The following is a 123018-nucleotide window of genomic DNA, read 5'->3' as shown; positions in this document are numbered from 1 at the left end:
TTGATAAAAGAAATTAAATATTTTGTAAATTGATCCTCTCGCTCTAACAGTAGGTATAATGAAAGAAAGAGAGGTTATTTGTTTTTAGTATTTAATAGGATTGGTCTAACAAAAGAGAAATCTCACAGAAAATTTATGAACTCGCCTAAAAGCCTAAAAAACCGTTTAAAAAATATATGAAGATTTTAGTTCTTGAAAGTGTCCGCTAGGGGCGCTGTACAATCCGCCATACATTTAATGTCATTTTTTGTCGCGCTCACTAGCGAGCGCATTTGATGTAAAATCACACTTTAGAGTAGGCTCACACCGTTGATTTTTAGTTGGCCGATAGTTGTGCCCGATTTTAAATTGTATGAAGAATCGGCCAAATCGAATCGGCGTAGTGTGCACACTCCCATACATGCCCATACTGATCAACTGCCCGACTAAAATATTGACGAAAATTAAACGACTGATCAACGGTGAGCTATCGAATATTTTAATAATAAAAGCATATCATTTGATAAATCACTGTAACTATTATGCCACGTTAATTTCTCTTTAGCCGGGAAGTCAAGGTATTTCGTTACGGTACTTATTTGGTAATAACTAAGCAGCTCTTTCCACAAGGTGGACCGACATCCTGAAAATTCAGGACAATTTAACAAACGAAATTCCAGGTGTGCGAAGCCGCGGGCGGAAAGCTAGTAGGCTATAATTTATGACGAACTAAATTTCACGCGGGTGAAGCCGCGGGCAAAAGCTAGTTATAAAGTAGTCTGTCTTGCCTGGGAAATGAGATTCAAACCCGGAATCTCTGAACTTTCTCTCATTATCTTTAATAAATAATATAGCAATATCATATGCACTATAAAAACTATTTATTATTAATGTATTACGCAATTAAAATGCATGTTCGAGTTAATTAGAAGTAATTGTTGAATAAAATTTCCCTTGGCAATTGATTGGTTTTTGTGACGTTCTATGTTTTATTTGTTGCAGAAATATAGAAATTTATTTGTACTGGAAACATTTGTTTAATACCACTACTTGTTAATCCTTTATTTATTTGAAAGAGTTAAAAACTTTAATCTGAAAATCTTTCACTTGTTACAATTGACTCCAATCCAAATGTTCCCAAAAATACCTATCTTATCCCAGTATAAAATCTAGAAAAGGCAGGATAACTTTTATCCCATAACAGGCAGAATAATGCGTGTGTTGTTGAAAATAAAATACATACTTACTTCTTATATCCCAGTATAAAAACTTAAATGACAGGATATTTTTTTTTATCCCACAAATCAAATCACATTTATTTGCAAGACACCTGCAACCAATTCCGATAGCAGAACAATGTTTGTGTTGTTGAAAATAAAATTAATTCTTATCCCAATATAAAAAACGCAGGATATTTTTTATCCCACTAATCGAATCCTTTCCATGTTAGCATTGGGGGAGGCCTATGTTCAGCAGTGGACGTCCTATGGCTGAGATGATGATGATGAATCGAATCCTAGATTTGAAACTAATTCCAATGAACAATATACAAGCAGTTTATCCCAGTTTTATCCCACAAATCAAATCATATTTATTTGCGGGACACGTGCAGCCAATTCCGATAGCAAAACAATGTTGTGCTGTTGGAACAGTCGGTTGATTGAGTCGACCATTAACTGTCTACGCTGGCTGACCTTCGTTGGATTCGACAGAAAACGCACAATGTATTCACGAACAGAGGGCCTAGTGTGAGTTTATGAGCGCGTCAAAAATGACATTAAATATATGACGGATTGTACAGCGCCCCTAGCGGGAAACGTTCAAAAACTAAATTTTTCATACATGTTTTAAACGCGCTCACTAGTCAGCCCCCAGAGCTCCCATTCGCTAAAAATCTTTTCGTGGGTTCTTCCACTTGTCCATTACTGCTATCCTGCTAAAATTATTAATGCGAAAGTTTGTATGGATGATGTTTGTTACTCTTTCACGCAAAAACTACTGAACGGATTTTGATGAATAACATAATACAGTGTGGAATTTTGTAATGTCACCTGGAGGGAAAGTACCTACCCTTTATACTGTAGGTAGAAAATTTTACTCAAAGAAAACATTCCTTTATTTTTAAAGAAAGAGAACTGCATTCAAAGATTTTCGACATTTTTTCGAAAATTTACCACTATACCATACAATAATCTGTAAATAATTACAATAATTTAAGATTTCATGGTTTTCCTTTCATTTGATTTATCAAGTTTCTTAGAGAGATTTCATCCTTATACTTAACTCTTAACGATTGATGCAATAAAAATACAGGGTGTAATTTTTAACAGATTTGAGTTGGTTCGATTCTCAGGTGTAGCGAGTAAATTTTTGGAAATCTTTGAATGCAGTTCTATTTATTTTCAAAAATAAAAGAATGGTTTCTTTGAGTAAAGTTTTCTATGTACAGTATGAAGAATACTTTCCCTTCAGGAGGCATTACAAAATTCCACCCTGTATTGGCTATAATTTATGACGATCAACTAAATTTCACGCGGGTGAAGCCGTGATGCTGATGATGTAGATAACGACTTTGTGTAACTAAATATTATTTGTTTACCCAAACCCTACTCTTCATATTTACATTGTATTAATGTATGTAGTTAATCTGCCTTCATACATGCGCAAATTGAGCGTTGAATTCTCAATATTTGTAGTTTTTACCTTTATTGGAGTCTTGCAATGTTTGCTATCTTAAAATTTATTGCAAGTGCAATATTAATGCTATTTCGCACTTTAGAAAGTGTACCAGATAGCAGTGACCTGGTAAAGGTTGCGAATAAATCACAACAAGTACATTTTTTAATGTTTTTTCAAAGATTCAAAGATTATTTATTCACAGAGATAATGATAATAGAGAGTTTTGTACAATGAAAAAACTAATTTGAGATGACATAATATTGCAAAGCAGTGTATAATATATTTTTACTAGCTTTCCGCCCGCGGCTTCGCCCGCGTGTAATTTTGTCTGTCACAGAAAACCTTTATCGCGCGCGTCCCTGTTTCAAAAACCGGGATAATAACTATCCTATGTCCTTTCCCGGACTCAAACTATCTGTATTCAAATTTCATCAAAATCGGTTCAGTGGTTTAGGCGTGAAAGTGAGACAGACTTTTACTTTCGCATTTTTAATATTAGTATAGAGAGTATAAATAGATATTTTCTTACGTAAATAGTTATTTTTACCACATTCGAACGTGTTTTAAAGTTTCACACGAATCACTCATATTTATTTTCCTAGTTCATTTATAACAATGTAAAATAATTAAAAATAACACATTTAGGAAACAGTGTAGTTTCTAAAGTGTTTACACAATATTATTTATGAAGATAGCACGTTGCATGATTGGTGGCCATTTTATAATACCTAAATATTGGTAATAAGTAGTTAAGAAATAATATTAGCTGTGCCCGCGACTTCGTACGCGTGGAAATAGTTTGAATAATATTTCCCGTTTCTGCAACATTTTTCGTTACTGCTCCGCCCCTATTGCTGTAGGGTGCTGTTATACAGTTGGAAACATTGAATTTTCGGATAGATCCAGTTAAATTCTGTAACCTATTATTGATACCGTTTGAAAGAGCTCGTGAAGCACTTTCAGGATCTGTAACCAGTTTTTCGATATCTTGTATTAGTTTAGAAATACATACATAATTCAATGAGATCACTTATCGTTTCCACCCTGTATAGCGTGAAGCCTTCCTTGATAAATGGACTATCCAACACAAAAAATTTTTCAATCCGGACCAGTAGTTCCTGAGATTAGCGTGTACAAACAAACTCTTCAGTTTTATAATATTGAGTACTAGCTTTCCACCCGCGGCTTCGCCCGCGTGGAATTTTGTCTGTCACAAAAAACTTTATCGCGCGCGTCCCTGTTTCAAAAACCGGGATAAAAACTATCCTATGTCCTTTCCCAGGACTCAAACTATATCTATGCGTGAAAGCGACACAGACAGACAGAGTTACTTTCGCATTTATAATATTGAGTATAGATTGATAAGTATTAGAAATAACGATGATATACTACGTGTTTGGTTGTAAAAACAGTTGTTTTGGTCTGTGTCAACTTGTAACCGTTTAAAACTGTTTGTATTCATTAGAACCAATTAAAAATGATCAAACGTCGGGTTTTAACTGCATCGCAGTAAAAGAAACGTAGAAACTGTTTTGCGTAAAAATAACTTTTTATTGCAAACTCACAAATGTGAATTTTATTGAAGACTAACGTTTGTGCGTGGCTTCACCCGCTTGAAATTGAATTGAACCGCGTAGGTCTGTCTCAGAAAGACTTTATCGCGAACGTCCAAAAACCGGGATAAAAAGTATCCCGTTTTGCCCCGGGTCCCTAACGATGTTTCTATAATGTATCTTTAAGTTATCTTTGCCCGCAGCTTCACATAAAATTAAATATCGGGCTGTCACAAGAAAGAATATCGCGGTAGTCCGAAAATCGGGATAAAAATTATCCCATTTTTCCCTGGGTCCCTAAAGATCTCTACTAGATATCTCTATGTTAGACCAATCCTGAAGGCGTATTTTTTGTATTTATTACAACATTCGATTTGTTAAAAAGCCATAAGAATTCGCCACGATTAATACAATTTCGCATGCCTATTAATTTTAGCTGAGTAGTAGCCAATCAATTGGCATACTTTTTTACGAGCTATCAAACGCAATTCCCCCATAGATTTTTGCGAATAAAAAGTTATGACGTCACTTTTTTGCAAAACTTACTATGTATTGATATAGAAACAACAACAAAAAAATATAAAACTAGGTATTCAGAGCAAAATGAGGTGTTTTATTATGGAAGTTCTTGGAAATTATTCGTTAATTATGTCAATTGAGCTCCAAAAAAGTTTTATTAGGTACCAGAATAATGTCATAATAGTCTCTTATGAGTATTTGCATAAAAAATTACATTAATTGCCCCCAATTCACAATAACTCACTTTACCGTACATTGCATTGTCCCTAACATAATTACAGAGGTCGCTCATTCATTGTCAGCAAAAAGTCACTTTCGAACGCCGATCGGCGATTCATTATCACCGTCACGGCACGCTAATGTTTTTAATTTTACTGTTTTCTTCACATCGCTGCTCGTCGTCTTTCCTCGTGAAATCGAAGATCTTGTCTAGGTTCAACGTATTCTGGTTATAAATTGTATGGTTGGGGGAATCGCCCCAGCTTAATGGGGTTATCCTATCCCGGATTTCGGGTTCCGGGTCCAAATTTACCTCTACGTTCACGATTTCTGGGATAGGGTTAAGTACAGCTTCTGATTGGACGCTAGGGGTCCTCTCAGGGTTGGATATGCCTTCTAAAGAAGCGCATCTGTTCAAGAAATTCATCATTCGTTCTTTATAGAACTCTGAGCTAGTTTCGGTGTTTTGTTTAGTCTTGTTGTTCTGGTTTTTCAAATAGAACCCGTTCTCGCTTTGCGCTAGAAATATCCTTTTGATTTTCTTGTTTGGATAGTGCTCTATTAAATCTGGTTTCGGTTGAAGAAGCTTGCCGTTTCGTGGCAAATTCTTCGGGTCATTCCCTTTGATAGTTGTGACAACCGAAATGCAGTTACCTCTTCTCTCGTTGCTGTCATCTTTGTAGTTATTCCTCATGCCTTTATATGAAATTTTGACGCTTAAGATCGACCATAATAATTCCAAAAACGCTGCTATCAAAATATTAATAGACAGAACACGTTTTGTGAACAGCTGCGATGTGTCTTCGTCCGTTGAATTCAAAGCCACCACCAAATGAGAGTCGTTCTTGTCAATGACAGCTGTATGCTTCACAACTATAACGTCTTTGAAAGGCACTTTATCTTTGTAGAATTCGGATATGTCACCATCTGTCGTGTTTATAAACCATACAGCGATCAATACGAACGATGAAAACGAGACTGCTGTTGATAGAACGGACATAGCGAACAACCAAGTTATGTTTCGGTCGATATACCACCTCACTGATGCTAGTATACTGGCTAGACCTGCAGCCAAACCGAATATCGTTATCAGGGATGGCGCCAGCACTAGTATATAGTTACTGCTGTTTTTATCCTCACTTTCGGTTGCATTCGAATTTGAATCTAAAGTATAATTTACATCGGTCTGGTTATTGCTATTCAATCCATTGCCAGGGTTGGCCAAAGCCAGGCATGCCAATAAAAACGAAGTAGCAGCCAACGCTATATGCACCCATGCTAATCCTGACACTGTAGACGCAGAATACCTCCTCTCTGATGGGTAAAGATTTCGTGTATCGGGTTTAGTTTTGACTTTAATTGTGTACACGTCCTCCATGTTTCGTGTGGTTTTTGTTTACCATTTGGCGGTAACGGTTATTCACTTTTGTCTTTTGTTTGGGTTGTTTTGGACACTGTCACTTTGCACTATGTTGTTTTTACTCACAATGGACACTCAGTTGTTAGTATTTGTATGGATATTGTTAGTTTTATAAACGTTTTATTCGCGTGCGCGGTCCGCAAAGCGACTCTTACGCATCGAGACGGCATGGGCACTGAGTCCATTGGGTCGGACTAGTGAGGGCCGAGTGATGTCGGTGTGGTTGCGCTATTTATTGCGCTATTCGTGTAGCTGTTTAGGGAGCTTCTTAGGAAGTTTATCTTGAAGTAGCTTTTTCTCGCGTCTTCTACTTAATTTGTTAGCTTATGCGTAGAACTTTTTTTTATAAAATATCGAACGTAACCAAGTTTCTATACTTGAGGCTTCTCAGCAAATGATTTATTTTTTATTTATTTGCTTTTAGGGAGACACAACTTAAAACAATGTTTTATATTGTGCATTTTTATATGAGGTACAACATTGGCACTCACAGCTTACGTTTCGTCGCATTGAGACCCGTGTTTCTCTATTATAGGTACCCTTACCACTTTACCACACAGAATAATAACTTTGTTACATATTATCATAAAAAACACAGACACTTTTGTGGCGTTGATGAGTTCTTAAAGACTGCACCAAATCATCACAGTTTCACGTATTGATATTTCTACGAAATATGAATTATTTTATTTAAGTCTTTAACAGCGCTATAGCGCTAATTTTCCTCACGCGCGCTATTCCCACCCACACGTCCCCTCCCTACTTAGGTAACCGGTATGCGGCCAGGTAGCTCCCGCATTTCGCGCCAAACTCAACCTTATTCCAACGCAGTACGGGTCACGATAAGCAGGCTCCAGATACAATCACGGGCTATAATTGTTCTAAGTTTGCACACAATGGAGGGGCTAGTGGTAGGTGTATGATTCTATATAAAATGTTTTGTTTTCTATGTCCAATACATAGGTTTATTAGGACCTTAAATTTCGAACTCCATCTATATTCTTCTGATTAATTTCGTTGCGGGTCCAATGACAGTTTTGACTTTCCCCCGGGACCAACTTGACCTTCATTAGTTGGGTTTTTATGGCGGTCAAGCTGTAGATCCTGGCTACACAGGAGTTGCAGTGGTGGGAACGAGAGGTGGGAATAGTCCCGTAATACTTAGGTTTATAGGTCTTTATCTATGAAGTCGTAAAAAACTCATAAAACTCATTTATTTTTGCAACTATGCTTTTAAAAAGCACTTTTACTCGTCCCAGTATTAACCCTACCACTGCTTCGGGACAATAAATGGGCCAGTGCTGTGAAGAAGCAGCGCAAGAAACTCAGTCAATACTGTCAGCCTCCTTTTCAAGGGTTTAATCTTTTTTTTTATATTTAGGATATTTTTTTGTGCTAAACGAGGCAGATATTTGACCGCATTCGCACCTGATGTTATGTCTAGGATGGTACATACCTGCCCTGTAAGTGCCTATTCACTCTCGCCTTGAAATGGCTCGGATTATAGTGTCAGGGAAAGAGTGCAGTAAAGCAATTGCTATTTAAAAATTTTGATTAGCTGTTCCTGAAAAAGTGCAAAAAAAAATAACTGAGTGTTTTCCATATGAAATGGCAATTTCTTAAATAAATAAAAACTAGGTTTCTTTGGCCCTTCGGTGACGCAATCTATCTATACTAATATTATAAATGCGAAAGTAACTCTGTCTGTCTGTCTTGCTTTCACGCCTAATCCCCTGAACCGATTTTGATGAAATTTGGCATAGAGATAGTTTGAGTCCCGGGAAAGGACATAGGATATTTTTTATCCCGGTTTTTGAAACAAAGTAGATAAGGTATTTCTGTGACAGACAAAATTCCACGCGGGCGAAGCCGCGGGCGGATAGCTAGTTTTATTATAAATGTCCACTGCTGGACAAAGGCCTCCCCCAAGGATTTCCCCATCATCCCGTCCTTTATCATCATACTAGCTTTCTGCTCGCGGCTTCGCCCGCGTGGAATTTTGTCTGTCACAGAAAAACTTTATCGCGCGCGTCCCTGTTTCAAAAACCGGGATAAAAACTATCCTATGTCCTTTCCCGGGACTCAATCTATCTCTATGCCAAATTTCATCAAAATCGGTTCAGTGGTTTAGGCGTTAAAGAGAGACAGACAGACAGAGTTACTTTCGCATTTATAATACTAGTATAGATTTGTCATTTATTTCATTATTTTTGTTTTATTTAATAGTGTTTTTATAGAGTGAGGCTACTATACCTTAGTTTAGTATAAATTCTAGACTTGAGAGAACTTGATTTTAAGGACTAACGGGGAAGCATTGCATATACATATACATAATAGTATGTAACGTCGTTATGTGGGTTTATTCAAACTTGTTGAACAAGCTTTGTTAAAAGATATTCTTTTGCTGGGATTGTTTTTATTCTTGTTATTTATTTGGGTTTGTTTCAGAAACATTTTATCCTGTCTCAGTAAGTTGGCTAATAAAGAACACACATCCCAAAATAACTTTTTAAACTTTTTTTTAATAAAGTCAAAAATAACATTAAATAAATCAGAATATCTTCTCGTCTCATAATAAAATAAACTTTAGTTTCCACCACATACAATGTAGATAAAATTAAAACAAAATAACTATCTATCTATACTTCTATACTATCTATACTTAATATTATAAATGCGTAAGTAACTCTGTCTGTCTGTCTGTCTTGCTTTCACGCCTAAACCACTGAACCGATTTTGATGAAATTTGCCATAGAGATAGTTTGAGTCCCAGGAAAGGACATAGGATAGTTTTTATCCCGATTTTTGAAACAGGGACGCTCGCGATAAGGTTTTTCTGTGACAGACAAAATTCCACACGGGCGAAGCCGCGGGCGGAAAGCTAGTAATTTATAATGGAGCCAAGAGCTTTATAAGATTTGATACTAAATTATACCTAAATTACTTAACTAAAAATACAGGTGACCCAATGATTTTCCGTCAGTAAGTTAGATAATAATATTTGCTTATCATAACATGCTAAAAAAAACTTCCAAATGACTTAAAAATATTAACTTTACTAATTACTTCGTTATCATTTGAACCCAGATCTGCGGAGGCGGTTAAAATATCGTTATATTTGAACTGAAGACCGTTATCAATTGGGAGCCAACGGCTTGACTGACCCCGGAGTCAAATTTATCTAACTACTGCTTTCCTAAACTGATTGGTGTCTAAAGTAGTGTTTGTCCTGAATATAGTTTTGGGGTTCCATAGATTCTGTCTGACTGAGTTTCTTGCGCTTCCTCTCACTGGCCCATTTATTGTCCCGAAGCAGTGGTAGGGTTAATACTGGGACGTGTAGAAGTGCTTTTTAAAAGCCTATTTGCAAAAATAAAATGAGTTCTTTTGAGAGCTTCCTCGTTGTGGATAATAAAAACTTCTGGATTTCGATTTGCACCCGTATGAAGCCAGTATGAAACGGGGCACATAGCTCGTAGAGACGATGGCTATTGGGGCAGAAAAGTTCTCGAGTAGCGACCACGGGCTGGAAGACGTAGCGTGGGCAGGCTTCTTACTAGGTGGACCAAGGATCTGGTAAAGGTCGCGGGAAGAGCCTGGATGCGGGCAGCGCAGGACCGTTCATTATGAAAAGCCTTGAGGGAGGCCTTTGTCCAGCTGGCAGTGGACGTCATTTGGCTGAAAGGCACGAACGATGAAGCCGCTGCGGGTCGCTAGTGTATTATAATAACGTGCTATATTATCTCAGAATCAAGTTACAAGTCAAGTATTGTAGCGACAAGGCCGTTGTATTCTCACGTTTTTTACATTACTGGACGAGTATTAATTATTCGTACTTCACAAGTTAATTTGACTTGGTGTTGAAATCTGACATTTGAGGAAATTAGTGCTGCGATGATACGTCGGCTTATCGATGTATCGATGAATTGTAACAGCGGAGATTGTTGAAAAAGAAATGGGAGTTCGACTTTTTTAATTGCGCTTGGTTCCCAGATGGGGCACATAATTACATCGAAAAGTCTTAGATATTTCTGTTTTATTTCTCAGATTGGCAAGACCGTTTGGTTCTGGCACCGTAGTAGAGTAGAACGACCACCCTTACTTTTCCCGTGGATGTCGTAAAAGGGGACCGAGAGAGAAAATATGCGAACATTAGGCCTCATCATCATCCATCTATCATCGTGGGGAGTGTACCTAGTCCGAATCCTCCATTGGCCTCTGGTAGCTTAATTGGAAAGCATGGTCAAGGTGAATAGGATAGAGAACTCCGCGCTTTAGAACTTGCTAGTCTACATTGCAGGAGTATCGATAGTCGATACTTTTTACCTTTCATCACTATTGACAAATGAATGAAAAGGACAATGACGATTGTTCGTCACGAAAAGACCGTAACGTGCCTAATTGAAGAATTGGGTAAAACAGAACAAACATAAATAAGGTAAAACTTAAAGGTTTAGAATGGATTGTTGTCTGTTTCTGACGTTTACGATGTGTAGAAAGGCACGGGTCTTAACGCGACGTTTATTAATGAGTTACATTATGTACTCACGGCTTGACGTTTCGGCTGCGATGCTGCAGCCGTGGTCACAAGCAGACTGGCGGCTCACGACGTCGTCCGTTCGGGCACGTTCGGGTTGTGGTTCGGGCGAGCTTAAAAATTTTCAACTACCCTCATTGGCATTTGTTGCACTACCACTAGTGATGTTACCACGACACATAGGTAACACAGTATCCGTATTCGAACTTGACGGGAATACTCGATTTAAGTCGAAATGGAACGCGAAAGTTTAAAATCTTATATGTTTACGATGTGTGACATGTAAGTACACCTAGACGATAACACATGAAGGTAAACAATATAGGCTCTTATGAAAAGGTAATAGGTACTATATTGGAGAAATGTATATTATGTATGAAATATAACCGCAATAATTTATCCACGGATGGCTGCATTCACACTGGGTCTATTTCTTTACTTTCATTTATTTTGCTATTTATTTATTCTAACAGCATTATAAATTCTAAAAATACTATGCGAAAGTAACCTAGTCTGTCTGACATGCCTTTTCATGCTTAAATTACTGAACCGATTTAGATGAAATTGGTCATAGAAATTATTTGAGACCGGGGGTACTTTTATCACGAGGATTAAATTGGGAATTAGTTTTGGACCCAGGGCAAAACAGGATAGTTTTTATCCTGGTTTTTCGAAGAGGACACTCGCGCGATAAAGTTTTTTTGAGAGATCTAATTTCATTCAGGCGAATCCGCGGGAATAATCTAGTTCATTATGTTTATAGACATGGCAAAAGTCCACAAATGGTTCTGACCTACTCTGGATCCCATATTTGAAGCGAAGGTTTCAAGTTCGCTGATGCTATATTTGGAGTAGGTAGATATGCCTAGATAGCTTAATTTAGATATCTCTTAATTATAAGTATTGACAAGTCTTTGTTTGTCCAATAACAGTTTAACTTTCCCCCGGGACAAACTTGGCCTTCACTCGTTGGGTTATTGGCGGTCAAGCTGTAGATCCTGGCTACACAGTAGTTGCAGCGGAGGGAACGAGAGGTGGGAATAGTCCCTATTTCTCTTCATACAGACTCTCAGAAGATCCTTATGATCACGAATCTAGTATCATCATCATCATCATCATTTCAGCCACAGGACGTCCACTTCTGAACATAGGCCTCCCCCAATGATTGCCATATCGCCCGGTTGGAAGTGGCCTGCATCCAGCGCCTTCCTGCTACCTTTACGAATCTAGTGAAATAACTTATTACATACAATATAAAATATGCCTACCACAAAATTATGAAGTCACCAAACAAATACATCATTGTTTCCCAACCAAAGTTTTGGCATTCTTACGTAACTTGATACGATAGTCACGACTCACCGGCATAACCGCAAACATTTTTAAACAAAGTCTTGTGACAGAAATCATCTGACGACTGTTAATTAATGTACAGGATACTGAATAAGAATAAGAATACTTTATTCAGCATAGAAAAATAAAATAAAAATACAATACATATAACATTAAACTACAAGCTATGCTGAAGAGGCGTCCGCTCAGCTATATTCGCAACATAACAAGCGCCATGTCGAGAAGCTGGTTTTCAGCGAGAACCAACACGATGAAGATTGCGGATTGCGCGCCCTCTTGACCGGGACAATATTAAGGCTACCAGTCAAGAAGACGCGCAACAGGGGGCGTTATGGACGGTGATCACAAAAAGAGAGAGAAAAAAAAAAAGAAAACAATAGTAACACAAAACTAAACAGAATCAAAAACCAAAAACTAAACTAACTAAAAACTAATGTTACATGAAACGCCCCACCCGAGACACTAACAGGGGGGCGCCACCGTCAATACCGAATCGCATGTTCCGCTATTCGCCACGTTATGTTATGTTACTGGTTATGTTATGTGCCGTGTGGGGACGGCCGTAAAAGAATACTTTTCCCCACCGCCCACAGGAGGCGCGTCGTAAGAGGCGACAAACTCCTATAGCACCGGACGGGCAGCAGCGTCTGCGTGCGAAACCAAGCAAAAAACTGCGATCGCCAACCCGCCTGCCAAGCGTGGCGATTAGGGCAAAACCCTCCAAATGGTGGCACAAACAAAAAAACGGCCCCTAGTCCCCGGCGGCCCCACTATCCCGGACCACGGTAGCGGTCACGGTAACGGTGGGGCAAGGGGTGCGAAGAATCCCCGGGGGATGCCAAGCTACCAACACCGCTGGAAGACGTAGCGTGGGCAGGCCTCCTACTAGGTGGACCGACGATCTGGTAAAGGTCGCGGGAAGAGCCTGGATGCGGGCAGCGCAGGACCGTTCATTGTGGAAAACCTTGGGGGAGGCCTTTGTCCAGCAGTGGACGTCATTTTGCTGAAAAGAAGAAGAAAAGACTGGTTATGTTATGTTAAATCAAATCAAAATCTTTATTAGTATGTAAGTCCTTTTCAGGGCACTTATAGACGCCCCATCCCAAATATAGCTCGCCCTGCCACCACTTCAGGACAATAATATATGGGCTGGTGTTCTGGTGTTGAGAAGAAGTGGCGGAAGAAGTCAGTCGATCAATAGATCATTCATCATCATCATCATTTCAGCCATAGGACGTCCACTGCTGAACATAGGTCTCCCCAATATTTCCACAATATTGGCCGGTTGGTAGCGGCCTGCATCCAGCGCCTTCCTGCTATCTTTGTGAGGTCGTCCACCTTGTGGGTGGACGCCCTACGCTGCGCTTTCCGGTACGCGGCCTCCACTCCAGAAACTTGCTGCCCCATCGGCCGTCAGTTCTGCGTACTATGTGCCCTGCGCATTGCCACCTCAGCTCGCTATAATTTATTAATTAATCAATAGATACAGGATATAATTACTAACGGTTGGCCATAATACAATAAATATTTTTATTAAGAATTACTGTCACAACTACCAAAATAACTAAACCTAACAATATAAACCAAAACCAAATCACAAAGTCAAAAAGCCATGACCTTACAAATTCAAAATGGCGGAGTTATTTCCCGCCAAAACCGCGGTAGATTACACCATCCATTGTGTCACCAAATGAAATTGCATTCGCAATAACCATGGCTTGTGAAATTAGGCCTAGATCATTTATTTATGCTAGTTTTTTGGTGAAAGTGCTTCAGAGAGCCTTAAACCTTCAGCGGTCTGTGTCAGGTGCCTATGGCGCCAAAGTCTGAAACCAGGTTTGACCTTAAATGCAGATTTGTTGGAACGGAGTTTCACTGACTTTAAGCACTTTGACCGAAATTCTTCCGCCATTTCTTCTCTTAGCACCGCCCATAATGTTGTCCCGAAGTGGTGTTAGGGCTATATTTGGGAGCCAGTCGTCGCTTGCTCAAACAGAGCGACGCACAGTCAGGGGCGGAGCCGCTTAAGAATGTCTAAGCCGTCTAGCTCGGACAATAACTCGCAGCTCCGTCCCAAAGACTTCGGGAGGACACCGTCAGGTTTAGTGAGAAGGCCCTGCCCATCTGGCAGGGAGAGCCTCACATAACCCACTGGTTCCCCCGGGCCAGTGGGTATGCAATTTCATGCATTTCCTGACGAAAAAAAAGCGCTATATTTGGGACTCGTTTAAGCCTGGAAAGAGCGTAAGTACCTAATAAATATTTAAATTTCGATTTCATAAAAGTACGTACTACATACGAGTAAATACAGTGTTTGAACAAAAATCTTACATAGGTGCGAATAACAAAAATACGATAAATTATTTTGTAAAAAGTTAAAGACAGTAATTAGCCAGTGGGCCAACACAGTTCCTGCTACCCATAATGGTAATTCCTTGCGATAGAACGAGACAACATGGGTAGAAGGAACTGTGGACCACCACTGTACTAATGGGCTACAGTTCCAGCTGCCCATTTTCGGTCATGTCGACTCGTTCTATCGCAAGGAATCACTATTTGATGAGAACGAGAGAAAAAACGCAAATGGGTAGCTGGAACTGTGGCCCATTGTATCTACTTGCACAAAATATGCAATGTGTTTGCATCTTGACAAATATGTTGACAAACATGATACATATCTCCACGGTATCTCTGACCACTAATATAGAAACTATTTGCTTAATATTACTCTTTTTATCTTCTTCCATTGACGTATATTATTATGTCAAAATTTGATGGCAACTTCATTTTAGTAGACGTCATACTTAGTGCAGTCTAAAATCTAAATTCCAAATTATTTAGATCCTCAGTTTAATACAATTACTTTCAGATAATGTAAGTAAAAGTCTGAACAATGCTTTCGATATTGTGACGATTTTTGGTCGTCGTTCCCTAATGTGGACCCTAGGCCCTAGGGCATATGTTACAGAAATCTCTTTTTTTTGTCGCGGAGGTAATGCTTTGCGCACCGTCACCACTGCCGGAGGACAGGGTGGTGTGTGGGACTCCCGGCGCCCTGAAAAGGGCGCTGCTCCTTACGGTCTATTCCACTTTGATCACCTGGCTTTGATGACCCAGGTGATCAAAGTCCACTTCCAGCGACAATTTAGTGTCCTTTGATCACCCACGGATATGATGCCCTGGGTGATCAAAGTGGACTCCAATTAAATTATTATTTTAGTGTCCTTTGATCACCTACATACAAATCACACCTCCTCTGAATAGACACGTCATGTCCAATCGTTGTAAGTACAAACATTTTCTTAATATAGTCAATTTTTTTTACAGCATGAAATATTTTAAAGCGTTACTTACCTGAACAATGTTTGTCCGTACATTAAGTATAAGAGGAGGTGTGATTTGTATGTAGGTGATCAAAGGACACTAAAATAATAATTTAACTGGGGTCCACTTTGATCACCCAGGGCATCGTATCCGTAGGTGATCAAAGGACACTAAATTGTCGCTGAAAGTGGACTTTGATCACCTGGGTCATCAAAGCCAGGTGATCAAAGTGGAATAGACCCCTGAAAAGGACGGGGTAAACCCGCTAAAACCTCCGCGGCGTTCCGTCATCGCCCGAGTGGGGGTGTCTCGAGTATCCGGCCGTAGCCTAGACTTTCGCGACGTTGCAGAAATCTCCTGCACCAAGTCAGGATACCCAATGAAAATTTACCATAGTTATTAAATTACCTAAATGGTTTGCTGGACTACCCTCTTGAATCTGGTCTCCTCGTTGCTCCTATAGCGTTAGAGCCAAAGCACAAGAACGGTGCGGTTCTTTCTTCTTCTTATTCGCATCGCTCTTGGCAGAGTGGTCGTGGTCACGTTGAGGCGTTGTTCACATCGTTTGTAGAGGCGGATACAACTCTCCGCACGATCTCCTGCCATCTCTCTCTGTTGGCAGACTGTCTGGTGCAGTCACACACGCCGTCTCCCACTACCGATTTCACTTGGTCGGTCCAGCGCATACGTGACCTGCCACGCGATTGGGTTCCTTCGAATTTTCCTTGGACGACCAGTCGCTCTATGGAGTTGTCATCCCGGTCGGTTTGGTTCTTTGAGGTGTCGCTATTAAGCTAACTTAGCTTGTAAAGCCCGGTCCGTGAGCACGTAGAATTTTGTCCAATGACCCCTAGCTACCCATCCTTATCGCTCGCGCGTAATTATGTTGCTATCGCGCTCGCACACTCACTGCGGGTGCCAGTCGCACAGTCGCGACAGCAATATAATTACGCGCGAGCGATAAGGATTGGTAGCTTGGGGTCATTGGACAAAATTCTACGTGCTCGCAGACCAGACTATAGTCTTGTAGCTCATTTTCCCACAGCTCAGTACATCGCTAGGGGTGTCGCTAATCAGATGAACTTTGCTGCAGGTCATTGCCCCACAGCGAGGACTGGCAGGGCTGCTACCGGCCCGATCTTTGCTACTCCCTGCTGCGCCTGCTCAAAATGACTGTTAGTATCTGACATACTTCTATTTGTGGTGAACGTCAGAATGGCGGGTGTATGGTCACAGAAATGAATAATATAAATATGAATTTTTAATACCTGAGGTGTACCTTTATGTACCTTTAGTTATTAATTTTGTACTTCCCTAATACGGGAACAATTTAAATTACAAAATGAGCCGCCAACCTGATATCAGGTTGGCGGGTGTATGCTGAAATTGGACGAAACAGGTAAGTTATGGTTTTCTTATATTTACCATTATTTAGTACCTCAAATGTACCTCACAAATATATTATGATAAACCAAATGCGACGAATAATTAACGAGAAAATTGATACGAAAAATTTGATGTCCACCATTTTTTTGATGGCCACCATTTTTTTTAACAAGTTAGAAAGTTGACACTGACACAGATAATACATACCATACAGATATTTTTTAAGTCTGTTTTTTATGGCATGCACACTTGTGCATTTGCCAATGCCAATACTTTCCTAAAATCTAAAAGTATTGATAGTAGCGCCCTGCTGTAAATGTCATAAGGTTGTCCAACGTGGCAATAATAGGGATGTTGACTGGGTAATGAAATCGAAATTCTATTCAGTCCGTCAGACAGATAATAAAAATATTTTGGAGACATTTTTTTTTCATAATCTAATAATTACAGTATTATATTGAGTTGAAATGTCGCGTGACGTCACTTTTGAGTAAAAAATCTACTCAAGCGTGACGTAACGCGCCATTTCAACTCGATGAAGGACTGTTATTATTTAATTATGAAAGAAAATAAAAAATATGAGTTTAATATTTTCTAATATCTGTCTGACGGACAAATAATTGAAATTTTGTCATTTAGACTATTGGAACTATTATTCGTGACATCGTATTCGTCTTCTTCTTCTAATTTTATTGTCTTTTCTCCTTCGTCTTCTATTCTTATTCTTTTTCCCATGGTTCTTCTCATTATTATTATTATCTTCTTCTGTCTTCATTTCTTGTTTTTTTTGTCTTATTTCTTCTTCTTTTATCTTCTGTATATTATTATTTTCTTTTTTCTTCGTTTTCTTTTATTTTTTCTTGTTTCTTCTTCTTGATATAATATCTTTATGATAAGAAGAAAGATAAGAAGAATAAAAATAGTAAAAACAAGATGAAATACAGACAGAATAAATGAATGAAGAATAAGACAAAAAAAGGATAAAAAGAAATAAAATATGAGAAGATAAAAGAAAAAAAATAATAAGAAGAAATAAGACGAAAAAAAAACAAAGAAAATTAATTTTATTATGTATCCAACTTATAACGTATTACTTCATTCAGAGCTTCCTCGTTGTGGATAAAAAAATACTAGAAAACGATTCTAAGAACTCCACTTGCATTTTAGTCGGCCGCTTGGTGTAGTGTTTCGAAACGGACTACTATTCCGGAGGTTGCGGGTTCGATTATCGCACATTACAAACAAATTGTATGCATGAACATATTTTTGTTGGTATTGGACTGGGTGTTTTCTATGTATATGTATGATTTAAAAATAAAAGCATTTAATATGTTTATATCCGTTGTCTAGTACCTATAGTACAAGCTTTGCTTAGTTTGGGACTAGAAGCGCAGTCTAAAATGTCCAAGGATATTATTTATTTATTATTTCTTATTCTTCAACAGATAATCAAGAGAAAGAGGTATTTATTATAAATTGCTCTTCCAGCATTTCAATTTTATTATTCAATCTTGCTTGATGATTAATAATGATTTTGCTTGATGAAATCTTATCAAGTTTCTTTACATGGTTAACTACAACATTTTCACCATTCCTCTGCACCAATTTGTGAGATTCACCTGTAGGTAAACCTCAATAAAGCAGCTATTAAGAAAGAAAAATACTTAAAAATAAACATAACCCTCTTTCTGACGCAGTCGGGTAATAAACTAAATGTAATCTTAACATTTCAGTCCGACTTACCTGTCAACACAACGACGTGCGTTAAAATCAAAGATTGAGTTTAAATTACGCCATATTTTACAATACACATTGAAAACAATATAACTCGCTTGAGTTTTTTTTTTGATATTTTCACAAAAATAACAAATAATCATGAAGATTCACAAAATTTCTGCAGTGGTTGACAAATCTCGTAATTTGTTTTGACAGGTGACAATAAAGCCATAGACAATTTCCTTATGAAAGCCACACTTTTCCAATATTTTTGTTTGCCATGAGATTCTGGTAGACCTATACAGGAGAGCACTTGGCACTACTATCAATCAATACTTTTAAAGGCTAAATGACAAATTTTCAATTATTTGTCCGTCAGACAGATATTAGAAAATATTAAACTCATATTTTTTATTTTCTTTCATAATTAAATAATAACAGTCCTACATCGAGTTGAATTGGCGCGTTACGTCACGCTTGAGTAGATTTTTTACTCAAAAGTGACGTCACGCGACATTTCAACTCAATATAATACTGTAATTATTAGATTATGAAAAAAAAATGTCTCCAAAATATTTTTATTATCTGTCTGACGGACTGAATAGAATTTCGATTTCATTACCCAGTCAACATCCCTATTATTGCCACGTTGGACAACCTTATGACATTTACAGCAGGGCGCTACTATCAATACTTTTAGATTTTAGGAAAGTATTGGCATTGGCAAATGCACAAGTGTGCATGCCATAAAAAACAGACTTAAAAAATATCTGTATGGTATGTATTATCTGTGTCAGTGTCAACTTTCTAACTTGTTAAAAAAATGGTGGCCATCAAAAAAATGGTGGACATCAAATTTTTCGTATCAATTTTCTCGTTAATTATTCGTCGCATTTGGTTTATCATAATATATTTGTGAGGTACATTTGAGGTACTAAATAATGGTAAATATAAGAAAACCATAACTTACCTGTTTCGTCCAATTTCAGCATACACCCGCCAACCTGATATCAGGTTGGCGGCTCATTTTGTAATTTAAATTGTTCCCGTATTAGGGAAGTACAAAATTAATAACTAAAGGTACATAAAGGTACACCTCAGGTATTAAAAATTCATATTTATATTATTCATTTCTGTGACCATACACCCGCCATTCTGACGTTCACTATTTGTGCACTGGTTGGTTGTGGATATATTGCTGACGATACTATGTTTAATACCCTTAGAATTTAGAATTTTTCCCAATCTTGTATCAAAAGGTTAAATATTGACGTCTAAAAATCTGCATGTTTATATGTAACTGTCATAAAGATTAAAAGCCAATTGACCCAGATGAACTACATAGTTATTTGAAGTCCGGCTAGGTATCTGACTGTCTTAATTATTTTCTACCGAAAGACGTCGACTGGCTCAAGAAAGGCCGCCCAAAGATTTCCAATAGGCTCTATGTGCTGCCCCCATATTCCGTAACCAAGTGTAGATCATTTCATCCACTAAGACGCGCCCCACCATTCTTCCGCTAATGTTTTAGTGTTATCGGTACACGCTAAATGATCCATGAGTGCAGACGCACACTACAATAATGACGCTCGGATTGCTCGGATCAAACTCCCCGCACCCCGCGCTTTCCTCAACCAGAAATTGGTGGGGCGCGTCTTCGTGGATGAAACGATCTATAATGGTCCCGTTCGAAATCCGAACCCGCGTTCACCGGAACTCGAGTCGGCTAGTCTCATTCCTATCCCTACACCAAATGAGGATTCTTTACTCATGTCCCGACGCCATGGGCCTAATGTCTGCTCGATTATTTTTGTGTCCTGACCCCAGCACATCCCCCTACCCCACAACTGATGCAATGGAGGGTGAGGGTGAGGGTATGGTGGCCGTAATCCAAGGCCTGCGGGATGCAGGACTCGCCGTCACCGTGATGGGTGGCCGGCCGGCGAGGCGCTCCAGCGGTACTGGTGAGATCATTGAAGACTTTTTGTCGGGCGATAGTTGGGTCGCTTTGTTAATCAGTATGGACTTGACATGTATGAAAGTGCGCACATTACTTTGATTTGATATCTCCCGATTCTTCATGCAAATTAAATTAGAATCCGGCCTCACTATCGGCCGACTAAAAGTCTATAGTCTGAGGAGACAGGTTTAACTCTCTCTCAATAAACTTACTGGGTTGAAAATGGCTGTGAGAATAAGGATAGTACGCCTTTACTTATCATGTCTCCATTTCCTTTACACGCTTAAACCACTGAACTTAGACAGAAAGATCGTCGTTTTATCCCGCTTTTTGGAAGGGGGACTCACACGCGACAAAGAATTTCAGCGAGAACCCAAAATTCACGCGTGAAACGTCGGACAAACACGAAATATAGGACGTCAGTTTTCTCATTATTGGCGATATGAAAAGTTATGTTTTTTTGTCTGAATAATATTTTGGCAGGCTTAGACTGGGTTGCACCATCTTACTTTAACTTTGACAAACGTCAAAAGACTGTCAAACTCCATACAAAAAACACCGGTTATCGTTATACACTGGTCATCATAAAAATCGACCCACCCGCGACAAGCACTTTCAAACGTATGCATCCCCACTTCCCACCAATATTACTATACTATATTACCATTTAAAAGCCTAGTTCAAAGCTTCATTTCATTAAAGGAAAGGTTTTTACCCCAAAAATGTGTCTGTAGAAGAATCCAGAGTCACTTCTTCAAAAAATAGGTAGTTACGCTTGAGCCAACTTTTATGGCTATAAAACTGTTAAGTTGGGATTAATCGCTATCCATCTGTTAAAGAGGACACGTGAGATTATTATTTGGTTTTATAACCATAAAAATTGGTCTAATTGATCCCAGAGGTGAGCCCAAAGTGAGGTCTTTTTTCAAGTTTTTCAAGTCACATTTATTGTATATGTTAATCGTTTATTAGGAAATTAAATGTGATTTTCTTTAAGGATATTTATTGGGCTTTCAAATGACACCAATATTGTTGGGGCACCATGATTGTGTCAGTAAAAACGAGTTTTCCTTTAAAACGTAGGTGGGCCGATTTTTGTGACCAGTATAGTTACGGTCAAAGTTTGGTGGTGCAACTCGGCCTTAGATTCACAGTTCACACGGGCCAAACGGGCAAAAGCTAGTTTACTTCAAGCGGACCAGCATTTCTGTCATTACTTCCTTCGCATAAGACATTCTAAATCTCCCCTACTTATAGCCGTCATTCCTTCATTCCAATCACCACACTGATAGTGTTTGGTCCTCTTAACATTATCTCCCTTCCAGCCCTCAAGCTGACCACCCCAGTGACCCACGCCAAGTCCACAGTAGAGACGAGTACGAACGCCTTACCGGCTGTCGCGTCCATCGACACTTCAGCAGATTTGATTTTGAAATTTCTTTCACCAGGCTACATTATGTTATTCCTGAGTAACATGTCAATGCTTATGTTAATCTACTCGCGAAGTTGACCAAATAGTGTGGGCACGCATTTCACCTCTCATCGGACAATCTCGCGCCTCATCTCGTCCGTCTTTCGATTGTTATCTGTAAATGCCAGAGTCAAAGAGTTTGAGGCGTTCTGACGTTGAACACGAAGTCTGACTAAACTACTCGGCTGACTTCAAAAATTCACCTTCCGCTTTGCAATGAAGGGAAGTCGAACCTTAACTTCGAACTCCTCCCAAGTTCTTCTGATTAATTTTGTTGCGGGTCCAATGACAGCTTAACTTTCCCCCGGGACAAACTTGACCTACACTGGTTAGGTTTTTATTGGCGATCAAGCTGTAGATCCTGGCTACACAGGAGTTGCAGCGGTGGGAACGAGAGGTGGGAAGAGACCCGTGGCTTCGAAACTTCGTCGAAGCGAGCAGTGTAGCGAAGGCAATAAACTTCTGTCCCTTCCAGCCCTCAAGCTGTCCACCCCAGTGACCCACGCCAAGTCCACAGTAGAGACGAGTACGAACGCCTTACCGGTTGTCGCGTCCATCGACACTTCGGCGCAGATATGCGATGACAGATACACCAGTAGCTACCAGGTAAGTAAGTACATAATAATTTTACTGACAAAGGATACAGTTCGCGAGGCCTTGACTGAGTTTTGCATTTGTGTGAGCGCACATGGATACTGTTATTTATTACCGCTTTTTGGCTATCGGTCTGAGGCGCAAGTCCGCCGCGCATCTGTCACACAGTCACACTACCTCTTGTACTGGTTCAATATTTTTTCCATACATTTTGTGAATTTAAAAAAAAAAAATATCTTATTTATGGGATTGCGGTCTGGAATTGGTAGAAAGGACAATGACCAAAAGTGGTCCAAATGTCCACCACTAATGAGACCTATATTGGCTTATAGTCTATTCAATAGAGATTAACTTTCAGTATGGGACGAAAAAAAAATAAGCTGTCAGTAAAAAGTTATGACCGTATGAAAAATTGTAGTAGTTTACGCGCTAATCTCAGGAACTACTGGTCCGATTTGAAAAAATATTTTTGTTATGGATAGCCCATTTATCAAGGATGGTTTTAGATTATATAACATCACCCTATAACCAATAGGGGCGGAGCAGCGACCACCCGACCATAATTCCAATATTGTTGTCTTTCTTCTGAGCTTATTTTTTTTTTCTTTTAGCGAGAATCTAACACGGTACACTAAGCGACATGACATAACATACATAGATCAATCCAAAATGTGCGATGGATAGAATGATTTCAAGAACATTTTTCGGATGAAAAGGTAAAAAACATGACTTTTCATTCAGTCATAACTTTTTACTGACAGCATATTTTTGATTGCGGTTTGGTTATAATGAATCAGTATTTAGTAGACTATTTTACTACATAGGTCTCGTTAGTGGTGGACATTTGGACCACACTCCATACATTTTTGGTCATTGTCCTTTATGGTCTGGTTCTACTTTTGGTGATCACTCACACAAGTTCAAAGCTCAGCTTATGCCTCGCAAACTGCTGTACCTACCTACTGCTTCGTAAACTTTGTTGGACACAATCAAATTTAATACTAAACATAAACTTTGCAAGAGACTGGTGAGTCTAAAGGGTGTCTAAACTAAGGGAATCCCTGTGTGATAGATCACCAGACCCTCAGCTGTTCTGTTACTATACTCGTACTATACTAGACTCACTTAAGGACAAAATTATGCGCACATCAAGCCTCCCTAACCCGTCTGCCCAGCGTTTAGAGAGAGTCGAACTCTTGCAATGAAGACTAAATAATCTGATGATGATGATCAAGCTTCAGGTTGTGTTTTAGCTAGCCCACTGCCACGCCAGGCCGTCTTCCCCACCGGTGGAGCTGGCTGAGTTCCCGCCACAGCGGCCAGAGCCGTGCCGCAGTGAGTTAGTGTTGTCTATCTATCGATAGTTTAAAATCGATGATACTATCGATTACGTGGTACGTCAGCTTTAATAGTTCGTGACACCCAAAGTGTCCAGAAAGTTTACAACACAAAACTCTGCTGCGAACTTTTTGGCTACTTTGGCTGTCATTAACTATTTGACGCTAACAGTACTATCACAGAATAATAATAAGTACTACGTACAGAAGTTTTACTTCGCGAAGGTATTTAAAAAAATGTATGCTCAATGTCATTAACAATATGGTGTAATTTAGCCTGTCTCAAGAGTCAAGCACCATTTTGTTGACAAACGTCAGTGATCGGCACTGCGCTGAAGCTATAGGGCTGAGTTCGGTAAAATGATGTGACGTGAGGTGCCAAACTGCGGAAAATGGCGGAGGAAATACATGATTTATCATGAATAATATTAACTATTTATTTACCTCTCAGTGTCTTGAGGCAACTTAAAAAAGTACATTCTGTGTTTTTATTATTATTTAGGCAATTAAATACTGCACAGTATTTAGTACACCATTTTCTTTATTTTCTTCCATCATACACAAGAATACGCGTGCGTGAGTCAAATTTTCGCTCGTATGTGAGGCCTTGTCGAATAGTATCCTGTAGGTGGGCCATCGTGCGTGTTTTGTTTTCGATGTAAACTCGCGGAGATGAACAGGCCTGGTACTATCGATAATTTGGTACATCCCATAATAGTACTATCGATGATATTAGACACCAATTATAGTGATCATACTATAGTGAACTTCGATCAAAAAGAAAGTAAGAAAAATAGTTTATTTGAATCAAAAATTCTATGGCTTAGTGTAGATATTTTTCAATTTATTGTATCGTCTATCGATACTATACATGAAAGTTGTATTTAAATTTCTACTTTTGGTAAATCAATAGTGTTTTTGATCGAAGAACGTAAATCGTAATACTGCTATACATTATAGCAATGAAATTAAGTAGTACATTATTTCAGCTCAAGGCAACTTTGAAATCGGTGGCATTGGCAGCGGCGAGACGAAGGCGTCCATACAGACTGGTTCGCATCAGCAGCTCAGGAACAGCTACACATCTGTCGATAGAGGTATGAAAATATTGAGTGCCACCACTAACTAATGTTTTCAAAATGCAATTTCCTTAAAAACGAGTTACTTTTCAATTTGCAATATTCGATGTCGATTACTTGAATGATAAATAATTTAAGTAGTAGGGGTAGAAGAATATTACCACAGGCCACACTCTTTCCTTGGATGACGTAAGATGCGATTATGGTGGAAACACCAAGGCGGAGCGGAGCAGAGAAGTGTTTTGCATAACAAATCCTTCTCCGTTCCGCTTCGGTGGAAATGGATCGAGCGGAGAAGTGTCTGGCGGACTGTTTTCCTATAGACTGACACCTGACCACCTCTCGTTTTTCTACTCTCCGTTCCGCTTTGGTGGAAATAGCCTGCGAGATTGGTTGGTGGAAATCCGGCTTAAGGGATAAATATGCGAACAACGAGTTGATAATTTAGAGTGGGTCCGGCTCCTACAGTAGAGACTGAGTGACCTTAAGATGATTGTTTCAGGTCTGCTGACCTGAAACAATCATCTTAAGGTCAGGTCTGCTGACAATCCTACATTTGTCTTTAGTAATTAGGGTCGTGCTCCTGCAGTGGATACTGAATGACCTGATGATGAATCTTCCATTTCATCATCATCATCATCTCAGCCATAGGACGTCCACTGCTGAACATAGGCCTCCCCTAATGCTTTCCATGTTACCCGGTTGGCAGCGGCCTGTGTCCAGCGCTTTCCTGCTACCTTTATGATGTCGTCGGTCCACTTTGTGGGTGGACGGAATCCCTCATTTGTCCCTTATAATTTAGATAGGGTCGTGCTCCTGCAGTGGAGACTGAATGACCTGATGATGGTTCCAGGTCTTCTAACCAGCTCACGTCCGTCCCGTTGTTCGGAGGCGTTCGCGAATTCTTTACGAAGGTACCCTGGAACATCTCCTGGGAGGAGCATATCGGCTGAACTACTGCAACGTCTGATAGCCTACACACAAGCTAAGAACTGTGAGTCGCCATTTTCTGACCGCATCAAAATCGGTTCAGTAATCGATGCCAAACATACGGGTGAAACTGACGCCCGTATTCACAAACAGTACTATGAGGTTTCACAGTGCGCGTGGACGCACAGGGTGACATACGAACCAATCACAGAGCTCTATTCAACGCTGTGCGTTCGATTAGCTGCTTCACTTAAGCGAGCATCGTTTGTGAATACGGGCGTAAGTCTCCTTTTAAGTCGTTTTATAAAGAGGACGTTCTTAATTTGTTTTCTTTGACTCATCTTTTTATCATTGGAATTGGAAAACATATTTATTTGGAAGAATATGATCCCGGGTTGGTCTAAAATTGTATGAAAATCGACCTAGTTATTTGGTTTTCAAAACTTATTTATTTTTACAAATAGGCTTTAAAAAGCACTTATTTCTTTTTTTAAATCAATATTTCTGAAAAAAAAATGTGTAATAGGTAGGGGAGACCGGGGATGGTTGCCTATAGGGGTAGGTAGACTAACCGCCAAAAACTCGCCAACGGTTTGAGTATTGCGTCATCCCAGCGCAGCCGCGCATCACTCTCCGCCCCCCGCTTAGGCGTCGGTAGCGCCGCGTCGCCGGCACACGCCGTTTTCGAGTAGTGACCCGTGATTTGTTTTCATATCACGTAAGTAATATTTTCGTGTTGCAAATTTTTTGATTTGGTACCTACACATTTTATGTTAACAGTTTGCCTATTAGTCAGAGTGTTTTATGAGTCCACATTGATATTATTTTTTGTGTTATTTCTTTATTAGGTGGCAGTGTGTAGGTTATCCATGCCATCGAAACTTAAAATGTCGTTTGGGGTTGGTAGACTAATTTCTTTCGGGGCTGGTTGAATAAACCAACCCCAATAACATTTTGAGTTTAAAATATCTTTAAAATTATCTATTTATTCGATTCTTAATACATACATTCTTTTTATTGCTACAGCACGATGAGGATCTATAAACGGACGACTAAACGATGAAGAAATAAGACCCTTTCCTAAAGCGGCGCCACGTTTAGATAATAATAGAAGAAATACTCGGAAACGTAAAAGTACTATACATGGTGTCACAGAATGGGTGAATCAAACTGCTAGGGGAGGTAGCTCTACTAATATACTATCTCAAAAAAATATGAAAAAAAAATTTTGAGATCGGAATTTTTTTTAAATAAAGTGCTCTAAACTCTAAATCTAGTCATTATTTTCAAAAGTTTGTTTACAGATAAACGAAGCGATCATGTGCAATTAATATTGGTAAGAAAAAAGTACAAATTAACTCCAAACGCAGCAATTATAGCCAGATACTTAGGCAAAGCTTATTGATTTTCACTTAAAAAAAAATTGTGTCTTTATGTGCTTTGTTTTTTTTTTTTCATATTTTTTTAGGGATAGTACATTAGTAGAACTACCTCCCCTATCAGTTTGATTCACCCATCTGGGACACCCTGTATACAAAGAGTGATATTATGTGATTTAAAATGAGACTGAAGAAGATTTTAGTTTAAAAAGTTTAAATACTAAGAGTTGATACTTTTTTTAAAGACTTATTAAAGTTGTCTGTACCTGATTATAATTGTTTTTGAATAAAGAGTTCAATTAAATTGAAAATAGCGTTTTATTACTTGACTCTTCTCATAATTTCTTGCTTAATGATACGTAGGTCTACTTACCCCGGGCATATAGTCAATCTACCCCGGAACCGGGGTAGATTGACTAAGAGTTGATGTTTTATAAAATGCATTTAAATATGATGATGATATTTAATAATGAACTATGTTTTGTTGTTTTTTATTAGTTTAATAGTTCTTCTATCCATTAATGCGATTTATTTGTCTGTATGGATGAAAACACAAAAAATATGTATGATTTAGTAAAAAATTAGTCAACTATCCCCGGTCTCCCCTAAATTACGGACTGCTTTTCTGTCAATTTTAGTAACTTACTATCGTTTATGGTCACTAGAATGGCCCCAAAGAACTGCCAAAAATTGGCAACAACGAAAACTAAAAATCAAGATTATTTAAAACTAGCGGCCGCCCGCGTCTTCGTACTCATGGATCTCGTTTTACCCCCTAAGACGTAGAATTTTTCAAAATGCCGTCTTAGTGAGTACCTACCTACGTTCTAAAAAGAAACCCCCATGCAAAATTTTAGACTCCTAGCACTTGTAGTTTCTGAGATTTCGTCATTAGTGAGTCAGTCAGTCAGTGACCTTTCGCTTTTCGATTGAAACCAACTCCAAAATAATAGAGCAGAAAAATAATTCCGCTATTTATTCAATTAAATGTGATTTTTACCTAAACTACTTCTTTTTTAGTTTCCAAAAGTTCCTACCACTCAAAAAGCATACGTTCTCTGCGACCCAAAGAAGATTCCTCCAAAGACCTACCAAAAGCAAAGTCTTCCAAAAGCGTCCAAACGTACACCAGAAGTAAGAGCCCTAAAGATGTGCCCAAGCCTGAAAGAGAGAGAGATATACCAGTGGTGCAGGAGAAAAGGAGACGGAAGAGGCCACAGTCGCCTGTGAAATCTGCGAGAGATGTCAGGTTAGACAGGTTTCCTTGGTTTAAGTCACAATTTTTGACAACGTCGTCAGATACCTCAGTGACATGACGCGGTGCCTGAGAGACACCCTGAGACAGATCTGCGAGGAAAAACACACAACCACATAACATTCTTGAACATTGGTTCCCAAACTTATTTGAGACGCGCCCCCTTTTGACCATACAAAAAATTCCGCGCCCCCCCTTCTCCAGTCAAGATTATAAATATTGGTCGTCGAGCAGTCTGGAACGCATTCTCTCAGCGGTCGCAGGTTTTTTATACTGAAGTACACAAATGGCCCGCGCCCCCCACTTTGGGAACCAATGTTCTTGAAGGATCAAATGCTCAAAGTTATTGCAATAGAATCAATCTCTATTTTTGTTTGATCCATACTTAAAGCGACACCCTGTTTATTATGTTTCGTTTCATAATGCAGCCTTATAGGCCCCTCGCCCACGGCGACTTTTTAGCGATGCAGTAGCGATTCAGTCGCGCGTTCGCATCGATACAGTCGCAATGCGATCGCTAGCTGTGTGCCCCCTCGCCCACATAGACACGATTCAATCGTAATTCAAACGCGATACTGTTGCGCTTCTTTCGCGATTCAGTAACGGCACAAAATTACCTGTAATCGCTACAGTTGCCGCGCCACCCTCCCTTCATTATCGGCCGTTTGGTGTAGTGGTTCGAAACGGACTACTATTCCGGAGGTTGCGGGTTCGATTCCCGCACAGTACAAACATTTGTGTGCATGAACATATTTGTTTGTATTGGACTGGGTGTTTTCTATGTATAATATGTATGTATTTACAAAAAAAAAAAGTATTTAAGTATGTTTATATCCGTCGTCTAGTACCCATAGTACAAGCTTTGCTTAGTTTGGGACTAGAGGCGCAGTGTAAAATGTCCAAGGATATTTATTTATTTATTTATTTATTATCTCTCCAATGTCGTCCGACACGATCGCGCGTTTACATCGATACAGTCGCGATGCTGTAGCGTTTTAGTAGCGTGTCAGTAGCAACTTTAGCGTGTTGGCATCACTTCTGTAGCGCGTTACAATTGCGAAAAACGCGCGTTAGTAGCGATTCCGTCGCTCGTTTACAAAACGCGCGATAGCATAGCATCACTACAAAAAGTCGCCTTGGGCGAGGAGCCTTTCATGTGATATGACGTCATTGTAGATACAAAGACAACCACATCAACACGACGTACGACTACCTAAAGAGCACGTCCCCGCGTCGGTTCGCACGGACGACTGACGTCAGATACCTGAGTGATATGACGCGGTGCCTGAGAGACACCCTGAGACAGATCAGTGACATGACGCGGTGCCTGAGAGACACCCTGAGACAGATCAGTGATATGACGCGGTGTCTGAAAGACACCTTAAAACATTTGCGAGAAAAAATACAACCACATAACATTCTTGAAGGATTGATTTTACGGCTCAAATGCAATAACTTGTTGTATAATATGTATGTATTTACAAAAAAAAAGTATTTAAGTATGTTTATATCCGTTGTCTAGTACCCATAGTACAAGCTTTGCTTAGTTTGGGACTAGAAGCGCAGTGTAAAATGTCCAGGGATATTTAAAAAAAAAAAAATGTCACCCCTCCCGTGCCGCTCCCATACCTCAGGCACTGACTGAGTTAAACGCTAGACCTTATAGAATCAATCCTTTTTGTTTCATCCATACTTAAAGCGACACCCTGTATAATGTTTCGTTGTATGCTACCGGCCTTACATGTAATATGACGTCATTGTAGATACAAAGACAACCACATCAACACGACGTACGACTATCTAAAGAGCACGTCCCCGCGTCGGTTCGTACGGACGACTGATGTCAGATACCTGAGCGACATGACGCGGTGTCTGAGAGACACCCTGAGACAGATCTGCGAGGACCAGCCTGTGGTGAGTTTCATCTTTGATAATTCTATATCGACATTACTTTATTTACAGTCAATTAATTGCAGAACATATTTGGTAAGGTAGACACCCCGGTTGTGGTCACAGCACCTTTTTTGGCCACTTAATTTGAAATGAGTATAAAAATTCTGTAATACAGGGTGTCCCAAAAAGTAGTGTCAAGCCGAAGCCCAGAGAGCATCATTACCGGAATCACCGCGAATTTGAGTTTTCTAGTTATGATTTTTTTTAATAACGTACAGGATTGTTAACGTTTTTAGTTTACATTCGTGTTATCGATGTTAATACTTCTAAATCTGCTAGGCCTAGTATTTATCTAATAATAATAAAAAAAAACAGGCATGTAACTTGAGTAATGACTATTCGCGCCACAGTGAACTAAAAAGTGCCTAAGCACAGAAATTTTAAACAACCATAACTCGAAAACTATCAAAAATCGTGGAACATACATGGGGGTGATTTGGGCTTCGGCTTGACACTACTTTTTGGGACACCCTGTATAAAAAATATTAAAATCATAATGGTGAAATCTGAAGCACATTATAAAAATGAATAGTAAAAATACGCTTTACATATTAGTTAAAATTTAGAGTGGCCAAAATCAGTAAGGACAACGTGCAAAAACCTAAAAAGCGCTTTTACACGTCCCAATATGAATCAACTCTGCCGCTCTCTGAGTATGTTCTTTGAATTTATGAATAAGTCAAACTAAAATAGCATTTTAGCTAACAGCTACTTAAAAAAATTAAACAGCCAAAAAATGTTTGTATTATACGAGATCAAACCCTTACTTCTGGAATAATAGTCCGTTACGCCAACCACCATGCCCGGTTGTCAAATTATTAACTATACGAAAGGCTAGTGGCACCAAAAGGTGGACCGACGACCTGATAAAGGTAGCAGGAAGGCGGTAGTTGCAGGCCGCTACCGTTGCGATGTGGAAGTCATTGGGGGAGGCCTATGTTCAGCAGTGGACGTCCTGTGGCTGAAATAGATAGATAGATAGTCATTTATTGTCAACACTATGCATACATTGTTGTTACATGGATGTTAATAAAACAGGAACCAACAGTTTGCCGATTTCGGACGTACAAATACAACGTGCTCTTTTTGATTTCCTGGAACTCTACCACTTCAAAGAATGGAATGGCGTTACATTTTTTGTTAAATTCAACAATTTTTTTCGACTTATTTTTTCATACGAAATTATTTAAAAACTTTATTTTTCACTGAAATAATTCATAATTTACATACACTTATAAATAAAAAGTCTGCACAAAAAGACTAGGTGACAATTTTGAAAAAAAAACTAGATTGATGATACTATAATCTAAATCAACTTAGGTATCTTCTAAATCCTCAATATCTTCAAAAATACGTTTTTAGAAACACATATTCCTAAGACTCTTTAACTAGTTTTTATTTATAGAATATACCCCTAAAATTTCCGAAAAACAATATGAGCACGTTGTATAGGTAGGTAAAGAGAATAATATAATTTACAAAAATGTTACTTAAATGATGATGATGATGATGATGATAATGATACGAGAGGCTAACCCTTGCAGGTGTGTCCCAACATACAGAACCGATACAGCCAGCACCGGAGGGACCACCATCGACCCATGGGGTGTTCCGGCTCCAACGACACGGGACAAGGTATGGTATATTATGATCACTGCGATTAATTTCTTATTAACTTTATTCAAGTTAAAATAGAGAAACACGAGTCTCAACGCGACATTTTTATATTATTTATAGAATAGAATAGAATAGTTTTTATTTGAAAGAAAGACATACAAGCAGGAAAGACATAGGTACATAATGAAAGAGATACACAAATGGACAGATAGCTGCTTGTGCCCCTCTGACAAAAAGGCACCCGCTCAGCATTATATGAAGACCGCGCCAGGGCTTGTCGCGAAACTGATTTTCAGCGGGCCCCCCTCTGTTGTCAGCAGGGGGGCGCAATGTACAGGAAGAGAAGAAGAAAAACAACCCTATAGGTCTACGCGATAGAGCATACAATAGACTAAGAGCTAGTGAACGCCAGACCTACGTCATTTTATAAAAGCCGAAAGTTTGTCAGCGTATGCTCCCAATATAGGATATAATGTTGGTGAATTATGAAGTTTGGGTCGTGGTGGCTTTGGGAGCTACCCTAAAAAAACTGTCTGGCAAGGAGTTGGAACTGTCAAAACTGTCTGGCTGTTGGGGAAAATACTTCTAATTTTAGGTTAGTGGTTATGTGCTAGACAGGTATACAGGGTATCACTTTAAATATGGACCAAATAACAAGGATTGATTCTACGGCTCAATGCAACAACTTTTCTACAGAAACAATAAAAATACCCAGAGTTTAAAAAAGACGTTTTCATATTAATTTGCTTATTACGAAAAGTTTAATTTTTTTTTTGAAGATTTGACTAATTTGATTTGTAGAACGTCTTTCTTCTGAAGAAAGTTGTAGCATTTGAGGAGTAGAATCAATATCTACTTTTTGTTTTATCCACACATAAAGCGACTCCCTGTATAACAATCCTAACTTAATAAATGTGAAACATTATATCAAGTGAGCCCGTCTCTGCGTGAAAAATTGAATTTCACGCGAGTGAAGCCGCGGGAAAAAGTTTATTATGAATGTATGTCGGTTTGTCTGTTACACCATTTACGAGGACACACAAAAACGTGGTTTTAACCAATCCATACATACTGACAGTTAACAAGTTAAACGCTAATGAATACATTGTGTAGATGACATTGGATGATATTATTTTTGCCTCAATTTAGACGAAACGGTTGTACTTATGAAGAATATCCATCTAGCTAAACACAAACTTAGGTTAATACTACAGTAGGTTATATACATTATTTTGAACGTAATATTAAGTTTGTGTGGGCATATTGCCTGAAATGGGTTTTGTTTAAAACCTGAATTTAAAATAGTAAAGTAGTAAAACCCTTAAGTGCGATAATTTGCAAAAATAAATTTAATTGAGTTATGTAGCAAAAGCAAAAGGAAGGTCAAAGTAGCTACAAACGTGGTGTTGAGATCCTGAATCTCCTTATCTTCTTGACATATTTGACTCGAGTCAGCCACAAATGGCTGCAGGGAGTTAGACCGGATCCCTGCCGTCCGGCTTACGTCGTAGCAACGGACCCTCCTCGACAACAGAACAAAATATTTGCCTTATATACTCAGCGCGAGAGGATATTTCGTCACCGCGATTCAGGAATTCGTTTTCAGAAATTTATTTCTCGGAAACTATCCCATAGTTTCTAATAACATTATGACTGGCAATTAAGAACGCTAAAATCTATCTCCACAAATTTTTTCAAGACTCAAAATTCAATAATAAAGAGTTTATCAACAATTTTCTCATTTTCCAATTCGTTAATGGTAGAATCAGAAGTGCGAATGAGACGTCCAAATTCCCTAAGCTTGGCACTATAGAATTCAGACTGAAAATCACCCCAACCACCGTTTGGAATCGATTTTCAGAGAGAGAGTCCAGATTGAGAGCTGTAGGGCAGAGCGAGACGGGTATAGAGGCGTGTTCTTGTACAGTCTGGCTGAAAAATTTGTGAAAATATCCGAAATTTCAAAAGGTCATGTAGTACTTTTGCCGTTTAAGGCTGTTGCACAACTTAAAACCGTAAGTTTTGACAATAACCGGTGCTTTTTGCATGGAGTTTGACAGATTTTTGACGTTTGTCAAAGATAAAGTGAGATGGTGCAACTCCCTAGAAGAGTATTACTATCTGAGAACCGAAATAGCGTTGGCAACAATTATATGTTGATATATTTAAAATTATGTAGAAAATTGGTATGTTTTCTACATACAATAAGTGCGGTCTTACTTCATCAACATTCATTCGCATGCAAATAAAACATTGTTTTCGGATAATCGAAATTTTGCTATTTAAAGAAAAACTTAAATTCATAACTTGCACTGTATTATGGTATGAGTATGTATCCGTCATCCGTCTTTGCAGACCATTTTTTGATCATTTTGCATATATTCAGTTCTAGCAGGCCTGCTCATCTCCGCGAGTTTACATCGAAAACAAAACACGCACGATGGCCCACCTACAGGATACTATTCGACAAGGTCTCACATACGAGCGAACATTGACTCACGCACGCGTATTCTTGTGTATGATGGAAGAAAATAAAGAAAATGGTGTACTAAATACTGTGCAGTATTTAACTGCCTAAATAATAATAAAAACACAGAATGTACTTTTTTAAGTTGCCTCAAGACACTGAGAGGTAAATAAGTAGTTAATATTATTCATGATAATTCATGCTAAATCATGTATTTCCTCCGCCATTTTCCGCAGTTTGGCACCTCACGTCACATCATTTTACCGAAGTCAGCCCTATAACTTCGGCGCAGTGCCGATCACTGACGTTTGTCAACAAAATGGTGCTTGACTCTTGAGACAGGCTAAATTACACCATATTGTTAATGACATTGAGCATAAATTTTTTTAAATACCTTCGCGAAGTAAAACTTCTGTACGTAGTACTTATTATTATTCTGTGGTTCTAGTGACAATACAATGTGCAATACTTATTTGTCTATTCAATATGGCCGCCGCTCCAAGATGGCGGATTACATTAGTTCTCAACCCCCTTAATATGGGTACGAAATTAAAGGGCTTGAAGAGTAGAAAGTTGGTAGAGTTATCATTACACTAAATTAATTATGACAAATGTTTTTAAACAACTGTTTGATCTTATTAATTATTTAAAAAATAGTTTTCCGCCCGTGGCTTCGCACGCGTGAAATTCAGTTTGTCACAGATCAATATACAGGGTGGAGACGATAAGTGATCTCACTCGATTATTTCTAAACTATACAAGATATCCAAAAATTAGTTACTGATCCTGAAAGTGCTTCACGAGCTCTATCCAACGGTATCAATAATAGGTTACAAAATAATCTGGATCTATCCGAAAATTCAATGTTTCCAGCTTCCATACATTTAGTAAAACCACATAATAGTAAAAACTATACAAGATATCCAAAAACTGGTTACTGATCCTGAAAGTGCTTCACGAGCTCTATCCAACGGTACCAATAATAAGTTACAAAATAAACTGGATCTATCCGAAAATTCAATGTTTCCAGCTTCCATACATTTAGTACTGCCACAGTCATGGCACTCATGTCTTGATAATATTATAGGAAGTAAAGCCTAAAACCAATATTTTCCATGAATAATTTTAAGTAAGAATGCAACTTACGAGTTCAATTTAAGTGTTATTGTTTAATAAAAAAAAATACACTTCTTATATTGTGTGGCCGGCATACATTTATTATGGAGGCTGAAAACATTGAATTTTCGGACAGATCCAGTTAATTCTGTAACCTATTACTTATACCGTTGGAAAGAGCTCGTGAAGCACTTTCAGTATCAGTAACCAGTTTTTCAATATCTTTTGTAGTTTAGAAATAATCGCGTGAGATCACTTATCGTTTCCACCCTGTATAGGTAGGTTATAAACAATAATGTACTGTAAAGTTACATCAAAATCCGTTCAGTAGTTTTAGCGTGAAAGAATAACAAACATCCAGACATGCAAACTTTCGCATTTATAATATTAGTCGGATAATAATTTAAAAATTGTTGCAAAGCATCACCTATTGCATCGACATAACGTATCAGAACGTATCGTCTGTGCTACAACAACTTTGACAGAACATTTTAACTTGAGGAAAATGTTTAAATTTGAAACATGTTAATGTATTGCACTGTACTTACCCTTACCCTTTGAGGGAGGCTTAGGCGGCCTGGGGCAGGGGTGTGGGGTAATTCGTAGCGACGGAGGGTTCAAACTGGAGCCATGATAGCCCAATGGTGTCGGGCTGGCTGACTGGAAATCCGAGTAACGCGTGTTCGAACCCCGGTGGAAACGGGACTAACTATAATATTTTTTTAACTTAATTATGTTCTGTAAAATTACAAACTTGATATGATAATTTGATGTTTTTAATTTTTGAATGTCTAACCTTCTTTTTCTTTTATCACCGTTTAAAACAATAATGTTTTGTCTCCTCTCTGAGCTAAAGCACTTTAAATAATTTGACGTAATTGTAATTTTCTGTTAATAAGTAATTTTTAAGTTACCAATCACAAACTTTTTTCCGCGGCTTCGCCCGCGTGATGTTCAATTCATCACAGATCGTACTAAATATAGCCTATATTATTATGTTATTCTGATCTAATAACAATAATACTGATTTATCAAAATCCGTATTGAGTGTTGGCCAAATTCCTCCATTTGCCTCTGGTAAATTAAAGAAAGAAACATGGAAAAATTAGAAAAGATCGTGCTCCTGCAGTGGAAACTAAATGACCTGATGATGGTGAATAGTCCCGTACATCATGATATTGTTGACGCATTTCTATAATCAGGATTTTTTCCCATGGTGTCTGATGACGTAATTGTATTCCTGTCCACAGGATCATCGCCCATGGTGTCCACTGGTGTCCCGGCCATGTCGTCATGCGAAGCTATACAAGGGGTAAGTCTTTTATCACATTTTAGAAGCTTGAATTTTTTTTTGTTTGTCTTCAAAGATTATTTATTCAGTGCATTAAAAATCCATGATCGAAAATATGTGTGAATCTAGCCTCAAAAATAATACGGTAGTCGTAACTTTTTGTATCGGGTCAATATTTAGATACTCTGATAGCTAGCTTAATCGATCAACAGCTATTCAAATCAAATATAATTTATTTGTAATACACATAGTAGTAGCTGTAAAAAAGCACTTTATTTTTCGCCATAAAATACGTATAGTACCTACCTACATTCTATCTATACATATTTTATACATACCTAACACATATAGTCGTATTATCACCTCCAACCTGTAGGCGTAATAATGGTGCCCACTGAAAACCAGCGTCGTGTCCTTCCCCACCGTGGGCCACGGCATATGCTGAGTGGAGTCCCATTGCGATGGGCATCGCTGTTGCGACAGGATGGCACTGCTCAGTTCACTTTTTATTTCCTTGTAATATTTATGTGCTATTTGCGATCTCTGTCCTTAACTAAATTATGTCCATCGTAATAAATGTTTCTTTCTTTCTAATAATTCGTAAAAGTGCTTTCTAAAAGCCTATTTGCAAAAATAAATGAATTTTATGAATTTTAATAAGCTCTTAAATAATCATCTTTACAGTAACCCTAACATAACTCTGAACAACGTCTATCTTTCCAGACCTACCAACAAACCTGCCCGCCCCGCCCCAAAATCTGTTGCTACTGCCAGAAACCCATGCCCTGTTCCTGCGCTCCCAGATCCTCCGTCCAATTCCAGAGATTCCCCAAAGTCATTTCCCAAGACTCTACCGACTCCAATATCTTCCCTAGAACAAGATCCATCTCCGTAGACGACAAGTCTTGTATCTGCAGCGGATTGTCTATGGATGACTTCGAAAAGAATGTCAAAGAGGCAGTTAGTCAATGGTTGCAAGAGCTGCCAGTTTATGCCAATGATAAGCCAGAAGATAGACGTGTAAGAGAAGATATGGCAAGGAAATTGGTTGAGAAGTTAAAAAGATTTAAAGATGATGAGAATTTCGAAGACAAAGCAAAAGCTGAAATTGCTGAATGTGTTAATAACATGCCGATGTGGTGTCCTGGAAATGAGGAAGATCAAGGTGTATTCAAGCAGCGTATTGTAGATAATCTTCTGAATAAAATTCGTAGTATAACCAAGGTTGATAAATTTGAAAGTGAGATATCAAAATGGGTTGAAACTTTGAATTTGAAATCGAGGGATAGTCAAGGAAAAATTGTCGATAAGCAGAATATAGTGGAAAATATAGTTAATAAGCTAAAACCGTTGGCTTTGAATCAACCGACTGATGCTTCAAATTACAAAGAAGCTCTCAAAACAGAAATAATGGATATTCTAGAAGAATTACCAATTCAAGTGGAAGGTGATAGAAAGATGTATTTAAATAAACTTGCCGATAGATTAGCTGGTCAACTTCACACAATACCCGCTAAGGATATTAAGAGTTCCAGTTTCGAGTCGTTAGAAGACGAATTTCAAAAACAAATATGGGAATGGCTCAAAGAAATTCCAGAATATTCCAGCGCTAGTGCATCCAAAGTTCCTGAAAACCAAAAATCCGTCAAAGCATTAGCTAACAAGCTTCAAAAATTGCAAGCACAGGGAATCGAGAACTCTAGCGTTCAGGAGCAAATGCAAAACGAAATTAACGAATGGCTTGAAAACAATGTCAGTAAGAAAAGCAGTCTTGATTTGAAAACCAAGAATAAACTAGCCGAAAAGCTTCTGGGAAACTTGATTCACGTATCCAAATCGGCAGCTAAGAAAACTAAAACGTCGTTAAGTCAAGATAGCTTAAAAAAACAGATTGCAGACTGGCTTGATGACATCCCAGAGCTAGCTGGTGGAGATAGAAAAGAAAATGAAAAGGATATTGAAACTCTAGCTAAGAAACTATTTGAATTACGCTCTCAAGGTAAAGATGATACTGAATTGGAGGATGAAATTCTAAATTGGCTGACGAACGCTTTCGAAAAGAAAGGAAAACGGTTAGACATAAGAAATCAAAGTAGTTTGGTGAATAGTCTTCTAGGTAGAATTAATAATTTGTCAGGTGGAAATGAAGATGAAAATTTAATTGAAGCCATTAGAGATTGCCTTGGAGACATTTCAAAATTAGATATCAGCTCTCCAGAAACCAAGAAAATGGTTGAAAAGTTAGCAAACAAAATACAAGAATTACAGTCGAATAAAGGTGATATTAATAAAGAAGATATAAAAGACGAAATAGATAACTGGTTAAATGAATTTTCTAAGCAAACTGGAGCTAATATTAGCCCCAAAACTAGAAACCAGCTGATGCAGAAATTAATGAACATTGCTACTTCTGTACCAAAACAAAGAAAACGATGGAACAAACAGGATAATCTACAGCAAGCTATATCTGAAGGAATCGCAAACATTTTAGGAGGAAGTTCATTATCACTTGCCAACGGCGAAAAGAAAGAATTACAAAGTAAAATATCTAACTTACTGTCTAGAAATATTGACAAAGTAAAAGCAGGCGATGGAAGTGGAGAAATCAAAACGAAAATTGCTACTATTTTAGAACAAGATGCTAATCTGTCCTCTGGGAAAGCAAAGAAAATCGCCGATGATATTGTAACTAAAGTTCAGGGTATGAAATTACCAGAATCTAGCATAAATTTGCATTCTGACGAATTGAAAAACATGCTCAAGGAAGAAGTTGGACTGATCTTAGACGCTTCTAACGTGCATTGTGATAATAGAGATGCTATGGAATCTACTCTAACTGACGTTTTAGTTGACCAAATTATGCGCGGCGAAGATGACAGGCAAACTAAAGATAGATTGATAAGAGCACTCAGAGATTCAGATATTTCTAAAGAACAAACAGAAGAAATTGCCAGTAAACTCATTAATGTAGCTAAAGAAATGTCTTTGAGCCAAAGAACTCAAGATTCCACGATGAGATTAAGTATGTCTAAATCGAAAGGTTTTGAACCATTATCTCCAGTGCAAAAGGAAATGTTCCAAGGAAGCGCTGAGCAAGAAATTGTGGAATTCATACAAGAAATAACAGGTGACAGTAGTCCGCTTTCAGTGAAAAAGTATAAAGCGGCTGCAGAAAAGTTAGCGCAAAGACTTAGCGATATAATGTCTGAAGCAGACACATCAATCGCTGACAAAAGAAACGGCATAGAGAGTGAAGTTTCTAAATGCTTGCAAAGTCTGTCAATTAGTACAGAAGAATCTCAGTCCAGAAAATTGGCTGATAAACTCCAAAATTTAGCTTTCAAGACATCTACACCGAAACGATCGTCTTTGGACGGATTTTCATTTAGACCCCGAAGAGATTCGAGAGGTTCAACAATGTCGGCTATAGAAAATGCTTCTCATTTCAAAATGCAAGCTTCTTCGCCTAGCAAAGAGGAAGAGCAGTACATGAATCAGCTGGTCGACATAATTAACAGTTGGATGAGGGATTTACCGATAGACCTTGATACTGAAGATGGTAAAGGATTCAAAGAGGTCATGATAAGGGACCTAGCTGGAGATATTATAGATAGACAAAAATATTTGCAACTAAATCCCGACGCCAAAACCTCTCCTGCAGAAGAATTGGAACATTTAAAGTATCAAGTGTTTAGGTGGCTGCATAAGCTACCTGATTTGAAAAACTTGATGCCATCAATAGCTAAAACGGATGATTTGATGGAACGAATCAAATCTGTTCCTGTACCACAGCTTATTAAATCTCCAGATAGAAGATCCGGCAGACAAAGAGGTTCTATAATTCAGGATTTATCTCAGAATTTTGAATTGCTACATGATGAAATATCCAAGTGGATAGGAGCAGTGCCTTCTAAGTTTTATGCTACAAGTGATAAAGATCACCATCAGCAAATGGTCAAAGATTTAGCAGAACAGATTGACCAGCTTCATAAAGACGAAGCATTGACAGAAAACCTTTTAGATGACGTCGTCTCAGACTGGTTACAAAAGATGCTGAAAGAATATAATGAACAATATTTTAGTAGCTTAACTGAAGGGTTAAAAGGTGCTTTATTACATAAAGGACTGATTTCCCTTTTGGAGAGCTCTATGTTAATGAGGCAAAGTAGTCATGTAATGCAAGAGAATTTAAGGGGTTTTATATTGGATTGGCTAAAAGAAAAGCCACTGTATCAAAAAAGGCCTTCGATTGAAAAACGTGAACAGGAGCAGTTAGTAGCAGAACTGTCAAAGAATTTAAAAGATACGTTAAAAGCTTCTCACCCGAGCGAGGCGCACAGAGATGACAGAATCCTAGATGATATAAAATCACACATAAAACGATTCCCGATGGAGTCACACTTAAAACTAGATGAGGATTTCCATCATTCTACAGCGAACGATCTTATGGAATACTTGAAGATGTTACAAATGTTTCAAAATATGTCAGAAATACAGTCACTGTCGCAATCACAATCAGGCATAGAATTCAAAGACATATTGCCGGTTTTGGACGAATGGATAGGTAAACTACCGTTACAAGCCAGAAAGGCATCTGTAGATGATAGAAAACTTGATAGTCTGAAACAAGAATTCGCAAAAACCATTCATCAACTTAAACAACAACATCCTACGCACACTGAAACGGGAAGTGCAGTTTTAAAAGATGAAATTAAGAAATATCTACACAAGTTTCCGATAGAGCCAGCTAAAAAGAAGGATCAACAATTTGTATCAGAAAAGATTGATGAACTACATAACATGTTGCATAATTTACAATCTCAGATGGCAACTCCTGGGAGAGCTTCAATAAGCGTTGATGGCGTCAGAGACGTTATTATAAATTGGGCCAAAAAGTTACCATTTCAATCTGGAGCAACTATTGAAAAATCCAAATCTGAAGTTGATAAAATAGCGACGAAAACTAAGAAAATGCTATCTAACGTAAAAGGAGCGGATGATTTTGAAAAGATCAAACCCAATTTAGAAAAGGAAATAAAAGCTTTCGTAAATAAATTACCTATTCAGAAGAAAAAGTTTAAAGAAAATTATATTCATGAACTTACAAACCAATTAAATGACTTTGTCAAAGCATCCACTATGACGCAGCCTAGCATGACCACCGACAGTAGTTTCAGCTCAAAATCTGGCTTAAAAAAAGCGGCAGATGTTCTCTATGATAATATCGAAGATTGGTGTAACAATCTACCTATACCTAGTGCAAACACTCCTGAAGAAAAGGAAAAAGTCAAAACCCTCAAACAAAACATAGCTAGTAAACTAATCAATATAATAGGCGACTTAAATGTAAACCCTGAGATATTTAACGATGATTCATTATACGACGATCTGTTGAATGATGAAATAGATAAACTACTCAGTACTTTACCCCCAAGTTCAGAACTAGAAAGGAATTTACCAGCCCTCAAAGAGAACTTGATACAGAAAGTGAATGAAGCAAAACTTAAGATGCAAGACGAGTTAGCGGGACAGGTTTATAAGCAGCAACTGCGTGACGCCATCTCGAAAACTTTACCATCTATTGAAGACCTGTCATTGGAAGAGCAAGCTCCATTTGAAGTACTAAAAGATAACCTGGCTGATGCTTACATTGAATTGCACTATGCAGCTTATAACGAAGAAATGAAGCGTAAATTGAAGGCTAAAATAAGTGATGAAATCAATCAATTCTGCGATGACTATTTACAACAATATCCAGCTTCACCTATCGACCCAAGCAAGCTAAATAGAGAGCTATACAATACATTGCAAAAAGTACCAGTGCCTAAAGACGAAACTATCAAAACTCAGGTTGAACAAGTAAGAATAAAAGACGAAATTAATGAATGGCTCCAAGAATTACCTTTGAAAGAACAAACTCCAGCTGAGCTATTACAACAAAATAAAATCGTTAATGTTTTAGCTAAACGCTTACACGATATTGAGAAAGAGAAGGAATGTGACCCTGGTATTGACGTTGAAGATCGCATGAAAAAAGAAATACATAAGTGGATCAAAAAGCTCCCAATCATACCAGGTGAAGAAGGTAACGTTGAGAGCATGGTTGATCAACTGACGGCTAAGCTTAAAAGCTCAGAAGAATCGAGAAGATTCAGCATTTCTAGGATAAGGCATTCGATTGACACTGCTAGTGATGAACAATCGTGTGCAGCAGTTTGTCCCTTTTATTCTAAATACGATAAACCAGCAAATCTATTGTCACCTTCCACAGACAATAGATATTTGTCGCAATACGCTCCACCCTTTCCCCCTAGTACCCTAAGCACGGAAGATAAAGCACATTTAGAAAGAATAAGGGAAAGAAATCAACAGAGACAACAACCACCAAAACCAGCGTTTCCGCCGTGTCATTGCAAAGATGCGTCGGTCAATCCAATACCTATCGAAGCTGGAAGTCAGACTGATGTTGGTCCAGCAGTAGTTTCAAGCAGCGCCAAGTCTATTCAATCACAGCCCGAGCCATGTTCTAGAAGCCAAGCTCCGTCTACTCAATCGGACTTGGCACCGTGTTCGCAAGCTCCAGTGTCTCCTCAAGTTGTTGTAAAGGAGTTTTACTGGGATTCTCCAGAGTCGGCAATGCGAGAACCGGGTTTTCCATCTCCATGTGGACAAGGCCAATCTGTTAGCTTTCAAGGTCAAGGTCAACCCTGTGGGCCTCAACCACAACAATTTCCATGGCCTCAATCGCAAGCCAATCTACCTAAGTTCGGCCCGCCACAACCCAGTCCCTGCTCAAGACCTCAGGGTCAATTTCTTACACCAGATCAAAGTAGGATGCCTCAAGCACCTTGCATGTCCTCACCGCCAATGACGATGCAATCACCTCGCATGCCTCAACCGCCAATGCCTCAATCCTGTATGATGTCGCCACCGCCCCAAATGCCGCCGCAGTCACCTTGTATGATGCCACCAGCGCCTCAGATGTCTGCTTCGCCTTACTCCCAGAACAGAACTGGCCAATCTCCATGCATGTCCCAACCACCTTCGATGCCGTCACGAATGACGTCACAGCCTTATCCATCAGCGCCCCCTTGTGGCGGATCACAACCTGCGTACCCGTCAGCACCGCCTTGGACATCGCAACAGCCTCAGTCACCTTGCATGTCAAAACCATCTTCACAGCAGCCAATGCGATCTCCTTGCATGAATCAACCACAAATGCCTGAAACTCAATCGCCTTACTCACAGTATAACAAATCCCCATGTATGTCAACTCCACAAGAATCTCAACCAGAGATGCCTCCGTGTCATTCTCGAGACACGCCCCCTCCCCGTCAAAGAACGCAACCATCGCGACAAATCCCTCCATGCCAATCTCAAGAAAACCGTCGTGAGACCAGAAAACCATTCAGACAGCCATGTTTTGGGTCTCCAGAAATATCGAGCACATCCTCTCCTTTTGACACCGAGTGTCCTGATGCTGATAGACGATTCGGTCCTAAGGTGACTCGGCTCGGTTCTTTGGACGATGTGCCGTGCATGAAGAACTGTGGGAGTCAGTCTCCTAGAGCAAAAAGATCTAGGGGATCCCCTGATGAGGACTTTGATTGGACGATTCGCTTTCCTGAAGACGATGGGTTTTGGGGGACTCCGTGCCCTAGAAGAAGAGTCCATAAGGCTCCAATGAGAAACGCTGACGGGCCGTTTGTAAAAGAAAAAGAGAGAAAAGAAGAGAAGGTCAGATGTCGGTGTAGAAAACGTATTTTGACGAAGTGCATGGGCAGACGGCCTCAGACTTGCAACTTTTCTTGCCAGGATGACGAGTCTATGCAGCACTGCTCTAAATGTTGTGGAGCTCACTGCCCTCACCCAAGCTACCTCTTTTTTAGATAGATTTGTGATCGTTTTGTTATGTCTTGTGATGTTTTGTGTTGTGAAAATAAACTGCTAGTTTATTGTAAAATAAGTTTTATTTGCGTTGGAGTAGGAGATTACATTTATTCTGTTTAGGAAAACTTAGATAAACGTCACAAAAATATCTGACACTATCAGGGAGCGGTAGAAGAACCTTAGGCTGGGTTGCAACATCTTACTTTAACTTTAAAAAACTTCAAAAATCTGTCAAACAAAACGCACTGGTTATCGTTATAGTTACGGTTAAAGTTAGTGCAACTCAACCTAAGTCTTCTTGGCACTAAAAATAGTATAAGGTAACTATGAAATAAAAACATGTCAATTTCAAAACATCCATTTATTCAAAAACAGTAAAAACACTTCACAAAATCAATTTAACAACAGTAAAACAATACAGACAATACATTGTGATTTACAAATACACAAAACATTACACACAAAATTAATAAAACACAGCTATTTTAATAGAAATATCTGCAAGGCATTGGCATAGGATAGCACCGTGGACGCCTGCCCATATCCTCGTAAACACGGTGCTTCTTGCACTTCCAAATGCGTTCCATGCAATGACATTTATAAATCTCTTCTTCACCGTCAGTCTCTTCATCTATTGGTTCTTGGTCTGGTACAGCACTAGCAACCCTTGCTGTAGGCGTAGGGTCTTGGGTCGTCAAGAAATCTGTGCTCGGTGGGACACCCGAAACAGTTTGACCTGGTGCTCCAATATTTCCTTGATTACACATCTGCATATAGTCTGGAGGTAGATTATCTTGATATATCCGCCCAGAACCATCAGCCTGGTTTGCAGGCATAATTTGGCTCCTATCTGAAGTGTAACCCGATCGAGGGTCGTAACTACTTTGAGCGCCAATTGGCCTTTCGATAGGGCCAAAGCCAACAGGTCCTGTTCCTTGTCTTGTGCCTAAATCTTGACAGCATGGTGGCAACTGCTCTTGCTGTTGATAAGAACCGGCCCCTTGACTGGTGCCGAACACACCTTGGCCTTGAGGATATGCTCCTGAAGTTGGAGCCATTGATTGACGAAAGAAACCGGTATTTACACCCGCTCCTGGATAATCTTGTTCTTGAGGACATGGAAGAGGTGGATGTCCCATAGACTGATAGAAATGATTTTGATTAGTTTGGTTGGCGCCTGAATTCCCTTGGAATTGACAACAGGGTGGTGCCTGAATTGCTGACTGCTGAAGAGAACTTTGCTTACTTTGATTTCGATTACACGGTGCTTGCATCTGTCCCATTGGCTGTTGATAAGAAGCTCGGTTACTCGAATCTGCTATTTGATTGGCACACAGCATGCTTTGAGGCTGATTAGACAATGTACCTTGAAAGGCATCTACTTCTTGAAGATCGTATGGACTTGCTCCTTCAGCGTTAACCCCAACATCAACTAACGGAGCTAAAACTTCCCCTGGGTCCGTTTGAACAAAAGTAGAAGCCACGGGCTTCTCCTTTTCGAACGATTCGTATCCAATCATAGTCTGTTGTCGTCTATTTTTCAATCGATTCGTGAGTTCTTCAACCATAAAGTTAATTTCCAAATCTGCATTTTGTTGCAGTTCTGCTTTTTCTTGCAAGAATTTTGAGACTTCATGTTTCATGTTTTGCTCTGCGGATTCATCTAAATCGATACGCTTTTCTATATCGTACAGTTTTCTTGCTAGTAATTCTCTCATACGTTTACGTAAAGCCTTATCTGACTCATTCAATACAGGCTTGACAGGCAAACCATTATACCACTGCTCTATTTCTTCACCTATTAAGATTTCCTCAACTTCATTTGTAAGGTTTTCGTCTTTGGGTATTGGTACAGCTTCTAATAACTGAAAAGCTATTTGACATAACTGCGCATGATTTAAATATTTAAAGTCAACATTGGTTTGGCTTTTTACACTTTCAGCTAATTCTTCAATTTTTTTCATGAGACGCTGTTTGTAAATGTTTGCTTTCACTGGATCCTCTTCTTTATATTTTGAGTAAAGAATGTAATTTTCTGCTGTGCTTATCACGAAGTTATGTTGAAGTAAGTTAGAGCCTTTTAAATTGTGTGCTCTCACATATTGCCTATCCAATTTATTTGCGATCAACTCCCTGAAAGAGTGCGTGTCTGTCATACTGTGCACGTATTTTAGCATACTCAAGACATCTGATAGAACCTTGAGCTTCCAAACGTGTCTAAATGCCTGGATCTCATTTGTCTGTGGTAGACAATCTAACATTTTATCCAATTCATCTTCAAACACCATTGCAAAATATGAATAATCGTTTTCAATATCCGGATCACCTTTGAGTTGGAAGTAAGTCTTCCAAATTCCATTATAGATTCCTTTTCTTGCTAGATTTGCTAAAGCTTCCTGTTCAGGATTGGGTGTTTCAAGAGGTATTTCTTTTAATCGTTCTTGAAAGATGGCATCAAAATATTGGTGAGCTTCATCTAAAGACATGCCTTGTGGAATATTTCCATCTCCTTCCAAATGTGGTGTCGACTGAGTTCCAGTACTCGGTCTGATATCTTTAATGCTCGTGTTTGATTTGCATGGTAAACTACATATCGGCGCTTGCGGACCTAAAAGAGGCATCTGGACTACATTTTGCTTGTTTGTGGTGGCCATTGGACCTGTAGTAAAGCCTAGTGGACTACTCAACCTGACGTTAGAAGGACGATTCGCTGATGTATTTGCTTTAGCAGCTCCACAATTGACATTTCTATTTGTTACTCTATTTGCATTCTTGCTACCAGGCTCTGGTTGCTTTGTCAGCATTGGTACGGGTATACTTTGTATTTTGTTCATAAGCTCCGAAGCATGCTCCACGGTTTCATGCCTGTCCTCACCTACCAACTTATTAACCCATTTAAATATTTGATATTTTAGTTGCTCTAGTTCACTTTCATCATTCCCCTTGCTGAAAGGGTTTAGTTCTAAATATTTATGTCTATCAATTATGTCTCCAGCTAAATCGTTAACAACAATCTCTCGAAACCCTTTATCATGAATTTGTGGAATCTTCAAAGTACTCAGCCAGTTATCTATCATTTCAACTAACTGCTTCAAATACGAATCAAGCCTAGCTTGAATATCATCATCGGTTATCTCTTTTATACTATTATTGCCAATTGAAGTGTTTCCTGCTTTTGAATTGCTCGGTAAAGTAACGCCATATACAGCAATATCAGGTGTAGGTATTACATTTTCTTTTTTAAATTGTCCTTCTGGTGGCTTTGAACTTTGAACTGAATTAGACGCAACACCAGATTGCACGTTCTTGAAATCATGATCTTGTTTAGATACTTCACCTTTTGTTTGCTTATTGTAATCTAATATCTTGTCTATGAGTTTTAGAATCTCATCATGCTGAAAATATTGTTTGTCTGACCAAGTCTCCAGCCAGTTCAATATAATGTTTTCCAAATAGTAAGAAACTCCACGCTCTAAACTGCTTTCCCCTTTGTTTACTATCTGAAATACTTTTGTAGCTAAATCATGAGTATTTTCACTCCCGTTTTTTAAATTTACCGTATCTTCAGATGATTTTACATAATCATCAAGCCACTCATCGATTATATCCTCATATTTTCTAACATGAATCTTTTGCTGCTTAGAATCAAAGCTTTTTGTCAAATCAGTTGTATCTTTTAGTGCGCGTCTTAGTTTGTCTCTCACAACCCACTTTCTTTTCCCTTTGTAGACATTCTTCATCCATCTATCTATTTCTTTGTCAATAACTTCATCGACATTTTTGTTGACATCCATATTTCTTTTTATATTTGTTGCCAAATCATCTACTATTTCACTCGTGTTTAGAACATTACTTAGAGCGTTGGGTATGCTATTAAGACAATCTGTAATAATTTGTTTCAACACAGGCAATGAGTAGTCATAGTGATACGTTCGCTTCGCTTCAGGTAGTGTTAATTTAGGCTCCTTTTCTTCGAATTTTACCATCACTGGAGTTTCTATACTTCTAATTCTTTCCATAAGTTCATTCGCATGCTCAATCGTTTCCGTTGTATTTTCACCCGCCACTTTATTAATCCACTTAAAAATTTGATACTTCAGGTACTGGAGTTCATTTTCTTCTGTTCCTTTGCTCGTTGGGTTTAATTCTAAATACTTGAATCTGTCTGTGATATCTTCTGCTAGCTCTTTCACTGCTTTAACCTTATTATTCTCAGAAGGTATTTTTATATGCAGTTCATTTAACCAGTCTTCAATTTGTTCTATTAGTCGACGTTTGTAAAATACTACGTTAGATTTTATTTCGCCATTAATTGTTAGTTCTTTTACATTACTAGCGGTAGATTTGATATTTGAAATTTCAGATTTAATTTGACCAATATTATGAAAAACTGAATAGGTATCCCTGTGTGAAACTTCATTTACAGAGCTGCTAACTCCAACGTTCTCTAAATTTTCATTTCTATGAAGCTTTTCACCGAAAGTTTCTCTAAAATGCTTCAAAATAATATCAGTGAAATAATTGGCTTGATAATCAGAGAGACCACCTAGCTTATGTAATATTGTATAAATACTATCTTTCACAACACCATTATTAAAATTATAATCCCTTTCCTTCATAACTTCTACTAGAGCATCATGCAATTCTTCTTCTAACAATTCCAACCTTTTAGTGCTGGCACTCAAATGAAGTTTACCCAATATGTTAGCCATTTCATTAGTAACAAAGTCTTTCAATTCTTTTATACAATGACGATTCTTATGGGGCTCACATGACGTCCCTGTGGAATACTCAAAACAATTCATTTGTATGATATCATTTAACAAAGCCAAAGCTAGTCGATTAAAGTGCGTTTCTTTATCATAGTCACCAATTTCTATTGGTATTTCATTCAGAATATCCACGATAGTTGTTTTAAGTGTGCATTTATAATCTTTATCAAAATTTTGTCTGTTAAGAATGTATGGTTCTAGTTGATGTACCACGGAATCCATTACATCTTCCTTCTTTATAGTTCTACCAAGAAAATCCCTTTTCTTAATTGGTATATCTTTCAACCAATTCTTGATTACACCTCTAAAACTATCTTCCATGTTACAATAGCCTTTTGGGATTTCAATTCGGAGTATTCTTACAGGAGACGGATAGGTTCTTCTTCGTCTCTCTGGTTTTAGATACATCTTCTTTAGTTTCTTGATTATGCTATCAGGTAATTGTTCTCTAAATTCCCGTCTTTCTTCATCGCATTCAGAGAACTGGCTGGGTACTCTTCTAAGATACTTACGAATTTTCTGTCTAATTTTCTCTTCACCTCCTGGCCTAGCAAGTTTATGAGCCAACCTTTGCATTTTCTCGCCCCATTTAGTTGTAGTTTCACCATTATCAGTTTCTTTCAACCAGTCTAACACTTCATTATGTAGTTGTATATCCCTGTCTTGTATTCGTAAATCTTCTTGCGATTTGATTCTTCTATTACAGTTACAACATTTTGCTGTGGGTACCAAGTCGGCTGAACTAAACGACGTCTGCACAGATTTGATATTCCTCAAAGCAAGTTCTGAGCGGTCTTGGTCTAGTTGCTGGGTGCCTGGTCTTGACTGCATGCGAATCTGAAACAAAACAATCTACTATCATTGTTTATGCTTGATAATTCTGCTGTACTTTTTGTTTAACAAAAGTGATGATACTCACATCTCCACACAGTTGGACGGTGAAGTTATTGGTTACCAGAGGCAGTGCTGTAATGAAAAAATAACATTATAGATATTAATTATTACTGGAAAAATAAATAAAGAAGTCGGAATATGTTTTGATCGGTTTATTTCGAACGTAACATTTCAACAAGGTAAATTAAAAATATAAACAGACACTAACAGTTCAAACGTTTACTACTAAATTTAATAAAAGTATGGACACCCATACGGCAAAGGATAGCATTGATCCATCTCATAATCATCGTAAGCGAAGCAGACTGGTGGTCTCCTACACCTCATCATTCGGTCCATACAGCGGCACGGCTCATCCACTTCTGACTCAAAACCTTCTTCCGTATCTTCTTCTAAATCTAGACGTCTTCGTTCTAGATTCCGTCTATTCCTCTGCGAACTGCGTGTCTTCTTTCTGCCAGGTCTTGGAGCAGAGCCTTGAGTAATAACTTGTTGGGGAGTCGAAAACCATTGTGGTTCTCCGTAACTTGATATTTGTCCAGGTGGTCCTCTTTGTCCACTGGCTTCTGTATTACCTTCTGGTTGTTGAGGTTGTTCAGCAGTTCTCGAAGGACTTACTGGGTGTGCAGGCATCTGCTCAGGTACCCTACAAGATACTTGAGGTAGCTGATTAGCTCCCATCACTCCAGGACTCGGCACACTAGTTTGAATTGGTGTAGGAATTCTCTGTCGAGTAGGACTGACAATTCTGCTGGTATTGCCTGATGGCGTTTGGTTTCTATTACAGCATGGTGTTTGAGCTCCCACTGGTATGTCGGGGATAGGAACAGGTTGTACTGCGGGTGAAAATTGTTCTACTCCAACATTACTAGGTCTTGGTGTTTGCCCTGATCGGTTTAAACTTTGGATCGTATTTTGACGCACAGGACTTGCTGCTGCACTCCTACAACATGGACTTTGTTGCCGCTCTGGTGATTGAACTGGAGGATTCAAATTTGATCTTTCTCTAATGCTCTCATGGCATTGCACATTTGGAGCCACAGGCGGTCCCGTAGATTCTTGTAAAGTCAACCATTGCTCTGATTTGTTACTTTGGATGCGAGAGTATTGATTGTGCTCTTGGATTGGCTGTGGTAGTGGTTGCTGGATTTGAGGTAGTTGCTGCGCTTGAGGTGGTTGTGGTTTGGGCGTTGCCTGACTATCTTCAAGCGTGAAATATTCCTCAGAAGGCAACGGGACATGAGGCGGTAGAGACCGTTCTGCAAAGTAATTGTATCCGTACTGGTCTGGTACTCTGGTGCCGTCGCGTATCATGTAACTTGATTGGTTAGCTACAGCAGGCCGCGCTCGCGGTGATTCAGAGAAACTGGAGCAGTGAGGCATGTGCTGACTAAACTCGTAGTACCCCACAGAATCCATAAACGCCACTGATTTTCGTGACGCGTTGCCAGACTGCAGTTGTTTTGCTCTATTCTTCAATCTATTTGCAAACTCATCGGCCATAAAAGTAACGTTCAAACTTTCTCCTTGCTGCATTGGGACCTTTTCTAAAAACGATGAAATCTCGTGTTTAAGCACCCTCTCCCCAGTGCAGTCGAATATGTTAACGTCATTCTCAATTTCACGAATTTTCTTTACCAATGCATCTTTTAATTTCTTTCTTTGTAGCTGTTCATTTCCATCGTTGTTTGGAAGTACAGGCAGATCTAAAAACCACTGTTCAACTTCTGCACCCAACATAATCTCATCAGCTTCATCTTTCACTGTCTCTTCGCTAGGTAAAGGAACTTTATGTAGCGCGTTAAAAATATTAGTAACATACAGATCTGTGTCAATGTCTTGCAAATCTTTGCCGTGCATTTTCTTCACATTGTCTACTAGAGTCTGAGCTTCTTGTATCAACTTTTTACGGTAAACATTTGCTTTAGCTTTGTCGAGTTCCTTAAAATTTGCGCAGAGTATGAAATCTTCGACTAATTTCATAATTTGGAGTTCTTCGTGAGGTTGCTTTGGATCATCTTTATTAGAGGTGCCTCGTGGAAGACTATTATAGACGCTCTCCACTAGCTGTTGCCTAAAAGAAGCAGGAGCCGCAGTAGATTTGATCAACTCATTAGTATTAGTAGTTCTCTCAATCAACTGAACTTTTAGTAGATGTTTCTTCGTTTCTATTTCTGTACTTTTCGGAAGTGCATTAAACAACTCCTCTAATTCATCATCTAAAGCGTCTTCGTAATAAAATTGGTTATGAAACGTTGCTGGCTCAAATTTTAACCTCGTTATAGCTTTCCAAACTCCATTGTAAATGCCCATTCGTGCTTTATCAGCTGTTGCTTTCTCAGCTGCTGTACATGATGGGATAGGTATTTCTTTTACCCAGTTTTTCAGAAAAGCGTCATATTCATCATTCAACTGCTTCATTGATGGTGTAGATGGTTTTAGGTGAGTACTAGAGCAACACGATGCACCCATGTCAGGGTTGACTTGTGACTGGTACTGGTTATAGTTAAGTTTGGTGTTATTTAGAGGCATTGGTGGGCTTGTGTTAACGGCTTCTGCTCTAGGTGCTGTAGTATTAAAATCAGTAACACTTGGTGGACAACACCTAATAGATCCGCTTACGTTTTGTTGAGGCCTTGTCAACATTGGCACAGGAATGCTTTGGATTCTTTGCATTAATTCAGGGGCATGCTCAATCGTGTCCATATTGTCTTCTCCGGCTAGTTTGTTGATCCACTTGAAAATTTGGTACTTCAAATGCTCCAATTCATCTTCGTTAGAGTCTCGACAAGAAGGATTCAGTTCTAAATACTTGTGCCGGTCGATTATGTCCCCTGCTAGATCGTGGACGACTACTTGTCTGAAACCAGAGTCGTGTGCTTGTGGAATTAACGTTTGCAGACTTGCCAACCACTCGTCTATCTGTGTAGTCAGTTGATTCATGTATAAATCTAAACTAGCGTCTAAATCGTCCTTGGATATTGCTCCAATGCTAAGATTCGCTGTTTCGTTATTATTAGATTGGTAATGTGGACAACTATTCGTTGCATTTTGGAGGATAACATACGATTGCGATTGTCTTGAATTTTGACTAGATTTCGTACATGTTTGATTAGTTGTATCTGAAGTAAATATATTTTTAACAAGACGCAGTAGCTTTTGACTAAATTGTCGAGCGTCTTGCCATGTTATGTTGTCAATTTCTTGACATAACAACATTATCAACTCGCTTTCAACGAGACTGTCTCTACCTGATCGTAATGCTTCAATAGAATCGATAAGAAAATCGATTATTTCAATCTCAACATCTTGAATAGGTACTGAATTTGTGTGAGAGCATGTTCGTTCTAAAAAATACTTTAAATCCTCCGAAACACATTTCTTTATCTCTTCTTCTGTTGGTTGAACATATTTCTTAAATCTATTCACGTATTTTCTTCTACGATTATTAGATTCAGACTCAGTTGCATTATCACCGTGTTTAACAATATTTTGCAACCTTAGTCTTCTTATAAATTGATCTGTTATATTATTGATATACTCAGATTTCTTGTATTCATCAACAGCTATTGGCAATTTGGAAATAATGTTAATTATTTCTGATTTTAGCGAATTATTATCACTTCCAGATCTGTTTCGGATTAGACGTTTAATTCTGTTAATTAATATTTCCATAATATTACTCTTATCTATTGGTTTCCCAAAAATATCTACTGTTTTAAAGGGTATATTTCTAATCCAGTTCAAGATCACATCATCAAGGTTTCTACCGTCATTTGACATTTGTAAATTAGTTTCAGTTCTATAAACATCATAAGATTTATATCGATTCATTCGGCTTATAATTTCATCAGAAATGGCCTCTCTGTAAGCCTGGACATCTCCACAGGGAACCCAAACTGGGACGTATTTCAACAGTTTGCTAATATCATCCTTCTTATTATGAGGGCCTTCATTGAAATCTAAATGTTCAGTCATTTCTTGAAGCTTTGCGCTCATTTGTTTAAGCACTTCTCGTCTCAAGTCGCTTGCTTGTGGGTCTGCATTGGGACAGACTGAAACCTTATCTAGCAGTTCGAAGATCTCATCTCCAAAACCCTTGCGGAGATTTTCATTGGATTTGGTCTTCCTTTGAATGACAAAGCAGCGACAGTTGCGGATCGGTTTGGCTACATCGACGGAACTGGAGGTGGTCTGGATGGATAGGTCCACTGGCATGCTAGCAGTCTCGACAGACTTGTAAGTCCGTGGATGAGAGTTCAAATTCGCGTGTTCTAATACGTCACCTTCGGGCTTCGTGTCGTCGCTGGATGAGGCCGGTGATAGGGGAACAGCTACCTAGAACAATTTAGATTCTGAAGAGATTTCTTTTTGTTGTTTTAACCGTAAAAAATATCTAGAATACGCATTTATCTCAAATAAGAAAACTTGTTGAGTGCAGGCCAAATCCTCCATTTGCCTCTGGTAAATAAAATTAGAGAGGGTCGTACTTCTGCAGCGGAGACTATTGATCTGATGATGATTTTAAAACCACAATAAAGCCACTCACAGTTCTTTTCACTGGGTCAGTCCTTGGCACTGTTGCCACTTCTTTGGAAACCATTTCAGCGGCCGCTGTGGTAAAAAAAAAAAAGTAAATCAGTTACGCTGACAGTTGACAACAGTTGAGAATTTAGAACAAGGCCGAATGAAATAGAGAAAAAGAAGCGTTCCATCCTTACACATATTTCTTGTCTATTATAATAAATATTAACTGAAAACTGATTTACCTTGAACTTCCATGTTCACAGAATTGGTAGCCTGCAAAAAAAAGTAATTGTCAATTTTCCTATACTTATTTGATCACCTCACAAAATATAAATACTTACAGTCAAAAGCGACGGTGTTTGGGAGAAATTATAATTTTGCTCGCACCTCTCTCTTATCACGGGGCTGACGACCGGCTGGCTATAAGGCTGTAAGAAAACACTTTTTTTAACACAGTCAAGAAACGTATTCTTTAGTAGCAAATGTCCCAGAACTGACGGCCGATGGGCCAGCAAGATTCTGGAGTGGAGGCCGCAGCGTGGGACGTCCACCCAAAAGGTGGACCGACGACATCATAAAGGTAGCAGGAAAGCGCTGGACGCAGGCCGCTAGCAACCGGGTAACATGGAATGCATTGGGGGAGGCCTATGTTCAGCAGTGGACGTCCTGTGGCTGAGATGATGATGATGATGATAATGAAATGTCCCAAGACACATTTCTCTACATTTTTCTACGACACTTAGAGGTGCTAGAGCAATATCTATATTTTATGGGTGAAAAACTGTTTGCCATTTATTAATACTTATTTGACTGCAACATTAATGACTATAAGTCTATTGCTTAACTGAGTCATCGTCTGAGGTAGGGGAACGGTACAGGAGGGGTGACGTTGACATATTATTATGACCTGACAGAAAGCACAAATCTGAAAGAGATCTGAAGTCTCACTGACGTTTGACGTCACAAAAACACCCTCCCGCGCCGCTCCCATACCTCGAGCACTGACTCAGAAGTGCTAGACGTATAGGCAGCTAGACGTATGGTAAACCTTAGCCCGTTCCAGTGGAAAGAAATGTTAACCTAGCAAATATCATAATTCAATCATTCAGTATTTACAGTAGACTAAGAGCTAGTGAACGCCAGACCTACGTCATTTTATAAAAGCTGAAAGTTTGTCAGCATAATATGCTCCCAATATAGGTCATACCAAAAAATCAGATTTTTATGCATAATATTTGGGCAATGATTAGAAGTTGTTTCCACATCAGCCAGACAGTTTTGACAGTTCCTACTCCTTGCCAGCCAGTTTTTTTAGGATAGCTGCCAAAGCCATGATGACCCAAATTTCATGATTTACCAGCATTCTAACCTATATTGGGAGCATACGCTGACAAACATTCAGCTTTTATAAAATGACGTAGGTCTGGCGTTCACTAGCTCTTAGTCTATAGCCAAAAGAACTTCAAACACGTACATAAGAAGACATCCTTAAGTTATCCTTAACTTTCCTCGCTACTTCCTTCAGATACTTGCTGTCAGCCCTCATCACTTGCCTCCTATACTCGGCACAGTCACAATCAGCTCTTACATCTCTGGTAGGCGATTCTTCCAGCCTTGGCTTCGGTCTGCAGTTCACTTCAGGCTCGTAAGTGTTCCTGTAGCTGCCAGTTCTTGGAACAGTGTTCCTGGATGTACTCCGGTCGGGAGAAATCTGGTTGGAGGTGTTAGATTCGGTGCCGTGTCGAGAAGGGGATCCGTAACGAGCTTGGTAGCTTTTGGAGACTGAAAAGTGATAGTGGTTTTTACAGACTGGTTTTTACCGACTGGTTTTTACCTTTTGCTACGTTGGTTAGATATACCTGTCCTGTACCACGATAGTCGTTATCTGTGTGTCTATACCTAAAGGTCTTCGATCATAAAACTTCATTTCAAGTTTTTCACAATTAAAAATTAAAAAAAAAACTTTTGCCTAGAGCAAATTAATCATTTAGTCTCTACTGCAGGAGCACAGCCCTTTCTAAACTTATCATTATCAAAGACAAATGAAGAATTTGTAACTCCCCACGCTGTAGCACTGGCAAGACGAGTTAGAGAGCAAATTTTAAATTGTCAGAAGTAGCAATGGCAGAATACTTGAGTTCCCTGACCAAATATACTCAAAAAGATCGTGGTTATTGTCTTCTCTTAAGAAGATACATAACCAATCTTTGGGGCAGGCCTAAGTTCAGCAAGGAACATCTTTATGATGGTAATCACGTGATGGTAAATGCTTACCGCTGGATATAGACACCCGCCAGCCCTGGGGAGGTTACAGGTGTGTTGCCGGCCTTTGATTTATGAGTACGTTCTCTTCTTGAAAGATTGCTGAAATGCCGACGATCCAAGATTAGATACTGAATCCCCACTCACCATTCTTAGCCTGAGTATAAGTGATCAGCCTCTCCACCATCTCCGTGGACCGCTCCATGGACACGTTCGGGTATTTCCGGAGAGAGTTGGCGAAGGCGTCGGGCTCTCGGGACGGACGAGGGGAGCATACTGAACCTGGAATAAAGAATTGAATAGAATAGTTTTTTATTTGAAAAAAAGACATACAAGCAGGAAAACATAGGTACATAATGAAAGAGATACACAAATGGACAGATAGCTGCTTGTGCCCCTCTGACAAAAAGGCACCCGCTCAGCGTACATCAAGACCGCGCCAGGGCTTGTCTCGAAACCGACTAATGATTGGAGGAATTGTGAGGTAGCTAACAAATCGTGCCGTTTGGATCCAAGGTGACTTTTGATACGGTAGTTGGCCAAATCCTAAAGGTAGCCTTTCAAACTAAGCGTCACAGACGCAGCGTCTATAACTTTGGTCTTGTGCCACCAACGCCGCGTCACTAACTCGCTTCGAAAGGTTACCTTTTAGACCAGCGGTTCCCGAAAGGTGGTCCGCGGAACCCTGGAGTTCCGTGGAAAGGCCGCAAGGGTTCCGTAAAAAATATTATCCCTCGTTTCGTGACCGACGTTGTTCGCTCGCACCGACTTGTTTACGCACAAGGGAGGAGCAGGGCGTGCGGGCGGAGTAGTACGGGGGTTCCGCTAGGAAAAGTATAATCAATTAGGGTTCCTTGGCAAAAAAAATTGGGAAACCCTGTTTTAGACCAAAGCTAAAGACGCTGCGTCTGTGACGCTTAGTTCGAAAGGCTATCTTATTCTAAACCTCTCTCTATAGAACATAATGTCAGATCCTTTTTGTAAAAAAGTTGCATTATTTTCTGCGAGATACAGAAATCTAACCTGCTAGAGTCATGGAAGAAATACTCCCCAAGCATCTCATCTGTTATTGCTATGGACAAAAAAACTAACTAACAGCTATACTCATCGGTTAATAAAGCAAGAGATGTGTTACCTCTGTCAGGCCACGACATCCCACCGCGGAAGGATCCATTCGACCTGCAGGGCGTGTAGTTCTCGCCGCTACCACATCCACCCACTTCGAAGTTGCCATGTCCTGAAATAAATATAAATAAATGTATAAATGTTACAAGTCAGTCCTTATGCTTACAGGCTCTTGAGCACACCCTGATTCATTTAAATTGCTAAACATCTGACCAGAACAAGCCTCCTTAGAACAAAGTAATTTTCAAAACGACTCATATTTCGTTTTTCTTCTTTGAACGCGCTTACCTGGACAGAGTTCAGCTCTTTGCGGTGGGAACTCCGTAAGCTGCACCGGTGGAGAGGTTGGAGTCACTCTGCAGTGGGCCATCTACAAAAAAATCTTCCATCAGTGGGTCATTATTATTACGCTGAGTATGCAATGTGAGCAACGAAAGTACGATGAGGTTTTTTTTTATACACAACGAGGAAGCGCTTGGCCTGTATCTCACCTGATGGTAAGTGACGATCAGGCCGAAGGTGGAAGCGAGTTTCACCCGTAATCCTCAACCACGGAGGAACTGGCTATCTTACCTCTAACTGCCGGAACACAACAATGCTGTTAACATTGTTGTTATGGCGACAGACTTAGGTAAGATGGTGGTAGCTAGCCAGGTGGACTTGGAACAAGCCCTACCACCAACCAAACCGAACATAAAAATCTGCCCCCGCTGGGAATCGAGCCCGGGACCTCTGCGTCTGAAGCAGGTGGTCTTACCACTAGACCACAAAGGCGGTTAAGGACACTTCTTTCTTTACGTTTTCTTGTGATTGTGTTTTTGTGCGCCTATTTGTTTGTTTCCTGTCTTCATGTTTCTTTCTTTCTTAATCTGGCACGAACGGTGCCCTGTTTTACCATGGAACTCGCTAAATCCAGAGTAATGTTTACCTTATACATGCTAGCGTATCTTCCGTCCGTGGCCTGCGCAGCAGAGTCACTCCTCGCCATCACCTGAGTCTGTGCGCGCGCGCATGTGTGCGCAATTCGCACATTTGGAGGGGACGGAGGCTTCGCTGAGGGAAGGGAAGGAAATAAATATAAACAATGTAATAAAGACGAAGCGATAACTATGTGAACATCAGACTTTCCCAATTTGTCGCTTTTTCTCATCCCAATATTAATTTAACCACCGCTTTGGGACACTAAATAGGCCAATGCTGAAAAGAAGCAGCGCAAGAAACTCGGACATCTTTTCAGTGCAGACCAAATCCTCCATTTTTCGATGGCAAATTAGAGAGGGTCGTGTCGTACGCCTGCAGTGGAGGCTAAATGCCTTGATGATAATGAATGATGATAAACATACCCAACAAAGCAAAGCTTGTAACTATACAGTCGGCCGTTTGGTGTAGTGGTTCGAAACGGACTACTATTCCGGAGGTAGCGGGTTCGATTCCCGCACAATACAAACATTTGTGTGCATGAACATATTTGTTTGTACTGGACTGGGTGTTTTCTATGTATAATAAGTATGTATTTACAAAAAAAAAGTATTTAAGTATGTTTATATCCGTTGTCTAGTACCCATAGTACAAGCTTTGCTTAGTTTGGGACTAGAAGCGTAGTGTAAAATGTCTAAGGATATTTATTTATTTATTTATTGTAACCAGATAAAAATTCTTGAATGTTAGAATAGGATCCCACGCCCTCCAAACAAGATAATTTTATTGTCAGGTTTGTCGGTTATTTAATGTACTACTGGGTTTAATGTACTACTACTTTTAAAACGATGTTAAGAATATGCTTTGTAAATTGTAATGGCAGTTACCAGCGTTAGGCATCAGGGTATACTGCCTGCTTCCATCCAGCAGCGTGACGGCCAGCCCCGAGTCGCGGAGCCCGCGGACCACGGCCACCATACCTTCGCCACCCTCCATGATCACTCAGTTGTGGTCAATGGGGATGTGCTGGAATACAAGATATAGGTCCTTCACTCATGTAACGTCAAACATCAGCTAGACTTTAGGTCTACTTCGGATGTATACAGGGTGGAAACGATAAGTGATCTCACTCGATTATTTCTAAACTACACAAGATATCGAAAAACTGGTTACTCATCCTGAAAGTGCTTCACGAGCTCTTTCTAACGGTATCAGTAAATAAGTAGTTACAGAATTAACTGGATCTATCCGAAAATTCAATGTTTTCAGGCTCCATACTAAATGTATGCCAGCCACACAATATTAAAAGTGTTATTTTTTTTACTAAATATTATACACTTAAAATGAACTCGTAAATTGCATTCTTATTTAAAATTATTCATGGAAAACATTGATTCTAGGCTTTACTTGCCATAATATTATCAAGACATGAGTGTCACCACGACTGTGGCAGTATGGAAGTTGGAAACATTGAATTTTCGGATAGATCCAGTTTATTTTGTAACTTAGTTACTATTGGATAGAGCTCGTGAAGCACTTTCAGGATCAGTAATCAGTTTTTGGATATCGTGTATAGTTTTAAATATTAAGAGGTTTTACTAAATGTATGGAAGCTGGAAACATTGAATTTTCGGATAGATCCAGTTTATTTTGTAACCTATTATTGGTACCGTTGGATAGATCTTGTGAAGCACTTTCAGGATCAGTAACCAGTTTATCAATATCTTGTATAGTTTAGAAATAATCGAGTGAGATCACTTATCGTTTCCACCCTGTATGCTCTGTCACGTCATAGTATATCAATGTCATCCATGTCCTCCCGTGCCGCTCCCATACCTCGGGCACTGACTGAGCTAGTGCACCTAGACTTGCAATAAACTTCATTATGAAGCTTCTATGTCGCCAGGATATGCCAAAATATACCTATTTACTAATACATCCTCCCTAGACATGTGGTGAAACGTGACAGTTTTAATACTTGCAATCTCGAAAAGCCGTCACTCCGGCATTTTTTTTGTATGCGGTTACTTCGCCCCGTGAAAGGATTCGATTTTCAGAGCGATCAAAATGGGCCATTCGTCTAGGACCCCAGGTTTCATAGTTTCGTGCTTATATCTGTCTCTGTCGCTCATGCTGGCATCTCGTTTTGCATAAGAGAGATGGAAACATTTGGAAAATCCGTTATAGTTGTTTATAAACAAGTTATTTACCGTCATTTTAAGCATCCTCAAACAGGAATGACTTAAATCAGGCCTATAACAGGCCTGCCATTCTTCGCAATGGGGAAGGGGCCTGCAAGTAAAAAAAAACAACTTACAACTTAGGCGTAACTATACCATCCGAGGCCCGTGGCAAATTCTGTGCATGGGGCCCTTGGCGTATCTAGGGTTATTTTTCAGGGAGGGGGGGTCCGGGACCATCGCCCTGAAGCAACTCGAGGGAAGGGGGGGGGGGGGGGGGAGGCGTGGCGTTTTGCTATTATCAAACTTTAATGGGCAGTTAGAATAATAGGCAGTTCTGTGTTTGAAGATTCGGGAGTAGCTCGCATCCACCGTCGGCCTGAAACATCACTTTCCAGCAGTTGAGAATCCAACTTTACCCCGTTGTGGTAAAAAAAGCTACTTACATTTCTTGCAAGAATCTGAACGGTGTTAGTTCTTGGCTGCAGAATACAGTAATTTGTGGGATATTTTAGAAGGACAGGATGACTTGGAATTTTGGCTGCCTATTATTTCTGATGTCAAACTAATGTCAGGATAACGTTTGGATGGAGAATTTCAAAAATTTTTGACAGATCCTCAGAAAACGGCCAGGTTTTGGTAGCAAGTATTATTGATGTTGATTTCAAGGTGTTTTAATGGTTATTTTTAACGCCATAATTATTTGATCCCCTAATCCTGCAAAAGGTAGCAGGTAGGGGTGTCATACTTGCTATCGAACGTCGAAGTATCTATTGTCTAGATATTGACAACTATGCATCAACGGGTCGCTACATCTACCACGGTAATAACAGATAATATAATACTAGTACAGATGCATCATCCCTTAGTCGAAATGTGGCCGACCTAAGTCTTGAAACTGCTCGGGCCCGCTTGGTTTCCTAGTGGTGATAACAGATCGCGCTAGTGTGCCGCAGCGGACTTGACCGTCCCGCGGTTTGCGACCCGCTAATGCTTTCTATTCTAGCAACTTGAGCGGAGTATTTATTTGGCGTGCTATGTCAAAAGATGGCGCTAAAGCCAATAAGTTTACTGCTTTGTTTATGAAGACATGTAACTAAGCAAAAAACAGATTAGAGACGCTATTGAAAATTTCGTCACGGTATAATAATGTCCAAGTAGCACAATGATCACAGCCGACGCTCAATATCCAGAACCGTGGGTTCGTATCCCGCTACAAATTATCATCATAAAACTCTAATTTGTTTTATTTTATTAGGTATATAAAACAGGACAATATCGAAACATGCAGTAATAAAGGTAGATATCAATAAAAAACTTATTTTTTCCATAAAAATATTCAGAAATAATTATTATGTAAAAAAAACATAACCCTCCTTCTGGAGCAGTCAAATAAATATCAAATGAACTGTTCGTAAAAAATACAAAATCTAGTTTTAGTTTTTCGTACTCGTATCGTAGTTTATTCAAAAATATGCCTACATTTTAATCGACTTGCACATACAGGTTTAAGATTTAGGATTGTCTGTGATTTAGGTTTAGGTTTTTTGTTGCATTCGTTTGCGCGTCACTCGCGATAATAATAGCACCTACCTATATACCTATTTATTTACGAGTAATAATACCGTGCTGGCACAAAATATACCTAGGTGGCAAAATATTATTTACTTATTTAATTATTATTTTACTGATGTTTTATTCCTTCTCTCTCTCTATTTATCGTCGCCGAACACGTAGAATTTCGTCCAATGACACCATGCTACCCATCCTTATCACTCGCGCGTAATTGTATTGCTGTCGCGCTCGCTCACTCACTGTGACGGCCCGTCCCCGTCGTACGGGCTCGGCGACCGGACTATAGCATCATTTTCGATTCACTTACACGTGCTGCGTGAATGGCTGGCATGCATACCTACTAAGTATATTGACGTTACTGGGATCGGGAGTAGCCCCAATGGATGGGTACCTGCCTACCAAGCTTCTTTTCATTTAGCGCGCGACACTGGTCTTTTTAAATAAGTAGGTAGATAAGATTAATAATTCATAAAGTAATCGTGTGCGTTACATCAGCGACATGGTGACGCTGGTCGGGATGTGCTTATGTGGAGGTGTTGGTGCCTTGTATCCTGTAAATGTGTCGAGAGTCTACCATTTGTACCCGGTAAGGTTGCGGAGTACTTAATTGGTGAAAATGGGATTCCGCTGCGGTGATGCTTGAAAACGTTACTGCAGCAGCGACATGATTATTGCCTATTAGCTTTGGCCAGATTTAAGGTGTTTCAATAGGTGGCTTGTATTTGTGCCTTTCCATGGTCAAGCAGCGACGTTTGAGCCCCCCGTGGTTTTGAAAGGTTGCGGGTGCCGCTGCGGTAACGTTTTGGGGATTTCCATTTCTTCGAACGACTTTATTTATTTATTTACTTATTTAAGGCTCACAAAACAAGTTACAGTCATATTTAGGCACAGATAATAATCCATAGATTAATCTAAACCGCAACTCTTAACTCTTTCTTAACATGATGTCGTGTGCACAGAATGAATTGAAAATTATGAAATAAAGAGGGTAAATAGTGTTAGTTTAACTCATTTTATGCTTAGTATTTAATGTTATTAAGTGTTATTAAAGTTTACAAAGGACAACTTGACTTTATATTCAGGATATCTCTCCTGAATTTGTATAACTTAGAACAGAATATAACCAAAGAAGAGTGTTCAGTGACAGTGTCATTAAAAGTCTGCACATTCTGGTTATAGGGTTGTAAAAAGAGGTATTATTTTTATAGATTTGGTGCGAAAATATTTTTTTGGTAGGGTTTCGGGATTTGTAGCGAGTGTTAAAATTAAGAAGGGAAAGAAGATTAGGTGAATCAAGTTCAGAATGCAAAATCTTATGCAGACAGACAAGTTCAAGACATTCACGTCTGGAGGCCAGAGACGTCATTTTGAAGCGGTCTTGCCCTGTATGACTTATATTCGCGACCCAAACCCAATCTGAAGCAAAGAATATTCAGAAAATTTCTTTGGTCTCCCTCAATTTGGTCTGAGTGTACCTACATTGTAGAATGGCGACCAGATGACAGAACCATAATCTAAGATGCTTCTGATCAGTGAGTAGTATAGGCATGTAAGGGTAGATTGGTTCTTGAAGACCCTTGTAAAACGTGTGACAATATGGTCGTAATGACAACTAAATGAAAGACCATCGTCAAAGTACACCCCCAGGTCTCCGACGATGACACTTGAATGAAACTTGATGGACAGATGCGATTTTTTGTTGGTAGGTGGCATGTGATTGGTGCCATTGGGTGCCATAGTAATTATTCCAAAAAAAAAATAACGCATGGCATATGAATTAGATGAGTTACTGTGAAAATCGAAAATACCTTCTAGCTCTTAAACCGGATAAAAAGGGCGCTCTGTGATTGCAGTGTCAGATGTCAGAAAATTTTGAATACCTATGCCTAATTTTCGATGAAATAAATCATTTTACAACTGAAAATGGCTTACTTATTTCGAGCCTCAAATAAGGCAATATTTAAGAAGATAACTGCTTTTTATGGTAATCAATCTGCAGTGCTTTTATATTCAAATAAATGCATACTGAATTTTTACTTTCTACGCCTTGTAATTAACCGATTACAACCGTCTACAGTATTTTTGCGCACGGGTTACGCATAGTTTATTTTTAAGAAAGAAAGAAAGAAAGAAAAAATATTTTTTCATTGCTTTAATAGGTAGAAATAAGAATAACAATAAAAAAATTCTGAATTTGCTTTTATGTGTAAAAATATTAAAAATTATATAAATGAATGTAAATGATGGACAGATTTTTGCAGTCAAAAGTGGTTTTGATTTCTTTCAAACAAAAATTATTTTTTTTAAATCGGTTTTTGTTTGACAGAGAAATTGGTAAACATTCATAAAAAAATTGATCAGACAAATATAGAATATTATCACTTTCTATTGAAGACGCTAAATAACCTTATTAACTGAAGTATAAGTTGGTCCTTAATTTCACACTAAAACTTTTCTTCGTAAGTACACCTACCTTAACGTTAAACATGGTAAGGCTTACGATTTGGCTTTTTAAATATGTCTTCGCTATTGACAAATTAACATTGGAAACTTTTTTGGCTTATGAATAAACTAAAGTTTTCCTGTACCTATATGTAATATAAAAGCTGTATGTTTCTTTAATTAAATAAATAAATTTAAAGAGATTGGCTTGGTTGGTTGGGCACAAATGTCGCTGCTTGACCATGGAAAGGCACAAATATAAGCTACTTATTGAAAAAAATTAATCTGGCTAAGGCTAATGGGTAAAAATCATGTGGCTGCAGTAACGTTTTCAAGCATTACTGCAACGGAATCTTATTTTCTTCAATTACTCCAAAATCTTATTGGGCAAAAATGCTAGATTCTCGGCACATTTACAGGATTTAAGGCTCTACCTTTTCCATGACATAAGCACATCTTGATCAGCGTCACCATATCGTCGCTTGCCTCTCTAACTGACGTAACTGACATTTTGCTCAGGCGATTAGATAGATCGATTCGTCTTGCGAAATTAATTAAGATGGTGTAGATAACTCAGTTTCGAAAAAAATGTCAGATACGTCACTTAGAGAGGCAAGCGACGATATCTCTGAGGTAACGCACACGAATGAATCTGCATTTTGATTTTAAATAAGTGAAATACAACTTGATGCAGACTGACATGTATTTGGGAGAGAACTTGCTTAAGGATAATTACCTACTGTCTACCGTAACATTCGCTGCCTGCCGCTCGCGCACCCTGCTTCTACTTTCAATGACGCCAATCCAATGGGCCGCGCGGTCGCGTCTCGGCGTGGCCAGCTAGTAGGTAGGTAAATTATGATGCGTCGCCGCAGAGTAGCATAGCGTAGCCGGCTATGGAGCGTGCGAGTGAGACAGCAATGCTCTCACTTTGTTTATGTTTTGGCCGAATTTAATAATTAACAATGGAATTAAACAGGGGATTAACAATGGGTTCACTTTAATAGGTACTAGGTTAAGATTTTTTTTATTTGCTATACATGTCTTAAAATAAATTAAATGAGTAAAAAAAACATTAACTGCACCTCTGCACCGCACTTACCTACTAACAGCTCTCTGCGTGGCTGAAAGGTTAACTGGCGGATAATGCTCTTAACATTATGAACAAAAGGTGGACCTTAAACATTATTATGGGCAGTACAGTTTATAACCTACTACACCAGAAAAAGGGTTATGTTTTTCCAGTGTATGTAGGTCTTTAGATTAAGATTCGTCTTAATTATTATTGTGAGTGACACTGGGTAGGTTATCATAATTGGAAGGAAAACAATCGAACTTTTTATAGCCACGATAGCCGAACGGTGAAGGGGTCGGAGTGGCCGACTCGAGATCCGGGGAACGCGGGTTCGAATCCCACCGCCGCTCGACTATTGTGGTGAGCCCACTCGTAACACAAGCTCATTTAGTTTAACACGAGGGGCTAATGGGACTATTAGTAATATTTGGAATACAAATTGCTAATAATCTTAAAAAAAAAATCAAAATTGTCGATTTTAGGCGCCACAATGTTAGACAAATTATAGCCAAACTTTTGTAATGCTAATTTGTGTTTCTTTCATTTTTATTTGAATGTAGATGTTTTTTTTTTGCATTTTACAAGAAATATGACAATTAATAAAAATAATAATTTGTTGCAAAACCAAACCTATTTTAGTATTTTTATAAGTGACGAAATAAAACAGCAGCGATGAGCGCCATCTATTACATCATTTGTAACTAAATGCTACTTCTACAGCGCTGCAAAAACGATTGTTTAAGACTTCAGTTTTTACTAAAGATAAAATTTTATTATTGGCTCCGTGCACGATTACAGCGCCAACTAGCGTCCACAACTTTGAGGGCTCTGTCACATTGACATTTAGGTCGTATATTTGTGAAAAAATATCGAAATGAAGAAATAACAAATATTTTCGACTAATAAGTTGTTGTGATACCACGATTTGGATGGAAAAAAGGTTTTGAAATCATTTTGGTCATTCAAATCAAATGAGGTAAGTCCAAAAAGTGTGTTTAATTTTGATTGTGTCAGGGTTTGTTTACTTCATTTATAGTTGTAGTTTTACAGTAAAACAAAAAGAAAAAGCTACTTTAACGGTTTCATTATATAACAGTTCGTTCGTTTCAGCCAAATGACGTCCACTGCTGGACAAAGGCCTCTCCCAAGGTTTTCCACAATGAACGGTCCTGCGCTGCCCGCATCCAGGCTCTTCCCGCGACCCTTACCAGATCGTCGGTCCACCTAGTAGGAGGCCTGCCCACGCTACGTTTTCCAGCCCGTGGTCGCCACTCGAGAACTTTCCTGCCCCAACGGCCATCGTCTCTACGAGCTATGTGCCCCGCCCACTGCCACTTGATTTTAGCAATTCTGCGAGCTATGTCGGTTACTTTGGTTCTCCTACGGATCTCCTCATTTCTGATTCGATCACGCAGGGAAACTCCGAGCATAGCCCGCTCCATCGCCCTTTGGGTGACCTTGAGCCTTCTTATGAGGCCCATAGTAAGCGACCACGTTTCGGATCCATATGTCAACACTGGCAACACACACTGCTCGAAGACTTTCGTCTTGAGACACTGCGGTATTTCGGACATGAGTATATGGCGAAGCTTCCCGAACGCTGCCCATCCGAGTTGGATTCGACGATTGACCTCTTTCTCGAAGTTGGACCTACCTAACTGGACTGTTTGTCCCAGGTATACATAATTGTCGACAACTTCGAGTGTAGAGTCTCCAACCTTCAGAGGAGTGGGTGCAACACGGACCGACGGATGTCGGTCCGCCTCCAGGATCGGGATTCGAAACCTATCCAGTTGCAGCGAGGGGTAAGACAGGGAGACGTCATATCTCCAAAACTGTTTACCACCGCCCTGGAAGATGTCTTCAAGCTTCTGGACTGGAACGGATTTGGCATAAATATCAACGGCGAGTACATCACCCACCTTCGATTCGCGGACGATATCGTAGTCATGGCTGAGACCTTGGAGGATCTAGGCACAATGCTCGATGGCCTCAGTAGAGCCTCTCAACAAGTGGGCCTCAGAATGAACATGGACAAGACAAAAATCATATAACAGTAAATATATTTAAATGTTCCTGTATCGCTGGTAATAAATTAAATATCGTTTTCAGATCGAAATGAGTTTGTTTTGAAGACCGGATTTGTGAGTGTTACAATATCAAATTCCAACCACAAACCGTATTTAAAGGAAAGTTGTTGGTATTGGCTGGTCAAGTCCGAGATGTAGAAGAATTAAGAACAAAGGACAGAGTTCAATAATTCACGCTCTCATCATAAGGCAAACATCTGTGCTCAACAACTACTGTGACTCATTTTTGTACTACCACGTTGTATAGTCTAGTTATTTCCAAATTGTAAACGGTTATTAAACCAGCCTTATCGAAATACAGTCCACTCTTTTATTTAAGTTCCCAGTAGGACCCTTTTCATGCGATTAATTAATGATATTAAAATGTAATAAGTAGAATCGCTTTGCCATTGACAGATACATCCGATGACAGAGCTTACATTATTTCTACTTTTGACCACCATGAGCGCTGCGATCGATTATGTTTCCCCCACCTAGTACTTCGCACCCAGCGAATATGAAGAAATATTGTTTATTTGAATCATTCACTGTGTTTAAATGAACAAATTAATGTGTAAAACATTTTTTCATTACAGTTTACTGAGCATTAGAGACTTTTTACAAACGTCTTCAGAAATTCGATACTTATGTCGCCATCTATTGAGATTGATTTGGAATGATTCAAGATTTATAGGCATCGGGTTCCCGTGGTAATACTATCTATACAGTATTACAACTCGGCCATATTTTTGAAACAAATGTCAACAGCCGCGCGGTACGTCACGGTATGACAACATGCAAATTGCATGTTGCATGCATGCAATTAGACAAACAAAATACTTTGTGAATGGAATAGGATAAAAATGTGTGTTGTTTAGTAGTAGATTTAATTTTAAAAAACTACTAAAATAATTTTGAAACTAATCATAATAATTACCTTTCACTTTAATTTTAGGCGGGCGAAGTCGTGGGCAAAAGCTGGTAAAAAACCAGCATTTGCCCACGACTAAAATTGTATAAAACAATAATTATAATCTTCATTTCAAATCATACTGACTGAAAATTACTATTTTGACAGTTATTGACTAGTTTTTGACCAAATTGACCGTTAATGACGGTCAGTCAAATTCAATCACTTTAGTCATTTTCAACACTAGGCCACCGACATTCGCGACAACCCCGACTTTTGCATCTCGAGCGCATCCCGATATTTGAAATTCGAAGGAAAGCTCGGGTTTCGTCTGTTTATATGAAGTTACAATACTGTATGATATTATTACCGTGCATCTACGGTACTCTATATTAATTAGTACGTTACAATGAATGTTTTGTTATCGAACGTCGATGTATTTATTGTCTAGATATCGACAACTATGCATCAACGGGTCGCTACATCTACAGTACTCCATAATAATTAGTAGGTACATTACAATGAATGTTGCTGTATCTATTTAATTTTGTATTCCCGCTTTGGCATGGGTTTTTTAACGTACGCCCGCAACCCACGGATTTGCTCGCAAGGACTTCGTCACACACACGCACGCGTATGTACTCAAATGTCTCCGCAGCGCCTAGTCGTTGTTGCCCCGTTCCGTTGACAGCAATATGGGATCATCCCAACTAATATTATAAATGCGAAAGTAACTCTGTCTGTCTGTCTGTCTGTTACGCTTTCCCGCTTAAACCTCGCAACCGATTTTGATGAAATTTGGCATAGAGATAGTTTGAGTCCCGGGAAAGAACATAGGATAGTTTTTATCCCGGTTTTTGAAACAGGGACGCGCGCGATAAAGTTTTTCTGTGACAGACAAAATTCCACGCGGGCGAAGCTGCGGGCGGAAAGCTAGTCTTTAATATATCTGTAACAGTTTCAAAATCCGATAAAAAATCCAATGCCGCTTAAAGTGAGAGAAATGTCTAAAGTTCTAATAGAATTGAAAGTTTTATTCGGTCAAAATTCTTATAGCAATAATTAGTAATACATTTCAAATATTAAGTACCTATACAGGGTGGAAACGATAAGTGATCTAACTCGATTATTTCTAAACTACACAAGATACCGAAAAACTGATTACTGATCCTGAAAGTGCTTCACGAGCTCTTTCAAACGATATTAGTAATAGGTTACAGACTGGATAATATCCGAAAATTCAATGTTACTAGCTTCCATACATTTAGTACTGTCACAGTAATGGCACTCATTACTTGATAATGTTAGCAAGTAAAGCCTAAAACCAATGTTTTCCATGAATAATTTTAAATAAGAATGCAAGTTAAATAGGTGGTAGTAAATAATAATTATTTTATTCAATATTTGGTAGGAAAATTTACTTACCCACCCTGAGAAGTTCGTTATTTACCCACCGCGACTTTTGATGTCATGACACTGATTAAACAACCGATTGATTTCATGACTTTTAATATGGAGTACCGTAGATGTAGCGACCCGTTGATTTCATGACTTTTAATATGGAGTACCGTAGATGTAGCGACCCGTTGATGCATAGTTGTCGATATCTAGACAATAGATACTTCGACGTTCGATAGCAAGTATGACACCCAGCAGGTAGGCACTGAATGCAGGCCGCTATTAATATCGATCATTATGGAAATCATTGAGGGAGGCCTATGTTCAGCAGTCGACGTCCTGTGGCTGCAATGACGATGATGATGAATCCTGCAATCTTGGAAGCAAAAGTCTTGACTCTTGACTGACAAAACTTCTTTGGATTTGAATCCTGTAAGGATTAAATAAAACCTACCCATATTCAATCTTCTTCTTTTTATAACCGTTTCTTCTTTTTGGTTTATTTCGGTTGACATATTGACGTATTCTGACAGATCTGTCACATAAAATTCACAAGTAAAAATGGTAAACTGATAAAAATATCCTCGTGAAAAATTTTTCATACATATTTTAACACAACACTTCAGACGTAAGGGATCCATGTAATTCTTGGAATAGAGTAAAATTGGGCCAGAGGCCTAGCTGATGGTATGTCAATTCTTAATTCTTGTCAAGACTTGGTCTTCTTGTTCTTAGGCCAGGTTTCCAGCAAGGCGGAACAGAGCGGAGCGGAGAAGTGATTTGAATAACCAATCAGACTTCATTATTTCCACTATTTTCCGCTCCGCACAGCTCGCCCAACATTTCTCCGCTCTACCTGGTGGAAACCGGGTTTAGACATTCATCTTCGAGCAATCGATGTCTTATCAGAATTCCCATTAGAAGAATCCCGGAAAAAAGCTACCACAAGCACACAACCGCACTCTAAGTAGATATATTAGAATGCAGCGCTAGGAATTAGGAACTTAAACAATCAAATGTTGCTAATCTAAATATGTACAATAATATACTAACAGAAGCTCTCTGTTTGGCAAAATCTTTGTCATTGATGACGTTATCATTATCATATTCGCAGGTGCTGCATTAGCGCGGGATGAACCCCAGGGAAACGATGGCGACGGGTGGGGGTCAGAATGATGACGCCACTGTTTCCTTGGAAGGTATGGAGTTGTGCTTTCTTAGCTATTTTTTTAAAGGATACAGGAACATTGTGGAAAACCTTGGAGGAGGCCTTTGTCCAGCAGTGGACGTCATTTGGCTGAAACGAACGAACAGGAACAAACTTAGATAATTAAAGTACTTGTGTAAAGTACATTCAAATAAGAGTCTAGCTACTACTATGGTAAATGCCAAAGTTCCACTGTATCAGGAATCACGATCTTACCCTGTCCCATTTTTTGGAAACTACACTCTTGATGGTCAGTGGTGATCAGGCATCAAGTGGAAGCAAGCTTCATCCGGAAACCTCAACCACAGAGGAACTAGGTAGCTTTCTTACCTCCAACTGCCGAAACAACAATGCTGTTATGTTGATAGACATTGGTAAGATGGTGGTGAATTAAACCAATTTTACTCCTATTGAGAATCTAACCTAGGTCTAAGATAGGTTTTACTGGACCTCGGGGATCTATTCATCATCATCATCAGCCCTTATTTGTTTCCTCCTCTCAAGTGTATTACAGCCACTGATAAACGTTATCACAGGTACCACAGACAGACAATCCCCACCCCCAAAGACTAAAAAGATCTATATCCCCATCCGAATCCAGACCAATGCCTTAAACAACGACGACATAGCCATCAACGCCACCTACATCAGCATAGAAGACCTCTCGTCCAGGACCAAGAAGAAGGAAAAGAAGAAAGGAAAGAATATAGAGATCAGATACCTTGAGAGCATCAGGAGTTTCAAGGATAAGATCAAGTCTTCTTATGTAAGTTGGATGCTAAAATATCTTAAACTTTCGCAATAAAACTAACTAGGAGCAACGGGTCTCAAACGCGTCACTTAGGTACATGAGTAAGTAGGTACTATTACTATCTATAGCCTGACATTTTGACTGTATTGCTACAGCCGGAGTCACTTTCGGTGTTTCTAATTTGCAAAATGAGGATAACTTGACGAAAATGGCGATTCAATTATACAAATTGTATTTTTTGAGATAAATTTTCATCAAAATCCTTAGTAATACATTAATTATGAAGAAGCATTATGAAACAAAGAGCGTCGACAACTATCTGCTGCGTTAAGGGTTTCTACGTTACTCCCAATAGTCGGTGGACCGACGATCTAGTAAAAATCTCAGCAACCTAAATCCAGGCAGAGCAGGACCAGTCGTTGCGTAAAGACCTCTCAGCCTTTCTTGTCTTTTATATTAAAGTAACTAAATGAACGTAATATCCCGCAGTCGTGCAACCAGCAGCACTGCCCGATGATCAAGGAGCGACTGGATCAGCACCAGCAGGAACACCACTCCTGCGCAGAGTCTGGCAGCAGACACGACCGCCAGAGCCAGACTGTAAGTCTTCAAATACCATTGCTAGATCAGCAGCATATTCGTTCGTTTCAGCCGAAAGACGCCCACTGCTGGACAAAGGCCTCCCCCAAGGATTGCCACGAAGACCGATCCTGCGCCGCTCGCATCTAGGCACCTCCCGCGACCTTCACCAGATCGTCGGTCCACCTAGTCCAGCAGCATATTAAAGTTGACTAAGATCACTGGCATCGTCCATTGATCACTATGGTTGACGCAAACCATCTTAAACGTTTTCATTCATCATCATCATTTTCAGTCACAGGACGTCCACTGCTGAAAATAGGACTCCCCCAATGATTTCCACAATGGCCGGTTAGTGGCGGCTTGCATCCAGCGCCTTTATTAGGCCGTCGGTCCACCTTGTGGGTGGATGTCTTACACTGCGCTTTCCGGTACGAGGCCTCCAATCTCCATTCCAAAACCTTGTTGCCCCATCGGCCGTCGGTTCTGCGAACTATGTGCCCTGCCCATTACCACTCCAGCTTGCTAATCCGTCGAACTATGTCAGCGACTTTGGTTCGTTTACGGATCTCCTCATTTTTTATTCGATCTCGTAAAGAAACACCGAGCATAGCCCTCTCCATTTCATAGTAAAAACAAATAATATATTTTTGATTTCAGAATATACCATCGGCTATTGCAGTTGGTAAGTTATCAAAATATTGTTTTCATTCTTAAGTTGCTAAAATAGTCGGTTAGTTTTTATTAAAATGAGACAGACAAAGTTTTCTCATGTTTTTTTCAGCCTCCAAACCGAGCATACATCGAGTTCTTTCAACAGAACCAGGAGGAGTTACCAGATCTGTGAGTAGGAGTGGTTTGCTGCATAAAACATATTTCTGGAGTTAGAACAAATACTTTTTTTTGACGACTGCTTATTGCTTTGAGCTAAACTTGCATTACCTACCTCATTTTAGCCAAAGAACATCAACTGCTGGACAAAGGCCTCCCTCAAGAATTTCCACAATGACTGGTCCTGCGCTGCCCGCATCCAGATGCTTCTCGCTACCTTTACCAGATCGTCGGTGCACCGAGTGGAAGGCCTACCAACATTGCATTTTCCAGTCTATGGTCGCCACTCGAAAACTTTTCTACCACAGCGCGGCCATCAGTTCTAGAGTTGTGCCCTGTCCACTGCCTCTTAAGTTTGGCAATTAAAATAATTCTTTTTTTCCGCAGGTCGCAATTTCTCCAGCCGCATCAATCTTAAAACGTAACTCAAGATTTACTGAAAGCCATTCCATACAAACTCCTCCCAAATTCGTTGATTTTACTCACACAGCACAAGGCAGTAGAAGCTTTGAGACAAACTTGTTCAGATCTGACGAACAAACCCAATTTAGTGATACTTTTAAACCTATTCATGTACAAAATGAAACAACTACCACTTCCAAAAATAGTTTAGTGAGAGACGATTTGCACGAAGAAATACTGAAATGGTTCGAGGATATACCAATTTATCCGAATATAACAGCCTCTTTGAAAAATCTTAGAAGAAACATGGTCAATGAATTCATTGACAAATTATTTGAACTATCAAATGATTCTGATTCTAAAGATTATGAAAGAAAAGTCAAGTTTGAGATTGAAAACTTTTTGAACGCTCTTCCCATGTGGTATCCAGGAGCGAAACGTGATCAAGATCTGTTAAAGGAAGGTATTAAGAACAATCTACTAAAGAAAATAAATGGACTTCGTACAAAGACTAATAATGAAACTCAAGTAGCTACGTTAGTTGACGACACGGTTAACACAGATGATGATGTCGTTAACGGTAGTAGTCTGCATCGACTTGGCTGTGATGATAAAGAGAAAATGGTAGAAAGTGAAGTATTAGATTGGCTTATGCAGATAAAATTCAAAGAGAGCGATGAAATTGGAAGAACAGTGAACATAATAGATGCGACGGATATTTTCACCAAACGTCTTATGCCATTGCTTGATAAACCATCTGGCACGAAAAACTACAAGCTTATTTTGAAAGGGCTTATTATAGACACTTTAAATGACCTGCCGAATGTTCTCCACTTCCCGAAAAATAAAAAGATTTATCTTAATCGTATTGCAGAAGACTTGGCTAATAGACTATTGTTGATTCAATCGAAATGTAAGAGTTTTAGTTCCTGTAAGTTTCCAAGAGAACGAAGTATGTATCGCTTAACTGTATGCAGTAAGTCAAGTTTGAAACAATCGATATTAGAAGGTTTAAGCAACTGCTTAAAGGGCGTTACTGTTGGCCAGCAAAATGAAATAAAAGAAGAAATAACTGACATTATTATAGACTGTATAGAATCTATAAGTGGCAAAAAAGATGACGATGAAATGAGCAATATTTTACGAAACTCACTTGAAATCTCCGAGGCGCAAGCCTCAGAAGTTACTATAGAAAATGTTAGAGATATGTTAACCGAAGACATCATAAAAAACGCTGATTGTAATAGAAATCTGGAGCGATCTTGTCATTCGGGAACTATGTCCGTCTTCACATCCGAACACGAAATATCAGGACCGTCTAAATATCCAGTAACATCAACACCTAAGAAAAAAGCAGAAGTTTCTAAACTGAATGCTGAAGAAATAAGTTATATGAGCAAGGTTTCCTGTCTTATAAGGGCTTGGATGGAAGTGTTGCCCAAAAAGTTCGATGCACCTGAAGAAAAAGAATTCAAAGACACAATAATACAAGATTTAGCTGGAGACATCATGGATCAAGTGAAATTAGAACAGCTAGCACCACAGTCCGGGTATGATAGAGATAAATATATGAATTTCTTTATATTTAAGTGGCTTTTAAAATTTAATATCTATGAAGATGAAGAAGTTCTTGCTGCAACTCCTGAAGTAGAGCAATTAATGAAAAAATTGCAAGAAATTCCTGTACCCGTTCTTACGAAACCTCAACATGGTAACAGACAGGCTATGTCAAACATAAAGCATATGGAGGGCGATCTTGCTTGGAAGGAATATTTTGTGCCTAAAGGAATCGATGTACTAGAAGATGAAATTTCAATTTTCATGGGTGAACTACCCTCGGACATGTATAAAACTGTGGATAAAGACAAACAAAATAAAATGGTACATGAACTAGCTGATGCTGTTAAAAAATGCTTAAACACCAAGAAACCGGATCGTGAATTAACTGATGAGGTGTCAAAATGGTTGAAGAAGATGGTGAAATCACCCAATCAAGACATTGAGAAGCTTGCAGAGAATTTGAAAGAAAGGATTGTGAAGCTACCTCAAGATGCGACGCTTGCTGGAAAAGTTCAGAAAAAGATTCAGCAGAGAAATGAAGTTATAGTAGAAAACGCTAATCCTTGTAATAAATGTGGAGGAGCAAATGATTCCAAAAATGCTGCTACTGTTGCCCCTGATACAGACAGAACTCTGATGGAGTTTATAGGAAAATTCATGGAAAGAAACTATAACGTTGACGACTCTATGGCTCGAGGAGCATTTGGCGAATTGTTGAAAACAGAATTCAGGAAACTAAGTCCTCCAACTAGAAAAGAAGTGTACGACAACTTTTCTAAATCCCAACAACACGACGAATTCTCACCTGAAAGGCTTGGCAAGGAGTTGCAATACATAAAAGATATATCAGACTGGCTAAGGAATATACCCATTGAGGGTTCTTATAATACACCTAACAATAAGAAACGTATAGAATTCGTGAATGATTTGGCTAAAAATGTGTACGATGTTGATGAAAGTAGACGAAAGTCTCCATCGGCCATGGATTACAATATGTATTTGGCTTCAATAATAAGTCAATCAATAAACGAATTGCCTATTTTACCTGAGCACACTGGAAACGTCATGCTTATGATTGACGAGCTTGTTGGGAAGATAGCAGCAAGTAGGACGCCTATGCCTTGCTGTACAAATGCCAATAAAACCGCAGCTTCAATTAATAACACTGGCATACAAGAGCAGAATATCAGTGACTTCATAGATCATTACATTCGTAATAACGCTGGTGATATTGCTGATGATCAAGTAAAATTAGATGCCTGGTCAGCACGCTTGTTGAAAGAAGTTAAAAAGCTGGCAACAGACACCGCTGACCCGTCTACGCTATGCAAAACTCAAGTGTACAACAAACTTATTACTGTACCTATTCCTGAAGATGAATCAGTTAGGCTATTCGGATTGGAACTTGATTATGCTAAAGAGATTTCAGACTGGATTAATAATTTACCTTTACTGCCTATTACAAGTCAAGAATCCAGCGATCAGAGAGTCAAAATGATAAGTGAACTAGCAGAGAAGTTTGCAGAAAGAGAAAGAAATAAGATAGTTAATCCGAGTGACACACCACCGGACTCTGATATGGATGAATTTATAACTAGATGGATTCAGCAACTTCCACTTGATCGAAATAAAGAAGTAGTATATCCGATAGTCATTCAACAACTGCAAAAGAGAATAGAAAGAGTCAATAAAGGTCCAGAAGAAAGTATACAACCATCAAATGAATCTACTAGCTCTCCAAAGAAAAGTAAATCAAAAACGAAAAATAAGTCTAAAAGTTCCAAGAGTTGCAGACCATCTTGCTGCAGTTCTGGTGGGAAAGCAGGACGATCAGGTCAAATTATAGTAGAAGCTATAGAAAACTGGGCAAATAAACTACCAGTGCGCGCTGAAAATAAAGACGCTGAGAGGACTATGAAAGATAATATTGCCAGAAAATTGTACCAAAAAGCGGGAGAACTTAGTGTAGATCCCCAAATCATGAACGATGATTTGCTTTATCAAGAACTGTTTACAGATGAAGTGAACGCTCAACTGAATAACCTTCAAAGTCCTGATATTCAGAAAAAGAAGGAAAGCCTTAAGAATGATTTAGTCGATAAGGTAATGGAAGCTAAAAGTGTCATCAAAGAATGTACAGCCGGAGATAACTACAAACATCAACTAGAAAACACTATTGAAGCATCCATACCAAGTCCTGTCTACAACAGGCAATTTCATGATCCAGGATTTGAGATTTATAAGAATCGCTTAGCTGACATGTTTATTTTGGAAAATTTTGACCATGGTAACGATGCTGTCAAAGTGAAATACGAGAATTTAATAAAGAAAGAAATTGATAAGTACTTTCAAGATGCCTTAAAAAGAAATGCTGTGCCTTTGACTAAAGAACAAATATACAGTGAACTGTATAGTGCTCTTTATAAAGTACCTACACCTAATGAAAATTCTACTTCTGCAGAAGTAGAAGAGGTTAAAACGAGATGTGAAATAGATGATTGGTTTGGAACGCTAAAACTCAGAGAAGCGTCTGGTGTGGGTGAGCTTTTGGAATGGGATAAGATATTATCTATGTTAGCTAAAAGACTGCGTGAGATAGAAAAGAATGAACAGAAGCCTGACGAGAAAATGCACAAAGAAATCACTAAATGGGTTGTGAAGTTTCCATTGCTGCCAGGTCAAGAGGGAGAAATAGATAAACTGGCCGATGATCTACAGAATAGATTAAAAACATCAAAAGAAGAAAGAAAGTGTGTCCCTGCGCCTCCATTGAATAGTAAAGATAGTAAAAAGGGAAAAGTTCAGAAGAAAGCTTCGAAGTCAAAAGGGATTCTTGGTACGAGTCAGGTGGCGGGCCCTAGTAGTGCAAGTCAGCCGTGGGTCAGTCCACAAGCACCTCCAGCCTGCTGCCAAGGATCACCAGTCCCAAGAAAGAAACCTGCTGACATTATTCTAGAAATAGTTGAATATTGGTGTGAAAGTCTACCTCTGTATGCTGGCACTCCTCAAGATCAGCAAACAAATAAAATCATCAGAGAAGATCTGCTTACAAAGATCATTATAAAAATTTGTGAACTCAACAGCAATCCACAGACGTTTTCTGATGATTTACTCTACAACTATTTACTTGACCAAGAATTGGAGGTGTTAATGTCTAAAGTACCCATTTGTTGCGATTTTAAACCTACGAAAGACTCTAAAAAGACAGAGCTTGTAGCAGCAATTGATGCTGTAAAGCCTCTGATGAGAGAAGAGAGAGCACGTCACGAATACGTTCAAGAATTGAAAAGTACAGTCAATACTATTTTAGAAGAGCCGCTGAATACCACGGCTGATGTGATTAAGATGTTTAATGAACTGAGAGACGATATTGTAGACAATTTCGTCCAGTTTCACTACAATCGTGATGATGAAGTAGGCAAGCAAATTTACAAAGCAAAAATACGAGATGCTGTGACGAAATACTTAGTGGATATAAACGAGAAACCTGAAGGTCCTCCAGTTGATACCTTGATAAGACAAAATCAGTTATTATGTGAACTATCTAAAGTTTCGATCCCAAGTGAAAGAGCAGTAAAAGATGAAGTTGAAGAAGTTAGAATGAAAAACGAAGTCAAGCAGTTCTTTGATGAACTAGCGTTCCCTGATGAGGATGAAGAAAAAATGACGTTAAGAAACAACATGAAACAAAGCTTGGCGAAACGACTGAACGAAATTGAGAAAACTGGCCACAACTGCACCAACGATGCGAAAATGAAGAAAGAAATTAGTAGGTGCTTGAAGAAGATTGAAAAAGAAGTCGATCCAAAGAAGATTGAGGCATTTGTAGAGAGATTAAAGATGAATGAAGGGGCCAGGAAAGCCCCACCAGCAGGCAAAGATACTTGTTATTGTTCTAAAGATAGTCAATCGAATACAGGTCCATGTCAATGTGGTCAAAATCCTAACCAAATGGCAGCTACAGTAGCGAATCCAGCAATGTCTCAAAAAATTCCAGTGTCAAACCAACTTCACGTCCCAGAAGTCCCCTTTAGAGGAATAGGACAAGGATCGAGTGTACAAAATGATGGTACCATCCAAAGTCTAGGTGTCACTCCGGTTGAGTACCAAGGATTTGGGGGTGGCGTGGTTTTGACATCCTCCCGTCAAGGTGCCAGCAATAATCCAAAAATAACTCTTCCAAAAGCTAAAACTCCAACGAGTACAGAGCAGCCAACAGGTGATAGAGAAGACATGCCAACGAATCAAGGCGAAAGAGAAGCGCGTGCTGAAGCGAACAGAGAAAGAAAGAGACGAAAAACAGGATCTGATGATGAAGAAGATTGCAAGTGCATTTATGGTAGAATCAGGAAGAAAATGAGGGGCAGACCTCGGTGTGTGCTGCGTCGACCAGAGTTCTGCAATGAATGTGATGATTTCGAACCTATGTGGATGCCCATGCCAGCTTATCGATTTCCGCCCAGTTATTTTTACTACTGATAAAATAAATAAAGGGAACTGTTGGGGAACTGAAATAAATGTTATCTATGTTAAAATATTGTTTTAATTCTTATGTGCATGTGGATTGAGTGATCCTTGCTTCAATCTTAACAAAAATCGAGGAAGTTTTACTTAAAATATGTTAAAACATTGCGATGAAGTTTAAAAATTTGTTAAACCTAAGATAAAAATGTTATGGCCAATAAATAGGAGCACTCATACCGCACGCTTTAAGAAAACGTCAACATGTTTATTTCAGAAAATAAAGCCTTTCCACTTCTTTTTATAGTATTGAAAAATTGTTAAGAATATGTTAAAACTATTAACCCTTATTCAAACAAAGGTAGATATATTACCACTTCGTTTACTTTTAAAAAAGGATCCTAATATTCGATATGGTAATACTTAAAGATATCGTGGTCACTTATTTACATTTTTAAATATATTTTTTTACTTATCTATGCCATCTTACAACTTTTCAACGTCATTTGTCACTGTCAGGTAATGTCAAAGTCAACCAAACGGTTTTGGTGTGAAAAATTTCAAGTTCTTAGCGCGCTTTTTTGGTATTTTTGAAACTTTGTTCAACGAAAATTCTGATAAGTGTTTTTTCTATTCAAATTCCTAAACTATAACATTTATTGTATAATCTCACTTATAGGCAGCGTCTGCAATTGATTTATTCATATAATTTAGACATTTTAAAGAAGTGGTAAATAGTTTACCACTGTCCGATCCCGTCTTGACAAAAGTTTGATGATATGTAAAAAAAACTGTTGTTTTTTGTATGTGCACAAATAAAACTAAATAAATATTTGGAGAAATTTTAAGTTTTTTTGATAACTATTTTACGTAACGTTTTGACGTTACGTAATTAGTGAATTGTTAGTTTCAGACTCAAGGTAAGCATAATAATTGTAAGCATAATAACTAATATTAATAAATTATGTTTTTATAAAAACAATAAATTTATTTAACTCCCAAAATATTTCATAAAATATAGGTAGAACCAAGAGGAAGTCACTAGTCAAGGACCAAAAACAAACCAAGACGGACAATGGTAACTATTTTACCACCAACATTTAATAATTGCTAGTCATGAATGGATAATGGTAAATTATTTACCACCCAAAAAACTACCCCTTCCCCTATTTTTTTATAAATTTTGATCAAAAATATGAAATAAGTGACCCACAATTACCCAAAATCCACTTCAACTTTGTAAAAAAAATGCATACCAGCTCGCATTTGAATAAGGGTTAACAAATTCAGAAATTCCTTGCACGTCCCGTTCCAAAGTTATGACGATTATTTAGGATCACTCACACCGCACACGGGCCGTATGAGTGCTCTTCAAAATAATGACTTTTTATTAATAAATACGTTTTATTTCTGTTGGGAAATGTGTGCAAACTGACGAGCGAATTTGTTAAAGAATAAGTGTGACAAAACTTAAAACTGAAGGAATAAATTAACCTTTATTCTTTCCTCCAATATGCCGTGTGAGTGATCCTTACTTTTACTTCTATCTGCTCATATGTAGTTCGTAGGCAGACTGAGATAGTATCTAAAATTGTTAATTGTTTTTAACAATTATTTGGCATATATTTTGCTTTTATTAAGGTGATAATTTAAGAAATATCAGGCTTAGATGATTCCTAAAGGAAAATGTTGATTAGGGTACATATGATTTTTTATTTTGTGAGACTGTTCCGATTCGTCAGACGTGACAATGCAAAACCAATGCAATCTAATATGTAGTAGGTTTAGGGGCCTCCGCTAAAACTCGCGGGGGGCGTCCGTCGCCGCGGTCGGCAGTAGCGCGAGTTTTAGTGGTTTACCCCTACATCTTGAATGATAGAAATAAAGAAACATTACAATTGTTTATAGGATTGAATTCAAATTTGACTTGTAATATGAATTGAGAAAGATACTCACGGTTTTATTTAAATAAATTACAAATTTCTCAACAAAACTGTTTTTTTTTGGTTGGACTATAAAATACGATAAAATAATATTATTAAATCTCACATGTAAACTTCTGATGAATCGAAACAGTCTCTCAAAATAAAAAATCATACGTACCCTAATCACCATTTTCCTTTAGGAATCATCTAAGCCTGATATTTCTTAAATTATGACCTTAATAAAAGCAAAATATATGCCAAATAATTGTTAAAAACAATTAACAATTTTAGATACTATCTCAGTCTGCCTACGAACTACATATGAGCAGATAGAGGTAAAAGTAAGGATCACTCACACGGCATATTGGAGGAAAGAATAAAGGTTAATTTCTTCCTTCAGCTTTTAAGTTTTGTCACACTTATTCTTTAACAAATTCGCTCGTCAGTTTGCACACATTTCCCAACAGAAATAAAACGTATTTATTAATAAAAAGTCATTATTTTGAAGAGCACTCATACGGCCTGTGTGCGGTGTGAGTGATCCTAAATAATCGTCATAACTTTGGAACGGGACGTGCAAGGAATTTCTGAATTTGTTAATAGTTTTAACATATTCTTAACAATTTTTCAATACTATAAAAAGAAGTGGAAAGGCTTTATTTTCTGAAATAAACATGTTGACGTTTTCTTAAAGCGTGCGGTATGAGTGCTCCTATTTATTGGCCATAACATTTTTATCTTAGGTTTAACAAATTTTTAAACTTCATCGCAATGTTTTAACATATTTTAAGTAAAACTTCCTCGATTTTTGTTAAGATTGAAGCAAGGATCACTCAATCCACATGCACATTTAATTCTTTAATATCTCACTCATCAACACAAGTTTCAGATTGTAACTTATTCTACTCCCTGTTACAATAGTATAGTAATCCATTCATATATTTTCATAATGCACCATTGAAGTAATAATAGAACAGACATCGCGAACAAAATATGTGCAGTGCGGGGTGCGGGGCGGGAATTTGACGGACAGCTGTCAGTCAAATCCATGACTGACAGCTGTCACTGAATTATGAAGTTTCATAATTTATGGCGATAAAATATCGTGAACGTCAGAATGGCGGGTGTATGGTCACAGAAATGAATAATATAAATATGAATTTTTAATACCTGAGGTGTACCTTTATGTACCTTTAGTTATTAATTTTGTACTTCCCTAATACGGGAACAATTTAAATTACAAAATGAGCCGCCAACCTGATATCAGGTTGGCGGGTGTATGCTGAAATTGGACGAAACAGGTAAGTTATGGTTTTCTTATATTTACCATTATTTAGTACCTCAAATGTACCTCACAAATATATTATGATAAACCAAATGCGACGAATAATTAACGAGAAAATTGATACGAAAAATTTGATGTCCACCATTTTTTTGATGGCCACCATTTCTTTTAACAAGTTAGAAAGTTGACCCTGACACAGATAATACATACCATACAGATATTTTTTAAGTCTGTTTTTTATGGCATGCACACTTGTGCATTTGCCAATGCCAATACTTTCCTAAAATCTAAAAGTATTGATAGTAGCGCCCTGCTGTAAATGTCATAAGGTTGTCCAACGTGGCAATAATAGGGATGTTGACTAGGTGGGTAATGAAATCGAAATTCTATTCAGTCCGTCAGACAGATAATAAAAATATTTTGGAGACATTTTTTTTTCATAATCTAATAATTTATTATAGGTGTACCAGAATCTCATGGCAAATGGGGAAAATAAACTTTGTTGAGTGCAATACTGGGGAAATTGGATTAAACGATCTTGATACTGTTTAATTTTTTATTTATGACTAATATTAATGAACATGAAGTACGAATGCCTACCTATACATTTTAGATTGTGTATGAAGAATGTTGTTATACATCGGGTTTTTAACATATAAACAATGTCTTAAAAAATAAGTAAACCGTATGTTACAGTAAATAATTTTATTATGTATCATACTTATAACTTATCACTTCATTCAGAACTAGACGTTTTCTAGGAACTCCACTTGCAATTCTTGATTCTTCTACAATAGATGGTCAAGTTAAAGAGGTATTTATACAGAGTGGAATTTTGTAATGCCACCTGGAGGGAAAGTACTCTTAATACTGTATAGGAAATTCATTTATTTTTGAAAAGAAAAGAGAGCTGCATTAAAAGATTTTCGAATTTTTTTCGAAAATTCACTACTCATACAATTTTCTGTAACATTATTAAAATATCAAAACATTTCACTCCAACTTACTGTCAACTCAACGACGCGCTTTAAAATCAAAGATTGACTTTGAATTATGGGTTATTTTACAATACACATTGAAAACAATATGATTTGCTTGAGGTTTTTCGACTTTTTCACAAAAATAACAAATAGGCATGAAGAGATTACAAAATTTCTGCAGCGGCTGACAGATCTCTTGATTTACTTTGACAGGTGACTATAAAGCCATAGACAATTGCCATATGAAAAACACACTTTTCCAATATTTTTATTTGCCATGAGATTCTGGTACACCTATACAGTATTGTATTGAGTTGAAATGTCGCGTGACGTCACTTTTGAGTAAAAAATCTACTCAAGCGTGACGTAACGCGCCAATTCAACTCGATGTAGGACTGTTATTATTTAATTATGAAAGAAAATAAAAAATATGAGTTTAATATTTTCTAATATCTGTCTGACGGACAAATAATTGAAAATTTGTCATTTAGCCTTTAAAAGTATTGATTTATAGTAGTGCCAAGTGCTCTCCTGTATAGGTCTACCAGAATCTCATGGCAAACAAAAATATTGGAAAAGTGTGGCTTTCATAAGGAAATTGTCTATGGCTTTATTGTCACCTGTCAAAACCACAGATCACTATATATGTAGCAAGGTCAAAACAAATTACGAGATTTGTCAACCACTGCAGAAATTTTGTGAATCTTCATGATTATTTGTTATTTTTATGAAAATACAAAAAAAAAACTCAAGCGAGTTATATTGTTTTCAATGTGTATTGTAAAATATGGCGTAATTTAAACTCAATCTTTGATTTTAAAGCACGTCGTTGAGTTGACAGGTAAGTCGGACTGAAATGTTAAGATTACATTTAGTTTATTACCCGACTGCGTCAGAAAGAGGGTTATGTTTATTTTTAAGTATTTTTCTTTCTTAATAGCTGCTTTATTGAGGTTTACCTACAGGTGAATCTCACAAATTGGTGCAAAGGAATGGTGAAAATGTTGTAACCATGTAAAGAAACTTGATAAGATTTCATCAAGCAAAATCATTATTAATCATCAAGCAAGATTGAATAATAAAATTGAAATGCTGGAAGAGCAATTTATAATAAATACCTCTTTCTCTTGATTATCTGTTGAAGAATAAGAAATAATAAATAATATCCTTGGACATTTTAGACTGCGCTTCTAGTCCCAAACTAAGCTAAGCTTGTACTATAGGTACTAGACAACGGATATAAACATATTAAATGCTTTTCTTTTTAAATCATACATATACATAGAAAACACCCAGTCCAATACAAACAAAATATATGTTCATGCATACAATTTGTTCGTAATGTGCGATAATCGAACCCGCAACCTCCGGAATAGTAGTCCGTTTCGAAACACTACACCAAGCGGCCGACTAAAATGCAAGTGGAGTTCTTAGAATCGTTTTCTAGTATTTTTTTATCCACAACGAGGAAGCTCTGAATGAAGTAATACGTTATAAGTTGGATACATAATAAAATTAATTTTCTTTGTTTTTTTTTTCGTCTTATTTCTTCTTATTATTATTTTTCTTTCATCTTCTCATATTTTATTTCTTTTTATCCTTTTTTTGTCTTATTCTTCATTCATTTATTCTGTCTGTATTTCATCTTGTTTTTACTATTTTTATTCTTCTTATCTTTCTTCTTATCATAAAGATATTATATCAAGAAGAAGAAACAAGAAAAAATAAAAGAAAACGAAGAAAAAAGAAAATAATAATATACAGAAGATAAAAGAAGAAGAAATAAGACAAAAAAAAAACAAGAAATGAAGACAGAAGAAGATAATAATAATAATGAGAAGAACCATGGGAAAAAGAATAAGAATAGAAGACGAAGGAGAAAAGACAATAAAATTAGAAGAAGAAGACGAATACGATGTCACGAATAATAGTTCCAATAGTCTAAATGACAAAATTTCAATTATTTGTCCGTCAGACAGATATTAGAAATATTAAACTCATATTTTTTATTTTCTTTCATAATTAAATAATAACAGTCCTTCATCGAGGTTAAATGGCGCGTTACGCCACGCTTGAGTAGATTTTTTACTCAAAAGTGACGTCACGCGACATTTCAACTCAATACAATACTGTAATTATTAGATTATGAAAAAAAAATGTCTCCAAAATATTTTTATTATCTGTCTGACGGACTGAATAGAATTTCGATTTCATTACCCACCCAGTCAACATCCCTATTATTGCCACGTTGGACAACCTTATGACATTTACAGCAGGGCGCTACTATCAATACTTTTAGATTTTAGGAAAGTATTGGCATTGGCAAATGCACTAGTGTGCATGCCATAAAAAACAGACTTAAAAAATATCTGTATGGTATGTATTATCTGTGTCAGTGTCAACTTTCTAACTTGTTAAAAGAAATGGTGGCCATCAAAAAAATGGTGGACATCAAATTTTTCGTATCAATTTTCTCGTTAATTATTCGTCGCATTTGGTTTATCATAATATATTGTCGTACTTCATTGCTAGGATTGCGCGAATAGTGACGTTCCTGCGGTCGCCTCATCATAGACATTATGAATCGATTGTGAAAATAAACAAATCGACTAAATTGTTTTATTTATAATTTTACATGGTGCTCAATAGCAAAAATGTTCAGCTACTTACATTATTTTCTTTTATTATATTGTGCGTTTCCTGTAATGTAGGTAATCTAAGCGCCCCTCCCTTAGACTAAGACAAGTGACAAAACGTGGCAGTTGAAACATTCGAAATCACTTCGCTCTGCCGTTTTTTGGTGTTAGTTACTTCACTCTGTGATGCGATTTTAAAATTACAACTGGCGATTCCGTATTCACAACTGAGGGGACTGTGGCTAATCGTGTTACTTGTGCTACAAGTGCGTATGGGCTTCATACTGATGCTTAAGCCGTTAATATTTTTTCTTCCCGATTAAAATCTAATGTAATCGATAATCGCCTTGAGAATCGTTAACTGGTATTTTCTAATTCGATAAAAAAATGACCCATCTCTAGTTTAAAACTGTCATCCAACAGCGCACGAAATATTATGAGTTATAGATAATGATACCATTACAGAGGCGACACTTCGTTTACGTTTAGTTTCTGCCTATTGAATTGGATACTGTAAGGAAACATCGTCATCATCATTTTAGCTACTGGACGTCCACTGCTGAACAATGACCGCCTCCAATGATTTCCACATCGCCCAGTTGATAGTGGCCTGCACCCAGCGACTTCCTGCTATCTTTAGTCAGTCCATCTTGAGATATTAGAAAAATTCCCACTCGTCACGGTAGGGACAAAGCTAGGGATGATGACCAGAACCTTTCTGACTTTCAGTTATTTTATTGTCACTATTGTTAACTATCTCAGCGGTTGAGTACCTACTCGTATAATAGCTGTACCTCAATTCTATACAAAGTGAGGTAGAAGTTACGTTCCCACCTCTCCTTTCCACCGCTGCATCTCCTGTGTAGCTAGCACCTAGATTAGTTGATTTAAAGCCAAGGTATTTTATCAGTTTTTAGATAATGACTTAGTGCATCCAATAATGGAAAAAAGGTAAGTTCACTTTCTAGTTTTTTTGTAACATTGAAATCTCTAAAAAGGAGCATCATTTTTTTTACGTTCAAGTGTTCCTAAAAAATTTAAATGGGAGCTTTTGGTAAACTTTTTGATGACAACTTATTGCTTACTTTTCAGCTATTGAACGAATTCACTTTTATACTTATAGGTCCTGTACATCGGTAGATTTTGCTAAATAAATGAATCCATCCGGACTCAGAAACTAAAAAAATTAAAATAGCTGTAATTTTTTAATAGTAGGGATAAAATGTTTTATCAGTGGATTTGTCGATAAAATTGATCATAATTATTACTGTGCCCTAACGGGTCGGACACTGGTGACCAGACACACTGTATAATTATTATAATTTTAGCCTATCTCGTGAACTAGGTGTCAATAATTAGGGTGATTTACTAACTAACCAGTCGCATACGAACAACAGCAGTGAGATTCCTGTGGATTCGATCGTGGTTTGATCCATGATGCCGCACGACTATTGTGTGAGCCCACTCATAACCCAAGCTTACTTAGCTTAACACGAGGGGCTGGACGGGACTATTAGTAATTTGTGCAATACAAATTGCTAATTATCATTAAAAAAAATCTTTTTATTGCTTTATTTAACCTTCCATTCGTATACTAATTTATGCGTCAGTGTCAAGTCTGCGATTTTTATTCTTTGAAATTTTCGTAAAATGGCTGCCGCCGCGGTCACGAATTGTAATTGACAAATTAAAATTAAATTAGTGTTTTAAAGTGCATAAATGTACAACTTAATGGTAAAAAGTCATTCCTTGATTTTTACTTAATATGTTTCTGGAGTTATTTGAACAGTATTTTCGTGTATAGGATGGCATATTTTCAAAAAACAAAACTGCACCCAAGCGTGTTGTCACAGCAACCGCTGGGCACATACTAATTGAAGATCGGTCCATGGACCACATTGCGTGCCAGAAACAATCTAGTTGACATGTCTTCTCTAGTATAGATGACCCACGCTGAACTGTCCCACCAAACTCAATGACAGGGGGGCGCTACCATCGTTCAACTATATGGTTTCCAACATGGCAAAAATCTGAACCAGCGATCCGGTATTGACGGTGGCGCCCCACTGTCAATGTCATCGACAGGACAGTCCAGTATTTTGGAACTATACGTAGTACATTATAACTCAATGTAATGCACCCTGAAAGAAAGGGGCGGTCGGTCGCCGGTCACCCATCACATGGCTGACCTACAAAGTCAACAAAAAGAAAGTATTATTGCTTGTCAATAGAGGGCGTTGATGAACTTTTAATCTGAGTTTTTTTAGGTTTAAGTAATCTGTGGTCTTATGCTATAAAAACTTCAGCTACTCCACAACAGATGGCGCTTACATACGCTTCGTTGAAAAAAAAATCTTTTGATGATTTTATAAAACTTATCAATAATTAAAAATTTAATAAACAAAGAAATATTTTACTATTTCATACAGCAAAAAGTAATTTATTTTAGCATAAAATAATATAAGCTGTACAATTTGAATTCCACAGTGCAGATTGCAAAATGTTAAAAAAACTCAATTGAATGACGCCATGACAGGTCACGTGATGTAAATTTTTGTTGGGCATGCGCGATATCGCTAAATTTTTCTTGATTTTGAAACGGTGAGACGTTTTACGCGACGGGAAAACTCTTTGTATTATTTCTTGTGTTTGTGTTTTAAGTTTTACGAACGTTTACAAAATTGTGTTTACCGTGCAGTGTCTGTGTGTGGTGTAAGGAAGTGTTTTTTGTTGCAAAGGTCACAACCAAAATGGAAATGTCTCGTCATATTGGCAAATTCTCTACGATTATCTTTGTTGCTTCTTTGTTTTCGTCGTGATCGAGCCGTGAGTTTGTACGTGGATGTGAATCGGTCTGTATTTGCATATTTTCATTGCATTTCGACTTTCCCACACTCGACATCGGGTTGCTAACTCTTCATTGACAGATCTTTTGTCGAGGCATCTTGGCAAAACTTGTCGCATATTTCGTGTATCGTCCGTCGAATGTCCTTCCAAAACGTTAAACGAACAATCCAGGCTCCAATTAACACTTTAAAGTTACTATACAATGTGTACTTTATTAATTATGTGTGCTCAATGACACATTTGAAACATTTTCATTCTGTAGCCTCAATTGAGTTGAGTTGATGACATCATGACACACTGCTGCACACCTTCACACACATAAAATGGCAGGAAAACATAAATATGGCTCATCAACATCAATAATTTTACTCCAATATAAACTATTTAACACACCCCATACCTTAAAATTGTTCCAATTAGTCTAATTAAGTATGAATTGAAAGTAATTAAGCTATGTTTATCTTACTGGCTTATTTACTTTTCATTCCTGTGATATGAAGCTTAATCTTATCTTATTTTTAGAATGATATCTGCTTATTTACATTGACACACTGTAGTTCAACAGTGATCTTATTCTATTGACAACAAATCAAAATAATGTTTCCAGAAGAGTTGAATAAATCTAAACCATTTTGCATTTCTAATTTATGCAGATTCTGAAGCTTAAAATTAGGTACTCAATACTCATTTTCCTTGCCTTTATTCATAACCGTACCACCTTAGAATCAATATTTATTGCAGTGTCACATCTTGCAAAGCACACCTATCAGCAAATACCACATTATCCCAACTAATATTATAAATGCGAAAGTAACTCTGTCTGTCTGTCTGTCTGTTACGCTTTCCCGCTTAAACCTCGCAACCGATTTTGATGAAATTTGGCATAGAGATAGTTTGAGTCCCGGGAAAGAACATAGGATAGTTTTTATCCCGGTTTTTGAAACAGGGACGCGCGCGATAAAGTTTTTCTGTGACAGACAAAATTCCACGCGGGCGAAGCCGCGGGCGGAAAGCTAGTTATTAAATATTACTTTCGCATTTATAATATTAGTTGGGATTACTAAGAGCTAACAAATCTCTTATTTAATTTCACTTCGAGGATCATCTATGACTCATTGGAACCTTATTGCTCTTAGAGTTTCTCTTAAAGTTAGAAGACCACTAGGTGTGCATGAATTTATTATTCTGCCAATTAATATTTCATTAACAATATTAATTTAACAGTATGTATAGGCTACTGAAAACTCCACTCTTGTGGTGGAGTTTTGGGCTGACACCATGTAGTTTTGTTGTTGACACGACCAGAAGAAAAAGAACAGTATGTAACCTCCTTCCGCCGCAGTGGGGACCGTCTTTGCTTACATTTGGCCAAAACCACATTATTAAATAAAAGTAATTATCTGTATGGCACCAAAAATATATAATAAAATCCCAGAAAACTTAAAACAAGCACATAATGTTATGTTTAAAAAGAAACTTAAACATTTTCTAATTGACAAGGCCTATTATTCTGTACTTCTTGAGTGACAAAATTTGACTAATTTAAATATAATTTTACTTTTATTATCAATTATCAGATGTACCTATTGTTATTATGAATTTTAATGTATTATTGACATTCTTACTTGACATATCATTTACATGCCAATATCTTAGTAAAACATGTTGTATCACCTGTTAAAACTGTAAGACCAAATTATCTCTGTAATATGTTTTCACACATGTTTATGTAAATAAATATCTATCTTTATCTTTATCTTCCTAACTGTCTGGCCAACATGGGGGGTGTAGCCCAAATCCTCTATTTCCTTATCATAAATTAGAGAGGATTTTCTACTTTCAGTGGAGACTATATGACCTGTTTGTGATGATGAACAGTCTCTGCTGAAGTAACTTTAACATTAAAAAGCTAAAAATAATCAAATATTATCCAGAAAACTGTTCTTGTGTGTCCCTACATACTCAGTTGATTTACCTGTTGTTGGTCCAAAAAGAAATAAATTTCTGAAATATAAAGACCTTGGTTTTGCATGTCTTAACGAGAAGTCATGCTGGACTGTCTTATTTAACATTATGTAGGAATCTACTTACTTTTTGTGTGTGCCATTTGACATGAGAAATAACATGACCATGGTTAAAAGCATTGTTTTGACAATAGAATTTAAATAGTCATCCCCATACTTCTCATCTCCAACCTATGATTTCCTAATTTTTTTTAAACTTTTCTGAACAGGATTTAAACCAATTCAATACTTAATACTCAATTATTTATTGCATCAATAATGTTACAGAGGTGGTATGGTACAGATACAATTATAAACCCTGTAAGGCACAATGTTTTATTTATTTATTCAGGAAAACCAGGGTTGTACAGTGTGTAGGTAAAAAATAAGTATGTAACTGTGTGTGTGTTTTGGGGAGAGATTATTGTGTTCACACTGGACCTCTCTGAACTGGAATTACCATGTAAAAAAACCTGTTTTTCTATATTGAATTGCAAGCTGCTAATAATACCGAAGTGGCAGCCCTATACGAACTGACCCTTCTACTTATACGGACTGTGTGCCTCCCACAGCCCCAGTTATATTTAGTTAGTGAATCACTAAGGAGGTTTATAATTAGGTTCTTATTTGTCCACTTGTAGGTTTTGTTTAGTTAAGATTCAAATCAAATCAAAATACTTTTAGTATGGCCCTTTTCAGGGCACTTGTCTTACACATCCCAAATAAAACTGGTCCTAGTCAAATTCAAAATCAAACTGTTTATTTATGCAAGTACTCTTTTGTACTAAGTTACTATTTTTTGTAATCATTTTGCAATGTTTACTGTTGTTTTTTAATTTAATGTTTGTAAAAACTTATTTTTTTAGTGCCTTACAAATCATATTTTTTATTTCTATCAATGGTTGATTTAACAATAGATTATAAATAATCTTTATCCTATGTAAGGTTTGAACAAAAGTACCTATGGGAATATTTCCCATAAAATTATATTTTAAAAGATTATCTTAACTGTTAACCAAATACCTTGGTATTTATGGTTATTACATACTTCTTATCTTGATATATCTTTATAATACTATTACAGTAAAAACAATACATAATACTGACTGATTAGTAGGTAATAATTATGTACTTGGTTAGTAACATAATTTGTGCTAGAAACAATGTATTTACCTACTATGTAGTTTCAATTGATTAATTAGGTTTAAAATGAATGAATCAAAGCTCATTCAAGTTACTAATATATTAGTAATTTGAAAATGTTTTTCCTCAAATATTGGTCCCCACTGCAAATCCAACCTTATGTCCATTAAATTAAAAGTCCAATTTAATATAGCCCCTGTATTATGAAATAGCTGACCAGGCGAACTTCGTACAGCCTATGTTCATCAGAAATATTGTAGGATTCTATTGGTGAAAGAATTTTTCAAATCTGTCCAGTAGTTTCGGAGCGTATTCAATACAAACAATCAAATCTTTTCTTACAATATTAGTGCAAATAGTGTCTAGACCTAGGAAACCATAGTTTCCTCATGTAAAGGAATTCTAATGCTCAAAAATTTTAACAAGCTATGCCAATTAGTTATTTTTTCACATACATACTTTCAAACATAATCGTGGGAACAATTTCAAGTTTGTCACAGTTGAGATGAACTCAACCTTACTTTTAAGAGATGTACGAATATACCAACTCGCACTACTATCCGTTCGCTTTAAGTTTGCCGCTGGCGATATAACGTCACTCGAAGGGAAGCGTCTATAACTTTATCAAACTATATTTAAAATATTTTTTATTTATTATTATTGATAAAAAATGTGTATTTGCGTAAAATAAGACACATTAATTGCGTTTAATCACTAAGTAATTGCGTTTAATCGCGGTCGGGGGAGGGGACGCGCATTCCACGGACCGGCAAACTTAGCGCGAACGGGTATGGGATGTACGAATACGAAATCGCACTACGTCCGATTCGAATCCGTCAAAATACGGATCTAGGAAAGTAACTAGATAAACAGTAGGTGTCATGGACTCACATGTGGAGAACACGAGGAGTCCATGAAACACCTACTGTGCGAATGCGACGCGCTAGCGAGAACTAGGATGGGTCTCCTGGAGTCGGCTTATCCGACACCAGAAGATAGGTTAGGTCCCTCTAATCCAAGCACTTGATCCACTAGGATTTTTGTGGATAGAGAGAATGAAGGTAAGGGGAAGCAAAAAAGATCCCAATGGGTCGACGTTCGATCGGTCTACCCTCTTTCGCAAACTCAAAATTAAGGCATGGTAGCAATCCCGTCAGTAATAATAACACTAGTTTACAAAAAAAAAGTTTTTCTTTTACCCAAAGATAATTCATATTGGGTGTGTTTGCTACCAGCCCCCTTATTACAAAAATATATGTCTTAAACTTTTATCACGTCAAGTTTTTGAGATATCCACATTAACCTAAGTAAGCTGTCTTGTTAGCCGTGTCGGAGTTTCTACTTTATTTTAATTGCGTTTAAGTATTATTTTAACATTTTCACTTGTTTTAAAATGTCACCAAGGCAGTGTAAATTAAGCCCAAATAACTTTTGCTAAGTTTGTGGTCAAATTATATTGACAAAAAATAAGAGACCAATCACTGAGGCCGTAAAACGGGCCTATTTCTATTGCTTTCAAATCTCGGTAACAAACCTGATAAAAAATGGGTTCCTGGTGTAGTGTGCGAAAATTTGAGAAATATGTTATTGCACTAGGCTGCAGGAAAAAGAAAACATATACGAATCGGCACCCCAATGTTATGGAGAGAATCAACAAATCACTCTACTGACTGTTACTTCTCCCTTACTGAAACCGCAGGTTTTAACAACAAAAACCAAGAACATACAATATCCTGATGTTGTATCAGTCACAAAACCTGTGCTACAATCTGAAGGAGTTCTTTATCCGTCATTATACCCAGCAGCAATTCCAGTAAGGGAAAGATACTTGGTAATCTTGGTATTAATTTAAAGCAGCAATGAAAAGTTTCCTGGGAAAATATAAATGTATCTGAGAATTACGTAGAAATTGTTTTCAAATTATTGAGGAATTACTAAAGAATGGGTGTGAATAAGTCGTTAAAAATTCATTTTTTACATTCTCGCCTGGATTTTTTTCCTGAGAACCTGGGATGCGTGAGTGTTGAGCATGGCGAAAGTTTTCACCAGGATTTGAAGGTTTTTGAGGAAAGATACCAAGGAATTTGGGATAAAAATATGTTAGTGGATTGCTGCTGGTCTATAATAAGGGAAACTGATACTAATCAGTATAAATGAAGGAGTAACACGACTTATTTTTGATTGTTTTTAGAGATAAATGTATAAAAATGATAGAAATTAAAATAATCAATATTTACAAAATTTGACGTCCTAAATTTTTTCTAAGTTCAGTTTTTAAGTAAGGGTTAATAACTCTACCGATACATATCAGTTTCATCTCTGGGTAAAAAACCTTGTAAACTAGTGTAATTAAGCTGTAGAGTGGACCCACTCAGTGTATTTCCATTGTGTCATGCCCAGTCTAGCACTTTCATTGTGAATGGATATCATAATTTTAATCCGTTAAAATTTCGTTATGCGGTGGATTTGATTATTTAAGAAATATCGCAAAAAGTCAACGTCTCTTGCAATATTTATAAACTGGTCGGGTTACATTATTTATTTTAATGCGAAACTAACACTGACCGTTTTTGCTACTAAATCGAATTTCATAGATATTTAGATGAAGTCTAGGTGAAGAACATCTAGGTACCTTTTACCTATCTTCTTTCTCTAATAAAAATGAATTGCTGTGCGTTAGTCTCGCAAAAACTCGGGAACGGCTGGACCGATTTGGCAGATTTTGGTTTTGAAATGATTGTCGTAGTCCAGGGAAGGTTCAAACGGTGGGAAAACTTGGGAAAATTACGAGTTCCAAGCGCACAAAGTCGCGGGCACATCTAGTTTACTAATACAAACGAACGTTGCATCGGGTCTCTTAATTTTGGCGTGCATCCATAATCGAGATCGAATCAGAAATGAGGATATCCGTAAACGAACTAAAGTCGCTGACATAGCCCGACAGATTAGCAAGCTGAAGTGGCAATGGGCAGGGCACATAGCACGCAGAACTGACGGCCGATGGGGCAGCAAGGTTCTGGAGTGGAGGCCGCGTACCGGAAAACGCGGCGTGGGACGTCCACCCACAAAGTGGACCGACGACATCATAAAGGTAGCAGGGAGGCGCTGGACGCAGGCCGCTACCAACCGGGCAAGATGGAAAGCATTGGGAATGGGGGAGGCCTCTGTTGAGCAGTGGACGTCCTATGTATGGCTGAGATGATGATGATGATGACCCATAATCAACACCAATTTTACCCAATTACGCGAGGAAAAGGAGAGTAATGTTTTATACCCGCATGCCGAGGGTTGCAAGTTAATTCAAGACGACATAGGCGGTGCCGGTCGACCTCCAAAGAAGCAGTTACAAGAGGCCTACTCCGAAACGCTACGTAGTTTCTGGTCTATCTGTCACTGTCGCTCGTGCTGGCTTCTCGCTTTGCGTGAGAGAGATGGCCACATTCGAAACGTTTTTCGGAATAACCCTGTCGATGCTAAGGTTGTCTTTATTACTAAACTAATTTATCATTTTTATTCTGCAACTTAAACCTTGACTTTTGAACCTTGGAGCTATGTTGGAGATTGTAAATATTTACAACTCAATGTGAGCCTGAGCCTAGGTCGAAATGCCTAGATAGACTCATTTCATTTGACTTTTGACCTATCTTTTATAGGACTTATATTTTTGGACGTATAAGTTCATGGTCTTTGAAGACTGTACGACATTATTTTCATTATGCGACTTATTACACATTAATATTTATTGAGGCAGGTCAGACGCCTTGGCGCATCATAATAGCTGTTATTATGTCGTTGCTACGTAGGCCTAGAATCATCAAATTTACCTAGAGGGAAGGTATCTTTCTTTACAGCACAAGTAAAGGCAAAAATCCGAAAATACGTGATGTTGTTCCATCCCATTTTTTACGGAACCGTTAGTGCGCGAGTTGGACTCGCAATTGACCGGTTTTTAAATACCTAAATAGACCCTCCAGACTCATCTTGCATCCCTTTTACTTACTACAAGATACTGGAGATGACATGAGCGACAGTCTTGAGATTCAGATTTTTAGTTGGCCGATTGTTACTTTGGATAAGGAATCGGCATTAGGGAATGCAAATCTCGCGAAATTGGGGCTCAAGCGAGATCCCGCGAGATTATGATTAACAATACTGCGAGATCTCGCCAATTTCGTGATCTCGCGAGATTGGCAGTTTCGTGTGTTATTTTGGAAATCAATCTCGCTAAAAAAGGCCGAGATCTCCGCGAGAACGAGATCTCGCGAGATTGCAATCCCTAATTGGCACAAAATCGATGTAATGTGCGCACTTTCTTGCATGTTCATACTGATTAATCTATCGGCCGAGAAAAAGTGCAGTCTATGGAGAGCCTCTGGGACCACATCATACAAGTCTTATGTCAGTTTACAAAATACAAATAGTTCTCCCATCTTGTTTTTTCTCTAGTGTGGGCCGTTATCTAAAGCATCTTATGACATCACCAAGCCGGGGTCGCAGGTTATCACAGCTATTACGTTCAATTGACAATTTGACATTGATCGCAAATGGGCTATAAACAAGTACAGCCAGGTGTGTTTGTTGAGTTGTTTATAAATAGAAAAAGGTGGTTTTAAACTTTCGCGTTCCATTTCAACTAAAATAGTAACGGGTCTTAACGCTTGTCTGCTTGTGACCTCGGCTGCAGCATCACAGCTGAAACGTCAAGCCGTGAGTACATAATGTAGCTCATTAATAAACGTCGCGTTAAGACCCGTGTCTTACTATTATAGAAAAAGGTGGACCGACGATCTGGTGAAGGTCGCAGGAAGCGTAGGAATGGTCGTGGAAATCCTTGGGGGAGGCCATTGTCCAGCAGTGGACGTCCTGTGGCTGAAATGACGATGATGAAACCATATTTATCTCAAGTTTCATAAAAATCCTTTCAGTAGTTTTGCGTGAACATCGGTGGTGTCATAAAAAAACTAATGATCCTGTCTAAAGATTTCAAAATTATTATGATTGCCAACTTTTGAAAAATTTAACGTTAATCATCAAAGTATTAACCTACTGCCTACCTCGGAATCGAAACCAAACAAATGTCTGCCACTTTCAGCAGTTATTTATGAGTTCAAACTGATCTATATTTTTGGTACTTTGATTCTATTATACTCATTATACTTCAAACGAGCATCATTAGTGTTGTGTAATGTTTTTATGGCTTCAAATACTCTTACATTGGACTAGGTCACTCGTAGAATAGTTTTTATCCCGGTCTTTAAAGAGACACGCGACAACGCTGTTTGTCAGGTAGACAGGCACTGTCTAATCGCTGTATGTGTTGTTGTGAAAAAATCGGTCAAAAGTGGTTTTGACTGATGGCCTTGGTCAATATCACTTTTGGCCGATTTTTTCAGTCAAAAGTGGTTTTGACCGATTATGAGTTTTGACTGCTGTTACTTGATAGGTTTGGGATAAGTTATAAATAAGTAGAAATATACAGAGTTATCTTTTAACCTGTTTAGAAATAAGTTAACTCTTAGAAGTTATTTTGGTTAGACAGTATTTCGTTTGTTGATGGTCCCAATGGCTGAGTGGTTTGGTGAATTGTCTTGAACGAAGTGGGTGCAGATTCCGTTCTTTACCTGAACAGTTCAGACATGAAAAAATGTCCTTTTCTAGTTCTGGTTTTGCGACAAACGACGAAGTCGCGTTTGAGTTTTCTTGCTCTCAGTTTTAAATTATCTCGAATGTTTTTGTGTTCTTTACCTTAAGTGGATTATTTTCTGTAATATGATTAATAGGCCCGTTATTTGTTTTGATTATTGTTTGTTTTCTCATGCATTTACTCGATAAATGCATTAACGTTTGACCTTTGCAACCGGTTGGATCATGACTGTAGCTTGACCACTGTTACCACATGCTAGGGCTCCACTACCCTCAGCTATTTCAAAGGAGCTAACAATAAGGTTATGGTCATGGTCAAGCTACGTCAAGACTAAGGCCGTGTCCAGGAGGGCGAATTCGCCGCGAATCCTACGCACGTTGGCGAGATACTAGCAGCCAATACATTGCGTCCACAAGACAAATCGCGTCACACATACGCTCGTGTTCGGCGAACACTGTTCGCGCGTAGACATTCGCGGCGAATTCGCCTTCATGGACAAGGCCTAGAGTCCCAACTGTAACACATTCTTGTTCCACAGAGCAACAAAAACAGTTGTAAAGACAATGTGACGAAGACCCAGTGCCTCCAGCGTATTCTGTGATCTTAGCTATAGTTTGTGCGATGACAGGCCCCCAATGTTGGACACTTTTATATGACGGTACATACTCGAATCTGCAGCTGACACATTGGTAAAAGGTGAGTTGGATTTTATGATATTTTGAACAGGTTACAGGTTAGATTTAAGAAAAAAAAATCTTAAAGACAAGTAGGTAAGCGTAATGGGACGCCCCTCAACTCTATGGATGGATGAACTCAAAATTCATCATTATTGCGAATGCTATTTGCAACGAACGACAAAAGCTTAATGGACAGCTTTTTAAAAATACATTTATTTTTCCAGTCACCCAGTTAACGCCACTAACCTGTAAGGTAGTCAAAGTCAAAGTCAAAGTATTTATTTGCAAAGAATAGGTACAATGGTTTTGGTGTTAAATTTAGGTAAAGTGCTACTATTCTGCTTAACAATATCAGCATGCAAATTTTGTGTCTAGGAATTCCTTTACACTATTTACGGTAATTGGGGAAAAGTGCTTTTTAAAAGCCTACTTGCAAAAATAAAATGAGTTTTAATGACTTTGATATTGTCACCAACTGTTGAGCGCAAGTACAATAAAAAAACAGTCATATTTTCACTCACTAGTTGGCGCCGGCGCCAATGGCCAGTCGCCAAGACAAGGCGCATACTGATGAGTGAAAGTATGAAAGACTGTTCTATTTATACTTGGCGCTTTTGACGAAATTCTGTCTCTCGATCGTCTAATAAAACGATTGTATTTGCACGTGTAATTGACGAGACTGGCCAACGGCGCCAACTGTCTATCGTACTTGCGCTCGCCAGTTGGCGCCAAAGTGCTTAAGTGAGAGCTTAAATGTAGGCACACAGTATGCGCTTATGTGTAACTAACGAGACTTGCCAACGGCGCCAACTCATTGATTATCAACTTAAATCATCGTATCGTACTTGCGCTCGCCAATTGGCGCCACAGAGAGCTTAAGGGTGCACACTGGCACAATTTCATATGATTAGCTTGTCGTCGCGACTCTGACGCCAAGTATGCCTGGCTTTAACAAAATATATGAAATTGTCGACCGCAGCCTGTCGTCGCGTCTATAGTCTGGTCTGTGAGCACGTAAAATTTTGTCCAATGACCCCAAGCTACCCATCCTTATCGCTCGCGCGTAATCATATTGCTGTCGCGACTGTGCGACGGGCGCTTGCAGTGAGTGTGCGAGCGCGACAGCAACATAATTACGCGCAAGCGATAAGGATGGGTAGCTTGGGGTCATTGGACAAAATTCTACGTGCTCACAGACCGGGCTTTAGTCGCCGCGTCTGTCGCCTAGTGTGCGCCTACGCTCATTCCGATTTACAGTTCACACTGTTCTTACTCAGATGGCGTACTTACAACCGGCGTCGCTGGAAGCGGCGCTGCCGCTGCTGGTGCGTCCGGACTTGCGCCTCCGGCAGCAGCTGGGCGAGCAGCTGGCCGCGCTCGTGCGCCGCGAGCCCGACATCTCGCACGACGCGGCGGCGCAGCTGCTCGACGCGCTCGTGGCCTGGCTCAACGGCGGGAACTTCAAGGTGAGGGCAGAGTACCGCTGTGGCACTTAACAGTGTGACAATAGAGTCTATTTTGCAGCAATTTTGTCGGCTATAGGGCAGTCCTTTAGGGTAACTTCTAGGTGAGACTCGTGGGGTGAGGGCAGAATACACTCTGATGTCTCCTACAAGACGGTGTAGGACTGCTTGGGTAATTTCTAAGTGACAGCGACAGACACGGCCGAATTGACGCCGCGAGTCAAGTTTACAGCGCGGACTGGCGCCGAGTATCAAGGTTAGAGCGCGGACTGGCGCCAGTGCGACTCAACGATTGCAATTTATGAGTGAGACCTCGTAGCGTGACTACGTCAAAATAAGACACTTTCGGATTGGCGCCGTGCTCTTGTCAAGATAAAACGCGGACTGCCGCCGGCTAGCGTTGCAGACAGCTAGTCGCGGCCTTAGGGGTGCCTCTTCTTAGACATAGTTACGTAGTCACTCTAGCTAGTCGACCTCGGCCAGCGACATTTCTGAACTAGCGCCATAGTCATGGTAAGGTGCGACACTTGGACTGGCGTATTGTGTCATCTTACTTAGTCACTGTTAGTTGACTTCGGAAACTAGCTAAGGTATCTCTATGCGTCGCCGCCGCCGCTGTGCGTCCGGCCTCGCGCCTCCGGCAGCAGCTGGGCGAGCAGCTGGCCGCGCTCGTGCGCCGCGAGCCCGACATCTCGCACGACGCGGCGGCACAGCTGCTCGACGCGCTCGTGGCCTGGCTCAACGGCGGGAACTTCAAGGTGAGATACTGACATTACTGACTGGCGCTGTAGCACTTTACAGTGTGGCGATAGTATCTATTTTGCAACAATTTTGTCGGCTATAGGGCAGTCCTTTAGGGTAATTTTAAGGCGAGAGCATCAGACATAGTCTAATTGGCGCCGCGAGTCAAGATTAGAGCGCGGACTGGCGCCGAGTATCAAGGATAGAGCGCGGACTGGCGCCGAGTATCAAGGTTAGAGCGCGGACTGGCGCCAGTGTGGCATAAGGATACGTAGCATGGACGTAACGTCAAAGTAAGACACTTTAGGATTGGCGCCGTGTTCCTGGCAAGATAAGACGCGGACTAGCGTCGCAGACAGCTAGTCGCGCCTTAAGGGTGTCTCTTCTTAGTAAACATGCCGAACTATAGTTACTATCGCTGCGCCTTAATAGTGCCTCTTCTTAGTTACAATCGCTAGTCGTCCTCGACCAGCCAAGCCTAGCTCTATGCGTCGCCGCCGCCGCTGTGCGTCCGGCCTCGCGCCTCCGGCAGCAGCTGGGCGAGCAGCTGGCCGCGCTCGTGCGCCGCGAGCCCGACATCTCGCACGACGCGGCGGCGCAGCTGCTCGACGCGCTCGTGGCCTGGCTCAACGGAGGGAACTTCAAGGTGAGGGCAGAGTACAGCTGTGGCACTTAACACTGTGACAATAGAGTCTATTTTGCTGCAATTTTGTCGACTATAGGGCAGTCCTTTAGGGTAACTTCTAGGTGAGACGCGTGGGGTGAGGGCAGAATACACTGTGATGTCTCCTACAAGACTGTGTAGGACTACTTGGGTAATTTCTAAGTGAGAGCGACAGACACGGCCGATTTGACACCGCGAGTCAAGGTTATAGCGCGGACTGGCGCCAAGAATCAAGGTGAGACACTCCTGAATTAGCGCTGTGCTCGTAGCTACCTAGCTAGGTTAGAGCGCGATCTGGGGCCCTTCAAAGTGAGAGAAGACTTTATTATGACGTCTTGTTACTCCTGTAGGGCTGGCACAGTTTCTAAACACTCGAGGCGTCTCACAACGTGAGAGTCGCATATTGGCGCCACCCTAGCGTCGCAAACAGCTAGTCGCGCCTTAAGAGTGCCTCTTCTTAGTTGCTATCGCTAGTCGACCTCGACCAGCTAAGCCTAGCTCTATGCGTCGCCGCCGCCGCTGTGCGTCCGGCCTCGCGCCTCCGGCAGCAGCTGGGCGAGCAGCTGGCCGCGCTCGTGCGCCGCGAGCCCGACATCTCGCACGACGCGGCGGCGCAGCTGCTCGACGCGCTCGTGGCCTGGCTCAACGGCGGGAACTTCAAGGTGAGGGCAGAGTGCAATGTGACACTTAACAGTGTGGCAATAGCGTCTATTTTGCAGCAATTTTGTCGGCTTTAGGGCAATCCTTTAGGGTAACTTCTAGGTGAGACGCAACCGAATTGGCGCCACCATCTAAGTACTGTAACAAGACTGTCGCTTCATTCTGACGTCACGCACGACGCGGCGGCGCAGCTGCTCGACGCGCTCGTGGCCTGGCTCAACGGCGGGAACTTCAAGGTGAGATACTGACATTACTGACTGGCGCTGTAGCACTTAACAGTGTGAAAATAGAGTCTATTTTTCAGTAATTTTGTCGGCTATAGCGCAGTCCTTTAGGGTAACTTTAAGGCGAAAGCATCAGACATGGCCGAATTGGCGCCGCGAGTCAAGGTTAGTACTCGGACTGGCGCCGAGTATCAAGGTTAGAACGCGGACTGGCGCCGAGTATCAAGGTTAGAACGCGGACTGGCGCCAGTGTGACTCAACGCCTGCAATATCTAGATGAGACCTCGTAGCGTGACTACGTCAAAGTAAGACACTTTCAGATTGGCGTGGCAAGATAAAACGCGGACTGGCGTCGACTGGCGTCGTAGACAGCTAGTCGCGCCTTAAGTGTGCCTCTTCTTAGTTGACATAGTTACATAGTAGCCTCGAACAGCTAAGGTATCTAGCTCTATGCGGTGCCGGCGCTGCTATAAGACGCCGACTAGCGCTGGCTTAACACTGCAGACAGCTAGTCGCGCCTTAAGAGTGCCTCTTCTTAGTTACAATCGCTAGTCGTCCTCGACCAGCTAAGCCTAGCTCTATGCGTCGCCGCCGCCGCTGTGCGTCCGGCCTCGCGCCTCCGGCAGCAGCTGGGCGAGCAGCTGGCCGCGCTCGTGCGCCGCGAGCCCGACATCTCGCACGACGCGGCGGCGCAGCTGCTCGACGCGCTCGTGGCCTGGCTCAACGGAGGGAACTTCAAGGTGAGATACTGACATTACTGACTGGCGCTGTAGCACTTTACAGTGTGGCAATAGTCTATTTTTCAGTAATTTTGTCGGCTATAGAGCAGTCCTTTAGGGTAACTTTAAGGCGAGAGCATCAGACATGGCCTAATTGGCGCCGCGAGTCAAGATTAGAGCGCGGACTGGCGCCGAGTATCAAGGTTGGAGCGTGGACTGGCGCCAGTGTGACTCAAAGACAGCGTGGACGTAACGTCAAAGTAAGACACTTTAGGATTAGCGGCGTGTTCCTGGCAAGATAAGACGCGGACTAGCGTCGCAGACAGCTAGTCGCGTCTTAAGGGTGCCTCTTCTTAGTAAACATGCCGAACTATAGTTACTCTAGCTAGTGGACCTCGACCAGCTAAGCCTATCTCTATGCGTCGCCGCCGCCGCTGTGCGTCCGGCCTCGCGCCCCCGGCAGCAGCTGGGCGAGCAGCTGGCCGCGCTCGTGCGCCGCGAGCCCGACATCTCGCACGACGCGGCGGCGCAGCTGCTCGACGCGCTCGTGGCCTGGCTCAACGGAGGGAACTTCAAGGTGAGACTCGCCCGAATTGGCGCCATAATAAGAGAGCGGACTGGCGCCTCGATCTCGAAAACAGATCAGACAGACAGGAGTCAAGGTCAGAGATAAACTTTACGATGAACGGCGGCAACTTTGAAGTGAGAGCGCGGACTGGCGCCGCGAGTATCATGCCATCTTTTGTATGAATTATGAATATGTGACTTTGAAAATAAGCAGATATCAGCAGGACTATTACATTACTATTTATTTTATTAAACCACTAATAAATTACGGGACTATTTCCGCCGATGCAAATCCTTTGTAGCCTGGATCTACAGCTTGACTGTAAGTAAATAGTAAAAACCCAACATTTGAAGGCCGCAGCAAAAATTAGCAGAAAAAATTCTAAGGAACGGATCGACTTCCAAAACACAGCCGTAACGTCTAGCTATAAGTTCTTATGTACTACCTCAGATCATAGAAGGGAATAGATGTGAAACGGGGGCGTGGCGCGTGTCTCCGCGATATGCCCAGAAACGAACATCGCCCGCGACGCCAGGTTAGTCGCGATTCAGTCGTACTGAGGAAATGTTCTCCGATATTGTTGGATAATGCGTCGTAACATAACATAAGTGAAACGAAGAACTACAGGAACAATGAAGTCATTTACCACATGTAAGTATTGCAAATACATTGGTATTTTGCTTATAAATAAAAAAAAAACTAAACATTTATAATGATATTGTTCGAAATAAAAGCATTTATGCGTTTCTGAAAATAAATAACAGTTTTATTGCTCAAAACCTAACTTTACAGTTTTCAAAACAAAATTCAATTTTCTATTAAATAAAATGTTAGCTCACCTGAAAATAAATAACAGAATTAACATTCAAAGCTCTTATTCCGTCTCATTAACCGATTTAAAACAATATTAACATTTTATCGGTAATTTATAAAATACATCTCCATGACACATGACATGCTCGTGTGACATGACATTTTACTCTTAAAGAAAAAATAAACCAAAGACAACCTCAAAATAGGTTTTCTTTACATCTCCCCCCCTAGGAGAGAACAATTATTTTAAGTAATTGTTCATTCATTATGCATTGGGTATAGTTTTGTAATGTGATAGAAAGGATGATGGGCACAAATGTATGGAAAGTGGTACCCGCTCCAATAGCCATAACCAATATATATTTTAAAAGGCCTTTAGATGTAGGAAAATGTCTGCTATGGGGCCAGTTCTAATTCACGTTTTGAAAGCAGTAATTCCACTAAGTATTATAATGAAAGTATAACACAATCATCCATGTATACGAGTATGTATTATGACTACAATCTATTAATATAACTAAAAGAAGCATTGAAAAGGAAAGGATTATACCTACGATGAACTACCCAAGCTATTAGCCCTTTATTCGCTTTCATCATCATCATCATGATCATTTTAGCCATAGGACATCCAGTTGAACATAGGCCTCCCCCAATGATTTCCACAATGGCCGGTTGGTGGCGGCCTGCATCCAGCGCCTTCCCGCTACCTTTATGAGGTCGTCGGTCCATCTTGTGGCTGGACTTATTGGGTCTTGTGGGTTTATTCGCTTTAGCAACCCATCATAAAACCCTTAAGAAGTAATAAAACTTTAACCCCTTTATTAATAAAAGTTACACCCTAGTTGAACTCTGGCTTAAATTGTCATTTGGTATGGAAATGTCATTTTAATCCAAGGTTCTTCCTAGGTGTAACTTTTTATTAATGGGGGTAGTACTTCTTTAAATAAAAATATTTATTTCACAACTATCCCCATCAATAACTATAGAGTTAAGGAAGGATGTTGGAGCAGTAAACCCTTCCTGCCTCGCATAACCTAAGTACCATACGATGGACACGTATGATACTTCTTCTTCTTCTTCCTCGGTCCCTCACTGATGAGGATCGCAACCACAGATAGTGTTCCTCCACAGACTGCGGTCATAAGCTGTGTGGACCGCACGATGCAAACTCCCGCCCACCGTCTTCCTCACCGCGTCCGACTATCTCGTCGGTGCCCTGCCCCGAGCGCGTCCCCCTTCATACTGTATGACACTTAGGTTACACAAAAAGTATCTTTATCTTCGAACGCAACCAGATCTGAGGCTGGTGGCCATAGTAAATGTTGTTCGTCTTGGTAAGACCTTTCAAATGACACTACAAACTTAACTATTGGAGCCGGGTACCATTCTGCAAAAAAGTATGAATATCTTCGTACACAACCAGATCTGAGGCTGGTGGTCATAGTAAAAGTTGTTCATCTTGGTAAGACCTTTCAAACGATACTAGACTCATATCTATTGGAGCCGGGTACCATTTTGCCCATTGTCCTTTGATTCCGATTTCTGGTGGCCGGTATCTACTTCATAGATTGTGTTTGATATCTTCTTCAAAATTTTGTATGGACCAATTCTCAATTCATCCATCTTCTTCCTATTCAATCGATTTCCGTTCTCTACGTAGACTCTATCTCCCTCTTCCAATTTATAGTCTTCTCTACGCTGGTCGAATATCTTCTTATTATAATTGTGAGATTTTATTGTGTTTTCCAGAGCTATCTTCCTATCTCTTTCCAGGTCTTCTTTAGTACACTTCGATTTCAATTCCATAGGCAAAATGTTCACATTATCCCCTTCCAAAAGGTATTTTGGAGCAAATCTTGTGACAGTATGTTCTGTCTCATTGTATTTGTCCACACATTTTTGTGCGATAGTACTCCATGCTATTTTCTCACCTTCATTTATTTTACATCTTATTTTATTGACTAAAGTTTGATTAAGTCGTTCATTGAGTCCATTTGAAAATGGTGTGTCCACAGCCGTGAAAATCAGTTTTATATTTTCCTTCCTAAGAAATTCCTTAAATTCTTTGGAATTTATACCAGGATATTGATCCGTTAATACCATATGTATGTTGTAACTTTGTGTTACCTTCTTCATTAGCTTAATAAAATCACCGGAGCTTTGACTCTTTGATGTAGAAATATAAGCATATCTTGTATAGTGATCTACTAGAAGATGTAGATATTTTTTTGTTGACCGTGATCCTCCAAAGCCTCCAATAGTATCAATAGATACAATTTCAAATGGTCGTGTTGCGGGACCTAAATGAGACATTAAACCGTATTTTGGTTTTCTCCTTGATTTATTCTTAATACATATCTCACATTCATCACAAATTCGTTTTATATTTGTGATGATATTCTTTGCTGTGTAAAATTTAGTTATTTTATTTATCATCTGAGTTCTGCCAATGTGACAATAAGAGTCATGAACATCCCTTATTAAATTTTTACTTAGTTCCTCCGACAGTATAATCTTTTTCCATTTTCTAGTCTTTTTGTAGTAAATTCCTTTTTCTTTAATAACTTCTCCTTTTTGTAATTCTTGATTTCTGTGTTGGTCATCTTTTATATCTTGTAAAGGACATCATCCACGTTTCATATATTTTTGGTCCAAAATCAAAAGTGCCGGCCAACAAAAAAAAGTGCTGTATTCTGACAGAATACGTCTGCCTTAGCATTTGTTACTATGGCACCAAAGCCGTAGCTCCACTGTGCGTCGAGTATTTGACATCTAAAAGTCATCCATTATTCATACATTTTTTGTTCAAAATCAAAAGTGTCGGCCAATAAAAAAAAAGTGCTGTGTTCTGACAGAATACGTCCGCCTTAGCATTTGTTACTATGGTACCAAAGCTGTAGCACCACTATGCGTCGAGTATTTGAGATCTAAAATTCATCGACAATTCATACATTTTTTGTTCAAAATCAAAAGTGTCGGCCAATAACAAAATGTGCTGTCTTCTGACAGAATACGTCCGCCTTAGCATTTGTTACTATGGCACCAAAGCTGTAGCATCACTGTGCGTCGAGTATTTGAGATCTAAAATTCATCGACGATTCATACATTTTTTGTTCAAAATCAAAAATGTCGGCCAATAAAAAAAAAAGTGCTGTATTCTGACAGAATACGTCCGCCTTAGTATTTGTTACTATGACACCAAAGCTGTAGCACCACTGTGCATCGTAGTATTTGAGATCAATGTCAGTCGTTTCATATATTTTTAGAGCTCAAATACTACGATGCACAGTGCTGCTACAGCTTTGGTGCCATAGTAATAAATGCTAAGGCGGACGTATTCTATCAGAATACAGCACTTTTATTTTTTGGCCGGCACTTTTGATTTTGGACCAAAATGGATGATGTCCTTTATTAAATTCACTATTTTTAAACAATCATCAGTGTTCTCAAAAGGTTCTAGAACTGGGTGTCTGCTCAAGCAGTCTGCCTCCTGATTCGATTTCCCTGGATTATATTTTATTTTGAAATCATATTGGGATAAATAGTACATCAAATCCCCTAGTTCTTCATCAGTCCTTGCTTTGATATTCATATTTTCTAGTGGTTTATGATCTGAGTATACTATAAATTCTTTTCCCATAAGCCAGTGCTGCCAGTATTTTAGGGCTTCTTTTATTGCCAGACACTCCAGGTATATTGCCTTCTTCCTTTTTTGGGACTCTGTTAATTTTTTTGAAAAATAAGCTACTGGCTTCATATCCCCGTTTTTATCCTTCTGTTTCAACACCGCTCCTACGCCCTCGATACTAGCATCCGTGTAAATATTTATCGGTAGTTCAGGGTCAAAGATATTTAGAACTGGTTTTGAACATAGCATTTCTTTTATTTTATCAAATGATTTCTGGCATTCTGCCGTCCATATGAATTTTACATCTTTTCGTAGCAAATTGTGTAACGGGTCCAAGATGATAGCACTGCGTGGTATGAATTTATGATGAAAATTTACTTTTCCCAGGAACTGACGTACATTTTTCCTTGTTTTAGGAACTGGAAAGTCCTTAACAGCTGATAAATAATCTTTCAATGGTCTGACCGAATTGTTTTCCACTATGTGACCCAAATATTTTGCGTATGTTTTTGCAAAAGTACATTTAGAAAATTTCAATCTAAAGCCTTCCTTCAGTATTGCCTCGAGTAGTCTTGATATATGCTGTATGTGATCTTCAAATGTTTTAGAAAAAATCAAAATGTCATCAATAAAATTTACTGCAAAACCAGAGAGTTCGTGTTTTCTTATGATGTTTCCCAATATTCTTTGAAAAATGGCAGGTGCCGTCTTTAATCCAAATGGGAGACACGTCCATTGATAGTGGCCTTCTTGTGTGACGAATGCAGTTTTGTATTTATCTTGTTTTTTCAAAGGAATTGACCAAAATGCTGAATTTATGTCAAAAGTAGAAAAATACTCACAATTCACAGTTTTAATCATTAAATCCTCTATTAACGGAAAAGGTTGAGATTGGGGAACGACAATTTTATTTAATTCTCTAAAGTCTATACATAATCTCGTTCTTCTTCCATCTTCCTTTTTATATGCTAAAGTTACTGGAGCAGCAAATGGGCTATAAGATTCCTCGATTAAATTGTTCTTTAATAGTTTTGCTATCTGACCTTCAATTTCTGTTCTATCTTCAGCCGTGCATCTGTATGGACGTTTGCAGCAGTATTTATCTACCATTAAGTCAATATGAGCTTCATAATCTCGTACAGTACCGATATCATATTTATCCTTTGCAAAAACTTGCTTGTATTTCTCTATCAACCTATCAATTTCTGATTGTTGGTATAAGTCAAGATGATTTACAAATATCTCAAATCTTTCAGCATCAATGTGTTCATTAAAATTTATTTCACATTTATTTATATAACTGTTTTCTGGTTTTAATACTTCAGTTTGTAAACCAAAATTTTTTTCATTTTTGTCACCTAGTACATCAGGAATCTTGACATTTTGTGAATTTAAACAAACATTATGCTGGTAGTCTTTGTTACTTAAGTCCTCTTCAATACAAGTTACATCTCTTTGTTTTCGATTGTTACCCTGTATGATGTTTAATTCCTCATCTTGCATTAGTTTGAAATTTTTGATACAATCCAAACCAATCAGAAAATCGTAGTTAAAATTGTCATTATCTATTACAAAAATATCCATAACTCTCTCAATATTATATATTTTTATTTTAAGTTTCACCATACCTTTTGTTTTTTTCTCACCATTAATAGTCTTCAAGTTTACTATTTGTATATCCTTTTTGTCCTTCCTTGGTTGTATATTTAATAACTTCGCATTAATTAATGACACATTTGAACCCGAGTCATAGATTCCAGAAACATTTAAAGTGTCATTTAATAGTAACCTTACTTTTATTAATGGTGGCACCTCTAGTTTTTTTGATTCTCCTCGTTCAGTTCAACTTCTAATTCAGAGTTATTTACAGTCTTCACAACTGATGTTTGGTTTTTATTCTTAAACCAACAATTTTCCTCAGAGTGATAACGTTTCCCTTTCTTTTCTTTCACACAAATTGAGCATGGTTTTTTCTCTTCAGTTTTTTTTTGTTTTGTGTCAGAATATTGTGTAGTATTTTTTTTGTCGTATTTATTTCTCCCGACAAGATGTTCCAACTGTCCAATATTATTGTGAAGATCCTCCGTACTTACTAAAGTTCCTCTATCAATTTTGTCCGCCACATAACTGGGTAAACCAAATGCTATAAGATCTATAAGTGTTCCAGTATCAATAGTTTTCCTTACTTCCAGTATCAGTTTTTCTTTTTTCAAGGCATAATCAAGCAATGAACCTGCTTGATACTTAAACGCGAAAGCATATCTAATGGGTGACCATCCTTTGTTTGCAAAAGTTTCACAAAAATTTCTCTCCCATTGTTCCCATTCTGATTCCACTGTAAATTTCATAATCATGCAGCTATACCAATCTATGCTGGAATTTTCCATAAAATTCTTCAATATTTCAATCTTTTTCCTATCCTCTTTTATTTGAAACCGTTCACATTCTTTATTAAAATTCTTAATCCACTGGTATGGATTTAAGTTTCTGCCAGTGAACTTTTCAATGGTAAAGTCTCTTGCAATTTTCCCTAAATTCTGAGTTTCAGATTTAGTTTGTTTACTCTCAAGCAATCTTTCCAATAATTCCTCTAATGTTTTATTCGAACCGCTGGGCATAGGTTCAGTGTTATTCCTTTCCTCAGAAATTTCTTCTAAGTAAAAATCATTAAACTGTAAATTCTGTTCCTCATCCAAATATACATCTGAGATATCTTTCGTCAAGGTTATCCAAATTCTCCTTATTTGATGTCTTTTGATCAATGTTTTTTTTACCTTGACATAGTTAGACGTATTGCAGATTACTTGGTGTAGGTTTACAGGTTGGTACTCTTGGGGCATTTCAAAAACCTTTCCTTCAGGTGTACCTATTGAGGTAATGCAAATGGTTTTTGACTTTCCATCTGCCGACATTGAAGTAATATTACTACGTATAGAACAGACATCGCGAACAAAATATGTACAGTGCGGGGTGCGGGGCGGGAATTTGACGGACAGCTGTCAGTCAAATCCATGACTATCAAGTTTCATAATTTATGGCGATAAAATCTGCACCAGAAAATGTCGTACTTCATTGATAGGATTGCACGAATAGTGACGTTCCTGCGGTCGCCTCATCATAGACATTGTGAATCGATTGTGAAAATAAACAAATCGGCTAAATTGTGTTAAATTTTCATGGTGCTCAATAGCAAAAAGGTTCAGCTACTTACATTATTTTATTTTATTATATTGTGCGTTTCCTGTAATGTAATCTAAGCTCCCCTCCCTTAGACTAAAATTAGCCCTCCTAGACAAGTGACAAAACGTAGCAGTTGAAACATTCGAAATCACTTCGCTCTGCCGTTTTTTGGTGTTAGTTACTTCACTCTGTGATGCGATTTTAAAATTACAACTGGCGATTCCGAATTCACAACTGAGGGGACTGAGGCTAATCGTGTTACTTGTGCTACAAGTGCGTATGGGCTTCATACTGATGCTTAAGCCATTAATTATTTTTCTTCACGATTAAAATCTAATGTAATCGATAATTGCCTTGAGAATCGTTAACTGGTATTTTCTAATTCGATAAAAAAATTACCCATCTCTAGTTTAAAACTGTCATCCAACAGCGCACGAAATATTATGAGTTATAGATAATGATACCATTACAGAGGCGACACTTCGTTTACGTTTAGTTTCTGCCTATTGAATTGGATACTGTAAGGAAACATCGTCATCATCATTTTAGCTACTGGACGTCCACTGCTGAACAAAGGCCTCCTCTAATGATTTCCACATCGCCCAGTTGATAGTGGCCTGCACCCAGCGTCTTCCTGCTATCTTCAGTCAGTCCATCTTGAGATTTTAGAAAAATTCCCACTCGTCACGGTAGGAACAAAGCTAGGGATGACCCACGCCTTCACTCCAGAACCAATAAAATAACTGAAAGTCAGAAACTTTCAGTTATTTTATTGTCTCTATTGTTAACTATCTCAGTGGTTGAGTAGGTACACGTATAATAGCTGTGAGGTAGAAGTTACGGGACTATTCCCACCTCTCCTTTTCACCGCTGCATCTCCTGTGTATAGGGTTGCCAGGTCCAAAAACACAAAAGCCGGACTCTGTGCTTCATTTGGCCGTAAAGCCGGACATGTGACGGGGGGGGGGGGGGGGGGGGGGGGGTGCAATTAGTGTCATAGCTCACGAGTGAGTACTATCATCATCGGTTATACAGGGTGTTTCAAAATACCCCCTAAAGCCTGAAAGGGCACAGAAACTGAAACAATCTGAAATAGAAGCCGTTGTTCCTATTGTCATATCTTGAACGGTTTTGGAAATAACGTACATCGAAAGTTTCCAAAAATATCGATATGAATTCCCTCACTATCGATCAGCTGCAGCGGGGTTCATCGAACGCAAATCATAGACTTTGTATTTTTCAGAATGTCAATTAGCCGCATTTTTTGCCTACTTCCTTTATCGATGTGTTCAAAGCATGTTTGTTCGTTAAATAAACATTTTAAATAGGTACTCACTAACACTTTACATGTGTACGTACATTTGAAAAATTTTGTGAAAACTTCATCTATCGAAACCAGGCCACTTGATGGAAAAAAAATCGTAAGTAAATAACTTTTTCCGATAGCAACATCACTACTAATGATAGTTTTCAAACATTCTTAGACAACAGAAAAAAAATAAAAAAATCCGTGAAATTCCAGGTAGGTTACGTTACCGTACCTTTAGTCGAATTCTGTTATTATTTAATCTTTGAAATTGCATTTCCGCCCATCTTTCCGCCCCTCTTTAGCTTACTCCTAGTACCTTTCCTGGTACCACCAGGAGTAAGATTGAATTGTGTTCCGTATAAAAATAAGCATTTAGTAACCCGTTTGTAAGTTCACCATAAGCACCAATAAGGCCTCATAATTACGGAGCCGCAGCGCATGATAAACACAAAAAATATTGATGCGAGTCGGGTGAAGTGGTGTGCCAACCTCTCTTCCCGCGGTGAATCCTTCAGCGAGTATTGCCACGCATGCCGCAACAATAAACGCCGTGTGAGACGCATCGAAGCCATCCGCAGGATTCGGCTGCAAATAACGTTCCATTTCAAGAATACGCGTCTTAAATCGCTTTTCCGTAAAAGCACTCATGCACACACAATGCCAATGTTTGAACTCAGTTGGTCGCACAGCGTAAGATGCCCGGCGTCTCCGTAAATGAGGCCTTAGTTTTATTTCATTTTTTTATTTTAACAATTTGTTGAGTAGTCATTGGATACAGAGGCGTTCACATCATATTTTACAAAATCCTTGCAAAATGGGTCTTATTTAAGCAGCAAAAGGTTGATGTGAACGCATCTGTACCATTATTATTATTTTGTAATAATTTGCCAATAATAATAACATTAATAGCGGCATTTAAAAAAATGCTGAGAATTTAAAACAATTCTAAAATAATAATAATAACAACAACAAAAAACGTAGGTACATTTTGACAAACATTTTATTTAGTAAGGCAAGTGCTCAAAGAAAGGCCAACGTGGAAGCAAAAGTACTAGGGAAACATCAGTGCTTGAGCTTAAGCATTTTGGGTTTTCAGTTTCTTTTACGAAACCCTAATAGACAGTGATTGTAAACATTTTTACTTAGAATTTTTTTTGGTGGCATGTTTTGAGTTTGCACATTTGCATAGTAACGGTTGGCACCTTTTAAACCCGCGCGTTCGCGGGGGCGAGTGGGGCGCCTTATTACATTTTTCAAATATCCCAAAAATGAAATTTTAAGTTGGTATGAAGAACATGACGTCATACTGCAGCATCGTATCGTACAACTCCGTGTAAGTTTTTCCCTCCATTCGATAAAATTTGTCGTAACAGAAAATCAAAAAACATTAACTACTCACATCCATAATCATTATTTCAAAACACATAAATGCCTAGTCTACTAGTCAGGCATGATTCATGCATGATACAATATCGTAATACTAACTTACCATCAGGTGAGATCGCGGCCAATTGTTAAACTATTCATTTAAAAAATATGCTTTTATTTACTCATAAACCTTTCTTTAATAAATTTCAAAATCGTCTCGTACTTTTAAACTTAAAATCTTAAAAATCAATGAAAAATTAAAATAATACCCAAAGAAAATGTTGGCAACCTCATTAGTGAGTGGGCTAGGGAGCACCACCCCCCGCCCTGGAGCCCACCACCCCCCTCCCTGGCGCCCACTCTAACGGCTAACTCGTGCGCAGCGCTGCGCGCCTGGTACACAATGGGCCGAAATATGCATTGCGTACTAATTCCGGACCAACAATATTTTTTTACACAAATAATTTTAAACATTATACCTTTTGTATGTTAAACTTTTGGTGGTACAAATACTCTTAAGATTGTGTATGTAATTCTAATTCAGCAAACTCTTACTGTAAACGTAAACTTATTACAAAGGTAATGCTAGAACATAATCACGGGATGCCATTACTTTAATATGCTTAAACTAAACAAGGCGGCTGAATAAAGGTATGGGAGAAATACTAAGTAGGTGCGCGTTATTGACACTGCACTGATATCAGAACGTGTAAACATTGAGGCTCAGTCAAAGAAAAAGGTGACCTTTGTTCCTTAACTCGCCGAGCCTATTATTTACTTTGCGTGTTTGAACACATTCACTCAATGTTTTGTTAAATTTAAGTTTAGCCACTACCTACTTAATGGCATGTATTTAATCGTTTTGTAATTATCTCTTTGTCAAACAAAATAAATCAAAAATAGCAAAAAAAAACTGACCTTTACACGAAAAACGCAATCTATGTAATTCAAACTTGGCATCAGCTTTCGTCTAAGCACAACTATTTGAATTGCATACTCATCTGTTTTCGGAATGCATATTTGGCTAGCTGATTCTGGTTTTACATTAATTGTAGAACAGTCATGTTTCTGATCTTCTTCTTCTTCTTTTCGTGTCGACAACAAACCTACACAGTGTCAGCCCAAAACTCCAAATGTTTCTGATGTTGCAGTAAGTTTAAGAGGAAAGTTTATTATTAACAGAGATGCAATTAATGTTCCCGTGTAAACACGTTTAGGATTATTATCTAGTACAATACTGTCTAACAAGTCTGCAATGCAATGTCTTTTCATGATTGTAATTTGTAGTGTTTTTCTTAAATGAATAAATTAAGGTACTATTTGGAACCGAGCTGCCGACTGTAACTGCTGACAGCACGTGCAGCGTCCCGTTGTTGTCTACGTCACTCACCATCAAGTGACAATGGGACGCTGCATGTTTTATCATATTATTATTAAGGAGGTTAAAGATTAGTTCGGTCCATTGGGGCTTCGGTAGCTCAAAGGTTAGCCACCGGGATTGCGGAAAACGCGGGTTCGATTCCCACACGAGACCATCAAGGTTCGGAATTCGAATAGTGATCTATCTTTAGATATTAGTAGGTACAGAGGCGTCCACATCAAGTTTTACAAATGATTAAGGCTGATTTACACGTAATAAGTAGGTAACTAAATTTGAATTTGCATGTCGTTTAAATGCAATTTAATCACTTAAAATTCAGTCTTAAAGGATGATTTTCACGTATTATGTAGTTAAGTAGATAACTAAATTTTACCTTCATTTTTCGGGTAAGTTGGTGGATGGGGCTTATCACTTGACACCTTTTGATAAGCAGTTTCATACTAATTATGAGACATTTGGACATAGACTTAAAATTAAGTTAAAATTTAGTTACCTACTTAACTACTTAATACGTGTAAATCAGCCTTAGGCTGCTTTTGTAAAAGTGAAAATTATTAAGGGACGCTTTAGAATGTTGATATGAAAATAAATCTGAGAATTCATTAACATTTCTTCTATTTTAAAATGAGACGTAACTTGGTAGACAAAGTAGGTACATAAACGACATTGCGACATTCCTTTACCTGCGAAATAAAAATTAGCGTACTAAAATCATTGTTAAAATGTTGTTGAAATGTTGCATTGTCATAATAAGAAGTTGCAAAAATTTGGCATGTGGCACGATCCCGTTCGCACCACTTTGCACTGCGGAAGCGCCGAAAGATCGCGACACCGGCCGTCGGCTCTTCTTTGATTTAGTCGTTCATATGCTTCGTGCGTGATCGGTGTGTTTTCCTATCGTTTAACTACTTTCGAAAGCTTTGTGTTTTGTGTTGTTTTGCTACAATGGCAATGTTTTCTAATTCCGAATATTATGAGATGATGTTGTGTGTGGCTCGAGCTGATGGAAATTTAACTCAAGCCCGTGAACTTTATCGGGAACAGTTTATCGAAGGTAGACCGGCGGCTGACCAGCGACGGCTTCCGTCGTATCAGTGTTTCCATGATATGGTGACACGTCTCCATTCTACGGGCTCTTTTCATCGATCGGGTTCTAGTGGACGCCCAAATACAAACGAAATGCGTGCAGAAGAGGTTCTGCAACTCTTTGAAGACGAACCGACGACCAGTACAAGGCGCGCCGGGGCGCGACTTGGAATGAACCATGTTTCAGTTTGGCGAACACTGAAAGAAGATGGTCAACATCCGTACCACTACCGCCGCACACAGGAATTGATTGAATTGACTTTGCGCCGCGAATAACAAGACGGGCAAGAATATGCGTGCAGCAAGGAGGACGTCATTTTGAGCCACTTTTGTAGGTATGTACCTAACCATAATTTTGAATGCTTGTTGTTTTGTTAACGACGTGCGTGTATTTTTTTCTCCGTAGGTATTAAATAATAATAATACCTAGTAAATACTAGGCGCACAGAATGTTTTAATGAGGCGTGGCCGGGGGCGTGAACATAGAAAGTTGCTCCTGGTCACTCCTGGTAGGACAATGAACCCAAATTAGTGATGGGAATTTTTATAATCGATATTTTTATTTTACATAAATTTACCCGAAATTTGAATATGTCGCTATGACTGTAAGAAATTAACAAGGGACTCTTTATAGACGTCTATTAAATACCCTTCAGTTATTAGGGGTTTTTTTGAAACACCCTGTATATATTATTCTGTAGGTCGACTATCGCCTGGCGCGGCAACCCTACCTGTGTAGCTAGCACCTAGACTAGTTGATGATTTTCATACTAGATTTGCTTTTTGCGCGCAAAGTTTTCTAACAAATTGCAAATAGTGAGATTGTATGTGTAAACAAACAATACCATCCATTAAAGGCTCCAGACATCAGTATGGAGCAGAATCAGCGCAATAAAAAAATAGCGCAATATTTTGTTGCAATTTCTTACAAAACTTGCGCACAAAAAGCAAATCTAGTATGAAAATCATCAAACTTCTAATGCTCGTAACTCAGTTCAGACTGAGTTTAGAGGTATACATGCCATAGTAAGTTTGGTTTATTACACTATTTTGTAATCAAAAAACAAAGTTTGGTCGATGGCCGCGCGAAAAAAAAAAATCGCCACTTTCCATACAAAATCTGGCATTGCCATTTAAATGAAAGCTTTTGATGACAACGTATTGCTTACTTTTTCAGCTGCCGAACGAATCACTTTTATACTCATAGGTCCTGTACATCGGTAGATTTGGTAAATAAATGAATCCATCCGGACTCAGAAACTAAAAAAATTAAAATAACTGTAATTTTTTAATACTGGATTTGTCGATTAAATTGATCATATTACTGCGCTCTAACGGGTCGGACACTGGTGACCAGACACACTGTACAATTATTATAATTTTAGCCTATCTCGTGAGCTAGGTGTCAATAATTAGGGTGATTTACTAACTAACCAGTCGCATACGAACAACAGCAGTGAGATTCAAACAAGTTTGATCCATGATGCCGCACGACTATTGTGTGAGCCCACCCGTAACCCAAGCTTATTTAGCTTAACACAAGGGGCTGGACGGGACTATTAGTAATTTGTGCAATACAAAGTGCTTATAATCTTTAAAAAAATCTTTTTATTGCTGTATTTAACCTTCCTTTCGTATACTAATTTATGCGTCAGTGTCAAGTCTGCGATTTTTATTCTTTGAAATTTTCGTAAAATGGCTGCCGCCGCGGTGACGCCTTGTAATTAACAAATTAAAATTAAATTAGTGTTTTAAAGTGCATAAATGTACAACTTAATGGTAAAAAGTCATTCCTTAATTTTTACTTAATATGTATCTGGAGTTATTTGAACAGTATTTTCGTCTATAGGATGGCATATTTCAAAAAACAAAACTGCACTCAAGCGTGTTGTCACAGCAACCGCTGAGCACATACTAATTGAATTTCGGTCCCTGGACCTATTTGCGTGCCAGAAACAGTCTAGTTGACATGTCTTCTCTAGTACGTAGTACATTATAACTCAATGTCTGCCGATGGCTTCACCATAAAGTCAAATCTCAACTTCTCCATTTTTCTTGAAATAATTGCAGCGAATGTTAATTTATAATGATATTGTTCGAAATAAAAGCATTTATGCGTTTCTGAAAATAAATAACAGTTTTATTGCTCAAAACCTAACTTTACAGTTTTCAAAACAAAATTCAATTTTCTATTAAATAAAATGTTAGCTCACCTGAAAATAAATAACAGAATTAACATTCAAAGCTCTTATTCCGTCTCATTAACCGATTTAAAACAATATTAACATTTTATCGGTAATTTATAAAATACATCTCCATGACACATGACATGCTCGTGTGACATGACATTTTACTCTTAAAGAAAAAATAAACCAAAGACAACCTCAAAATAGGTTTTCTTTACACATTTTTACGAACGAATTCAGTGCCGTGACATTTACTGCGATATCGAAATGAGTGGTGATAAAAATTCAAACACGTTGTACATTGACGATTTAGTTAGCAACCACTTTATGTCATGCGTAACTACTGCGCAATGTATTTTATTTCTTCCGATATCCACTGACGCGTGAAAATACACAGTACGGCCGCATGTGCCGGTCGTAACATAGTGCAGGGCTCGTGTTCTAATACGGTTTCCTATTATCGATAAATAGAAGTAAATTATTATTTTCTATTTTCTAATTTTGAATGAAAAAATCATGAGTTGCTTGCGATTTTTAAGTTTTTACAAAAACAATAACAATAGTAGAAGGGATTAGTAACTGTCAACTATGTAATTACTATAAGAGCTAGTTGAAAGCCTAATATAGGCATTATTTTTGATAAACATAGGCGGTACGAATTTCGCCATAATTAAAAAGTTAATGCGCGATAGTAGTTAATAATAATTACAGTGATCCTGTTATTATTATTAAAGTAAATAATAATATATTACCAATATTGTAAATACTGGTAAAAATCGCAAGTACCTACTTAACCCATGACTTTTCATACAAACTTTGTCAGTCTATAACTTCTATACTCCATCGATAACGACATTGAGCTTTGGTTGGGGTAAATTAATATAAGGTAACTTCATTTAGTCCCAATAATTGATTCTGAGTTTTTCGTCCATACAAAATGGAACTGACTCCTTTATGCAAAAATCGTTAAAGAACATAATAATAACGTATAATAATAAAAAGGTTTTCATACAAGCATTTTTTAAACCAATTTCGAGCCTTGCCCCCAGGATTTAAAGTATCGATATCTTATCGACTCCATTTTATCTTTCTTCTCTCTAATTGCTTTTTTCAAAGTGTGCGTCACGTCACGCGGCCATTGATTGGCCATAAGGCACGCCTTCTGGCCAATCACAGCACTTTTAAGCCGGTTGCACATGTTGTCGTAGACTCTCAGTCGCTTTGTTTTTACACAGTTGAATGTGTGTGTGGGAGCTGTGGTGGGGGAAATGTGGGGACACTGGTTCTCGTTGTAGTTACGCGCGACTTCATATCTATTCTCATGATCTGAGTGTACTACATAATAAAAGTCCCGTAGACTCGCCCGATGTTCTCAGTATTTTAAATTCTCACATAAAACCCCAAAGAATATTTTCACACAAACTCATTAGCATTAATGTTAAATCTAACCACGCGATCTAATGATTTCTGTAGTTAATTCTTCGAACTTTACACTAAGTTTTAGGCGGCATATCAACCTTGACACTAGTACCTTATGTACTTGACATAGGTGCGATTTTTCAATAACAATTTGTAGTTTTATGTGCGCTATGGGTTACTGGGTTACACTATCAGTACCCTTGACCTCGGAACCGTTAGTAACTTTGTTAATTAATAGCTAATTAAATTGATATTGAATAATGTTGCGATATGTTACACAATATTTATTTTTGGACGACAAAAGACCAAATTGTTCATGAAAATAGGAAAGTTTTTTTTTATTTGTGATAGGTAGTCCAGTAGAAATCGACATTAAAATCGCAAAAATGTTCTTTGGTATGTTGTATGGACCAGTCTGGGTAATGTAAAACCAAATTAACCACTATAATCCGGGTCTTTTCAAGGCGAGAGTGAATAGGCACTTACAGGGCAGATATGTACCACCCTAGACTGCATCCCACTTAACATCAGGTGCGATTGCGGTCAAATAACTGCCTTGTCTTGCATAAAAAAAATGCAACTAGAAAAACTTGTGCTCGCTGAGCGTTTTTTGAGGTTTTTTTTTTACTTTTTAACCGACTTCAACAAAGGAGTTTCTCAATTCGGTTGGTGTGTTTTTTTTCTATACAGGTGTTAGGTAAATGGGTATATGAGCCGACACTAGCCCATGTTAACATGGGCATATAAATGGTATGGTGAAGTCAGAAAGATATCATCATTTTAATTTTTTTATATTTCATACAAAATAATTTTTATAAAATCCGATTTGTATGGAAATTAAAATAATTAAAATGAAGATATCAATTTTCTGACTTCACCATACCATTTATATGACCATGTTAACATGGGCTAGTGTCGGCTCATATACCCATTTACCTAACACCCTGTATATGTATGTTACACTGACTACCCCGAGATTTCTGATCCATTTTACATGATTTTTTGGTCTTTACATGGTTCTTTTGGATCAATGTTCGGGAAAGACATCAGCAACCCATTTTGTAGCGTTTTAAGTAGGCCTACGGGACGTGGATCATACGCAGTCTGATTCCGCATCACGGCTGATTGCGCGCGCGCTTATTCTGTAACTTGAACGATGCCGTTGTTCTGCGGCTACTGTTTATGACGAGTTATGTTTGATGTAGTGTTTGACTATGGTAAATAAGACATGATTATTTTTAAGCCAAATACATTATGCTTGTGGTACGAGCAAAATCCCGTGACAGTGATAATTTATATTAAAGTTTTATGACTAACGGCAAAAGTCCGGGCACATCTGGCATTGGTTTTCGAAAACCAGAAATATTTAAGTTCATATAATTAAAAAAAAAATTTTAAAACCCTACTTGGTTTCAAAATTTGCTATTTGGAGGTCTAATGCCCGATTTCACCATCTATCCGTAATTTTTAAGTAACCCCTGTGAAAACAAAATGCCTGTTATGTCTT

At 38.6% G+C, this 123018-nt stretch overlaps 3 protein-coding genes and 5 long non-coding RNA genes across 10 annotated transcripts; 7 read left to right on the top strand and 1 right to left on the bottom strand.

Annotated features, from left to right (window-relative positions):
• The first annotated feature begins 15046 nt into the window (after window positions 1-15046).
• LOC135084920 (uncharacterized) lies at window positions 15047-20596 on the top strand. Its single transcript, XR_010259974.1, has 3 exons — window positions 15047-15133; window positions 16677-16758; window positions 20513-20596. It is a non-coding gene; the product is annotated as an uncharacterized LOC135084920 (long non-coding RNA).
• A 2002-nt stretch (window positions 20597-22598) lies between these two features.
• LOC135084878 (uncharacterized) lies at window positions 22599-25139 on the top strand. 2 transcript variants are annotated; one of them, XR_010259962.1, is made up of 3 exons: window positions 22599-22722; window positions 23964-24045; window positions 25037-25139. It is a non-coding gene; the product is annotated as an uncharacterized LOC135084878 (long non-coding RNA). The 2 variants fall into 2 exon arrangements; XR_010259963.1 differs by having other exon boundaries at window positions 23964-24049.
• An 848-nt stretch (window positions 25140-25987) lies between these two features.
• Window positions 25988-29998, top strand: LOC135084730 (uncharacterized). The gene is made up of 3 exons (XR_010259934.1): window positions 25988-26120; window positions 28456-28684; window positions 29867-29998. It is a non-coding gene; the product is annotated as an uncharacterized LOC135084730 (long non-coding RNA).
• A 459-nt stretch (window positions 29999-30457) lies between these two features.
• LOC135084879 (uncharacterized) lies at window positions 30458-45076 on the top strand. 2 transcript variants are annotated; one of them, XM_063979614.1, is made up of 4 exons: window positions 30458-30604; window positions 32206-32278; window positions 37094-37155; window positions 37858-45076. In XM_063979614.1, exons 1-4 carry the CDS (start codon window positions 30551-30553, stop codon window positions 45025-45027), a joined length of 7359 nt encoding a protein of 2452 aa, XP_063835684.1. In that variant the 5' UTR covers window positions 30458-30550; the 3' UTR covers window positions 45028-45076. The 2 variants fall into 2 exon arrangements, with proteins under 2 accessions (XP_063835684.1, XP_063835683.1); XM_063979613.1 differs by having other exon boundaries at window positions 32188-32278.
• A 312-nt stretch (window positions 45077-45388) lies between these two features.
• Window positions 45389-62282, bottom strand: LOC135084776 (uncharacterized). The gene is made up of 14 exons (XM_063979515.1): window positions 62149-62282; window positions 61733-61814; window positions 60410-60548; window positions 59533-59657; window positions 58893-58974; window positions 58615-58716; window positions 57627-57761; window positions 56692-56999; window positions 55559-55645; window positions 55460-55490; window positions 55240-55304; window positions 54977-55028; window positions 50716-50762; window positions 45389-50633 (listed from the first exon to the last, which is right to left on the bottom strand). Exons 3-14 carry the CDS (start codon window positions 60516-60518, stop codon window positions 45510-45512), a joined length of 6267 nt encoding a protein of 2088 aa, XP_063835585.1. The 5' UTR covers window positions 60519-60548; window positions 61733-61814; window positions 62149-62282; the 3' UTR covers window positions 45389-45509.
• Window positions 62283-71756: 9474 nt separating this feature from the next.
• Window positions 71757-81001, top strand: LOC135084880 (uncharacterized). Its single transcript, XM_063979615.1, has 7 exons — window positions 71757-71858; window positions 72286-72370; window positions 72915-73144; window positions 73619-73729; window positions 74369-74393; window positions 74493-74551; window positions 74927-81001. Exons 2-7 carry the CDS (start codon window positions 72304-72306, stop codon window positions 80978-80980), a joined length of 6546 nt encoding a protein of 2181 aa, XP_063835685.1. The 5' UTR covers window positions 71757-71858; window positions 72286-72303; the 3' UTR covers window positions 80981-81001.
• Window positions 81002-85455: 4454 nt separating this feature from the next.
• LOC135084862 (uncharacterized) lies at window positions 85456-86267 on the top strand. Its single transcript, XR_010259954.1, has 2 exons — window positions 85456-85774; window positions 85808-86267. It is a non-coding gene; the product is annotated as an uncharacterized LOC135084862 (long non-coding RNA).
• A 3998-nt stretch (window positions 86268-90265) lies between these two features.
• LOC135084873 (uncharacterized) lies at window positions 90266-101565 on the top strand. Its single transcript, XR_010259957.1, has 3 exons — window positions 90266-90500; window positions 99964-100121; window positions 101380-101565. It is a non-coding gene; the product is annotated as an uncharacterized LOC135084873 (long non-coding RNA).
• Window positions 101566-123018: the final 21453 nt, after the last annotated feature.

Source organism: Ostrinia nubilalis, chromosome 27, assembly GCF_963855985.1.
Source record: "Ostrinia nubilalis chromosome 27, ilOstNubi1.1, whole genome shotgun sequence".
Classification (NCBI taxonomy): Eukaryota; Metazoa; Arthropoda; class Insecta; order Lepidoptera; family Crambidae; genus Ostrinia; species Ostrinia nubilalis.
This window is presented reverse-complemented; position numbering and strand designations above follow the sequence as displayed.

What these genes read in the sequence shown, in the direction of transcription:
- LOC135084879 (XM_063979613.1), top strand. Translation starts at nt 30,551, where the DNA reads ATGACGCGGTGTCTGAGAGACACCCTGAGACAGATCTGCGAGGACCAG. An exon ending in CTCCAACGACACGGGACAAG is followed by an intron (nt 32,279 to 37,093) that starts GTATGGTATATT and finishes TCCTGTCCACAG; the next exon opens with GATCATCGCCCATGGTGTCC. An exon ending in CATGCGAAGCTATACAAGGG is followed by an intron (nt 37,156 to 37,857) that starts GTAAGTCTTTTA and finishes CTATCTTTCCAG; the next exon opens with ACCTACCAACAAACCTGCCC.
- LOC135084776 (XM_063979515.1), bottom strand. Translation starts at nt 60,518, where the DNA reads ATGGAGGGTGGCGAAGGTATGGTGGCCGTGGTCCGCGGGCTCCGCGAC. An exon ending in GATGTCGTGGCCTGACAGAG is followed by an intron (nt 57,762 to 58,614) that starts GTAACACATCTC and finishes TCTTTATTCCAG; the next exon opens with GTTCAGTATGCTCCCCTCGT. An exon ending in TTATACTCAGGCTAAGAATG is followed by an intron (nt 57,000 to 57,626) that starts GTGAGTGGGGAT and finishes ATCACTTTTCAG; the next exon opens with TCTCCAAAAGCTACCAAGCT.
- LOC135084880 (XM_063979615.1), top strand. Translation starts at nt 72,304, where the DNA reads ATGAACCCCAGGGAAACGATGGCGACGGGTGGGGGTCAGAATGATGAC. An exon ending in CGCCACTGTTTCCTTGGAAG is followed by an intron (nt 72,371 to 72,914) that starts GTATGGAGTTGT and finishes ACGTTATCACAG; the next exon opens with GTACCACAGACAGACAATCC. An exon ending in CAGGAGGAGTTACCAGATCT is followed by an intron (nt 74,552 to 74,926) that starts GTGAGTAGGAGT and finishes TTTTTTCCGCAG; the next exon opens with GTCGCAATTTCTCCAGCCGC.